Here is a 131577-nt window from a genome sequence, read left to right on the forward strand (position 1 = left end):
CATAACCCAAACATCACTAAAATTCCAGTGTTCACTGAGCAGAACAAGGAGAATGAGGGCCTTGCAGATGGTTACAGCAGAGGCTGCTTCTCTATAGTAAGCGGAACCAAAACAAAACTGACTGTCAGGGGAAACTTTCACTGAGTAGCAACCAAGTGTCAGGCGCTGAGCTAGGTGAGTGTATCTAGAAAGGAAAGAGGTTTAAAAAGATTTTTTTAAGGGGGAATAAACTCATGATCTTCAGTATTTTTCTTAAAGTTGTATGATGATAGTTCTTGTATTATCTAGGATTTGAACATATTTTGAGAAAGGAAATAGTGAAGTCTGGACAGGGGCAGGTACAGGCGATACAGTTCTGAGCTGATGAAGATAAAATGAAAAGAGAGCTCGTCAGGCTTAGAAAATGGATAGAAAAGTATCCAATAACTCTCTGCATGGGCAACAAGCAGACAGTGAGTCTGGGGCAAATTAACCTAAACTGTGATTATAAGACTGTCATCTCTGAATTACCTGAATCATTAGAAACCCTGGAAATAGAATCTGTCATTGACTTGTTCCTCTGCCCTCTGTTTTATAGGTGCCCCATCCCCACATTCCAACAAAGGCAGAGAAGGATCAATAGACTCTAAATTAAAAATTAACAGGAAGACTAAGATCCTTTAGAAAGATGATAGTTGAGAAAAGATGTTATCAAAATATGTAAAATCTCCAAAGGACATGCGTGGTGAAGCCCAGGGGTGCTGTATAGCATTATACCAGTGGTACCCAGCAAGGGCATGGGGCAGGGGCATGGTGAGGGGGAGGGACCTGGGAGGGGACCGAGCTGGGACTGAAACCTAGCCGTGCTGCTCGCTGAGCCGTGCACCTGGCCCAAGGCTGCACCTGCCCCAAAGAGGGGGCACCCGTTCCTAAACTGAGTGCCCAGAGGGAGTGCTTTTTTCTTATCTCCGTAAAGCCCTGTCTGTGCTAGCTACCCAAATCCTGGAATGCTAAAACTGAAGGGCACCCATTGAAATTCTCTGAAAGTAGTTTAAAGATAAATAAAAGATGGCATTACTTTATACAGTGGGTAGTAAACATATGGAACTCATTATCCTCAAGATGTTGCATAGTCCACAAATATAAATAGGAAAAAGAAAGATTTAGATAAATTCATGCTTGTTAGATTCATATGAGCTGCAAGAGCATTGTTAGCAACACACAGGGAACGTCTCCAAGTGCTTTCAGGGAAAACACCATGTTTGTCTTCAGAAGTCCTGTAGTGCCAGTGCCATGAATTGAACAGGCAAATCTCTGGCTATCTAGGTTTCCCACGGAAGTCAACATCCACAGAACCCAAGTTCTCCAAATAACTGATGGCTACACTTCTACACCATAAGGATTTTTTTTACATCAACAAATTGTGTAAAAATCTTCCTCAGTGGAGGGTTGAACTGTTACGTGATCTTAAACTGAGTTTGCCAAACAGCCTCTTCTTGAGACCTGCAATTGTCATGACAAACATGCATCTTTGTACTAGGCTGTGAGAGAGTGGCATCTCAGGCCCCAGGGCATCAGCTGGAGCTGTGTGGCACTATTTGACCGTCACCTGGTCCCACGGGGTTTCTGTGGTGTGTTCCTTTTGTTTCTTTCATTACTTGTGCTTGCTTTAAATAAGAATTTTGATCTTCTGTCCTGTTCTTCAGGCTTCTGTTTTCACTACTGTGAGTGGGTTTGCAGGAAAGACCGTTCACTCCTAATAGGCTGCTCCCACCTCTTTGACTTCAGAGGAAAGCGCCCTACTCCTCTGTGTCATGTCGTCTCAGCTGTGAAACTCCAGCCCTCAGAGACCAGGCTGCGCTTTAAACAAGCTTAGCTGAAAGCTGGGGAATAACAGAAGAGAAGTACACGGTAGTACCACTGCTGGATTTGTACCGGATGAGCTTACGCCTGAACCCTGTGAGGCTCAGACCCATTCTGAGTCCTGCACAAATATATGACTCTTTAATTCCCACCCCTGTCCCGCTCAGTCCAGCCCCAGAGGCAGGTCAAAGGTATCCACAACTTCAAGCACAAGCCTGCTGCCAGACTCCAGAGATGGGAAAGAGATGCTCCCTCCCTCCAGTTCAAGGCCCACTTCCCCAATCATCTTTCATTGGTGCCAGCATCTTACTGCTTTTCCTAAGATGGTAGACCAACAGAATCATGAGCCTGTCCCACAGTTCCTAATAGGATAATGCATCAAAACCCAAGAGTGCAACATCGATACATTCTAGATTCGTTGACCTTACGTAGCTCACAGACACTGGTAGTCTCGGCCCAGCTGAGCCCTACCTAGTGCTGTTCTGTTCCCCTGGGTGCTCTGTCCACTGGTGTGAGACACAGATCTTGCCTGCTCATCCTTTATGCAATCTTTCCAGATTTTGCTTCTGAACAAGAGTGCGTGCAAATCTCCCAATGAACAAGTGATACTTTTCAGGCACAATATAGTCTAAATTCACTCTTTGAAGATAATAAATATTTATCTAAGGGAAATACAATGTGCAGAGATGCCGTTCTGCAGATTATGGGCATTTGCTGTTGAGTTATATTACAAAGGTGTTTAGCAGCTCAGAGTCACCCTGATTGAAAATCACCAACTCTGAACAAGGCCTTTGCTTAGGTTTGGACATCTAAATGACTTATTCTGATGATTTCCCCAAAATAAGAGAACAATCTGCCCTGAAAGTGAATTCTAACTGCCATCTCTAGGGAGGGAAAAACTGTCTATAGCTTTTAAATCATGAGGATTTTCTCCCTCCTGTCCATCAAGTTTTCAAAAATCTTTAAGGCTGAGTTTCAGTGCAATCTCACCCTTAGGTAAATCTGATATTTAATAGATTCTAAAGCACACTTATTTTATTCATTTTAATTTTTTTATTTCAACATTTCTTAAATCAGGACACACACTCTATGACAATCACACTTGGCCGAGCATCATTCATGACATCGTTGCCTACATCTGTGAAAAAAAGAGTCCATTAAAAAATAAGCTTGCTGAAAATAGAGTGACTAGTTCTTCTATGCTTGGATTGAGAAACAGCACAAGTCACTTTCCAGCCACATTCCACCATGGCTGATTTCAAGTTATCAATGTGACACCAACCAGCTTGCTAAATTCCTGAAAATTTAACCCGTGGCTCTTGTGAACTAATGTAAGTGGGCTCCAGCACTCCACCAGACACAGGCCACAAACATCTTCCCACTTTCCATTCTTCTCATAGGACAACTCTTGGTTTTTGACACCCAACTTCATGGAACAGATATCTCTCTCAATATATCATTTGGGGCTGATATTTTTATGGGGAAAATACATATTTACATAGTCAAAACTCAATAGGACATTTTTAAAAAGCAGCATGTGGGGAAAGTAACCGATAGAAAGGCAGAATCATGTGCACATACTTTAAAAAGCGCACGTCATCAATAAAGGTAAATTTCCGTGTCGCTGGTACTAAGAGAGACATCGAAGCACTCAGGGCAGAATTAACTTCCCTGTCAGTCCTTTCATGACCAGTAAGCCTTTTTCAGTCATTTTACATCATAGTATGTTGTTTGTTACTTACATATACACATTTTATTATGGTTTTGTTACCTTTTCAGAAATGTGTTGGTGGTTTAGGGCTGATGTGTGACACATAATTTTTCCCACTTGAAATAATGGGAAACAGGTATCCAGTCAGCTTTTTTCAGGTAGAACATCTGATTTGCAGTAAGGGGTTACTGACATGAAGTGGGAGATGTCAAGTATATAACTTGTAAGACCTTTAACTAATATGAGTTTGAGCATATGATTTAATAACATCTATTTTGCCTGCTCAGGGAAATTTTTGCATAATTCTTGGTTTGTAGTTGTGTTCCAGATGGACAGTACTGCTGGGAAGCTAAGTTGTGGATGGCTGAAACAAAGAATTCCTACATTTCTAATACAGTTAAAAATACATGGTACCACATTAGTTACTGTCTATTCGAGGTGAGAAACAGGGTGGAATCTAATTATGTCTGATTCATTGATGCAAAATAAATAAGTAAGCATTCAGAGAAAGGCTAACAATCTTAGCTAATTCTTGTGCTCAAATGTCTGTCCTTTGGACCAAGCCTTTCACTCTATGACCTTGTCAATCCTGATGAGTCAAAGGAAGACTGAGACCCTTCTTGAGACTCTTCCCAGCACAGCTACTTCTCCCCAGTCCTTTTATTCCGGGTAAGGTCAGTCTGTGGAGGAATGAAAAGGCCATTTAAACAAGCCCACCTATTAAGATATTCTCTTCTGTTTGTCACAGGGTCTGACCTTTTTCTAAAAGAGCTTCATCCTTTTGTGTCTTGAAAATCTGGAGTCTTAAAGAGTTCCCTGGGAAAGGTCACATCTTAAATTCTTTACCATCTGTTTCCTTAGAGGAGATTAAGATAATTAGTTGAGGCCAAAGTAGCCTCTCAGGGAAAGGCATGTTCTAAGAAGGGAAAAGACAAGCAGGTAAGTGGGGACTAAAACAAACCTCATCTCCTTGACAGTGCAGTTTGCAGTTCCCAACAAGCCCCTGACATTGGGTAACCCTAAGAGACCGTATCATCACCGCCCTAAGGAGACACCAACTCCAGCTCCACACAGATTTCATACTCCCTCACATAGTAAATGTTGGCCAGTGAAAAGAGCCAACTTATGGTTTTCAGATGGCATCACAAGGCTCCTTTTCTCTTACGTAGTTAATTTTGTCACCCCATGGATGGGATAGTATTGAGTCTTACCCTTTTAATGCGTTGTGTGCTCTTGCCTAGGAAAATAGGTGAGTACCTAGCATTCCCCTAAATGCTTTCACCTCCAGCCTTGCTTCTTGGAGTGGTCTGTGGGCAAGCATCATCAGCATCTCTTTGAAATATAGACTCTTAGGCCCAATCCAGACCTGCTAAATCAGAATCTGCATTTTGATAGGTGAGTGACTTATCAACAGTACTTGGAAAGTGAAGGAAGCTCTAAGGACTTCTGGACCATCTCTCAAACAAACCTTGTAAAAACATCTGAAAGTTTTTATCATTGAAAAGAAAACTTCTAGTGTTCTTTCAGTTCTACACAAAAGTAGACTGGATGGCTCGTAGAAATGGAGGCTCTTCAAGAGTGACTGATAAGCTTATTTTTATTGAATATTTCTCCCTGATACATAGCATAGCCTTCTTCTCTACATTCAGCTTGTTTTCAGACCACTGTGGAGGTCTTGGGCTCCACTTCTGTCTACATTTATATCCTGTACATACAGCCTATCCAATAATAGTGCTGATCACACAGAGACATTCTCTGTTAGTTGATCATTTCATATCTTGATCATTTCATATCTAAGACACTTTAATATTTTTGAAATAATTCTGTATTGCTTAAAGCACTATATGGTTCTAGAATCATAACATCTCAAGAGTTTTTGCATAACTCTTCAGGGTGTCTTGAGTACACCTCTCCATTGCTGCTGGAATTCCACCTAAATGCCCAGCAACAGATCATCTTCCTCATTTGGACATTTCTAATGACATGACCCATACCTCCTTCTAGTTTTGAACAATTCTAATTAGTAGACGTTCTTTCTCATACTGGATTCAAATTTGTTATCCAGTTGTCTTTATAATTATTTATTCATTGCACTTTTTAAGTTTATATCATATTTCCCTTAGCTGGTTGATATATTCTTGTGACTAGGAAAATTGGGAACCAAGACACAAATATTTTAGCAGGATTCCAAAGGCTATCAAAAAGCGCATGAAGAAACCAAGACTAGAAACGAGCATTTCTTTCCAATTTACAGTTCTATTCACTGGACTGTCTGCCAGGAAATGCTGCCCTGTGACCAACAGTATGATAATACGTAAGCAAAAACATCAGTCCCTGGGAAAGATCATGGATCAGGGTGTGGTTAAAATCCTGAAACTGTGTCCCTCCCTTTTTGGGTCAAAAATCTGGCAAATATCCTGGGGGAGGATCTGTGGCCAGAATCCACTGTGGGGGAGCTGATCCGTTCCCACAAAGGCAATTTGACCCTCTGGCAGCTGGCAATTTTCCTATGTGAAATGGGTGTTCCTGCCGCTCCATGAAAGTCTTCCCTCCCTCCACACTCTTTTTTTCTCTCCACCCCCGCTCTCCACGCCCTACTGCACACACCCTCCCACTCCTACATCATAAAACCGCTCCCCAACATACATTCTGTGCACACACAGCCCCCACAACTTCCTCTGCAAACACACCCACACCTCTCTCAGGCACACCCCAGGCAGCGCAAGGCTTTCCGTCTCATGCCCTCATCCTTTCTCCCACTCAGCCTCCTCATACCACCTTCCTGCCATAGCTACCACCCACTTCCTCTTCCCATCATCTCCTCTGTTTTACTCGATTTTGTGATTTTCCTTCACCTTACCCCAGCTCTCCCTACTCGGCTCCCGGGGCCTGGGCACGCTGCGCTGTAATCTTGTTCTGCACGTTTGTAATCTGGAGCTGTCACAAGCAGGAAAGTAGTCCGCCTGCGTGTGCCTGCCTGTTCTCCCACCGCTTGGCTAAGACGGGGGATGCAAAGAAGCTGGCAGTCGGTCCTATTTCTGGAAACTACAAAAACTCTTGTTTTCTCTCTTGAAATTGCTGGAGGAGCAAAGGCAGGCTTTACCGTAGTCACCATCATCCCTCCATCCCTTTAACTCTGTGGCAGGTTTCCCCGTCCTTTCTTCAGATGCCCATACAACACGGTGCCTGGGGTGGCAGCCCTCATCCTGTCCATTATAACCAGTCACTCAGGGCTAGGAGACCCCACAGAGGATATAAAGGACAATGAAAGAGGGGAATAAGATTGATCATGTTTAGCCAGAACCTTAGATAATTTAAATGTATGTTAGTTTCCTGGAGTCTACTTAGAGACATAACATTAAAAAAATGCTGAATCAACGAAATACAGAACATACCACTTATAGACTGTCTACACTCCCTAGTACCTGATAACGTCAGTGGGATTTAAAAGTGGTCTTCTTGGGCAAATTGTTTGCCACCGTTGCCTAGGTTTCTTATTTTTCCTTGGTGAGGCAGTTGGTAATTTAGCTAAATAAATGTTAAAAACAATGGGGGTGGGGGTCCTTCATTCCTTCCATACTAAGAACTCATAAATTTCTAATAACATCTGGTGTTTACACTAACTAAATATTAAGCATAGCCTACCACATTGCATTGGACATTAAACAGGCAACTAAAATAGATATTGTTTTTGTTCACTGAACATCTACTATCTAAAAAAAGATCATATCAACAGGACAAAAAATATGTGAATAAATAGCCAGAAACACTTTTGATTGCTTTCTTTTCAAGTTAAAAGTAAAAAGAGAAAAACAAACAAACAAACAAACAACAACAACAAAAACAGTGTGTCCCTGCTTTTCAAAGAATCAAATTCTAACATGTTTGGCATTTAAGAACCTACTGATTTGAGTCCTATTTTCCTCCAACTCTTTCTTCCATTTTCCCCACAAATGTAGTCGTCTACACGCTGGACTTGCTGATTTGCAGACATAATCTGTGCTTTCCAGGCAGTCTCGAGGCCAGGTGTCCTGTCATTTCTCTGTTTTATTCTCACAGTTCCTAGCCACTGAGTTATGCATAATTTTATAGTTGCTGAATAAACATTTGTTGAAGGTAAGCTTCATGAGAACAGGACAGTTGTAAACAGAGCAGAATTAGAATTTGCAAAGCTCATCGAATAAAGGAATGTATGTCCTCTTAGCCTACATAGTGCCTGCTTTTTCCTTATATTAAGCCATCGCCCTTTAAGCATTCTTGTTCATCAACTCTGTTTTTCCGTTGCCATAACTGCCCAACAATGTTAATACATTTCATGGCTTTAGGATGTGCTTATTCAATCTCACATGTCCAGGCTTCACATATCTTTGAACTGGGTTTTACCAGAGACTAACAGGTTGCTGTTACTGCAAACTGTATCCAAAACACAGAGAAAACAAGTCAGCACAGCACAAGTAGAGACTAGAACCAGACCCCCATAAACTAGTTAATTCATCGTCAATTCAGCACATTGTGGAAATGCTGTTTCAGGGGTATGTGAGCATTCACAAGTTTCATCTGTCTCTTCCTTCCTAGTGAACTGTTCCTCTTTTCCCCTGTCTCCCATCCTCTTAATGCTTTTGTGCATTTTGTTGCTTCCTGTTTTATTTAATATAAATACCTATGATAGAGTTTAATTTATAAACTAGGCACAGTAAGAGATTAACAATAACTAATAATAAAATAGAAAACTTGTAACAATATGCTGTAGTGAAAGTTGTGTGAATGTGGTCTCTCTCTTTCAAAATATCTTATTTAAAATATCAAATCTATTGCTTTTTCCATCTTAACTAAGCACTCATTACACACTGTGGCCATAATTTTTGCACTTTAAGATGTGACCACAGAAACTAGCATAAAGTTCTTTTTCCTTCATAATTTCACAGATAGAAGATTCATTCTTACCATAGATCTTAGCACCCTCAACATACGATTTTTTTTCTTTTCTTATTGAGTAGAGAATTCTCACCTTTTCACTTAAAACAAGCACTTCAAAGCTTCTCTTTGGCATATTGGAATTACCAGCGTCACTACTCTTGCACTTTGGGGCCATTATTAAGTAAAATAAGGGTGACTGGAACAATAGCACTGTGATATCACGGCTGTTGATCTGATAACCCAGACAGCTACTAAGTGATTAACGGGAGGGATATGCTGAACAAAGGGATGATTCACGTCCCGGGCAGGATGGAGCTGGACGATGAAAAATTTTGTCATCCTACTCAGAATGCATGCAATTTAAAATTTGTGAATTGTATATTTCTGGAATTTGCCATTTAATATTTTTGGACCATGCTTGACTGCAGGTAACCACAGAAAGCAAAACCGTGGCGAAGGGTATTCTTTTTAACCATTACTTTCAATTTCTGTCTTCTCCTAACCAACACTTTAAAAATAACAGATTCATAAGAGAGCAATTTTAATTATCTCATCTATTTGAAGTTATATTAAACTCATTTTTACAATGAGTTAGAGGTACTAACAACTTGTGAAATGGCTTATAAGAGAACAATAAAAGAGAAGAAAAAGTTTTGAAAGCCCTACAAACTGGATAATCAGCTCATGAACAGATGAGAGCTTTAAAAAAAAATCATGTGTATTTTTAAACCTTTAGTAATACATAGCAAGGAAATTCTAAATTTTTAGTAAAGTAAAAAAAATTTTTTGAAGAAAAGAAACTTGTTTCTTACACTAGATACTGTAGAATTTAGGCTTTGAATTAAAAATAACTGAATGAAGCTTTGCAGAATTGGGATTGGGGCAGAAGTGGAGGGAGGGTGGAGAATAATTTGTTGGGGATGGAGGGAAACTGACATTCTGGGAGACACAGGAAAGAGACAGAATCCAGAAAGTAAATTAGCAGTTTTGCCTGGGGCTGGGGGGTGAGGTTCTCATGATGGCTGAGGGGTGTGGTATCTCTTTTTGAGGTAACGAAGATATTCTAAAGTTGATTGGGGCAATGGATGCACAACTCTGTGATGATACTAAAAGCCACTGAATTGTAATTTTAGATGGTTGAATTGTATCTTACTAAAGTTGTTAAAAGACAGAGAGACACACAGTGTCAGTAAGTGTTTGGTTTGAGAATTTACTTAATCTAATCTAACTCATTCTAATCTGACTCATTCCACTCCAGTTTTGAAATCTTTTTTTTTTCTCCCTTTCAAACGCATATAAATCTTAATTGCTCTCAGATATTTTCAAGCCAAGAAAAATGTAACAGGTACTTGAGTTCATGTGGTTTCTTCAGGAGAACAAGCAGAGGCTTGAATAGCAAGCGGCTGTACCTTTGATTCAAATCTGTTTATCTTGCAACAAGTTTAAGAAAATAGAGGGGGGTTTTGCAGGAAGTTCACAAAACAAATGTAAAAAGATTCACACAGTGATGTAAATAATGAAAGTAAATGCCATAAACTTCCAAAGACAATGAAAAAAGATAAAGATGGAAAGAAATACACCAGGTTTGAATCCCTGCTCTGCAGCTTCCTAGCTGGATGGTATTAGGCAGAATACTAACCATTCTGGCTTTGTTTTCTCCTTTATAAATGAAGACTTTTATAGTATGCAAGGTTCTGAAAATTACGGATAATGTATAAAAATGCCTGGCATATAGTGGGCATTGAATGAATGGTAGTAATCATTATCATAAAGGATGTATATTGAGGCTCTAGCATTAGTTCAACATCTTATGCATATTGTTTGATTAATCCTGAGAAAACTGGCAGGATAGGCTAGATTATGCTGCAATAATAGACAATTTCAAAGTCTCAGTGTCCTAAAAAGAAAAAGATTTATTTCTTCCTCAATTCACATATCCATCACAGGTTGGCTTGGGGCTTCGCTCTGTGCCATCCTCACTCGAGGACTCATTTAAAGAGCTGGAATGATCTGAAAGACTTCTGATCACATGGCAAAGGAGGAAAAGAATGTGGCAAACAACACACAGATTCTTAAAATGTATGCCTGGAGATGATACATGTCACTTTTGCTTCTAGTTCACTGACTAACGCAAGTCACTTGGCCATATCTAGCTTCAAAAGAGCAGGAAATTGTATTTTTAACTTGTGCATAGAAGATGATAAAACAGCATATTTGTCAACAGCTTTAAAATGACCACACAGCCTTATGAGGGAACTATGTTTATCCTCAGTTTTAAAGTAAGGGATCTTACACAAGGAGAGTAACTTCTTCCTTACAGGAATATATATATAGGAAGTGTCAGAATAAGAGATTCAACCCCAAGTCTTATGTTTCCTGATCATTCCAGCCAGACCCTGAAAACTGAAAATATTCTACTGACAAGGATATGTGAATATGTCTTCCTCCCCACATTCATTAAAAAAATGGACATATTTCCTTTGGGAACAAATTGGTACTACCTTCTCAGAAACCAATTTAGAACAAAAACATTAAGAATCACAAACTACTCACACACCCTTTGACCTAGTAATCCTATTTCTGGGAATTTATTCTAAGGGAATCATCCCAAGAAGATTTAAAACATTGTACTCACGGAAAGATCTCTTGTGACATTGTGAAGAACTGAAAAGGATGTCCATTTTCAACAATAGAAAGAGTCAAAGAATTTGTTGATTATACACACGTTGATTATTATAAAGCTATTGCTTTATAATTATGAAGACCAGGTAGTAACATTAAAAAAAAAGCTTTTGATAAATGTTAAGTAAAAAGCAAATAAACTTGCTTTTACTGTATTGCAACTATGTGACATGTTTGTGTGGCAAAGACTGCTAACACACTCCACATTTGTTCCCTCCTTCCTCCTTTTGGTAACAGAAACCCCACCTCAGCTTTAGCTGGTCACAGGGATGCCCAGCTATGGAGCTCATTTCCCAGCCTCCCTTGAATCTAGGTATTGCCTTGTGACTAGGTTCTTACCAACAGAATATGAACAGAAGGAATGTGTGTCCCAGTTTTGCCCGGAAGTGTGATAAGGCGCATGTTCTCCACCTTTATTTACCCTCTCCCTCTAAAAGGAAATGGAGGCAACCCAAGCAGTTGCTTTAGGTCCAAAGATGAAACCACACGTTAATGGAAATATGAATTCCTTATCTTTTCTAAAACTTCCTTAAATATAATTTTTTAATTATTTCTAAAAGGTGAGGAAAGTGTCTTAGCTATAGTTTTAATGCAATTAATACTCAAACTTTTACTTAAATATTGCTTTTTAAAAGAAAAATAAATCCTCTCCTATTTGTAGAGATGTTTGAGGAAACCCCCCCCCCAAAATGATAGAGAAACACATATAAATGACATTTTTGCCCCGATCTAGGCAATTTATAATTTTGAACCATCAGAAGTTATTAGAGAACATGACTGGGAAGGACTACAGATGAGCAAGGCTTGCTGCCGAGTGGGGGTGGAGGTACCAAGAATCTGAGCAGCCCTGGGGCAACAGGAGACTGTCTGTGGCAGGGAGAGGAGAGGCAATGACATCATCAGTAAGTCTATTAAAACAGGAGGTGGGAGAAAGGGAGAGAAGAAGAGACACACCAGTTACTGTTCAGTTTTCCCAGTGCCCAACTCCATTCCTCTCATAATGCTACCGTGGGCTATCACATTTATTAGCTCAAGTAAAGCCCTAGGGTTTGACTCTGGGGATTAGTATTGTTAAGTTATCTACAAATGCAACACCAGGAAAATACTGCATATCTGGAAATTCTTAAGCGAGAATCAGATTGTCACAGATACCTATGATTTTAAAGGAAAAGCTTTTAATTCAAGTAAAAGACATATTAATAGCTAACATTTATTGAGCACTTACTATATGCCAGACAATATTCTAAGTACATTACATGTATTAACTCATTTGATCCTCCAAAATCCTATTAGATAGGTCCCATTATTTTTATCTCCACCTTACGAAAAAGAAAACTAAGGCACAGAGCCCTTAAGCAGTTTTCTTAAGGTCACACAAATAATAAATGGAAGGCAAGCAGTCTGCTTCAGAATCTGGGTTTTTATCCCCTGACTACACTGCCTTAATCACGAATTATTAAGTCCAATGCAAATATATAATCAAGACTTCAAATAATAAGTTTGCTAATTGGTCTTCATTAATGCTTATGCCAGCTTTTCTAGCAGTATATATGAAATAACAAATTGACAGATTGTTTTTGTTTGAAATGAAGTACATGGCAATTACTAAAACATATTGTGAAGACTGCTGCTTGCCTACCAAATATTCATTCTCCTCTCTCAAATTAAAGGAACTCCTTTTTAAGCTGGACATATTGCCACCCAGCTAATAGACCACAGCTTGCAACCAAACTTGTAGCTAATTGGTCGTGTGACTACGTTCCTCACAATGAGACCTAAATGGAGACAGGATAGTGACTTCTGGGAAGTCTTCCTGAAAGGGAAAGGGCACACCCTTCTCCTCCATCCTGCTCTTGTTGGGTGGACGTGCTGGCTTGCACTCCCTGAGCTGAGATTCACACCTTAGCAATAAAGCAACAGGATTTTGATGATTACGAAGCCACCTTGTTAGCTTTAGGCTAGTTTCTCTGGAATTCTTTTTATGGGAATGAGTAATCTCATTGTTTAAACAGCTATCTTGGGGTCCCTATTAAGTTCCTTGTAGCTGAACTTAACAATCCAAAGTCATACGTAAACCTAATGTAACAATTTCCATTCAGATTTGGGAGACATCAAAAGATCACTTAAAGGCGTGAAAATTTAGCTACTCTTATAAATTTTATAAGGAAGCACTGAAAAAGACTTTATCTAAATGGCTACCCGTCCTTATAATGGAATTTTATGCCACCTGTTTAAGGCAATGCTTCCCAACCTGTTTTATTTGTAAGAGGAAAGAAGGAAACTTTTATTGATTATTTTCAATCCACCAGAAGCTTCCAAATGTGTTTCCTCATGAACTCCTTGCCCTTTATAAGAAAGATGTTAAGATTTTAAATGCTAGGAACCTGCAAGCAGCAGAGCTAAAATTCAGAACCCATCCTAAGTGTCTACATGCCTGCATCCATTCCTGAAAATTAATTGTTTTAATTTTTTATTTAAGAATATTCTTCAGTGTAATGTCATCATAAGCCTACAAAATCAAAAGGTTTAATAGTGCTTCCAGTGAAGATGGACTCCTGTTCTGCCTGCCCCTCCCCCAGTCATCTCCCTTTAGCTTTTTTTTTTTATATTAAGTTGTACTTAACATACACTATTCTGTTAGTGATTTGGTATTTTTACACATTGTGAAGTAATCACCACAATAAGTCTGGTTACCATCCTTCCCCAAAGTTGCTAAAATTTTATTGACTGTATTCCCTGTGTGTTCATTACATCCCCAGGACTCCCTACAGCATTTAAGATGGTTGCCTCCATATCTCAAAAATAATATGCCCATATTATTATTTTTCTCTTTAAAACTGTTTCACCTAAGTTATAAATGCACAGAGTTTTAAAAGCCAAATCTCTCTTCAAAGTCAGAAAGAAAAAGAGCATCCCCTTTTCCTGCACAACCTGCAAGTTTTGGTTCTAATTTCATTCCCAGAATCAACCACACTCAACTTTCAGCTGTTTTTTCTGGTACTTATCTTCACATTTCTAATGCTATTCTTGACTTTTCAAAGTTTTAGATAATAATATCTATGACTCTCTTCTATGGAAGATATGGATTTATTCTCTTATACCCTCCTCTTATTCTCCCAATATAGTTATACCATGATGTTTTTCTCAGGTCACTGTTCAGTTTTTACATAACTAAGATAACGTAAGTATTATTTAAGGCTGAGACATGTAATGTACTATGATTATATTATCTTTCTTGGTACAAATTTGTTTTTTCTGGAATTGATGATCATCTCATCTTATTTATGTGCTTGCTTTTCTATATACCCATCAAAAAATTAATTCCCTATTCTCTTCCAGAAATTCAACTCTCTCAGTACATTCAAATTCATGAAGCATTCTATAAATTTCTTAATTCTCTTGCAGACCTTCCTGGAGCCCTGTGTCCTGTTGCATCAGTTTGAACTTGTATTCTCTAGGCTTCTTGCAGAGCTGCTGCGCTCAAATCCCCTTTGCAGTGATCACATGGATTCCCTTTCTATCCAAATGTGATGGAACTCCTATTTCTTGGATCTGATGTCTTTCTCTTTCCTGTTTCCCCCCTTGTTTTTCTAGATCATATCCTGCAGTAGCTTCCTAAAAAAGACACATAAGAGGTAAACATTCTGAATTCTTCTATGTCTGAAATATTTTTATTCTGTCCTCACATTTTATTGATAGTTTGGCTGTGTCTGGTATTTTAGGCTTAAAAAAATTATCTTTCATAATTCTTAAGGTATTGCTCCATTTTTTTTTTAGTCCAATATTGTGGTTGCAAAGTCTGATGCATTCTGATTCCTACTTTTTAGTATGAGAATCATTTGTTTTTCTTTCTCTGGAAGTTTTTGAGATTCTTTCATTATTCCCAGTGGTTGGTCTGACACTTGTTTTTCAAAGACGTACCCTTTTATATTTGGTGTGCTGAGTACTTGATGGACATTTTCAATTTTGAGACTTATGCCATCCTGTTCTGGTAACTTTTCTTGGATAATTTTTCCTCCATTTCTTTTCTTTTTAGAATTTCTTCTGGTCGGATATTATGCCTACTGGATTGGGCCTCTAAATCTCATATGTTTTCTTTCTTATTGTTCATTGACTCATCTTTTGGTTCTATTTTCTGCAGATTTCCTTGGTTTTATCTTCCAATCCTTCTACTGAAGTTTTTTTTTTATTATTATTATCATTGTATTCTTAATTTTCAGGAGCCCACTCTTGTTTTTCCTTAACATTCTTTTTATCATAGCATCCTGCCTTTTTTTATATATTCAAATCTTCTTATAATTTTTGAGGCTATAAATTAGCATAGAAACAGTATTTTTCCTCTTCTCTATAGTTTCCTTTGTATTCTATATTCTGTTTATCATATTGAGTCCTCTATTTTAGGTTAGAGTTTCCTATATACCTGACGGTCTGTTTTTTGTCAGTTTATATTTAAGAACAGGGTGCTAAAAAGCCGATGAGGAACTCTGTGTGTATGGATGGGGTTTATCAGATCATGGGTTCACTTTTGGATGATGGAGAAAACACTGTTTCTTCTCTGGGTCTGTTTAGCTTTTCTCAGAAAACATTTCTCTAATATCTTGCCTAGGGAAGTGACTTTTAAATATTTAAAAGTCAGGAAGAAATTATTTTTCATCATGTCCAGTCCACACACACACACATATATATATATGCATATGTATATATATGCAAAAAAGTTTCATGAAACAGTAATTTTTTTACATGTAAGTCTCTCTGATACTTTAATCTATTGATTCTATTTTCTTTAATGTTTGCAACAGACCTTGTGATGTACCAGTCACATCCTCTGCAGAGAAAGCCTGGTGGCCTCGTTGCTGAGTGCCACTGGTGGGCAGTCTCCAGCCGGCAGCCCCTCCCGGGATTGCCTCCCCTCAGGAGGGGACATGCCCAAGGTCACACTTCCTGGGATGGTCACATCCAGTGAAGGGGGATGGATAAATTTTTCAGGGCTGCCATAACAAAATACTGCAGACTGGGTGACTTAAACAACAGAAATTTATTTCCTTGCAGCTCTAGGGGCAAGAAGGCCAAGTAAGATGTCAGCAGTTTGTTCTCTCCGGAGGCCTCTTTCCCTGGCTTGCAGATGGCCACCTTCTCGCTGTGTCCTCCCGTGGCCTCTTCTCTGTGCATGCACGCCCCTGGTGGTTCTTCCTCTTCTTCTAAGGACGCCAGTCACATCAGATAAGGACATTACCCTTTTAACTTAATCCCCTCTTAAAAGACCTCATCTCCAAATAAAGGATAAAGGGGATATAGGCCTGGCCACCTTGGCCTGACTTGGGATAACTCTGAAGAGCCTTTCTAGCTTCAGTAATTCCCCATGGGCTTGGCTAAAGCATCCTTCAGCCTTGAACCACAGTTCTGCTTCCTCCTGTGTCCAGTTCTGTTTCCTTCTCCAGGTTTTGATCCCAAAGGCATGCCCTAATGAACATTCTGAACCCTCAGCTCTCTCTCAGAATCTGCTTCCTGAGGAACCCAACCCATGACAATGTTCATTATGACCCTTTCAACTGATTTCATAATCCACTAATCATAACTGATATCATAACCCACAGCTTGAAAAAGCCTGGCCTAGGGTTAGTTTCCTGATCAACTTGTGTGGCAGTAGAGAGGGCACAAATGACCCAGCCACTCCCAGTGCAGACTTCCAATTCATTTTGCTGTTTACATCCCCATGCCTTATCCATGTCTTCTACAGACCTGACTCCTCTTATACCCAGGCCTTTCCTACAGAGTCTCCAGGAAATAAATTTCCCTTTTCCTCCTCCTCCAAGGAGGAGTAGCCTGGCTGCTGATTTTCTGTGCCTAGGGGTATAAAAATAGTTGACTGTTCCGTATATAAGCTTTCAACTTTTGCTTTACACCCTACTCCTTACCATCACCTTCTGCCAAATCTGGGGACCCTGAGTCCTGGGCCTCCTTCAGGTTCTTCAAGGTGAAATACCTTGCTTATCTTCAGTATCCCCCACTGCACACACTTTAGATTGGGAATTCCCCTCCCATTGGGCCAGTTAACTTTCCTCTATTCTCTTCCCACCAAACATTGATTGAAATATCACATCCATTCATAACCCCTCTTCTGGTCTCTACTGAGAGGAGATATATGCCTACGTTCATTCAACTGTTGTTAGCTGGAAGCTCACAACTAGAGACTTGGTGGCAGTCATGTCACCACGGTAGCTGTGGAATGGGCGCGAAGGCATTTGTTTCTTACTTTTGTTACTTTGCTTGCATCATTCTATGTGAGGATTTTTGTGTGTGTGTGTGTAAGGCTCTTTGCTTTGTGTGAGGATATAAAGTTAAATCATATAGAGATCTAACTTAAAAAGTTCTTACAAGCCACGAAGAACTCTAAGATTAAATGTGATACAAGAGAGAAAGTGATAAATGCATCAGCAAGTGGAGCCAGCATTGTGAAAATTTAAAGGAAAGAGTAGTTATAGTCAAAATAAAGAGTAAAATACTGGTGGATAAAAAGTAGAATAAAACTGGCTCTAAGGAGTAGTGCTGACAAGAGAAATTACCAGGGATGGGTAGCAATTTTCCAGTCTTGGACTGAGTGCCACTACATGTTAGACGTGGTGCTATACCTCAGAGAGAGAAATGAGATGGAGAAATGGCCCCAGCCTTCCTTTGAGGAGTGCACATCAATTATAATATTGAGAAAGTCAAACAACAAAGAAAAACAAAAAAATACCAGCACAAATTCAATCGTGCACTCCTAAAGCCACCGTTATGCCCATATTTCCTGTTAAAGAGTCGATTCATAATACTGCAGGATAGATTCTGTTCAAGCCATGTGGCATATAATCTGTACTCCTTGAAAAGATAAAAATAGTTATCACAAATGGGAAGGAACTCCAGCAATATCTTTCTCATTCTTCATATGTTGAATACTGAGAAGGAATGACTCTCTAATGCTGGAATTTTAGGCATAGCAACATTGGAGTGAGGGTGATTTGGGGAAGGCCTTTCTGGCGGCCTTAGAAATACCCACAAGAAGCAAAGGCTGGCCTCCCTGCCTCCCTGGGGCCTGCCTCCCCAAGGAGAAGTCTTGGCAGGACTTTGATGAGTGGGCAGACCCTTGTTTCTGGTGTTGGCTCTGGAATTGCTCTGGCATAATTTACAGCTAATTAATCTTGTTGGGGCTGCCTGTTGACTCCAGCTGTAGCTCAGATACTGTCATTTTGAATAACCATCCCAATGAGCCATTGTCTCATTGGTACACCCATTCACTTCAAAATATGAGTAAAGCGTTTCAATCTGAGCAAAAGATAAGGGCATCTGTTGTCACTGAAAAAAAATTACAGCACTCAAAGTGCACATATATTTTGGTAGTTTTTCAAAATAGAAAATCCAATTATGTATGAGGGAGTTTTGAAAAAATGATTTAAGTATAAAAGATCTGTCTATCAACTACTCATGTGTGGATAGAGCTTGTTAATCAAAACAAAACAAAATAAAAAAAAAACCATAATGGTCATTGGAAAAATTATTCTCTTCCCCTCTTAAGCCAGTATGCTTTGTGCTTTGGCTGCTGAGCAGTGGGTATATAAACATGCCCACCTGCGTGCGTGAAGCAGCTGAGTGGGTGGATTTGGGAGAGAACAAAGGAGAGGGGAGATAGTAGGGGCCGGTCACTGAGTGAGTGTGTGGGAGGAGGCCGGTCCCATGAGTCAGCAAGGAGTAGGAGGTCAGGTATGTGTGGGTGATGAGTGGGTGAGCAGAGAAAACAGTACAAAGCCATTTTGCAATTGTGAATGTCTTAGGAAAATATCCGTACGCTGGTCCAAAAGAGCATTAGAAAACAATTCATTAGCAATTCTGATTTTAAAAAGCAAAGCAGTGCTGACAATGCCATCTTACAGATGGTCATTTGGAATTTTTAAGTTTATGTTGTTCAGAATTATATATGGGTTATTTAGCCTGATCATTAGTGGTAAACCTGCCAATGTCATTGAAGGAGAATGTTTCAGCTTATTTGTAGTGTTAGCAGTGACCTCAGAGTTGCTTCCATAAACAAGAGTGGCCCAAGCAGAACAGAGGAACAAGAGTAAGACTCATGGTGGAGGTGAGCTTGAATTTTCCATCCAAAATGAGCTTAAAACCCTAGGAAGAAAGGGGTACTTTTCTTTCCCTAGCTGTTAGGCAAAGGCACCTTCTATATTAAGGTTCTTTTGTAAATATACATGGGATTATTTTAAAAATATACACTAAAGTCTGAAACTGAAGCTTAGGCTCATAACATTAGGGTGAAGAGGAGTCATAGAGATCATCTTGATGAACAACCACTTTTATAGAATGGATTACAGACTCAGAGAGCTGAAAAGGACTTGGCCAAGGAATAGGGAGGGTGGAGAGGGGTCTATAAAGTTTGATGAATCAATCAATCAGTCAATCAGCAAATTCGGATTGGGTACTAGGACACTGGCCCCCGCCCACAGCAGCCTCCTGGAATAAATGTAAAGTGGGAAACTCAGAGGCAGAAGCTGGGGAATGTTCGAGGCTCCACGGAGAGATAAGAGGCAAGAGGTGAGGTGCGTGGACTGGCAGGGCTGGATGCAGACCAGAGAGAGCCCCACGGTGGTGCTTCAGTGTACATCTCTGGGCAGCTGGAGGGGACGGGAAACACCCAGTCCATTCTGTAACCAGACGAGCTTCCTGGCTGGCAAGTGGCCTTATCAGGCCAGAGCTTAGCTGAGGAGTCCGTGTCCCACTTATACTGGTCTTAGCCTGTGGTTTTCCTTTGAGCTAATTCAGATCTGCTAGGCTTGTTTCTTAAACTTCCCAAAGAGAGAAAGGGCTGTTTGGATTTTCTCTTTTCAGTCAGCTCAGAGAATCCCAAACCAAAGATTTCTTGTCTTTCTCTTCTCTTTTACTGAAAATCCTTTCATTACCATTTTAAAATCAGCTTCTCATGCAAAAGTTTTCTAGTCAAGAGCAAGATGAAACAGCTGGGCAGCAGTAAGTTCACAGTAAAATAAAAACTAAGACCCTCTTATTTAAAAAAAAATTTAGTTAGTCTTCAAGACTCTCTCCTAGGGGGCTACTAAAATGAACACTCTATCTATCCACAAAACAACTAAGTAACTGAACTCATTATATTATGTGAATAGGAGTGATATGATTTGTAATGCTAGTATTTTGGCATTTATTTTGTAGAATATACAAATGGCTGTATTTGATTTAAGAAAAAAAAATATGGTGATATGGACTGTTAACCTAAAACACAGACTGCTAACTAGAGAAATACTATTTCTCTAGGAAAAATAGATTTATTTGAGATGAACAAAGAATTGCAATTCAGAGTCTGCAACCACAGTGAGCCATGTCCAAGTGCCCCACAAAAATGGAGAGGAGAGCTCTTTTACGGAGGGGAAAGAAGTTGGGGGGCACTATAGTAAACAAAGAGTCCGTGGCATTTCATTGGCTGAGTTGTGACCGTCTCTCACTGGCTGGGCTCTTACCAGGAAAGAAGAGGGAGTCCTTCTTCTGTTGGACTCTGCTGTCATCATAGGGCATCAGAGCTCCCCCTTCTGGTCTCCTGACTATTTAATTGAGGTTTCTGTTTATTAATTTTTTTACAGGGCTGAATTTTCATCTCTTTCCCCCAAATGTATATGTTGAAGTTCTAAACCCTCAAAATGTGACTGTATTTGGAGGTAGGGCCTTTGAAGAGGTGACTAAGTGAAAATGAGTTCTTACGGGTCGGCCCTAATTCAATCTGACTGGCCTCCCTAGAAGAAGAGATTAGGACACAGACACAAACCGAAGGAAGCTCATGTGAAATTGGCCATCTACAAGCCAAGGAGAGAGGCCTCAGAAGAAACCAATCCTGTTGACGTCCTGATCTTACATTTGCAGCCTCCAGAACTGTGAGAAAATCCGTTTCTGTTGTTTGAGCCTCCTGTCCGATGCTTTGTTATGGCGGCCTTCACGAACTCATACATATGGTCTGCGTTATATGCTACATTTTGCCCTCAAGTGTTTCCTATCTGAGGCAGGGTTAAGGTTCAAGACAGAGATTACCCTCTGCCACTTCCTGAGTCAAGGATGATGATTGGAGAAGGTTCTGTTTGAAATAAATTATCCCAAGAGTGAAGTGGGCAGGCTGCAAGAGAATGGATGGTACTGAGGGGAGCAGAGAGAATCTGGACCCAGGGAAATGGTGGTAATGGGGTCTGAGAAACTCCTCTCCTTTTCCTTCTCAGTAATATCTCCTAACCCTCCAGGAAGAAGCATTAAAATGTTTCTTAATGAGTACAGCTCTGTTCCATTTGAAATATGAATGAAGCACATAAATTCTGTCGTTACCTGAGGTGCAATCCATTAGAGATTGTGCAACCAATTCAGTGAATTGCATTAACTTTTTCTAGATGAAATAGATTGGAAATGGAATGGAAAATATAAGGGTAGGTAAAGTTTCATCAAATTTTTATTTCTTATATATGTATATACAATCACATATATATAATATGCGTAGATAATGCATAAGCTGCATACGAATTGCCATGTAAAATGTATTTCTTACTACAGATGACAATCAAAGAAGTTCAGAGGCATTCCTCTAAGCCACAAAACTGATCAGGTCACTTTCTTTCTTGAAATGCTTCATTGGCTCCTCAGTGTCTACAGAATAAAATTCAAAAATTTAGCAAAACCTTCAAACTCCCTAGATAGAGCCACAGCCTACTTCTCTACACTTCTTATACTTTCAAACTGAGGAGCACTTTAGGAGGACATAGCAATATGCCAGGAGGTACCAAAAGCCACTGGAGGAAGAGTCTAGGTCTCCCTATAACAGCAGTTTCACTTACTGGCACGTATGGAAAATACTCTTCTTGTATTCAAATGGCACATATATGTTGCAAAGTAGAATTTAAAAGTTACATGGGTTGGGAGTGGGGGTATAGCTCAGTGGTAGAGCACATGCTCAAGGTCCTGGATTTAATCCCCAGTGCCTCCGTTAAGGAGGTGGGGGTGGAATTGTTTAAAAGTTGCATGAATTTGAAGGTAAAATATTAGAATGCAATGAGAGGTTCCCTGGAGGTGAGGCAGGAGTCTCCTCTCTGCTGCTCAGAGTACTGGAGAGTGAACACTGGAGAAGCAGTGCCACAAGCACCAGAAATGCTGACACTGTCCTTTCACATCTACCATGAAGAGGAACAACTCATGTCCAGCATCTTGCAGATACAGCGATGCCACATGGAGCCACTCCAAGTGCTGCAGGTCACACAAAGCCCACCGCTGAAGCTGACCTTCACTGGCAGGAACAAGCAAACCACAGGAGCAAAAGTCCAAAACCCCAGGTTCAAATGCTCCTCTGTCTCTTACAGGCTCTCCGGTGCTAGACAAAGCCAGACCAGACTGTGAGGGAGATCTACCTGCAGCACCTGTCACCCCCTGGGTCCTCTGGAGATATATGGATGATGACTGATAGAGCTGGCCAGGCAGGTTTCACCTCCTCCCACGTGCTGCGCAGGGATCTCTCCAAAGCTGAGCCCTCGGTGGAAGAGCAAACCCTTTACACACAGAGGTGGTAAGAGCCCTCTCTGCTAATGTCTTAAAGTCATTTAAGTGTTCTAAGCTCAACTTCATCAACTCAAAATAACCGTACCTCTTTTAGATGGTTATTTTGAGAATGAAATGAGATAACATATGTGAAAACACTGTGTCAACACACCTCTTATACAACGAGAACTATCATTTTTATAATAGCTTGTAACCTGTCTTGTGCCAAAGGTTTTATAAAGCTTTTTGGACTTTTGGTTTTTGGACTTTTGCTCCTGTGGTTTGCTTGTTCCTGCCAGTGAAGGTCAGCTTCAGCGGTGGGCTTTGTGTGACCTGCAGCACTTGGAGTGGCTCCATGTGGCATCGCTGTATCTGCAAGATGCGGGACATAAGTAGTTCTGCTTCATGGTAGATGTGAAACGGAGCACCTATTTTTTTAAACTGGTTCAGGGACACAGAAATTTTCTCTCTTTAACTATACCAGAAGTAGACCAAAATATATGCTGCTCTGAAGCTCTCAGAGGATTTTATAGCATTGAGAATATATTTCCTAAACCCTGCTAAAGTTATCATAAGTTGTCAATGGTTAGGAAGTTATTATCAATGTACCGTTTCTAATTTTTGTGAAAATGTGCATTCTACCTAAATAAGAGAGTATTTTAAATCCACTTGGTGGGTTCTGAGAAGATGACTATAGCGGCAATATAATTTTGAATCCAAATCTTAATACAAAAACATACAGAAAAACTTAGCAGAATCAAAATTGCATGGACAACATTTACACTGACACTAGGCTACAAGGCATCCACACAAACTTCAAAATACGTGTCCGTGAGGACAACCCACCAGCAGCCTGAACTGTATTAGCATCTGAGCAGGAAAAGCAGAGAGAAGGGGTGAAGCCTGACAGACTTGGACAGACTTGGGAAAAGGAGAAGCCACAAAGAGCAAGGACTGTTTACTGGAAAGCATGTGGGCAGGTTTTGCCCAATCCAGGAGGCAGTGAGTGCAAGGGCTCTGCACAGAGACGGAAGGCCCTGTGAACTCTCTCTAGAGACTGACCTGCCAGAGCTTCCTTCTGGGATGGAGCATCACACTGAAGAGAGATGCTGAGAACGGAATCAAAACTGAGCGGGACAGAGACAGCAGAACCGCAGACAGGGGAGGCCCAGATAAACATGGGGAGGAGCAAACAGAACCAGGACATCTCAGAAAGCCAGCTGACCCTTCTTGACACTACTTAAACACAACAGAAGAGGGAGTTTGTCAAGCTAGAAAAGCTACTCAAAGCCACGTCTCCTACTAAACGTCCTGGAAAGCCATTTTCACATAAAGTGAGAAGCAGAAGAGTATTGAGGTCAAACGCCTTGCAAAGCTGTTTCTAAGAAAAACAATGAGCAAAATAATCTCCCTGAACCAGAAAGATATGCTCACAAAACAAATCAAAACTGTAACTTTCTATCTCAAAAGAAGCTAAAATACATTAAGAAAGTGATACAAGACATGAAATAAAACATTATTAAAACTCTACCACTGAGGTGGCTAAACCTAGGAGACAGTTAGAAAAAAAATTCAGAAATGACACTAAACTTGTAGGAAAAAATAAAATTTTAAAAGGAGAAAGTTTTTTAAATAAAAAATAAAGGAGATAAATATTTGACAGAAAGTGACAAATATTAAAGATGGACAAAGAAGATTCAACCTCAAATAATTGGAATCTGAAGAAGTGCAAAACAAGGGGCTAAAACAAATAACTAAAAATTATACTTAAAGAGAAATTTTCTTAAATGAAAGACAATATGAAACTTCATATTGAAAAAGCACGCTATGTAGCTGAGAATGTTGGCGCAGAATTAATCAACACCAAGACATATTTATAGTAAAATGAATGAACTTGAGAGAAAAAAAAATATTCCACTGAGAACCCAGTCAACACCAGCAAGTGACTTACAGGGGAAAAAAATCAGATTACCATTGGGGGTTCTTTGACAGCTATACTTTATGCCAGAAGAAAATGGCATAACACACTTAAGAGATGCAAGGTATAGATTTATTTTGTATTGCTTTCTAAACCTTTTATTTTATGATAACTGTAAGGATGAAAAGTAATAAAAACCTATTTAACATAAAGGATACCTATTTACAACAAAGAAAGAATTTCAAGATTCTCATGTGTCTATTGTTCAAGATTGACAAAGTATTAAAAAGAATGTATAACATTTCCAGTGATTATTACATCTGGCAAAGAACAGAAAGAGAGAAAATGAGGAAAAGGCGATAAAGGACCAGGTATGATGGTGAAATGAAAGGCAGGAAGAGTAACCTCTTAATCCTAAAACAAATCCAAGCAATACTAGTGGGTTTAGGTGAGCTGATTTCTCTAAAGTGGGTTTAGAATTTACACAGAGGAATAAATCTTTATAAAGCCCCAATCACTTGGAAGGTCTGGCCCTTTGAAACTTAGAGCCTAAAAATTTCCTTGGCCTGTTTTAGCCTTGTTTTAATTATTGCAGAGAGAAGGTAAGAGCCTTAAATATTTAGATGGATTATTTTAAGCATGGTTGTTAGGCAAATTATCTTTAAATGAACAACAACAAAAAAGGAGTGCCATCAGAATACTACTGCCAAGACACATGAACACGCATTTCCCAGGACACACCTGCAGGGTAGTGAGGACCGACAAATTCTAACCTGCAGAACGCATGCCTGAAAAAGGAGTGCTTCCTCCCCCTTTCCTTCTATTTGCTCCAGTGTCTTAATGGCTTATCCCGCCCATCATTTCAAGTGGCAAGTGACCCAGTTAACTGAACTGTCTCACATTAGACCATACAGATTAGTAATTGCTCATTCTACCCCATCTCTCCTTTTTTTCCCCCTGCTTTCTTCATTATTTACCATTCCTATTATCTTCTTATTTTCCCCATTATAACTCATACTCCTTTGTTTAATTTATTCTCTTTCATTATCCTAATAGAAAAGATTTGCTATTTTGGAAATTGGATGCTTTAGAATAAGGATGTTATGTAAGTCTACTAAACAAGATCAATAAAAGGAAAAACATATGACTCTGTCCACTGAAAAAACAAGCACAACCTGAAAGTTGAGAGTTATGTTTCATTCGGTGGGCTTTCTGAGGACTCGAACCCGGAGGCAGCCTCTCAGATGGCCCTAAGGGACTACTTCCAAGAGGCAGGGGAGGAGCCAGGATATATAGGAGTTTTGCCACAAAGACCAGGTAGTTGGAACATCAAAAGATTACTGTTAATGAAAGAAAACCAGATATTTCAAGTTAAGGAATTTAATGCTTTTCTATGTATGGAAAGGTGCAAAAGTCTGGGCTCATTGAAATCATTCCCTTGAGACGCACCTAGCTGTCTTTGGCCAGTATCCTGTTCTTCGACATCCTGAGTTCCCTCAGGTGGCCCTGTTGCGGGTGGCAACAGAGGCTGAGCTGCCTGCCTGTCTGCATCCTGAGTTCCTCTGCTCACTGTTGGGGCGGCAGTAGTGGCTGATGACTTGATGGCCACAGCATCCTTTGTTTACTGATATGACTGGCAATATTTTTCAGTCACAGTTGGTATAGAAGCATACTCCCATTTTGAGTCAATGTGTAAATTTCAAAAAGAAAACACATTTTTATCAAAGTTGAGAATGATGAATAAAACTCATTTATTAAGTCAGCATAAAATTTCAGATTACCATTTTTAGACACTCATGAGGGCTTTTGGAAACTGTCAAAAATATCACCATAATGATTTTTTTCCCTGTCTATTGCTCTTCCAGTTTTTGTCTTCTATGAAACCACCTCCCGCCATTGAGGCTGAAAATGCCAGACATTCACTCCACCCGGTTTAATAAGGGCATGGGCTAGTCACTTGCTGATGGGACTGACAAGGGAGCCAGCTCAAAGGGTGAAGGTGAGAGCTTCTAAGAAAGGCTTTACTTCCTTCTTCAAGAGATGAAAGGCGAGGTAATTCTGCCTTTGGTTACCGTTGTGTGAGGACCAGTATCAGCAGCCCTGGCAGCCTTTTTCAATTATGAGGAGAAAAGCTTGAGGACAAAGTCCACCAAGCTGAGAGCAGTGGAATAGAAAGCTGAAAACAGCCTGAGACCTTGGTAGCACGCTGAAGCTCCTGAAGCAACCTGCCCTGGGACTTATTTCCATGTGACATAATAAGTGTCTTCATTGTTTAAGACATTGTTAGTTGGAAATTCTATTACTTGTAGTTGGAAATATCCTAACAAATGCATACTCTGATAATATAGGTAGATGTCTGGATCCAGTCAGTAAGGACAGGGTATAAATCAAAGCAAACAAATGTAATTGAGTTGGGGGGAAATTACTGAAATGTCCAAAATAATTATTATTCTTTTTCATTGAGTTTTGCAGACTTTGCTTAATGCAAGCAAAAATTACACCTAATTTCAAGCAGATAGACTTTATAGGCAAGATATGGTTAACATTAGCAAACCTTAGAAGGATATTATTGAATTATTTATATTTTCCACTTTCCATAACCTCTATTGAAACATGACTAATCTAGAAATTATGATTTTGTTATTAGAAACAGCTCAGAACAGATAGACTCTCTTGTGTCAATTTTCTTAAAAAAAAATAAGGTATTATTTTTAAAAAAGAAAACATTATAAATTTCTACCCAACAGTTAGCTGCTTACAAATTTTCTTTTCACTCCCATGATTACAAGAACATCCTGGAAAAATAAGAGAGTCAAAAAATCTGTATAACCATTCCATAATACACTTGGGTCTAGCCAGGTGTCAGATACAAAGAGATTTTGTGATTCAGCTATACTGGAAACAGAGGCTGTTGAGACCTGACTTAGAGCGCGGCGAGGAAGAGAAAAACATACGAGCAGAACAACAAAATCTCACGCTGTGTTATATTTATCTCCATCTCCCAGCCCCTATGTGCCCCTTTTTAAAAGAATTTTGAGTTCTTTCCAAAAACACATGAAAGACTATAGACTGAAGAATTTTTCTGGGTAGACTATGATCTTGGGAACATTTTGAAGTACCTGATTGGAAACTGAAAGCAAGAGGAGAAAATCTCTGTTTTAACTGAATTGAAAGGCTCCCAAATTACACACAAATCTTTCACATTGTCAATAAATGACTAATCAAGGCAATTAAAGAACTTAACTGAAAGGATACCTGCCGTTTATAGCTTTCCCTGAAAGAAAAAAATGCTTTCAAATATAATTACCTCACTATAAACTGTTTTCATAGAAATTACTCCAGTAGGGCAGGGTGCTGGTGGTGGGGGAACCTAGATTGTAGAGAATGGCCCGTTAAGAAAGGTGCTTCCTGAGGGTGAGTTGGCAGAAAACAAAACTTTGGCAAAGATTCTTTAGGAATCAAGTCAAGTGGAGTGGCGGGATTGGAGGGTGTCCAGGGAAGAGATGAACTAGGATCCCAATGCTGGGAAAATACATTTATATAAAATCTTAAGCTTACTGCAGTTCAAACCCATTTCCTTTTTGTTTTTTTCTATGAAAACATAACAAATAACTGGTGACTAGTTTTCTGTATCCTAGTTCCTTAAATCAACCCTTAGAAAGCTGCAACATTTCAGCCTTCTTTTTCTCAGATTAGCCGAGAACATCCATCTTTTCCCATGGATACTATTTTCCAGCCATCATCAACTAATTGTCAGTCATTTTTAAATATTTTTTCCCACCACTTTTGCAGTATGGTCACAAGACTATTTGCCTCAGAATCATAACTGTAGTTTCCCAGGTCATACAGTGGACCTACTGAATAAGAATCTTTGGAGATGGGACGCCTATCCACAGCAGAATTTGAGAACCACTGCTTTGAAGGATTCCACATCTTTCAATTTGAATGGAAAGATACGGATTGAATTTGACCAATTATCTTTTATCAAGGTCTTTAGCAATTTAGATTAGAGAACATATGATTTATTTCTTAATAAATTGTATTTATTCTAATCCCTCCCAATCTCACTTATTCATACTGAAAGGCTATCTTTTAGTTTTGACAGGTATTATTAAAATTACTGAAGCAGTATTTGGCAAGTCAATTTTGAAGTATTTCCTGAATGAAATATGTTAAGAAAAACATGATCTAACAAGTCAACGTCTATTTTTATTCTTTGCCTTTATGGAGAAGTCTTGAACAGCCTGGTTTTTTTTTTTTTCCCTCTTGATATGAAACATTCTAAAAATGGGAATTTTTTAAAGGAAGAAATGATGACATTTAGCCTCTGTAATCTTTATGGCATTGGTGGGTATCATTGCAGCCTTTCTAAATCTTTCTTTAGAAAAGAACCCAAAGTAGAACTTTGCCTATTTTCTTCTAATTCATTTAATTAAATGTTCTACCTACCTAGAAGCCAAGTGTAAGCTCCTAAATAATTTCTGACATGAGCTAAATTTTACTTCTGATTCATAATGACAGATTATAATCCTATGACAGTTACAGAAAATTAATTAGTTATGAAGAGCAAGAACTCTAGAAATAAAAATGCAGAGGCTGAAAATTGAATTGTAATTTTTTTCACACCATGTAGAACTAGTCAAGTGAAATTAAAGAACTCGGGTCACTAAAATAATATTAAAGAAGCACTTGACTATACCATTGGTTTATTAAAATAAGTATATATCACATTCTAGCAGTATGAAATTACATGTAATGCACACAATATTGTAGCTGTGATTACAAACTTGCCCGAAATGCTACTTACTGTCAAGCATGAAACTTGTAAAACTCAAAGATTAGTCCTAATACTTTTGAGTCACTTTAGGTACATACTGAGAAGACGTATTTTGGGCTCTACCCCAGATGGACTGAATCAGTCTCTGGAGGGAATGTCCTGGGAATCTGCATTCACAGTGCTAAACATTTCCAAATTACCAACATCGCTACCATTCTGGCAGGAGTGCCGGCTTCTTCCATATCTGTGGGACTCAGATCCCCCAGTCAGCAGTGCTTCATTCCGTCTTAGAGAAAGACATGTGGTGCTTACCAGAAATCCACAGCTAAAAATCTGTAGGCAATACAATTGGGCAACTTCTTAAAGAGGCAATGAACTTTGTCCTTTTTCAAACATCTCATTTGGTCTAGAAATGTATGGGCTGGTGTTAAAATCCAGTTTCAATTAATTGTCTTACATCACCTGGGCAAGTTTAATGGTGACCCCAACTACAGCTTTCTCACTTCACTGATCCATTGATGGGCAAATGCTTTCTCTATTTTCTAACAGAAAGATAGAAAACTAGTCTACATAATACTGCAGGAGGTTTTTGAATAGAAAATTCCTCAGGTGTCCTGTTTATATGGGATTTGATTTTCATTAGGTTTGTTTAATGAATATAGTTCATCTCCTAGAAAGAGGCACACAAATGCTGGTGAATTTAAGAACAAAAGACTGCACTAATTACAGATTGTATTCCCGTTTGCTTCTCATGAGAAGGAAGCAATATTCCATGATGTCAAAGGCTGCCTACCACAAATTTCTTTACTACAGGAATTTTAAAATATTTAATGAGCTATTCATAAATAATGAACATCTAAGGGAGATAATATAGTAAGCTGTATTTTCCAAACTATTTGATCTTGAAATCCTTCCATCTGCCAATTTTTCTCTGGGCCTATTGTTCTAAGGACTTGCTGCTGAAGGTGTGGTCCTCGCACTACCAGGGAGTTTGTTAGAAATGCAGAATCTCATGGCCGACCCCACACCCACTGAATTACTGGTAATTGTCTGATATTAATTTAGCCATTCAACTTCCTTCTGATTGGTGTTTGTATGGCATTATCTTTTCCCATCCTTTTCTTTCGAACTGATTTATCTTTATACTTAAGGTGTATTCCTAGTAAATAAACTTTTGCTTATTTATTCAATCTGACAATATCTGCCTTTTAATTTGGACATTGAGACCATTTGTATTTAATATAATTGTTCATGTGGTTGGATTTAGATTTGACATTTTTTAAGTTGTTTTCTATTTGCCAATTTGTTCTTCATCCTTTTTTCCCCTGTATTCTTGACTTCTTTTGGATTATTTTATTATTCCCTTCTATCTCCACTATTGGCTTATTAGTTATACCTCTTATTAAAAGATTTTAGTGATTGCTGTAATGTTTACATATACATCTGTAATTTATAACAGTCTAACTTCAAGTACCATTATATCACTTTATGTATAGTGAAAGAACTTTTTGAGAGTATGCTTCCATTTCTTTCTTTTCATTATTTGTGGTACTGTTGTCTTTCATTTTAATTCTACAGATAAGCCCCACAGTGCACTGCAACATTTTTCCTTTAGATGAATTATCTTTTAGAGTGATTAAAATAATAAAACTTTTATATTTACTTTCATTTTTATAATTTATAGAGCTATTTATTTCTTTGTGTAGATCCAAATGCTGAAGAACTCCTTAATATTTCTTGTAGTGAAAGCCTGTTGGAAATGAAAAAAAAAAAAGCTTCATTTGCCTTCCATTTTTTTGAAAGATATTATAAATGGGTATTGAATTCTGGATTAATATTTTTTTTTCTTCCACCACTTCAAAGATGTCACTCCATTATCTTCTGGCTTACATGATTTCTGACAAGAAGTGTGATGTAAATTTTCTCTCTCTGTTTGCAGTGTTTCATTTTTCTCTGGCTGTCTTCAAGATTTTCTGTTTCTCTTCAGTTTTCATTAATTTAGGAACATTCTCAGATTTATGTCTTAACTATTTCCTCTGCTTCATCCTTCCTCTCCCTTCTGGGACTCCAATTATGTCAGTTAAACCACTTGATATTGGCTCACAGATCTTGGATGCCCTGCTATCTATTATCTATCTATCTATCTATCTATCTATCTATCTATCTATCTATCTATCTATCTATCTATTTGTTCTTTCCTTGTGTTTCTATATGGGTAGATAATTTCTATTTACCCATATTCAAGTTCACTAGTAATTCTTTCTTTCCTCAGCTACTTCCAGGTTTCTGATAAGCCCACTGAAGAAATTCTTCAATTCTAATAATGTGCTTTTAGTTTTTAGCACTTCCATTTGACATTTTTAATTGTTTTCATCTCTTTGCTGAAATTTCCTATATGTTCTCAGATGTCCCTCTTTCCACTAGATCCTTTATTAATTGTAGTCCAACATGTGGGTCATTTTTGAATCTGATTCTGTTGATTTCTTTAGCTTTTTGATAATGGATTCTCCCCCCGCCCCCCGCTTGTTTGGGTGTCTTATAATTTTTGATCGAATGGGTATTATGAAAAAACAATAAAGACTAAGGAAAGTAATATTTATACCCAGAAATGGGCATGCAAATCCCGCCTTTATCTGTGGTGTGTCTTGAGTGAGAGAGGGTTTCCCAGCGGCTGCCAACCTCTACTTTGCGTCATGTCAAGACACTGAACCCCAGTGTTTCCTGCTCCCCCGGGGGTGAGAGTTTGTGCTTCTATCTCTCCACTAGAAGCAGGGGTCTTTTCCATGGCTCTGTTGGGGGTGGTATTTTCTGCCCCTTCCTGTGGCTTAAGGTTTCCATATGAAAGGAAAGTTTGGGGAGTTTAGGTGGGATTTTATGATTGTCACCTAATGACAGAACTGTCACTTTCTACGATTCTGTTATCTCTGGAAGAATATTTATTGCTATCCTGTAGAGAGGAATGTAGTGTTTTGACTTAGGTTCTGTACTAAGAAGCTAAAGATATTTATTAAGGATATGCTACATGAAGAGCACTTTAAATATTAATTTAATACACTGCTTCCTGTTCTTTTGTTTCTCTACCCGATACAGCTGTAGGAAAACACACTTGTTATTCAAGAATATACCTGTTTCTTTTAGGCACGTTTCATAGTGCCATTCAAAATTAAACAAGATCAAAATGGGTATGATTAAGGAAAAAACCGTTATGCAAGAGGCAAGTGCAAACCTCACACTGAGATCAGAGGCTCTGCTGTTTCTCTGGAGATAGTCTGCAGGGTCAGACGAGGTGGGAGTTCGAGTAATAACAGTTTCTTCTCAAAACTCACCCCCTTCAAGATTCCCTTGCAGAGATATTTCTGAACTCGAGTCCTTTACAAGGAGATTTCTGAACTTTCTAAAAGCCGTATATGGGTGTGTACATGGCACCAGGGGTTTGAAGGCAATTGGTTAAACTTTACTTTGAAGCCAGGACAAGTCTGGTGAGTTCTACTCAGACCTTTGGGGAAAATGAGGCTAATCTATTTTTAGAGGATGATTTCTGTCACAATTCGGTTCTCTGAAGTACCTTAGCAGAAGCCCAAAATTAGAAAAGAGGAAATGATCTTTTGTTCCAGGGAATGTTTAGTATAAAATACCAAATCACATTAATGAGTTTCCAGGGCTTGAGAAGGGTTTGTTTGCACTTAAAAAAAAAAAAAAGTACAGTATAATAGTATTTAAGGCTACAAGTTCTATATCAATTATCAATATTAAAGCCACTCAAGATATTTTTCCAGTTCTATTGATATGATTGACATACAACATTGTGTCAGGGTGTAGTATAATGATTTGAAAAACGTATTAATTACAAATACAAGTTTATTTAACATCCATTTCCTCAGCTTTTTTTTTTATGATGAGAACTTTTAAGACCTGTTACCAGCTCTCAAATATACCTTACAGTATTGTTAACTTTAGTCATCATTACATCCCAAGAACTTGTCTTTTGCATCTTCTGATCTTCACCCAATTCACTCACTTCCCACAGGTTCCCACACCAACCACCAATTAGTTCTCTGTATCTAAAAAATAAAAGCTGATTTTAAGGGATATGTTATATTTGTGAGAAAATGTTTTATATCCTCTTTATACTGAAATGTGAGAAGTTACTTAAGCAATGAAACTGCCAATTTGTGATTGCTTGTTACAGACAAAAAGGAAAATGAAAAAATAAAAAGGAAAATTAAACACGGACTTCTTATAAAAAGGGGGGTTGCTGAAGAGCCTGCGCCTTCCTGGGGTGTCACTCCCGGGAACTCTTGAGGACTGAGCCCTAAAACCCCGCCAGTCGAAAATCGGGGGAAGTTTTAGGCACAACTCACGGGGAGGGGGCCTCCTCCCCAGACCCTGGCCCAGACCGCGGAGACTGGTGGGAGGGGCCCCCGGCCTCCAGGGAAAGGCGGGGCGGGGGCCGGGAGGCGGGGAGGGGCCCGGGCGGGGCGGCGCGGAGGCGGCGGCTGCGGCCCGACTCTTCCTCCTCGGGGGAGGCGGGACGTCCGCCTCGACGGCGCGCAGGCCTCACCGCCCCCCGGCCTCGTCTGGGCCCCGCGCCGCTTCTGCTCCTCTTGGCTGAGCGCGACCCCCTAGGGCTCGGGCCGCCGCGGGGCCGCCCGGAGTTGACCCCCTGGCGGGATGCGGCCGTGCTGGCTGCTGCTCTGGCTGCCGCCCCTGGCCGCGCCGCCCGCGGGCGCCGTGCGCTGGGAGGAGGAGGCGGCGGCGGCGGCCGCGTTGTCAGGTAACCGCGGGCACGGGCGGCGGGCGCGCGCACGCTCCCCTTCCCCCTCCTTCCCGCTCGGCTCTCCCGACTTCCCGGCGGCGGACCGCGCCCTCCCTGCCCGCGCGCCAGGGCCCCGGGCACGGGCGGCGCTTCCCTGCCCAGCGTAGGGCTCCCCCGCAGGCGCGGCCTGCGCGCGGGCCAGGCCCAACTTCCCTTTCCGCCGGCTTGGGCTTTCCTGGTCCCTGTGCTGGCGCTTAGACACAAGGATTTCAGGACTAGAAGCAATGGCAAAGTTCTCTCTGGGCCAGTGCCCTCGTTTTACAAAAGCACCAGAAGATAGTCACTGCTACTGATGACCCTAGTCTCCGGACTTTCAACACAGGGCGTTTGTATACATCAGCTTAGGCTGAAAACCATATTAGCTCTCGATCTAGCTGTAACTTTGCACTAAAGACTAGAGAAGGTAAGAGCTTTGGCTCTAGAATTCCACTGAAATTCCCCTGCCCTGACTAGCTCTGTGACCTTGAGTGAGTCGTGTTACTGGTCACGCATAAAACACAGGTGATACTATTTCACAGGATTATTGTGATGTTTAATGTGTGCAGAGTGCCTGGTAGTAGGAATCAAAGGGCAGGTGCTCATAGTGTTGTTAGGGGCTGTCTGTGGAGTGCTCTCAAGATCCTGACACAGCAGGGCAAGTCAGGAGTTAGGACTCCAGAACTGCTACTAATTTGCTATGAGTTTAACATTTCTATTTCATTCTCCCTCCCGTGAAATCCTTTAAATGATTTCCTGGAATCACTGTACACTAACTCCTCTTCATCTCATTGCCCGCCTTTGGTTGCAAGGGCGGCAACCAAGTGTGGTCTTTAGCTGGGCACAGCTGCTCTCCTCCAATAGAATCAGGATTCTTTGTCTAAGGATGAAGGCAATTATCAGATTCAGCTGGAGATGCCAACTCATGGGAATCTTGCAATGAGGTATACTTTGGGAGACTATTCAATACCAGTTTTCATTGAACAGACATTTCTTGTGTTTACTATGTGCTGGGCAGTGTTAAAAGTGCTTTAATCTGCATTGCCTTATTTTTAATACCTATAGTAGCCCTTCGGGGTAGGTACCACTTATATACCCATTCTACAGATACAGAAACAAAGGCTTGGTAGTAAGAAACGTAACCAGCATACACTGTTGAAAAAATAAATCACAGGTATGTCTAAGAAGGAGGGTTTCTGAGCATGGCAACAGCCAGAAAATTGTAAGTAGCCCTGGACCAACATCCAGCACCTTGATTTCTAGATCAGTCATTACATTCAGCCACCCACTTGTAGAATTACCTTGGTCCAGCACATAAATCTTTATGGGCCATAGTTTTCTCATCAGTAAAATGAAGATGTTCTATAGCTGAATGATCTCCAATATTTTCCTCACCTTTTATTTACCTTAGTGAACCCAATGTTTTTCAGGGTTTTATGTTGCTGCATTTGGTGTTAACGCTGTCAATGTCTATATTTTGTTAATCAAATCATATATAAATGCTTCTGTTCTGCCTGATGCAGGATACCTGCTGAGTTAATGAGATTCTAGCCCAGAGCCAAGAAAAATGGCAGCTTCTGTAGCCTTATAGCAACACTTGCCGTTCCAGATGGGCTTTACAACTCAAGCATCCAGAATCCAGGATCCTGGAGTGTGCCCCTGACACCTCTGGTGTTGGAACCTCTGGATTAGACTAAGTCTGAGAGCCATTGCTGCCCTAAAAGTCTGCAGTTTTATGAGGAACCCTGAGATCAAACAGCTGGTACTTCCTTTTATTAAAAAAGGGGCCCCAACTATAATGTGAGAGACTTGGATTAGATTATACTTCCTGTTCTAAAATTCTGTCTTGAGCACACATACCCTTGGATGGATTGGAGAACAGCCAGACTGAGGCCAGCTTTCTGTCACTGTATCTGGAGGAAGGTCAGAGGCAGTTGACACAGGAGTGGCGAGTAGTTGTCTGGCTGAGAGGAAGAGAAACTTCAAGCCAAGAGACATCCATAGTTTGCAACCAGTGAGTGAGGTCCCTAGAAACCATGTGTTGTCCTGAGACGAAGTTCAGGTCATAGCAGTGAATTCCCAGGACTGAACTACAGCAATCAGCCATTCAAAACCACAGCTTTCTGATTCATCTGTGGAGAAGCAAATCAATTCTTGAAGTTAAAATCAGACCCGTATGTGCGTCAGCAGGTGGTATTTTCAGTTTCATTCTCTATGCACGTTCTTGGAGAAATGAAAACCAAGATTTAAATTCAAGCCAGGTTAAAAAAAAACAGCTGGGGTTAGTAGAGAAGTTACTTTTGTAACATGCTAACTGCTTTGAAAATGAATTTACGAAATAATACCAAGAAAAATCCTTCCTCCCTTTGAACTCTCAGGAGTTAAGATTTGTTGCTTTTTGTATTCTCTCCCTCCCCTTACTTGTCTCAAAACAAAAGCAGTTTTATAGGCCAAATGGAAAAAATGGCAGTCTAATTTAATAAGTGGTTTATTATTCTGTTATAATTTCATCTGAAGATTTTTTTTCACCATAAGGGCCATGTAAGGTTAAGTTTTCAGAAGGACCATTGCTGAAATATTTTTATGTTGGAGATTGTTTAAGATCTGCTAAGATTTGAAGAATGTCTGTGCTTTTTATTTTTAGTATATTCTGTAAGTAGGTTTAAGTACTACCTGCCCTTTTCTGAAGTTTTGACTGAATATTTTTACCTTCTGTATGACTAAACTCTCACTTAAATATATCCTTATACATTTAGGAAAACTAATAAATGACAAAGGTCATACAAAGGAGTAACTTTGGATTTAATTTATTAGTCAAATCAGGTAATACGCAGCTGTCCCTTTTTTATATATAAGATACCTAGTCCTAACATTCGATTACTGAGTATTTCCAAATTGGTATTTAAAGTGAACTGAGGGATCTCAGTGGTTATGGGAGCCCTGATTCGAATTCTTTGGTAATGGAAATAATTGTGCTTTGTCTTAGCAATTGGGCACAACTGTTTAAAAGCATATTGTTCTCCAGAAGTCAGGTTTATTGAAAGGTTCAGGAGAGCCTGCCAAGGACTGCAGAGTGAAGAAGGGCCTTGCTCGGTCCCTGGCCTTGCTGGGTGGCCGCAGTAAGGCGGGCGCTCAGGGTTGGTCCCGCACTTACTCCTAAGTGCTTGGGAAATGAGGCAGAGAGCCCACGCTTGCACCCATGCTCCTGATCTGAATCCGGTTTGAGGAAGTGCATACCTAGGGTATGGGGGTGCCCTCTGGGTAGGAGGCGTGTTTCAGCTCCAGGGGGAAGCAGTGGCTTTCCCTGGCAGGTGGTGTTCTCTTCTGACCAAATGAATGGTTATTGTGACATTTTTATGAATCCCTAGAAATTTGCTTTCATTTTCTGGATGGCATTGTAAAGGGTTATTGTTGATATTGTGATATATTTGAATTTGCCTGCATTTGCCACTAGGAAGTTCCATCCTAACTGAATGAACAAGCAAAGACTGAGGTCACGTGAGTAAATGACACCTGCAGACGTGCTGGCAGCTTCACGGCCTTCAGTGTCAGGACTTGAACAGGTGATAGAAGTTCAGCTAAGCAGGCTACCTTTTCTATTTCCCACCCTCAGGAGAAGATAGAGGAAATGGAAACTGAACAATGAACTGTCTCTAGACGAAGACTGCTGAAGGGAGGAGAGGTCTGGGAAGGACATAACCTTTATAAACAATCTAAGATTAAGAGCTCTGGTTCTCTCTGGGGAGGCAGTAGGCGGCCCACGGTAGCAGTCTTGACTGTCACAAGTTGCTGTCTTATGCTAGTCCAATGAGCCCATGGCTTAAGATTCACATGAACTCACTTGGAGCTAGGGTTGTGGTTTCTTGTGGCCATGAGTGTCTGGTTCCAAAGGTAATTAGGGATTCTTGTGTGGGTTGATTGAAATGCATTCACTTCAGGAGCGAGATGATAACTATGGGCAGCCAGGGGACACCAGGAAGTGCTGACTCCTGTCTGCAGTATCTCATGTATTGTGTGAATTCTGCATCAACTTCGCCTCAAGGGCCAGAGGCCACCCCGCAGAATTCCAGGGGGACCCTGTTTGCAACATGCTCTTCAGTAGTGTTCCTGTAGGTGTCAGTAGTCAAGGCAGCCTACCTCCTCTGTCTTTACTTTCCTTAATCTGGCTGAAGACCAAGGAGAAATCAGAGCAAGTTCTTTTCTTCTAACTGGGAGGTCCCTTACGCACAATACCCTGATGTACCGCGTACCAGCAAAATAAAAACGAACTGACTGCCACCTCTTGCTTCCCCCTGCCTTCCTCTGGTGAGGAGGAAGCAGTGGGCCTCTAGTGCAGGGGATATTGAGGGTTTCAGCTCTCGACCCGCCAGTTAAGGATACACTGAGAACGCTGGAGGAGGGTAAAGGGGAGGTGCAGCCTGCAGGTTCCGTCAGTGGGATGGCAATCGCAGAGGCTGGACGGGGGTCCCGCATCAGGCTGCTTCAAGGGGAGGGCCAGAGCGCACCTCCTCTTCTGGTGTTGTCTGGCACTGGCCAGGCCCTTACAGAGACTGGCCAGGCTTTCACTGGCTCAACCCTGCATGCCCAAATAACCCACCCATGCTTTCAAATTACAACACACACACACACACACACACACACACACACACACACACAAAAAGCAAAGATTTAAATGCTGGAGATATGGTAATAGATATGCCGTGTCCCTAACTTCTTGGACAGACAGAGTATAAACTAAAACACAGGTAGGTAATATGAAGAGAAAACAAAGCAGAATCAGAAGGACACCAGTGAAAGGGGTTGGACTGGGCCATTTTAGACAGTGGGGTCAGGGAAGGCCTCCCCGAGAAAGTGACGTTTGTGCATACATATTGGAAGCAGCAAGATCTGAGGAAAACGAGTTGCAGGTGGAGGAAAGCAGGAACGTGTGAGGTGGGGTGGCTCTGCACCCTGAGGACAGGAGCGTTGCCTTGGCCGGAGAAGCCAGGTGGGAGGGCAAGTGGAGGAGGGCAGGTCAGAGGAACCAGGTCCGGGGAAGGGAGGCTGGGTTTTATGATGGGTCTGATGAAAAGTCATTGGAGGGTTCTGAGCAGGCAAGTGATGTGCCCTCCTGGGTGTTTTTAAAAGATCTACATGTGCTGGTTAGGGAACAGGTTGTGGGGGAGAATCACAGGGACGATTCTGGAAGCAGGGAGACCAGCTGGAAGTCTGCTACAGGAATCCAAGTGCAGGAAGGAAGCCTGTGGCCAGGAAAGCAGAGAAGCATTTCCTCCTAAACTGAAACTTTTGCACTCTACCTATATTGCATCATCTTGCTCTTATCTTAAGAGTTACAGGTATCAGATGATTTAGGAGGCTGTCTTAGGACTGAATGGGGAAAAAACCCATTTTAAGGTAGCATTTGTTTACAAAGCTGAGGCCCCGGAGAAGGTGTTTCTCTGGCCACAGCAACCGTCCTGTCCTCAGGGTGCAGAGCCATCCTTGCCTCACGCTTTTCTGCTTTCCTCCACCTGCAGCTCGCTTTCCCCAGATCTCGGCAGAGCTTGCTGCTTCTAATAACGTGTTTGCTCAAATGTCACCTTCTCGGGGAGGCCTTCAGACCACTAATGAGGGTAGCTAACTGTTCTTATGGGCACTGATTCAGCCCTTGAAGTAGTGGCTCCCACTAGGAGAGGGGTCGCAGGAAGGGACTCCTAGCAGCGAGCACACGTATGGTGTTAGGAATAACCCTAAAGAAAGAACAGGCTGAAGTTAAGGTTCTGGTAATGGTCTGGGCTGCAGGGTTCTGCAGACCTTATACCCCACACTCTTCACTTGTCCTGTTGGAGTGTGCGTCCTTCGCAGGATTAGGCGGGGACCCCCAGCACAACGTCCTCAACTCTAGCCACCCAGTTTCACCCTGCTGCTGTGCAGAGAGCGTTGGGGAGGCTATGGGAGGCAGAACATGGGATACCGGGAGGTGAGTCTGGAGCCCTCCTAATGCCACCTCTGCTGCTCACTATCTGGAGGCTCTTCATGTGTGTAGTGTGTTCTCACCGCAGTTGCTCAGGCTCTTCCAGGATCCACACTGCCTCCCTTGACACTCATCTTTTGTACGGCCAGATGCAGCCCCTTGATGTCCCAGGAGTGCCATCTCCCTCGGGCAGCCCATGGCCGGGGGCATTTGCATCTCAGATATACCCAAGAAGGCAGCCCAGCATCCGTTGCTTTCTGTGTTGGTAACACTGTTCTGCTTTTCGCTCTTGTGTGTAGACAGACCATGCAGAAATGCACTTTTGATTTTTGTATCCTGTGTTCAACAGAGAGCCTCTAGAGCTTCTGTCTCATGCCTTTTTAAGACCAGCCTCTTAACATGAATTCTTGTATCTGCACCCCAGACTCTCAAACTCTGCAAATTTGTTAGTATATTTTAAAACATATGCATTTCCTCACAATATTGAGTAAAGATTAAATGATTCATAGCGTCACAGTGGGCGACGCTGGATACTCGTGTAACTTCCCTGCTTTGTGCAGCCGCCCAAGAACCCTGACTTTTACGCAGTTGTATTTTAGGAGGTTTGGGCATTTACAGTGTCTGTCTTCACTTCTCTCTAGCTTAAGCATGGAAACAGCTAGGGATGTTAGCCAGGACCAGGACCTGTCTGGGCTTATGCAATGTTATTCCCTAAATGGATATAATTGTTAACTAACTAGTTATTAGTGGTTACCCAGTCCCTCCCCAACTTTGGTGTAGCAGGTTGTTCCAACTTCATTTCTGATTTTTCCGGAGAAACAGCTGACCACACTCTCCTTAGAGGAATCTGGTTGAGCATAAGGCCCATTTCTCTGTGTGCCCATAAACATTCCCTGTTCCTGTTTCATATTTGGCAGACATAGTGATGACACCCTCTCCTAGATCCAGAAGAATATATGACTTTTATCTCACTTTATTTTAAATTCAAATAAAGTGGAATAAAATAAACCATTACTTCATAATGTTCTCATGGCACTTACTACATTTTCCATCTATAATGCAGCACCTGTCTTCTCTTTTTCTCTCTCTGTTATATTGTGTTGTGTTGTATTATGTATTACATAATATGCATATTATATATTTTTTATATATTACATAGAACACACATGTATGTACGTACTACATCTGTTTCCAGCCGAAGTTGTCCTGTGCTGCAGACCTAGCCATCTTCCCCTGGTCCCACCAACCAAAACCCAGTGTGTCCAGAATTAAAATCACCCCCATTTCCCTGCACATGCATGCTTCTCCAGTATTGCTCATCTGGGAAAAGGGCCTCACCATCTCCCCACTCACCAGAATCTTCACACCATCTTCTTGCTCTCCTCTCTCATGAATCCAGTCTTGAGTGTCGGCTACACTTCCTAAGTGCTCTTTAATCTGTTCTCTCTCCTACTTAGTTCATTCCTTGCTTAGGTTGCTTTGGGAGCCTTCTTCACGGCTCTTCTGCTTTCAGTCTTCCCTGCTAATATTTCACGTGGCTCATAGAATGCTCTTCCTGAGACATGACTGTGTTCCTGTCGCTTCCTGATTGAGCTGGCTATTCTCTGTTTGTTCCTGATGAGCCATTCTCTGCCCTTCTCTCCCCTGCTCAGCTCCAGGAAGCTGACCTCTGTGGGCATTTTTGCCCTCTGGCTTCCCTTAGGGTTTGGCCGTGAGAGGCACTGATCGGGGCAGGAGAGAGCTTCTGCTGGAGCCTGGCAGGATTGCATTCCCTTAGACTCCTGTCTTGCCACCTCCAGTAGCTCCACTAACAAGAGGTCCTCCCCTTGCCATTTCAGGCCTAGGGGTGTGGAAGGCTTTCTGCTGCATTGTCGTTCATGCCTTAACCCTGCCCACATCTTCCCTGGACTCTTTGCAGTTAAATCCCTTTGAGAAGATGTAGTGTATTTATACAATGGAATACTATTCAGCCATAAAAACCGACAACATAACGCCATTTGCAGCAACATGGATGCTCCTGGAGAATGTCATTCTAAGTGAAGTAAGCCAGAAAGAGAAAGAAAAATACCATATGAGATCACTCATATGTGGAATCTAAAAAAACAAAACATAAATGCAAAACAGAAACAGACTCACAGACATAGAGTACAAACTTGTGGTTGCCAAGGGGGCGGGGGGTGGGAAGGACAGACGGGGATTTCAAAAACAAGATTATACTGTATAGCACAGGGAAATATATACAAGATCTTGTGGTAGCTCACAGAGAAAAAAAATGACAATAAATATATATATGTTCATGTATAACTGAAAAATTGTTCTCTACACTGGAATTTGACACAACATTGTAAAATGACTATAACTAAATTAAAAAAAAGTTAAAAAAAATGAAAATGAAAAATAAACCCCTTTGGGTGTCAGCAGTTTCCTTCTGAGCCTTTAGACTTACCTGTAATCCTTCAGCGCTCTGCTTTCAGCATGAAGTTCTTCACGTTCCTTAGCGTAGTAGTAACCTCTCTAGCTGCACGTGTTGCAGTGTCCTCGTGTATTCCCTACACTCCATCCTCATAAATGGCTGATCCACTTCCACGAGTTCCCTCATCTCCCAAGTTCTGTACGCACTTGCCACCCCTACCCCCTGACTCTGTCTCAGTGCCCCTGACTGTCCTTCAGTGCATCACTTGTGTTTCCTGTTTCCTGGGAGCTGCCCTCAGTTCTTGCCTCTGCTCCAGGACTGAAGTGCCTGTGCTCTGTGCTCCTACAGCTCCTCCATACATCCTAAGAGTATTGATACTGGGCTGTAGTTTTTTTGTCTTGTCTCCTGCTAGGTTGGAAAGACTGAAGAGCTATAATTACCATGCAGAAGAATTTTACTGGGCATAGAATGTAAGAACAGCTATCATTATCCCCGTGAACAAAGGAGAAAGAAGATAAGATTCTGAGCAATTACATATTAGGAAATATATTCCCTTTTTCATTTTTCAGTTCCAAGGTGTAAAGCTTTGAAGGAAATGGATTTAATTAAAACTTTTGAGTCAAACTGTTACTGCTACAATCAAAATTCCCAAATGAAATGGAAGTATATATGGTCAACTGTGCAGGTAAGAAAGAGCCTATGTTTAAATTATGTCTTGAGAACAGAGAGTTAAGATGTACTATTTCAAGAGCAGAAAGCAGCTTTTGTTTGATAAGAGCTATGCATCAGTGTGGAGGCTGACCGGGCGATCACACACAGCGGTTCAGGGGGAGGGCTGGGTGGGAGGGACATTAACTCTCCACACACTTCATAAGCCCTTCTCCAACCTTTCCAAATAAATGCACTGAGTGCAGTATGCTTGCTGTTTAGACACAGCTCAAGACAACATGTTCTCGCCTGCTTTCCAAAATAATTGCTATCTCAAACCCTTCCATATAGAAATTCTGGTTACTTCTGATCCCAGGTATGGCCAAGATAGTAGTCATTCTCCATAGCCTAGCACTTTCCTTCATTCAACATTTAACAAATATTTATTGAACACCTACTAAGGGCCAGGAACTCTTCTAGGCTCTTAGGATACATCAGGGAACAAAGCAAATCCCTGCTCCTGTGATGTTTGTACTCTTGGGAATGAGGGCTAGAGTTAAGCCATAAATGTAAAAGAGAAGGAAATTATAAAACTAGTGAGTGCTATGAAAAAGGAGAATGTGAAGTAAGACAGGTGAATGAGGGGAGTAAGGGCAAGCTGCGGTGTTAAAGAGAGTGGTCAGGGCAGTTCTCATTGAAAAGGTGCCATTTGAGTAAGATTTCAGTGACGTGAGTTACCCAGCAGGGTGTCTGGGGAGAGTGTTCTCGGCTGAGGGAAGAGCTGGGACAGCATAGTTATCAGAGGGCTCATGGTGTTGATTTGTACTGTTACGGATAATACACACCATTTTGATCACTGGTTGAGGTGGTATCTGTCAATTGACAGTTCTGCCACTATAAAATGGCTGTTCCAGCCTCTATAATGAATGAATATTTTGAGGGGAAAATGTGATATATATTCTGTTCCTCATCAAACTTCTACCCCCTAGTTGTATCCATTGATAACGCTTGCCTGAATTGGTTAACAGCACGATGTTGATCAAGCGCTGATTTTCTAGTTCCATTATTCCTTCTGTATTCATTGGCATTTTCTGTAAGGAAGAGTTTTACCTCCCCAGTTTATTTATAGCCACATGGTCTCATGGATTGCCAGTTCATTCACTGGACTACAATTCATTACTGCTTATTTTGTTATTCAAATTGTCCTAGATGTGGCCAGTCGGAGCCCCTTCAGACTAGCTCCTGTATCCTTTAACGGGTGTCTGTCATTGTAGGAGCACTTCTTTACCTGCTGGCAAACAATACATTCCTAGGACTATCCTAAAAATAATTTTAATGCAATGAGAAGCAAGGAAACGGGTTGGTAGCTGGAGGGGAAATTGGGGTCTATAGAAGTTCTTTTTTTTTTTTTTTTTTTTTTTTTGCTTTTTGCTTTAAATGGGAAAACCCCAGCATGTCTGTATGCTGGTAGGTTGGTCTGCTAGAGCGGGAAGAAGTACCGGTTTAATGTCCTTGAGTAGCGAAGGTGGATCAGATCCAGTGCACAGGCTGGGGGCTTGCCTTCAGAACGGAGCATGTGGCAGGAATTTCTTCCCTGCAGGCTGGAACAGCATGTGCCCGCAGATCCTGACAGGAGGGTGGAGGGGGGCATAGGAGCTGGTCAACTTTCTCTTCTAATTCTTCCATTCTCAGTGAAGTAGGAGAGATCATCGACCAGGCGTGAGGAGGGCAGGAGCTGTTGGGGTTGCGGGGAAGAAGAAGCTGTGAGGTCATTGTCGAAGGGAGTGGGAGAGTGACTGGATGGGAGCGATGGTGTGATTGCCCGCAGCTCTCAGGTCCCACTTGAGGTGCACAGCCATGGGTTTGAAGTGAGACCACCGTGAGTTTCTCCAGCACAGCTGGTGGTGCAGATGCAAAAGTGGAATAGGTGGAGGGTTGGATCTTGTAACTACATGTGATAAAGCAAGAAGGGCACAGACCAGTTAAGGGTATATATAGGGGGATGGCTACAATGGCTGATCAGGGCACTTGGCTGGAAGACAAGTGGCTGAGGACGTCAAGGGTAAGGAGCAGGGGCAAGATGCCTGATCCATGGTAGGGTCAATGCTTGCTGGGATTGGGGTGCCAAGAGGGGGCACACTGATAAGAGGTGGTGCTCAATCAGTGGGGTTCATGAAATGCAGCTAGTATCTGGGGCCGGAGTTTGGGACTAACAAGAATCAGGGTGTGGCTGTGAGAGTGATTAGCTGAGATGGGGTGGCGGACAGGAGCATAAGAAGGGAGTTCAAGGAACCAAGAGGACAGCGTATTGGAAGGAGTTTGGTATGTATATTGTGTCTATTTAGTCCCAGAGACGTAGGGCAGGAAGTAGTATTGGAGAGAGAGCCACACTGAGCCAGGGGCTGATGTCCAAGAGAAATGAGGCACAGTGGGCAGATAGTGGTGTCGCCTGATGCCTGAGGCTCAGGGCTGGCGCTCTCACTCCCCTTTTCAGGCTTGCCCTAACCTTGGACAAAGAAAAGAAATAGAGACAAAAGCAGCCACGGAGCTGTCCTTTAATGATCTCTGGGCTGTCGCCATCTGCTTGGCATTGTGGCTGATCCTTTGCTGTGAGGCTTGGGTAGGACCTTGAGCTTGGGTTCCGGTCCTTCAGGAGGCATGGTGAAAGAAGCCTGAATCATTTATGCTCAGCTGATCCATAGGATGGATAGAAGTGCTTTTTCTCAATCACAGTAGAAATGATAGAGGTAGTAAACCCTATTCTCATTATGTCTGTAACCAAATAGTTTGCCACCTGTTATTTTCTGTGCCATCCTTTTTTACATGTCCTTTGGCCACAATAACCTGCTAGAAGGAGTTCAATCAGCCACAACTCAGGGGAAGAAATACCCACTTTCAAAAGGGTCTATGTTCTAGTGTGTGTTGACTAAATACAGACCTCTAGGTCCATCCCTGGGATCAGAACTTTCCCATGTACATCTGCGTGTTCTTTACTCCACCAGCCTTAGGCTCTCTTTACTCCTCTGCTCATGATTTTAAGAAGCTTGTAAGAAGTTTTGAGTTGCGTGTTTGTGAATTTGTTCTTGTTTTGTAGGTGAAAATTACTAGTTCAGGCCTGCTCAGTATTGTCTATATCACAGAAAGACATAATTGCCAGTATCCAGAAACCATTCTGTCTATTATCAAATGTATGATTCATAAGTTTTGGACACCAAAAGAGTCTAATGATATAACCATAGTCATCAATCCATATGGGGAGACCGTGTGCTTCTCTGTGACTCCTGCCAGGAAGATATTTACCTATACAATGAGCGTGACTCGAAACAGTAAGTCCATTGATTTTCTGGATTCAGTTTTTCTGCAGTGACATTTCAGTAAATCGACTTTTCTTTCATTAATGCTACATTGACACAAAATCTTTCTTATGTGCCCGTGTCTTTTTCACTCCAGTTGTGGATTTCAAACTCTTCCTTGTGTTTGTGGCAGGCATGTTCCTCTTCTTTTATGCGAAGACCTTGAGTCAGTAAGTATTCATTTTTACTTTCTTATTTTTGTGAATCGAAAGCAGTAGGACATTTTTGACCCTCTGCTCAATATTTCCACATTAGTTTGTAGTTCTTGCTTTAGGTTTTCCAAACAGTAAGTCTGAAGATAGTGTTTGAAAGGTTTTAAACCCAGTAACTGTTGTTTGTATAGTATAATCTGTAATGGTTCAGGGTGCTTTCACATGCATTATTTTGTATTATTTATTAATATGTGTTATATTATTTGAATTGATTCTCTTAATGATTATGTGAGCTCTGTATGACTGTTCTCATTTCATAGGTGAGAAAACCAACATCCGTCATCACATGACTAGTTCTGGCCAGGGCTGAAGTTTATACTCAGGTTTTCTGATACCAGATGCCTTCCTCTCTTACATTTGAGCTGCCTCCTCGGTTTGTGGCTCTGATACAGAAAGTTGACTTTAACCACTGTCCGACTCTGGATACACATGTTATCCTGATACTGTGTGTCTTACAGCTTCTCTCATGAAAAAGGAATTTCTTTCCAGTAATATTTTACATCTTAGCTTGCTATTCTGGACATTGTTCGTTTTTGAGCTTTTTCTTGTAGTGTAATCAAGGGTGTTGAATATCCTCCATGGTCTTAATAAATTGGTTGTTGTCTACATAGTGTGAAGAGTAAAGCTTGGACTTAGAGGAGCTAGGCTGCAAGCCTGAATCCTCCAGGCAGCAGATACTGACTTGGAGAAGGTCTTTAACTTCTTGGTGCCTTAGTTTCCTCCCGTGTAAAATGTAGACGTGGATAACTGATTCACAGGGCTGTTTGAGTGCATGTAAAGCTCTCAGACAAGTGGTAGGTGCTCCAGTAAGTATTATTGGATCAGATTCTAAGCATAGAAGATAACTCAGACACTGTTTTGAATTAGTGGCAAGCCATTTACTATAAATTTAAAGTAGAGATTTCTTTTTTTTTTTAAGAGTATAGGATATAATTAAAGCTGCCATCTGAGTTTTTCTTCTTAGTATTCTTTATGGCTACTGTCACCACGTTAAACATGTTTTTCATACTGAGAGTGCAACTTGGCATTTAAATTTCTTTTATCTGCTTGTCTTGACAGAAGCCCTATTTTCTATTACTCTTCGGGGACTGTGCTAGGTATTCTAATGACATTAGTCTTTGTCCTGCTACTGGTGAAAAGATTCATTCCTAAGGTAGGTATACTAGGTACAAATGAATAAAAAATGGAAATCATGATCTCATAACCATGAAAAACTGATCAGACTAAATTCATGTATGACAGTTCCAGTTTCTACATTTTATAAACTTGCTGTAAAATGTATCTTTTTCTAAAGATTTTAATTTTCATTTGTTACTATGTGTAGGCTTAAGTATTAAGTTTTGGTGATACTTTTTTTGAGAACCTCTTATTTTCTAGGTAATGCATTTTTCTTATGAGCAATGGCAGCTAATTCTATACTGAGTAAACAATTCTCTCATCATGGCATTAGCTGAGGAATGTCATGCTGCTGAACCACTGGGGCCTTGAATAATGGCGTTGCTACATCCGGGGATTTCTTCATTATCATCAGTTCCCCAAAACACCTTCAATATAAGACTGCCCTGCATGTAGTCAAAGATAAATACATGTTAATTCATGATATGAACATTGTAGTTACTCTGATGAAAGCTTGCAACACCAGCATTATTTTGAGATAAATTTGTTCTTTAGATCAGTGCTTCTCCAACTAATGTATATGCAAGTCACCTGGGGGTCCTGTTGAAACGCAGGTTCTGAGTCAGGAGTCTGCAGTGGGCCTGAGAATCTGCATTCCAGCCAGCTCACAGGTGGCATCGAAGCTGCTGGTGTGTGGACCACGCCTTTAATCAGACCTAGACGAGTGTCTTGAATTGACTTCAGTGCAGTTTCATACAGAAGTTTCTGATTCAGAGGGTTTATTTGTTTACTTCTATGTTTATGAGAGTGAATGAACCAAAAACTGTGTCATTTATTTTCTTCCACACACAGTATAGCACCTTTTGGGCTCTAATGGTTGGTTGTTGGTTTGCTTCAGTTTATGTTTTGTGTCAACTGATGGAAGATCTGAAGTGGCTGTGGTATGAAAACAGAATATATATATTAGGTAGGTAAAGTTTAAAAAAATACAGTTTACTGTCAATACAGCTGAAAAGTACAGCTAGAGGCCTTCTTTCGACATACGTTTCTCTCCATCCAAATTTTCATTTTGAACTAAGGAGAAAAGTGCTAAAAATAGTATTTTATCTTATTTCCGTGGTTGGTGATTTCAGTTCATTACATCTCGTGTTAGACTATTTCTCCATGACATACTTCTTAGTTTTCTATACTAATGATCAAAAGGGCAAAAAAATTTGCTATTTGCCCTTTTGACTATATATGCTTTGAAATTGTGGTTAAGCTCTAACCACACCTAAATTATAATGAAAAAATTTCTCTAAAATGTGGCTCTTCTTTTTCTTAGTGTATTTAGTATGAAAGGTGGAAATCCTAAATATAAATGACTAATGAAAACTTGACTTTTCAGAAACAGAGAGGCTGTTAAGAAACCACTTGTTGTTCTTGTTTCATGTTGTTAAAAAAAAACTTTTTGAAAGTGTTTGTTTTAATTGTGGAATAATGGACAATGGGGGAATCAGTTTTCTCCTAACCTTTTAGTGCCAAATCTTTCACATAAATCCACCCACTCAAAAGCAATCGATTTTTTTTTCACTTGAAGGTTTTATGCTTTTAGTTCATTATTCTTTTTATGCCAAGGTATTTTCCAAGTAAATTATTGATCTCATGGTATGTTTCCCTCAGTACTTCACTAAGCATCTCTAAAAAGCAAAAGCATTTCCTCTATAGTTAAATAACTATTAAATCTTAAAAAATTAATAATTACATAAAATCGTGTCTTATCCAGGCCATTAAATTTCCTAAACATCCTTAATTGTTGGTTTGTACAAGGTAGCATATAGTCCAGAATCACATTTTATGCCTGTTGTGTCCTATAAATCTTTTAATCTGTAACAGTTCTTTTTTTTTTTCCCCCATCACAGAGACCAAGGTAGTTGTCCTATACAATGTTCTACTTTCCGGATTTTTCTGATTACACCTTTGTGATATGATGAAACTTGTTTCCTCCCCTCCCCCCCACCCCATTTCCTATAAGCTGGAAATTAGATCTTGAGGCTAGCATTAGATACAAATGAAACACTTTTGATGGAATGTGTAAGAGGCGATTTGCACTTCACCTTGGATCACAACATGAGGCGCCACAGAATATCTCATTGTCCCTCTGTTAGTAATGCTGTGACTGAGCAGTGGATTACAAGAGTGACAGCCTGATCCCTCATTGTAAAATTAGATTTTCCTTTTGTGAGTAGAAAGTAAAAATTAAAAATAGGTTTTATAGCAGACTGTGACATACACCGAGGCTTCTTCCTGACCAGAGCTACCGTGATAATATTTGCCCTGTAGGACTCGGGGCTAGAAAACAGGTATATTTATACATAATGTATTATATTAATTTATTATTATACATCCTTAATTATTACAAAAGTCAGCCTAGCATCTCACATGGAAGGAATAACTAGCCCTAAATGCATTTTTTCAACTTTGCTTCATTGGAAAGAGAAAGCAAAAAGGAAGGTTTTCTGATATGTTCTTAGCTCTAAGTCAAGGCTCTGCCAGGTTTTTCACATAACTTCTCAAGTTCAGATTTATATTCTTTTACATTCTTCTCTTGCAGGCTATATCTTGATAGTTGGGTGTCTCAGCTTTACTGTTTGTTACAAGCACGGGCCCTTGGTTGAGAAGAGGAGCAGAAATCTCCTGATGTGGACTCTGCGGCTCCTGGCCCTGCTCCTGGTCTATGCTGGTGTCACCGCACCTCGCTTCGCCTGTACGGTCATGGTCCTTCTCCTGTCGTCCGGGAACCTGCGCTACCCACTGAAAGCGTTCGGCTACATGAGGTACTGCATATCTTTTTTTACCCCTCGTAAATGTGACATTTTGGGCTCTGGTTTTATTCATTCTTTGGGGGAATCTTTTGGACATGTCACATTTAATCTCAGAGTTGACTCCATTTCATCTGGAATGCTCCCTCAGAGAGGAGGAGGGTAGAGAATTTAAGCATCTGACCCCACCTCCAGTGCTCGTCTTCATTAATCTCCCAGAGGTGCACCACCAATTGCTTGGTAATTACAGCTCACCTAGAATTCACAAAAATCAGTGGCAAAATCACTTGGGCTCTCGGTTGCCTAAAACTTCTGCTTTCTTTCTACATTTTCTTTCTTTGGAGCCCACAACTGCTTTAGAGGTATTTGTTGTGCTTCTGAGATAAGAGTTAGGGAACAGAAATCGATTACAAATGGTTAAAAGGTATTATTTATGTTGAGGACTTTCTTTCTCTTAGGTTTTAAGAAAAGGGTTCAGTCTTTTAAAAGTACAGAAAAAAAGATGAGGGAACTTTTCTTCTCACGGCTTCATCACGTCCTCAGTCACGGAGTCTCAGCACCTGCGTTTGTGTCAGGTGCGCAGATGACAGAGGTGGTCCCCACCTGTGAGGGGTCCTTGGACGTAGGTGTACACTTCTATAGCCTTGAAGTGTTCAGTAGGCCCACCCAGGAACTGTGACATTGAAAAAGTTCAGGAAAGTTCCTGGAGGAGATAATACTGGGCTAAATCTTAATGAATCAAAACAGCCAGATGAATAAATATAGGAGGGGCTTTCCTGACAGGGAGAGAGCCCAGCCTGGTACCATCAGGAGGCAGGTGAGCAAGGGGGCGTCGGCCAGGTCGTGGAGGTATTGCAGGCTGTGCTGAGGAATCTGACCTGATCCTGGGCACAGTGGAGGCAGCTGACAGTTAATGCACATTAGTCAGTGCTCTCTGACTGCTGCCTGCACAGTGGTTACAAATTCAAATGCTCAGGGCCCTCACATGTACTGAGTGAGTGATTCTGAGCAGAGGTGAGGTGGTGGGGCGAGCGTGAGGATGTGGGAAGTTGTACGATGTAGCCCTGTCGAAAGGGGGTCAGTTACCGTTCAACTTGAGCCGATTGTTGCCATGTGGGAATATGGGCCAGCCTTGCACACCTTCTGGTTTTCTAAAAAAGCTAAGAATATGGGTTAGAATGTAAATTTTTATGATTTTTTAATGTTGGCAACTAATCTGAAGATAAAAATACATCCAACAAGCAAAAATCAAAGCAGAGACCATGAACACTCTTCGGGCAGTGGGATGGGGCCTATCTGTCTTCTGGCACAGAGGGAAGATGTAAGGGGAGGTTCTGGGGCAGGAGGCCAGGCATCAGACATCACAGTGGTCCAGGCAGGAGGTGATGGGGGCCTGGAGGAGTGAGATTCAAGGCCAGAAGAAGGAGTTAATAAGTATTTACGTGGTAGACTTGGCTGTGAAGAAGGAGACTTCGGTGACTGGTAATTGGTGGCTGCATATGTGGTGATGTCACAGGGGTAAACATGCACCAGCATGAGACCAGGGCTCCTACGCAGAGGCTGGTGGCAAGGCTGAAAGGCAGCAGGGTCAGAGGCACTGATGCTGACTGCTTCTCTCTGCCCTGTGTCAAGAGGTCCCTCTGCCAGGAGGAGGCTGGCCACTCCACATCCTCCAGGCCTCTGGTCCTTTGCCAGGTTTGTGCCCTAAGGAACCCAAGAGAGAATGCCTTCCACTTTCTCTTCAAACATCACTGCCCTGCCAGGAGCAGAGTGTGTTCTGTCACCTGCATGACGATCCCCTTATGCGCTTGCTATGTATTGTTAACATGAATAATCAAAATATTATTGTAACTTCAACTTTTCATTTTGCTAGTGAATAATTATGTGAAGAATTGAGGGATAAAAGAGGAACTTACAGGTTAAATAATAAACCAGAGAAATAATACTTTGATTTCTATAGTACGTTCTAGTTTGCAAAGAGCTGTTTCAATGTATTTTAATAATATTTGGTAGCTACTCTTGTGATTAGCTTTACTGCGTACTTACTATAGGCCACTCACTGTGCTGAGCACTTTACACAAAACATGATGTTTCATCTGTACAGTGACCTCCTGAGATGGATATTATTACTTTCATTTTTTTTCCCCTGTGTGCAGAGTGAGGCTCAGAACTGTGAAGGAATTGCCCCAGTTCACACAGTGGGTAAACCTCAGAGCCAGACTGTGTCCCAGTCTTCTGCTCAGAGCCCAGGGGTTTTCCTCTGGGGGGCCCAGGCTAGGTTTTCGGAAAAGGAGAAGGAAATAATGTCAGTGGGCCCCTAATCCAGCTCATCAACCATCACAGAGTTACTAAAAATTGAAAGATTTTTCAGGTCCCAAACCTCAAGGAAATAATATGTTAAAACACCTTTTGGTAATTCTGATGCTCATTTATTTATATTTGAGAATCTTTGGTTAAATTAAATTTTAAGCCACTCAAAAACATTTTTAAAAGCTCATTGATAAATATAACATATATGTTAAAAATTTTATCACCATTACCATTTTTATGAGATTCTCTCCTTTAGGACTTTCCTGGTTGGAAAAAAATTCCAGTCATGAGCCCCTCACCATGTAGCAAAGAATTGTTGGGGTTTTTTTCTTTTTTAAAATTTTATTTATTTATTTTTTGGTGGGGGAGGTAATTAAGTTTGTTTGATTTATCTGATGGAGGTACTGGGGATTGAACCCAGGACCTTGTGCATGCTAAGCAGACATTCTACCACTTAGCTGTACCCTCCCCACGAGAATTGTTTTTAATACACAACTTTTTGTCCAGTGTTGGCTCCCTCTCTAGGATTAGTGAGAATCACCACCACTAGGTGGAGGCACTGTCCCACAAATGTTTCTGTCTTCTGTGTTGAGACTAAGTGGCAAATGATGCTTCTGGGTCTCCGTAAAAGGACATCTCAAAGGCTTGCTTCTATTAGTGCCCAAGGAAATCCAGGCAAGCATAAAGAAGCCAGACCTTTAATTGTCTGTTTGTGTGATTTGAAGTCACCGAGGAAGAAAAATACAATTAATATCTTTATCAGAAATTGATCCTCAGATGCCTTAGAACATTATTTAGGATGGTCCAGGAGGAGGAGAAAGGTATTATTAGGCCCAAACAGCAAGTTCTATAAACCCCAGTCATGATAGCAATAATGCAGCATAGTATGATGTAGAGGAAGTTAAGAGTTATTACTGTCACTAAGAAATATACTTTTATAAATCTTAAGGATTGAATTGAGTAACCAAATATGGAATCTAGCAATTAAATGCTGCGTGTTTTAGGAAAGTGAAGACATGGTTTACATCGAAAAAGCCGGTGGTTAAGTACCTCACTGAAGACGAATACAGGGAACAAGCGGATGCTGCGACCACCCGCGCCCTGGAGGAGCTGCGCCAGGCCTGCCGCAGCCCCGGCTTTCCGTCCTGGCTGGCCGTCTCCAGGCTCCAGGCGCCCAAAAAGTAAGCCCCACTCAGCTGCCCAGACTACAGCTTGGGTTGGATTTATTGTGAAAATAATGCAGCGCTTTGGTTCAGATGCCTCAGGCTAGAAACAGCCGACTTCCCTGCATGACAGACGATGTGGAAGCTGTCGGATGTTCTTTTCCCTCCGTGCTCCGACTTGCACTGTACAACCTACCGGTGTCAGAATCGGTGTTGACCCGATGTGTTTTATAGGGCAGGCCATCCAGACAGCTCATAGGAGAAGGGAAGAGGTGGAATGGGATGTGTCACTTGTTTCTCATTCTGAGGGTGCGGACAGTCATTTGTAAAGTTGACCAAGAAAGACATCTCCGCCCCGACATCTTTTCCTTAGCGCTTTCCCTTCTTCATAGCTTTCTCCCAACGACAGTGCCCTCAGATTGGAGGCTGAAGGGGAAGTGTTGACACCAAATAATGAATAAATAATATGTTTATTAAGAAAGGGAGAGAGACGGGATTAGAAAACAGGAGCGGTCTTTTTGGCAGCACCGATGCTTCTGAGTCTGCCTTTCCCTGAGCATCTCGAGGAGGATACATAAGCCATTCCTGTTTTCACGCCCGCTGTGTAAATGCCATCCTCCACTGATGCAAAGTCACGTTTAATTTAAGGGGATAAGTATCAAGGGAACATGTTATCTTCAAAATAAACCTTTCTGTGATAACGTTAACTATTTAAAACAAAAAAACCTAGGTTTGCAGACTTTGTTCTTGGAGGAAGCCACTTGTCACCGGAAGAAATCAGTCTGCATGAAGAACAGTATGGCTTCGGAGGTGCCTTCCTGGAAGAGCAGCTCTTTAACCCGAGGACTCCTGACAGCCTGCCTGCACACTGACTTCATTCTGGACAAGGAAGTGGGGAAGCGACCCTGTTAAAGGCAGCAGAACTGTTCTAGGGAACAGTGGCAAAAGCATTTGCTGTGGAGAAAAGCACGTTACACTGGAAAGGAAAACTAAACTATGTTGAGGGTAGCTGGCCCTTCTTGACCAGTTCTAATTGTACTGTAGGTGGCCACCAAGATTCTGTGATGGTCATTACCACTTTCCCTGAGTGAAGGCTTTTATAGGAACAAGGGAATCATATTGATCTTCAAGGGGCCAATTAATATAAACAGGTGCCTTGTCAACTCCGGGACATTAAAATTTGCTCCCTTGATCTCCAGAGCCGTGTCAAAAGACTACGTTGCTCTTCCTACGTGTTATCAGCGTAAGTGCTGGGAGAGACCTGAGATATGCTGGACCAGTCTTTCCCAAAATAGTCCACAGGAAGCTAATCAGTGTTAGTGGATAAAGGGATACTAAGGTCAACTAAGATTGATACAAGAGTAAATGAATGTACTGCAGGCCTTCTCAGAACCTTTAATAATGCCAAGACGAGGTGCCCCTCCATCCCCAGGCCTGAGGGTGGAGACGCACCCCATGTCATGTGTTTACAAGATGGGATGGAGATGAAGTGCACCCTTATCATGTGTCTGTGAGAACGGGTACCCCTCCAAACACAGGCCTGTGGGTGGAGGTGAAGTGCATCCATATCATGTGGCTATTAAAGGGGTGCTCATCCATACAGAGGTCTAGCTAGGGATGTACAGCCGTATCATGTGCCTATTTTATGGGTGCATGTAAATACACAAGTCTCTGTATGGATATGTATATATGTAATGTTTATTATATATCTGTATATTTATGCATATATAATATATGTACATATATAACATGTATATTATATATGTGTGTATCAATACATATGTCTATGGGTATATATTACATATATATACACATATCTGTATGGATGTGTGTATATATATGTGTATTATATATATGAGTATATACATATATATACCTATAAAATGAAATATATACATATAAAATATGTATATTATGTAGGTGTATATCCACCCCCAGGCTTGTCTAACTTAGTCTTCTGCTCATATGAGGGACAAATCATCTTCTTTTTGTTTTTGGGGGGTTTTTTTGTTTGAGTCAAGGTAGATTTATTTAGAGATACATCAGGAGGCAAGAGAAAGGCCACAAGATGTGGGGTTTGGAAGCTCAGTTTAGAATAAAAGTGGGCACACATTCCAATAGAGTGCAGGCCGTCTCCAAAGGCCAATTTTTATGGGCTCGGTAGCTTTATATCTTAATAAGTCGAAGGACCAGTCTAGGCTGAAGAAGGGGCTGGGATTCCCAGGAAATTAGCCTTTTCCCGCTCTTTGACCTTTTGTGGCTAGCCTTGGGACTGCCATGGGTGCCTGTGGGCATGTTATTCACCATGCTAATGTGTTACAGTGGGCGTATAATGAAGCTCACGGTCTCCTAGAAGTCAAATCTCCCACCATTTTGAGCCTCAAGTCCTCCTGGGGGTTGAATTTTTAGCCATTCTAGCGTTAATTGCCGTGTAATCCCCTGAATGGCTGTGCCCTGCCCCCTTCCTGTCTCATCGCCCCCTCAGAGATTTTACTCCCATAATCTTATGGAATTGTAGAGGGGCGATGGTCCTTCTTCTGAAGTTGCTAACAGGCCAGGCTTGAGCAGGGCCCTAGCAGGGAGTAAGAAATCTCTGAATGCCTAATCTAGGGGCCCCAAGAGCAGGGAAGCCTTTTGTTTTTGTGTCCAGAGGGCTGAGGGTATGAGCTGGAATCTTCCAATAGCCATCATTTGACTGGGACTGTTGAAATCCACTGTTTCCATTGACTTCTGATGAATGTTTTTAAAGATGAAGCACCTTTGTAACAACTCGACAGTCTGTAACAACAAAAAGACTTAAAAGGCATGGCTAAACATCTGTAACTGATAGATTTGTTTGTAATTATGACAATTATGACTGATTATATTTAACTTTACATATTAAATAATCCTAGTTAATTTAATATGTGAGATGTCTCAGGTTTTTTTTTAAAGCATCTTAAAGTTAGCTGGGGCCACAAAGAACTTTCAGAATTTGTTAGATATTTAAAATTCTGATTATGTATGAAACCTTTTTTTTTTAGCTTTTGTTTGTTTGTTTGTTTGTTTACCAAATACTTACTAAAAGCATACATCTTACTTTCCCACTGTTTACTGAAATACTTATTTTAGGAGCTGTAATTACATGTATTATCATTTTAACCCTCCAAAACCTTAAATCTCTGGCAAAAACCAAGAAGCAAGCAACTGTGAATTGGTTGTCATATCACCGTTTCCTGACTAGAAACTTATGTTTTGTTTTGTTTTTTTTCTAAGGCAAAGGTAGATAAACTTAGATCTGCCTGCCCAGCAATTAATGTTTTAATATTTTATAAATGACACAGATAGTCAGTGAACTTTTTAACTTTTAAGTACCAAAATTTGGAGAGAGAATTTTAGGTGGATACTTTCAAAAGAAAACTCCTATAGAGTTTACCCCAAATCCCATGTTTTGTTTACTTTTTGAAAGTTTTTTTTACACTGAGTTACTTTTTTTGTTGACAGCTTTGTAACAGATATAATAAAGTTTTGCTTGCCCTCTACTAAGCCTGGGCACAGCCGAACTATTATACTTAACACTTATGCCTCTAAAGACATGTTTGAATTAATTAAACTAGCAAGCTTAAGCTAGCTTCAATACCAGTACCAGTACTGAATCCTTTTTAGATAACGTGAACCTGAAATTTATTTTGGCCAGTTTTCTCTATGTTTTGAGTATTTATAGAAGTACTTAATTTCCTTTCAGCCAATTAAAGAGCTCTTTTACCATTTAATTGTGCCAATACCATACATCTGTGGCATACAACACCTTATAGTTTTCATTTTAAAATTTTAGTCATAAATCAGATAGAACAAAGTAAAGCCCATTGGCTACCAAAGAAGTTGGATTTAAACTGGGGTTTTTGGCAGATAGAACAAATCAAAGTTGCCCACTTACATGGCTAAGGCTTTTTGCTAATATTTATGAAAAAGAGATAAAATTTTTACTTCTCCTTAGCAAATTAAGTTCCAAATTACTTCTTTCCCCACCTTTTTTTTTTTAAATTTGCATTTTAAAAAGATGGTGAGATCAGAATTCCCAGAGAAGACAAGGTAGAATATTTGTATCTCAAAGGCATAGGAAGCCCTAGAGTCTCATAGAGAGATTTTGTTTTTCAAAGGCCAGAAAAAAGTGTCTTTTTTTAATACTTGTCTATTAAGATAAATACGTAGGGGAGGTTTTGGGAGTGGTCAAAGGATTGGTGGGCTTTGTATCCTTTCTGGAGACACACCTCTGGTCCTGTAAAGACTAGATTTGTAAAACAAAGACAGTTTTGTTTTTTCTCATTTAGCTTAGGGGAGACTTTTCTAAAAAAATTTTATTAGGCTCCAAATATCAGCTATGGTCAGTTTAGTCCAACCAATGGCCTCCCGTTTGGCCATCTATTTATGAACACTTTTGAGGAGCCTTCCTGGGTTTGAGAAGTTTTTTTTAATTAAAGCTCTTGGTTTGGCCTCTGATCTGAAGAGGCCTGCCTGTGGCCTCACGTGGTCCCATTTTGATGATAACCTGACAATAGTAGCTCTGCCAGGGACCTCAGGTTCCCAGACAGCAGGGTTGACTTGAGAATCAATATGGAGTGGAAGGGAGACCTCTTCTGGCTTGGGATTGAGGCAGGCTCCCAAAGCCAAGAGTAGACATTTTTTGGGGTGCATGTCTTTCACGTAAGGGTCTTTGAATTGGATTATTTTAATTATTGGGATTTACTGAGCAAGTAGGTCCCTTCCCAGTGAGGGGATGGGGCACTCAGCCACCAGCCAAAACTCATGTGTAAAAGTTAATTTTTAGTAAGCACCTTGTTGGGGGCCTTCTGTTGACCCCCGTTAGTACACTGGATTGGGAGGACAAGGGTCCAAGGAAATCAGTCAGCACACGTAGGTGGCTCCCTTGTCTAATAAGAAGACAACTTTTCTACCTGCCACAAGGAGTCGCCAAGGCTCTGCTGGAGAAATGACCCGGTGTCCTGTGGGAGCCAGGGAGGGTCCCAGGCCCCAGCAGCCTTTAGTCATCTCAGCCATCATTGGTTTGGGAGCCCCAAGCCCACTTCGGGACTGGGGGCAGTCCCGCTCCCAGTGGCCTTTCTGTTTGCACATAGGGCAGGGTCCTGGTGGACTTTTCCCAAAATTGGGGCATTTGTTTTTCCAGTGGCCCTCCTGGCTGTACTTAAAACAGGTCCCTTTTTGGCAAGACAGTGGCTCTGATGCAGGCATCCTGGATCCTGTCCTCACCATGGGTCTTGGTGGAGGGTAACTCTGAGGTGGTGCAGAGATAAAGGCTGCTGCTAAGGATTGCACCTTTTGCTGTTGTCCCTGAATCCTTTTTGCCTCTTTAGCCCTGTCTCTGTTGTTCAATACTATAAACGCCAGATCCATGGGGACCAGCTTCCCAGAAGGGGCTTTAGGGGTAGATGATTGGGAAGACGTCTCCAGTGGGATCCTTCCCAACAGGAAGCAATGGAAGAATGAGAAAATCTCCTAGTAAGATCCCCGGCCTTCGGGCTTACAGGTCCCACAAGTCCCTTCCAGTTCTATGTTCACGAGAGAGGAGGAATAGCCCTGGAGGTCCTCACCCAATGGCTGGGTCCTACCCAACAGCCTATGGGATACCTCTCCAAGCGATTAGATCCCACTGCTTGAGGCTGGCCTCAAGAATGGAAAGGGAAAGCCATGTATAGCCTCCCTCATCCTCTTGCAACCTAATGTTACAATGGAAGCAAATCTTATCCCAAATTCTTCATACAACACTTATTAACCAGGAATTACTCATTTGCTTCCTGTAATCCCAGAGAAGCCTCCACTTTCGTTTCTCGGGACCCACTATTGAAATAAAAGTTTGAAAGAAACTTGATTGAAAGTGTTATTCTTATGTAGACACAACAATATTCTGATAACCAAATCAGACAACTTGGCCTCAGGTCTGTGAAGAAGGTAGACAAAGGACAAAGGATGCTCTAATCCTTCAACACTGCTGGGTATAAGAGATTCTTAACACCTTCTTGCAAAGTTGATGGCGGCCAGTTGTTCTAGCCAAGCATTTATCTTGACTACCACTCATTTCACTAATGGAAACTCATTCCTACCCCCCTTTATGCAACTTAATGAACTTACCGGTGTAAATTTTGATAAAGATTGTTGTTTAATCATCTTGGAAAGTGGATTCCTGATTAGGATACTTCGAATGCTAACTACACTTCTCTAGGACATATGATAAAATTAGCTTACACCTTTCATGCTACTAATGCTGAAGAATTTTTTAAGTAAATTGTTACCTAAAAACTACAGCTGTTGGCTTTTGAAAAAGTAATGATCTATAGGCCGGTGCTTTATTTAACTATTATGAATCTCATGATTTTATTTTTGTTCTTTATAATATGTAATATAGAAATACACATACATACACATATATGCAAAAAATTATTCTTTCTAAATTTAGTCTCACTAAATACTTAGAATATGGATGAATAGCAAAATCAGGTAAATCCCATTTAGTTACTAAATGATCAAAGGATGAGAATCAGGTTAAGACTTAGTTCCCTAACTCAGTTCTCTGCAGCCCAGTGTTCTAAATCCATATGTTGAGTTAAAATTTAGAATGCCATATATCCATTTGTAGTTTGTCAAAACAAGAGTGTGGACTAATACTCTGGAAGCTAATAGTAACACTTATTGTAAAAGAAAATTCAAAGCAGCTGGCCGTGTTCACTCTATACGTGGTAGTGATTTAGAAATTATGAGTATACTCCTTTCAATGCAACTTAATCAAATTTAAACAGACTTCTTTTGATATTAGTATTAGAACATGATCTGAGGGAATGGATAAATTCATTAATCCAATGGGAAAGAATCCAAGTTTCGTGCCATGATCCGTCTCTGATCATTGGAGAGTAGTCACATAAACTAGTTTCTACGGCTGTCAGTGAGGTCCTCTTCCCAAAGTTACTGACTCTAATGTCTTAGCTAAAGAAAAGTCACTTGTATGATGGTCTTTTAAAATGATTTAACCATTTATGTTAAATGAATTTACAAATAACACCTACTTAAGATAACATTTTAAAAATAATGCTCTAATACCAAAGATAAAGTTGTTACTTAATGGCTCATAATGAAATCATATGTATTTCAATAGATAAATGCTCTGGCCTAGTTACACTAAAACTAGTGTAGGGGCACTGTGAACGTGTCAGCTACAAATGCAGTCTTGGGGGTACTGTATTGTTGACTCAGGTACTGTCACGATTGGGTTCCCCGGGGGAAAAGATTCTGGAATGGAGATTGGCGAGCAACAAGTTCATTAGCAAATACCTACGGAGGAGAGAGGAAAGGCAGGATTGGGAATATTTTTTCTATGATGTAGTCATAACAAAGGCCTCAGCCAATCTAGTGGGGAGCTTTAGAGCTGGGATAGCACCTCCTACCCTTGTACCAACTGACTAGTCAGTAGATGCAGGATGCCAACGGGGGGGGGGGTGACAGTGGACATGACAACTCTCATCTGTTGATGGCAATTCCTACACAGTCTTGACTAAGATCTCAGACACCAATACTGCCAACAGTGGAGGGAATGTATATTTCAGACCCAAAAGGGGCAGACCGGAGCAGTGGCCCACATCATCAGCAACAGTCCACCCATGTGATGGTCCAATCCACTTGCTTTTTATGGCAAGTCCCGGGAAAGTCTCCTCCTGCAGCCTGGTGCATTTCTTTCCTTGAGGAAAACTACACGAAGAAGGCTAACTGGACAACTTAGAGCCCCACTGCTGCAGCTGGCCTCAAGGCCACACTAGTACTTATCCTCTCTCTCTTCTCTATTCCCGAACAGTGCTCCTCACAACTGTCAAGGTCATCAAAAGCAAAGAAAGTCTGAGAAGTTACCATAGTCAAGAGGAACCTAAGAGAACTTGATGACTAGATGTCCTGCATGGGATCCTGCAACAGAAAAAGACCCTAGGTTACAACCTAAGGTATCTGAATAATCTCTGGACTTTAGTTAATAATAAGGTCTCAATATTGGTTCATTAGATGTGACAAACGTACCATAAGGTAAGATATTAATAACGGGGGAAACCGTAACTCTGTACTATCTCTGCAACTTTTCTGCAAATCTAAAGCTGTTCTAAAATTAATAGTTTATATTGAAAAATAACAGGAAAAATTATATTGATGCGAGAATTTGATCTTACACGTTCCTGAATCTGACAAAAACCCAACTCATGATGAACAGTTTTTCAAGTAATGTGTATTTATCCCTTGCAAATGGCATGGCCTTGCTCCAGAACCCTGGGGTCTGTGTTGTCATTCTCCTGTTGAGTTTTTCACCCATTTCACGTGGCATTTCTTCTTATCACCATGACTTTTAATACCAAACATTCTGCAGGGTCCTGTGATACAGGTGTCAAGTTGCTTGGCCGTAGCTTGGGCCTGCTTTGGAGCCCTTTCCTGCCTGGATCTCACTCGTGGCTGGCAGGTTTTCATGTCACCCAGTTAAATGGGATGGAGCAGTATTTCCGGGTGACAGCATGAAGATGACTGCCTACCAAGCATTCTGCTGGCTCACCCGTTTAGAGGTGGGAGATGTAGGATGAAATAATTTGACCTTTCCTTTGGAAGGGATGTTTTAGTGTGCCCCAGACCCAGACCCCTGAAAACCTCACTGAAGTGGCAGGTCCCTGAGACTCTGTAGGATTTATCTCCCAACCTCTGAAGCTCATGTCATTAGTCAGGGCCTCTAATGCGTTTGCCAATTTATACTCATCGCTAATGTCACTGACACAGTAACCAATGTGATATTCTGTAGAATGTCTAGATGGTCCAGATCATTTTGGGCTATATTAAAACAGAGGGAGGAGAGTTTAGATAGCTCTGGAGCAATACCATAAATATGCACTGCTGTCCATCTCAGGTGAATACTAACACTTTCTGACCTACCTTTTTGATGGGTATGGAGAGAACACATTTGCCAGATCATTTGCCACATACCATGCGGCTGAGACTGTGTTAATTTATTCTCACAAAGATCCCACATCTAGCTCAGTAGCTGCAATTAGGGCTACTATTTAGTTGAATTTTCAATAATTCACTTTCGTTCTCCAGGATCCACCTAGTTTCAGGTCCAGAGTAGTGAATTAAATAGAATTTTAATCAAGACCAACCCTCCTGCATCCTTTGGGTCTTTAAGGATACTAATCACTATTGTTTTTCTGGAATACAATATTGACTTTGGTCTACTATCTTGGCCAGGGGAGTAAAGTATTTTGAGAGGTTTCCACTTAGCTTTCTCATTAAGATGTTTTTTAACCCACAGGCCAAAAAAACAAATGGTGGTTCTGCTAAGTTCCAAGTATATTGAGTCCAATAATTTATTCTGGAAGTGGAGAGATGACCACTGGGTAGATCCATGGACTCAGTGGACCTCCGGTGAATTAGACCTGGGGGAGGACTCCATTTATGATCTGAACTCCATTTGCCCTGACTCTAAATGGCACACTCCAATGATATTCTTGTCCCTGAGTATCAATGTCAACTTGGACCTTGTGTCCCATGTCCTCAGGGTGTTTGTGTACACTCCTTTTCCCAGTGTATGGTCTCCCGGTAAACAACTATAGGTCCTTTTGCAGAAGGAATAGGGGAAGCATTGCCATATACACTTGCAGTGATGTTTCAAAGTCCTCCTTGGGGAATCCAGCCTTCCCTTCAGTCAGTAGTTTCTGGGTCTAGGAAACAGCCAAGGTCCGGAAACTTGGCAGGAGATCATGGCTTTTTATTAAGATGGCTATGGCTATGCCCTGTATATCTCCTGATCGTCCATCCTTGAGATCTTTTCATGGTCTAGTTTGAACAATACTCTTATTGGCTACCCATCTAGTTTGCCCCTAGGGATGCCAGGTTCCATCAACCATCTCCAAATCTCTCTGCAGGTAACCCTCAGACCTGGCCACTCATTATAATTGTGCCCACTTTTCTTCTGGCAGTGAAGCACTGCCACTGGGCCCCTATTCTTCCATCCCCATTGCTTCCACGAGCCCAGTTCTGGAATAGCCCCTGGCCTGCATGGATACTACCGAGCTTTCAGTGATGCAGGGGACCTCTCACCAATGCATTCTTTATCACTTTGGTCCATGAGTCCACTGGGTCTCCTGGAACCCCCTTTAAGAAAACATTTATACTTTATTGTTCACTGCAATAATATCCGTGGAATAGGAAATCAGGAGTTTGATCTGCTAATTACAGGTTTTCCCCATGCTGCATATTAAAATGAGTAACTTATTAACATAAAAATTTCCATCTACCACCTGAAATCGCCCCGCATACATGCATGAACCTTTGCATCCTGGTCTTGCCGAGTAACTTGTGACTTCTGAAGTGGTCACTTCAGGCTTCCTTAAGCCTCTCTCACGTACCACTCAATGGACTTGGGCACAGATCCGCCCCTCGAATGGCTTTAGAATGATGGGAGGGCCTTAAGCCCTTTCAGTCTTTCAGCTTCTTAACCCTTTAATTTAAAGGGATTATGGAAAGAATATCTGTTCCTTCTTAATTCTCAGAAATAAAACACACATTCAACTGAAAAGTAAACACAGAAAACTTTTAATTCCTTGCAAGGAAGATTTCCTGGATAATTCCACATGTTTTTATAATCAGAGAGACAAGTTTATCCTTACTTATTCATTACCAAAAATAAAGACTATGGTTACAATTTATTCTCCATAGATGCAAACAATCCCATCTATTTTGACATCAAAAGAAGGCAGAAAGACAAAATACAAATTCCAAGGACAAAGATGAAAATAATATGATTTTCCAAGTTTTTTTTTTTTGGTTTAATTTATTGTTTGTTTCACTGTTTGTATGTTTATCTTGCAAGAGCCCACAGACGTGAGGAAAAATACCTTCAGGCTAATTTTCAACAACATGAGAGAGGGATTAAGTACTACATAAAACAAAATAAAAATATATTTTTTATTTTAAAAAATAAAACTTTCAGTTTACTTACTAAACTAGGAAGAATTTACCTGAAACATGTCAGTTAAATTGGTCTGCAATGCATTCGTAAATGGAGAACACGCATCTCCTCTAACAAACATCTTAAACATTGTCTTCACTGCCAAAAGGGCCAGTCAGGATAGGAAAATTTTCAAGTCACAATCCCCTGTGCAGACTAAATACAAGTTACTTTTTAACTTGAAGTCAGAAGAGCAAAATCTGTAAAAGTAAAAATATTGCCATTGTTCTCAGCAATCTATGGAGAAATCCTACAGGCTCTGAAAGTCTTTTCAATAAAATGAACCATGATTTCATGGCAAGCTCCTTGCCTACGTGGCAAGTCACTTTGGAAGCTGGACGGCTCAATCTGTGCATAGTAACAAGCTGTGTTGACAGAACTGCTCCAGTTTGAAAAATCATCTTCAGAAAGGGAGAAAGTCCAGCAAGGACCTTCAATGCAACACTGCCTATAGAGCTGCAAGTCTGCTTGGGGGTCCCTGGACAGGTGCCACTCTCGGCTGATAAGTTGGGGACAGACTAAACAGAAGAGAAGAAAGTGGAGGTCAAACAGGTGCCATCCCAGATAAAATATCAAGGGCTTGTGGATCAGGGCTGGGCAATATGCAAAAATGAGGTAACCAGATCTCAATAATGTTGGGACATTAAGATGCTTGTGCCACAACTGAAGACAGAGCTTTTTACATGTAGCTGCAGAAGTACTCCTTGGGATCATTCTATTTGGGACTCACTTCTGAGCAGCACTCCTAGGTGTTTCTATTACTGGGTACATCTAAACTTCTGAGTCATCATAACAGATACTCAGAATGAGGCCTCAAACACCTCCAAGGCTCTGTAGGTGCTTCCAAGTCAAGGAAAGGTCATGTGATGCCTGGTATTATTTTGGTGTTAGCCTGTATTGTGTAACAATTACTTAAACATTGGTAATCCATATATGGGTTCAATGGTAGTTCTATTAATCTTACTGTTTTATTAACTAGAATTTCCCATTCTCCCAGCAGGACCAGTGTTTAGAGCTTATTGTACAACCAAAACCAAAACAGGGGCAACGAGTTCTTGGAAGCTAATCACCCATGATGAAATATCCCGCTGACCAACTTGCTGATGCAAGGTCCCTAGGGTGTTTCAATGTAACCTGAACATTTCACAGAGTCACGTCCTCATGATGACCAGACATTCAAACCCTTAGATTTCTGTAGGAGCCAGAATCCTTCTTCCCTTAGCTAGCCCTCTAGCACTTGTCCAACTTTGGTTGGCTGTTGAGTTCCAGTGGAAGAATTCCAGTGGAAGAATTCCAGTGTTGCCTCGCAGCCTCTCCTTTAGGGACTTGGAAACGGAAGGCAGTGCAATTCTTTCTCGCCATCTGCCAGGCATGGGACCCCAGGCTTCTTGGGGTAAGTTCGACTGGCAATTTTAAAGAACTCTTCCGCAGCATCGAGTGCAATGAGACGGTCCTGCCAAAAAGTTAAAGATAAAAATGTTCTCAAGATAGAAACCAAGCCCTGTCAGTGAGAAAACCAATCTAAAACCTCAGTATCCACCCTAGAAATGATGAGTAAGTAAAACATTTATTACATTTTTCTTAACAAATTTAGAGACACTCCTTAATCCCTCACTTATGCTGTCTAAGAGGCTTTTCGAATCATTTTTCAACCTTTGGTTATAGACACAATCTTTCCTACATCTCTTTGAACAAAAAAATGGTTCAGAAGGCTGGCTACACAGCAAAATTGGCTGAAAAATACAGATAGACTCTTGAGCCACAACCCAAGTCTCAGTTGGTCTGAGTGCAATACAAAAACCTGAATTTTTAAAGCCCTCCAAGGGATTACGATGTGCCGGCCACTGGGAACTAATGCAGAAGATGCCAGCCTCACCTGCCACACCTCACACTGTGGCAGAGCTAGTGGTGTCAGAATGATGAGTATATGGACCAACAGGAAAGCAAAAATTTAAGGCAAAATCAGGGCAGACGGACAAAGGTATTCACTTACCACAACAAAGAGGTATCTCTCTGAGAGCTCCCAGCTGGTTGGGAAAATATTGGTCTCTTCGGCCAGTCTCAACAACATCTCCCGAGCCTTCCTTGTGTTTTTAGAATCACTGATGGTGCTGAGTTTCGTCACCGACAACAAAGAATCTGCTTCCCTTTGAAAACCTAAGGTAAAGAAATTGAACCTTCATGTAAAGTAGTCACAAAGAAATGACAGCCCCGCAGTGCGGTCCCTGCAGGAGATTAAGGGACCCAAGGGTGAATTCTGAACAAGCACGAGAAAACAGAAGCCCAAGCCTCCACTTCACATGCTGCTTCCCAGCTCAGTGTGGTTGGCAGGAGTCTTTAATTAAAATTCTTTTGAGGTTTCCTCTTACCAAATTTTCTTCATTAGCTTTTCCCTTCAAGTTAAATCTTAGATACCCACTGACTGCTTGCTGCCCCTTTTCTTGGTTTGGAAACCCTCCTTCCACTCCCTACCCTTCATCTCCTTCCCTGTCCCCAGAATTCCTTCCTGCCCCACCCCAATCTGCAAAGTGGTCACTTTCCTCCCCTATTTCTCCAAGCCCAGATTCCCTTCCTGGGGCAATGTAGTTGGCGAGTTAAGTTACTTCCCAAAGGTATAGAAGACTCACAGATTTAACCTGCCTGGAGCAACTTACATTGTTAAAAAGGAGACTATTAAGTCACAATAATACTGAATAAGTAAAGAGGGCAGAGGTCCACCCCATTCCACTGCATCCCAACTAAAGCAACAGGGGCTAGCAACTTGGTACCTTTCTTTTGAAAAGTTCTGATGCCAAGGTGTCATGTTCTCTTTCAAAGCAGAAGGACTGAGGTCTTCAAAGCTGATATGTTCATTATTTTAAACATTAAAGCCAGCTTATTTTACAGTGTGAAGACCATGTTTATTCTATCACAGCCCAGGCAGAATTAAGAAAAATCAATACGCAATGTCTACTCTAACACCACAGGTATTTTCCCTACCTTGTAGTCCTTACGAAAGTCTACACTGTATTTTGCTGTCTCTCTTACAAACAGTATTTCTCCCAATCTGCCTTATCTTATAAAGCTGCTACTGATTGGCCAATCAGTCCCATCTAATTCAATCAATGCAAAAGGCCCCCAAATTCAATGGCAGTGCCCATGTGATTCTGCTGCCTGTGCTACTTGATACTGAGGACGGATGGAGTAGCACATGGCAAAACACATCCTCAAGACAGGGGCTGCCGATAACGGGAACATCAGATGTTTGTGCTTGAGGATACAGGGAGAACAGGATTGGGAAAATAATTAGTACACAGTAAGTAGCCTTAGTTAGTCATTACTGACACCCTTTTCATAAAAACTAGGCTGAAGAAAGTGAAGAGGAATGATCACAACTGGTTATTTTTACCATTTCGTAATCACTTTCAGACTCACCTAAATCTTCTAAAATGCGTTTCCATCTACTTCTCACTTCCCTTCGAATCTGTCGCAGGGTGTAGATATCATAGTTGAGTTTTTGCCACTCCTGCAGGAAAATTAAAATTCAGTTTTATTTCTAAACAGTTGGCCTAAATCTCTGTCTAATTCCCAAACTTAAGCTGTTTAAGCATGCAGTTCTCCTCGTCACCAATCTTCAAAGCATATCCCAAAAGAAGAGGAGAAGAAAGAGATGGAGACAACAGGTAGACCTCAGCTCCCATGTCTGGAGAATCTGCTATGTACCAGGCGCTATAACACACTGCAAAAATTATCCTAAACTCTTCACATTACCTATTCTCCCAACTGCAGTGATAGCACCGGTAAAGTGGGGATAACAATAGTGAATATGCCATTTAAGACTGTTACAAAGATCAAAGGTATTAAAAAAACACAATATACATACAGTGAGCACCTGACAAGATTTACGAATTACTGAAGCCATTTTATAGATGAAGAAACTGAGGCCAAAAAAGTCTTAACTGGTTAATCCAATATCATCCAGCCCTAACAGGGATCAGAACCGGTATTTGAATCCAGGTCTGACTCCCAAGTTCATGAGAAAAATAACACACAAAGAATTTGTGTCTTCCTTTGTCATCAGAATAAAGTAAATCCCAAGTTTCTTGATTTCCAGTCAATGTTTCCTTCATATCTCAGCAGCGCCCTCTTTCCTTTATACTCCCATGATAAGATGAATCTTTCAAGCATTTGGCAGAACTATTAACAGCTTATCATTCTGGAAACTTCAGTCTTATGGGTGGTAGGCCATCATGTTGGTCCTCAAACAGAACTTGAATCTTTTAGGAGCATTAAAATCTTTATTGTGCTAAGCATTTCTTTTAAATGCCATGGAAATTTGTTTTCAAGGAGTCTTACCTATATAGAAGAGTCATTTTATAGCGTGTACTTTTTCCTGTTAGCAATAACATTAACCACACAACTACCCTAATGCACAGCTTAAAAGAACATCATTCTAACTGCTCGATTTAAGACTCAAGTTACAGGCTATTCTGACTCCTCTAACTAGAAATGTTTCAGTGATGCCCTGATTTCCCTACCAAGTTCCTTTCCAGGCTTACCTTGCTCATCGCTGATCTGCTCATTGCTAATCAACTTTCATGACTGGTTAAGAGAAATCAATTTAGCTGCCATTCACAAGCGTTTATAGATACCACATCGAGAAAGAACAACTAGCAAAATAAAGTGCGTTTTGTTACGATTGCATTTAGCTCCTGTATCTGAAGATACAAAGGCATCAAAAAGGTCCTGGATTTCACCTGTTTTCTAGAAGTCAGGAAGTTGGTGAATCTGATTACTCTTTCCTGGTCCTCTGTTTTTGACCAAAGGCGTGTGTGCCCATGTGTGTACAAGAGTGTGTAGTGACGGGGGTCGGGGTAAAGTCTGGAACCCTGGAGGGCAAAGTCAACTGAGTCACCTCAGACATGTGCAGTCCCGACCTCATCTTCAGCGTCACGTTAAAGCACTCCTACCTCCTCCCCCACGGACCATGTAAGAATTCAGTATTGCTATTTTCATTGGCTGGGCCACTCCGTATACACAGCATCTTGGAAAAGAGCGTGGGTGCTAGAGCCAGACTTCCCAGGTCTGAGTCCTACCTGCATTGTTTAACAGCCTGACTTCGGGCAAGTTGATAACCTCCCTGTGTCTCAGTGGGCTCAACTATAATACGGAGATCATAACACTACCTACCTCGCAGGCTTATTATGAGGATCAAATGCTTTAATGCAAGCCCTGAAAATGGAGTTTGGTGCACATTCTCCTCCAAAGCAGTGTGGACACCTTTAGGAAAAAATCTCTCAACTCAGAATGATTTCCATCATGAGGACTAGGGACAATACACATTACGCTATGCGCTACGTGATCTGTGAGGACCTCCAGAAGGAAAATTTCTCTGCTCTTTGACATCAGGTGTGATTTTACTTTTCCTGGAAATTGTTTCACTCTTCTGGACATTGTGAATTTCAAAACCAATCAATTTCCACACTTACCTGAAAACGTAGAGTCCGTTCAATGGAAAACTGATAGGATTTTGGAAGCATTTTTGAATTATCAGAAGTTTTTACTACTCTGTGTCTTTATTCATGTTTTTTCTCTGTCTCGTCTTCTAGTTTGTGCTCTCTCATTGTATTTTCACGAAAGTTATCTTGAGTCCTTTCTGACAAAAAGACTATACATAAATAAAAGATGACACAGAGCAGGGCTGTGCTTATTCTCAGTGTAACTGACCCTCCTTGCTGGACTGAATGAAAAGTAGCCAGACTCCTTGCCATGCCTGGTTCCAGACCCACACAATCAATCCACACTTTACAAATTCCCACAACCTTAGATTATGTACCAAACCACTAGGTGGCTTCATTAACTTGCAATTAGAGGTCTCTGCTAACTTTCAGCTCCTTAGGCTAACGCCTCCAAGCTTGTGTCCTGCACTAGGTGTAGCCAAGTTTCTATTTTTCAGAGACCCATTTATTATTGGGTCATCTAGGCTTCCAGTTTTTTTTTTTAACCTTTCTCTTCTTGCTGTCCATCTATCATTTATTTGCTATTCCTAAATACCAACATCAAATGTTACACAAATTCATGCCATTTCAGTGTCTATTCCCCTAATAAACAGTTCGATGGAGAAGCAACAATGTGACATTTTAAAATCTGCTAAGGATGGCCCCAAACAATGATGCCACTGGCTGACCTGCACGTGATAGGTGCCTGTTAAGATGAACAGGATGAAACTGCATTTCATAAATCCACATTATTATTGCCTTCTTTTGACACAGTAGTCATGGATAATCATATATGAAAAGGTCTGAGAGTTCTGTGCAAAATTGAAAGCTCTAAAACCAGTGGAATCTTAGGTAGAGTTTTAACTAAAAATTGGCTTTTGAAAAAATAAACGGTAAGAGGGGAATCTGAATTCCTCTTTAACATACGACCCTAAAGAATAGAATCTAAATGTGGCAAATGAGAAACGGGGAAACAAAATCTTACACACACTAAAGAAGCTAACTCACCTATTTCCTGGAATCAGAAAAAAAATAAGTCTCACGATGTCCTTCTACATTTTTTAAATTGTACCAATTTCTTTAGACAAACAATCTGAAAATCACAATTAAAGATCAGTTAAATATTATTCACAAGTGACTTGACACCCAAACCTACTCGACATCAAAATTTAAAGTCTTATTTTCCAGAGTAGTCTTTGTTTTCTCATAATTTCTGAAATAATACGTTGTGGTTATTGTGACGCTGTGACCCGAAACTTTAATCATGAGCAAAAGCATAATAAAAGAAATCAAGCAGATTTAATTTCACAGACGACCTGGGAATCAAGTCAAACTGAAAATGATGTGACTAAAGAACAAAAAACTGAAGATGCTTATAGCTGAATTCTTGAGGTTTTTCTTCTGACTAGTTGTTGGCCAAATCAGCTTAGGGCTGCTAGATAAGAAGGCTGCGGCCAAACATGAAACGCAGAACACAGCTCAATCTCCTGCCGCCATCAGGAGCTCCTGCAGCTTTCCGTCCATGAGCTGGCCTTGACTTTGAGTTCTGATTTAAGCTCCTGGGATGATTTTCTCATGCACAAAATTAAAACGTCTGATTCCTCTCTGCACTGTGAGGTTGTGGACAAATGGCACAGTTAAAAAGTCCTCCTTATTTCATGTCAAAAAGGTGATTTATACATTTAAAGAAATGTTGTTGAACAGTAGGTTACATGGTTTTTAAAATCATCTTCCACTCTTAGGAGCAACTTCAGAAGCAATTAATGTATATAATTAATTATAAAAAGAATATAATCACATAGAAATAAACAAAGAGAACAGAGGGGTATAAAATGACAACTAAGTGTTTGCTCTCTCATCCTCTTTTTTCTTGTCTTATTCCTTAGAAGTGGCTACCTGTGAACATTTCTTTCTTCTCCTCTCCCTCCCTTTTTTCTCCCCCAGCTCGGCCCCTTTCTTCTTCTCTGGTGGTTACTTCTGTAACTCCAAATATTAGGCTTACACTTCTCATGTCTTATGTATTAACTTTAAACTAGCTTTGCATCCTCTGCTATGAACAAAGAGAGCGATTTAGCTCTTTCATGTTTCTCTCTCATTGTAAGGGAGGCAGGACAAGTGGGGACACAGATTATCACCAGTATTTGCGCCAATCACAACCTATATCCCCTGGGGCTGGCACACTGTGGTCCCAAACAAAATGTGGGTTCTGATGGCAAAAAAGAAAGATGTGATATGAACACTGGGGCCACGGATACGTTTGCCACAAGCAGATATTTGATGTTTGTTCCCCTAGATCTATTTTCCCCTTCTCTCAACAATCTGTCAGTTTAACTCGATTTTGCTTTGGAGAACAGTTACATTCTCAGCTCTAAGAGTGAGCACTGATTGGCTTAGGCCAATAAACTCAACTTTGGTTGTACATTAGAACTAATAGGGAATATTTTAAAATACCAATGCATGAGCAGGAGGGTATAGCTCAAGTGGTAGAGTACGTGCTTAGCATGCACGAGGTCCCCAGTACTGCCTCCAAAAATAAATGAATAAGCCTAATTATTCCCCCAACCCCCAAAAGCGTGTGACATCACTTTCACTCACTAGGAAGGCTGCTATCAAAAAACAAAACACAGGCATATGTAGAATAGATAAACAAGATTATGCTGTATAGCACAGGGAAATATATACAAGATCTTGTGGTAGCTCACAGCGAAAAAGAATGAGACAATGAATATATGTATGTTCAGGTATAACTGAAAAATTGTTCTCTACACTGGAAATTGACACAACATTGTAAACTGACTGTAACTCAACTTTAAAAAAGTAAAAAAAAAATAACAATGACAAAAAAAATTAAAAAATAAAATAAAATAAAATAAAATACCAATGCAGGGGATCCTCCTCCCAGAGCAATGAAATAGGAATCCTTTGAGGTGGGTGCAAGGTTTGAAATTCAATAACTTAAGCCAACCAGTATATCCTGTTGGCTCAGAGATGGGCACGTAACCCAACTCAAGCCAAGGAGATGCAACAAAATCCACAGACTTCTGGACACTATCAGGAGGGGTGTTCTCTCTTCCCCCACAGGACAGGGTGTGAGGGTACCAAATCCAGAAATGCTCCCATAGCTTTTACTACAGTGAGACGAGCCAGCTTAAGAAGGCCAATACTCAGAAGAGGACCAAGACGAAAGAATCACAGAGAGGTAGAGCCTGAGGCCATCCTGGGCTTCATAATTAAATCTCATTTGAAGTCAGTCCTATTTCTGGAATTCTGTTATCTAAGCTAATTCCATTCTGGTTTAGACAACTGGAGTCCTCTTTCTGGCCCTTGCATCTGAGAGATTCATGTTACAGAGCCCACTCAATGAGTACATAAACAAAAAGGTAACTATAAATACTCCACAAAATGTGAGTCTCATATTTTCCCACCTCTAGACCCTGGGGGAAAATGTTCAGCATATAGGCCTACTTAGGTAGGAATGGATATGGCTTACAAAGAATGCAGTGTTGACGGCTCAATCCTTCTGTCCCAGGGGCGACTTAGACAACGACACAGATACAACAGCAGTCTTTCTCTGCATCCGGGGATTGCTTTATGGTGCCTCCCCTGAACTCTCCCCATCAGAGCAGAGCTTCTCAACTCTCACAAGACTGTTGTTCTAACAGGGGAGAGGAAATGGCTTATATTTCATGGCGAATTTCCTCCAAAAATCCAGAGAAGAGGGGTCTAACCATTATTGGTTTAATACTCAATTCTCTTAATTACAAAGACATGTTGAACCCTCTTGACTGGATCTAATGATTCAAAGTTAACGTTTGATTCATAATAACTTTCAGTTAAAATCTATTTACCATCTAGAACCTAGCATTGAGATGATCTTGTCTTTTATCTTTCTGGGATGGTTAAAAAAAAAAATCTTCAGAGGAAGATGCTCACACCCAGTCTTAAATCTTCTTTATCTTCTTCATTCCATACCCTAAGATCAGATAATCACAAACTACACTTTAAGAAATAGTTCTTTTCTTTCTCTTCTGGTCCCAGGCAATTCAGGAACTCCGGTGCAGACATGGCCAAGTCAAAGAACCACACCACACACACCCAGTCCTGAAAATGACACAGAAACGGCATCAAAAAACCCTGATCACAAAGATACGAATCTCTTAAGGGGGTGGACCCCAAGTTCCTGAGGAACATGCGCTTTGCCAAGAAGCACAACAAGAAGGGCCTGAAGAGGATGCAGGCCAACAACGCCAAGGCCACGAGCGCACGTGCTGAGGCTGTCAAGGCTCTGGCAAAGCCCAAGGAGGTCAAGCCCAAGATCCCAAAGGGCAACAGCCGCAAGCTCAGTCGACCTGCCTGCACTGCTCACCCCAAGCTCGGGAAACGTGCTCGTGCCCGCATCGCCAAGGGTCTCAGGCTCTGCCGGCCAGAGGCCAAGGACACGGCTCAGACCAAGGCCGCAGCTGCAGCTCAGGCTCCCAAAGGTGCCCAGGCTCCCACAAAGGCTCCACAGTAGAGGCTTTCATCTGTTGATGTGAGGATATAAGGACTAGTGTGACCCCTGGGCTGCTGTCTGCATGGGGCTCGCGTCTACCTGTGCTGTTTGTACAAATAAACCTGAGGCAGGATCTGTCAATCCAAAAAAAAAAAAAAAAAAACGAAATGGTTCTTACTATATTTGATCTGTATAAAAACCCAGCCAATGAAGGAGTCACAAAATGGCTTCCCTGATGCTAAGGCAGCTTTAAGAATTTATTGTGATTAATTAATTTGCTTTCTTTGAGTTATGCCCTACCCTAAATAATTGTACCTAAACCTAGGAGCTGTTTTCCAAAAAGAAGGTCACGGAACGATAACCCTGAAGGAACGGCCAGACCCTCCAAAAGCCCCTATGACACCAGAGGGATCAGACCAGATAACGCGAAGGCTGCAGGCAATGAACTACTTAACAGACCACCAGAAGTTCCCGTGACACAAGACAAACTTTTGTAAAAGACTCTATTGTTCATTATCACTGATACACTCCGTCCCGTTCGCCTGTATAATCACCAAGCCCCAACTCCATGATGGATTCACAGTTACTAAGGCACTAGCCTGCTGTGACTCCCCTCTGCCCGGCAAAGCAATAAAGCTGCTTTTTAATTTGCTCCCAAACTCTGTCTCCGAGTTTGAATTTGCCTTTCAGGGTTCAGGGGCCAATTTTTCGGTAACGCCAAGAAGATCTTTCCCAAATTTTATAATAAAGTGATAGAACTTTCCCCACACTCATTTGCCAGCAGCAGTCAAGCCAGAATTCAACGCTTAAGTGCATCTAACTCCAAAGCCTGTTTACCCTTAAAAAAAGGAAATTTATAAACTACTTATTGTTGCTTCCCCAATCCAGCTTTTTTCTTATACATTTATTATTTGTTAATTTAAGTTAGGTAATACATTCACATGATTCAGAATTCAAAAAGCACTGAAAGCTCCTTTACCCAGCCACCAGTGTCCTCTCTACAAGTAATAAATGTTCCCAATTTCTCCTAGAGCCTTCTATTTTTTTCCCATAAATAGTAGCATACTATACCTTGTACTTTTCACTTGATAATATATTTTAGCCATCATTCTGTACCAGAATATACGGTTCCAAATCCTTCTTTAACTTGACTTTTTGACCATCTGGTACAGACAAATAAAATTATAATAAACATATATATTTGTTTTATAGAAAATAGTCCCCTAAAAAATTACAGTATTTTCTTTCCTAAATGTGCCTTAAAGCTAGAAAATGCCTTAAAATGTTTTGGCTTCTTAGTTGTATCTTTCTAACATCACCATCAAAAAGTACTAAGTACCTACATATACCCTGCAGTATCTACACCCCTTTGGGAATTTCCACTTCAACTCAACACTGAAGTTAAAAAAAGGTATCAGACAATTGTGGCTATAATACTGCATTACAAAAATTAAACATCTAAATTAGGGCATTACAAAATGAACAGCAGCCAAATGCTTTTACTAGAGAGAGATAGCCTTTTGGTAAAACGAATTCTCTGGACATTGTATGTAATAGTTACCCCTTTGCTTTCAACTTTCACTAATTCACATCATCTTATGCTACTTTCAATTTAAAATGAAGAGAGATTCTCTAAAAGATAGAAAAATCATCATGACTGCTTCTCCAGTTTAGTTTTCTTTCATTTTGTAGGTAGTGGGAAATACCAGGTAAGAAAGAGGAAGACATACAATACCAGGGGTGGGGGGGTATCTGGATTTTAATGAGCCTCTAACAGAATCTCTCATGTTTGCTTTTCAGAGAGAAACATGTAACAGATAAGGCAGACCAGGGTAGTTGTGCAGCTGCTGAAGAGGACTCAAAACAGCTGATGTCAGCCTGGAGGGAGGTTTTCAGTAATGCAGAATAGGGCTCGGTTTCGTGAGGCCAAAGGTCACAAATGTAGCCGAGATAGCTAATACGCGGAATGTGATCATCATGGTTTGAAACATATAACAAACAAGGCCTAGGAAGTAAAATCTATAGGTCGAAATGTAGTAGCAGCAGTTCATGCGGAAGACACGTCCCTGCACCTGGTCCTCTGGCGGTGCTGACTTTTTTCAACCTAAGAGTCAGATGTGTTTTCATTTACTCCTAATGACAGGAACCAATAACTAATAACTTTATTTACTCCTTGTTCCACTAAGACCGGTTAGTCTTGATGGAAGCCACAAGAAAGAAAATCAACGTTAGAAGGAACTTTCCATCCAGCATGAAGGCTCTCTAATTCTGAGAGATCCGGTAAGGGAACTCTAAGTTAGAATTTCGGTACTTTAGTAGAAATATACTATATAATTTATGATTTCTAGAAATACAATTTCTATAGGCTCTTTCAACATAATATATTTTTTCTGTGCCACCTGGCAAAATCCAAAAAGAATTTGAAGGCATTTATGAAAAAGGAGATAGAGACAGACAGACAGACGGATAGTGTTTACAGAGCACTTACTACTTCCCAGGTGCTACTCTAAGCTCTTCATATGTATTTACTCAGTTAATTCTCATAATACGATGTGTCACTCTATGAGATGGATATTATTATACCATCTTAAGGATGAGGAAAATGAGGTTCAGGGAGGCGAAGCACCTGCCCAAGCGTGCACACCAGTGAGTGAGGAGCTGCGGTTTCAGACCCAGGCAGCCCGGTTGTAGGGGCAACACACTTCGCCACTGTCCACACTGATTCTTCAAACAGGAAGGTGGGGGGACACGCATGAGCAAGGTAGGAAGAGGATGAAAGAGCAGATGATTAGAACAGAGACCAGCCTGAAGGAGGAACTAAGAAAACACAATTGAAATCCTGGGAAAAACTTTTCTAGAAGCAGACTATTCCCAGGCTTTGGCCAAGAATGCTACCAAATCCAAGAATGCCTTTCTCAAGGGCTGACTCCCTGGGACGTTACTCCAGTCCTTCCTTTGGGGACTTCGGCTCTGTCTCCCCCATCTCAGAGCAGGTGGAAGGATCTCACCCCCTCCCACCTTCCCCACCCCTCCCCTACACGCCCTCCTGTCCATCTCATCTTCGTCTTGGAGGAGTGAGACAAAGGCAAAACCACTCCCTTAAAGAGGAAGGCGGGGTGGGCGGTGGGGAGGTGGCAGAAGCCGCCAAGTAAGCTCTGATATTCTGAGGATGGAGGAGAAAAGGCCAATGTTCTGGACCGGGAGGTGCTTGCCTGCAACAGAGAGAGCCTGAAATTGCCCCAACTTTTCTGAAACTAGGCTCCAGGCTTCAGGACTGAGAAAAGCCCCAGATTTCTTAGACTTACCCACGGCACTTCCTCTTGATGCCCCATCTCTCATTTCAAAAGGCAGCCGGCCACAGTGTTGTCCTTCCCCGGGAAAAGTCCCCGGAGAGCTTGCGGCCCCCATCTCCCAGGCTTGTGAGTGACAGGGTCACAGGGAAGCCTCGTTCAGAAAGCCAGCCGAGGCCTCTCCAGGCTCACGTGACAGACCGCAGTTTCCCTGCCTTGTGTGATGGGCTTCCTCCTTCCAGAGCTGGCACCTCTGAACAAACACCCAAAAGCTTGACCCTCGGAGGCCGAATCCAAGAGGAAAAGGATTCTGCAAGGAACTAGCTTGCTCTTCTCAAGGGGACAGCTGGCTTCCCTGATGCAGCAGCCACAACGCCCTTCCCACTAACCCTGCTCCTTCCTGAGGCTGGGCTCCCTCCTCCACCCTGCTGCCAACTGGCTTCAGGTCCCTCTAAGCTGTTCTCACTTCCTCCTCATCCCCTTACTCACCAGCCCCTGGCAGTCGGCCTTCCTCAGATCTGTTACCCACCCAAAGTGCCGGAGTTATCTTCCCACCTCCTCGTCTCACTAGTGACTGAACAGGGGTGTCTCACAGTCCTTTCCCAAAGCCTTGAACCCTGGCAGCCACCCCTTCTGAGCATGCCTCCCCAGGTTTCTGCAGGGAAGGGGAAAGGAATGAGCGTCTACTAAGTGTCCCCTCAGGACAGCGCCTGTCGTGGACACCAGCCCCCCACACCGCAGGGGACAGGTGTGCCCAGTAGCCTGCCTGGAGTCAGCCAGCAGGACGGCTGAGATTCAGGATCTGCTGCCTTTAAAGCATCTCCTTCAGCTGAGCCCCTCCCTCTCCCTCTCCCCCTCCCCTCGCTCTTTGCAGGATCCTCTTCTTCCTCCTTTTCTTGTGCAGTCCTTTCCCCAGCCTCTGTCTTGGGTCTTGTCCTCGCCACCTCCCTGGATAATTTCCCCTGATGCCCCAGCTTCTGCAGCCGCTGCTTCCCTGCCAGTGACTCCCCAGTCTCCTTCTGTTGCCTCAGCTCCAGGTCTCCAATTGCCCCTTTCTGCCAGATGCCTCCATGTGGATGGGCTGTTGACTGAGCCACCCGATAGAGTCCAGTCTGACCCCCTGACCCCCCACCAAGCCAGCACCTGCCCTCTGACACTCCTCTGACACGCGGTCGCCGGCTGCTCACTCCCCTTCATTCCCACCTTCCCAACCTCAGTCAATCACCCAGTCCCGTTGCTTCTCCTTCTGTCACAAGATTCCCTTCTTTTCTCTTCCGACCGCCTCGCCTTAATTGGCCTGAGCAGTCACAGTAATGGTCCCCCTGCTTCCAGAAGCTAACTCCTCCAGTCGCCTCCCAATCAGCCATCTTCCTAAGGCCAAACTGGGCCATTTCCCTCCCAGAGAACTCCAGCCGTTCCCCGCTACTCATGGAATAAAGTTCCAGTCCAAACAGGCTCTCCATGATCTGACGCTCCAGCTTTGTCCCAAAGAGCGTGCCCGGGCCACAGGGCCCCACCAGTCCAGTCTGGAGGGCACCTGGACCCTGGGTGCCGTTGACCACGTTCATACATGCCCTCATTCCACCGCCACCTAAATCCTAGTCACTCCTCAAGGCTTAGCTCAAACGCCACCACTTCAAGAAGTCGTCTTACCAGTTAAAGTAACTGCTTCTTCTTCTAAACTTCCTCAGCCTCTTTACGGGAACTGTTGTAGTTACTATCGCGATATTGTTACATAGGAATTTGCATGTCTCTCTCACTACAAATAGTGGGTTCCGCAGATACACCTGGATTCACCCTTGTCCCACACAGTCCTCTGTACACAGCAGGTGTTCCAATGGGCTGGCTGCATTCAAATGAATATGACAAATCACAAAAGGGCCACCTTCTGCTGGTGACAGATTCTGCTTTGAATCTAGAAAGCAGCATTAAATTTATCAGAAAAAGCCACTTGGCATCCACTCTACATGTATTCTGAACAAGGCAGGTTTATATAATCCAGATATTTTGATTCTCCTATCTTTGGGAGACAGAATAAATTCAAGAAAGAAGAAGTAAAACAAAGTCATTCACTCATCTCTTCTACCTGAATGCCTGACCAAGCATTTGACATTTGAGAAGTACTTTGCTCTTTAAGGAATCGTAGGTATCGAGGCTGCTCTGTCTGGCAGGCACTCTACACGTATCTTTCCATCCATCAGAAAATCCGACGAGATGGGTCTTTCTAGAGATGCGCCAAGTGAGGCCCTAGGAGGTTAAACAACTCGGCTGAGACCCCCCAGCTATTCAGTGGGGAACCTAAAATTCAAACTCAAGTCTGTCGGTCACAGACATAGAAGACAAACTGTGGTAACCAAAGGGGAAAAGGGTGGTGGTGGGGTACAAATTAGGAGTCTGGGATTAACAGATACACACTGCTATATATAAAATAGATACACAACAAGGTCCTGCTGTAGAGCACAGGGAACTGTATTCAGTAGCTTGTAACAGCCTATAATGGAAAAGAATCTGAAAAAGAATAAATATGTACATATATGTACAGCTGAATCACTTGCTGTACACCTGAAACTAACATAACATTATAAATCAACTCTACTTCAGTAAATTTTCTTTTTAAAGTCTGTCCGACTCCATAACCCATGTTCCTCTCAGTACTCTTACGCTGCACCAATTAAGCACAAATTCAGCTCATTACATTGTCCTTCCCTCCACCAACGTGGAAACTGGGACACAATGAGAGAAATGGAACATAACGTACAGGGACTTCCATTCCAAAAGCAGCTCTGGCCTGGCCGCTCGGGTCCAGAAGACAGACAGGCCCCCGCCTTGCTCTCCAGCTGCCCCCCGCCAGCCACACACCCCTCACTGCCCAGCAACCAGATCCCAGTGCGAGGGGCTGGGGCGGTAGGGGCGAGGGGAGAGAGGTGATTATGCAGAGGAAGCTCAGAGCTGGTCTGGACAATGTCAAGGCCACACACCCAGGACAGGCATCCTCTGTCGGGACTACAGAAGCCCATTCTCTCTGATCCCACACGGCGTGTGAGCAGGAGGGACAGGACTGCATGTCACTGTTCCTAGACGGCGCTCCACTCCTTAGCCCTCTATTTCCACCGCAGCCCAAACGGCGCAGATCAAATGACAGAGCAGAGAAACTCAGTGGATTAGAGGACAGACCACAGACTAGATGAGCCTCGGAGGGGGCGGGTAGGGAGTGGAGGCCAAGAAGAACCCAGTGCCCAGGCGCCTGGCACTTAGTCCCTGGGGGCTCCAGAATCTGGAGGGCCCTCCAACAGCTCCCAACAAGGCTTGGCCTTGTAGGCCAGACAGCTCACCTCTCCGGGACACTTGCTGTCTATCTGTTGGTAACTAGGGCCTATGGAAATGAGCCTTTTGAGTTGGGGAGGTCAAACTCTGATGCGGTTCTCTCTCTCTCAGCCTCCTCAGACCCACCAATCCAGAGAGATAAGAACAAGCCTCTGGGTTGCAGATCTGCATCTGGGTCTCCTCCCCTCTGACCTCCTGGAGCTCTCTTCTAGTTTCTTCTCCGAATCCCAGGGAAAGCGGGGCCTCAGCTGGGTGACCTGCTGCACTGATGCCGGATGCTCTAACACTTAGAAGAAAATAAAGTGAAATTTTCCTAAGGTCTGGCGGTTTGGGTGTTTCGACTCAACAGACCATGCAGAGCCTCAGACCCCAAGTATCATCCTGCAATGACTCCCAGGGGCACCTCTGAAAGGCACATCCTTCCCTGGTTGCTCATGCAGTCCTGTTGCCCTCTGCAAGCTCCTACGTTACGACTTAGAACCAGAGCTAGAATTTTGACCTAGAACAAGTCAAATGCAAACACCAATAATGCTTTTCCAACTCTCCCTGCTTATTTTTATTCCACAGCTCCGCTGGAGTTCTGGAAACAGACTGCTTTGCAGCTAGAGGCCTTTGACCTAATTCTTTATCTGGTTTTAACCAGATTAAGCCAAGGGATAGTTTGCAGCTCTGGCTGCAAAAGTGTGCCATTGTTAAGCAAAGAGATTTCAAGTCAGTTTTGTCTGATTTGGGGGGTTCAAGTCAGACAGCTTTAGAGGTGGGGGGAAGACCAAATGCAGGGTGTGACTTGGCTAAAGCCGCCAGCGGGAAGAACTGGGGCCTGGTGTTTCCCTGTGACACTGTTACTCCCAATCAACTTGCTGGAACCAGTTCACAGCTCTGCTGCTCAGGCCACCACAGGGAAAAGAGAAAATTAGTTGCTGTCACTCAAGGCAAAGGATAATAAGACTAAATTCCTGTTCATGGAGAGGAAAGGGGGACTTGAATTTCTGTCAAGATAGAAACAGCCAATTTCTTTAAGTGTATACCGTCGAGGAAGGCTGCTACATTAAAGCACTGGGGCAGGCTTGGATGTAACAGCGGACTGTCTGAACCCAGAGTCTAGAGGATGTCTCAGAGGGCTGGCTGCCCCTGTGCGGCTAGCCCTGTGCTGTGTGACATGGCAGCCACTGGTCACACATGCCCAGTGAGCACCTGGAGTGTGGCTCCTCCGAATCGGAAAGTGTGGTAAATGTAAATACAATGAAATGTGGCAAAGTTTGCCAAGGGACGCCTCTTTATGCAAACCCCACCAGAAACATTCTTGGGGGTGTCCTTAAGGGCAGCAACTTCTTTCCAGGCGACAGTGGAGGTGAGGAGTCACTGCTCCTAGTGTCGATAGTGTGTCTTTCACTTTATACAAATGCTTTCATACCCATGATCCCATTTAACTGATCGCTACACCTAGACAAATGTCTTGTACTTAGTACTTTTAAAAGACAACAGAGAAGTATGTCATCTAACTGTGTAAAAACCTGAAACTTTCATACCTGAAGAAAAAAAACAATACAAAGGCAAGCAACATACTGGAAAAGTGTTTGACACAAATACAGCAAGGGTTTAGTACAGACAACTCCACTGAGACCCACCAGGATTCTGAGTCGGAGATGTGCGTCCTGTGGAGGGACGGAGTCCTAGGGAGGCAGTCTCAATGTCCCAGCCTCTCTCTGCTTCTCCTAAGTCTCTCGATTCTCTGTCTTTGAAAGTACCAGTGAAGCTTGATACTAGGTAAAACCTGTGCTCCATGTCAATCTGATTTGACAATCTGTGTTTTGCTCAACCCCTCTCTCCACCATAGCTTGATTTCTACCGTCTAGTTTGTCTGTATTTTCATTGTCTACTCTAATGCCTTCTCTAAATTATCTCTACCCTTTTAAAGACATGAGCTGTAAACTAAACAACTTCTGCAATCACTCCAAGCACATTTCCAGCAAGTTATACCCTCACAAACACAACCCAGCATGACACTGACCCTTTCACAAAATGCTTACTCTCTATGTCACCTGTAACAGTCGGGAGTTATCATTTAAATTCAAGCCTTGTAAACATTTTTCCTTACCATTCCAGTACCTCAGTTGCTATCCACTTTTTACTCCTCTACAATCTTCAGCCGAGCCCCCAGATGCTGCCTCCCCCGCTCAAGTGTTTGGAGGTTACTCTAACAAAGCCTCAGGCATTACGTAATGCCACAGCCTCAGGCGAGATAATTGCTTAGGGGGAAGCAGTCTTGTGATTGCCTAGAAACTCGCTGGTTAACACATGGCTTATAATTACCCCAGTTTTGTTTTGTTTTTTTAAATGAAGGTACTGGGGATTGAACCCAGGACCCGGTGCGTGCTAAGCATGCACTCTTCCACTTGAGCTATCTTCCCGCCCCCTAACTATCCTGGTCTTTACTGGCTATTATAGACCCATGGGTGACCCTTTGACAAACCAGTTAGGGAGCAGCCTGGTGAATCCCAAACTCGGCAGCCATGTCCAGTTTTCAAGACCTTTGCCTTGTCAGTCATCTGGGCTGTTTCCTTATCAACATGGCAGGCTTTAATTAATTCAAACAAAGCCCCTGAAACAATTCCTCTGCATTTAAAATCCCAGAATATAAAGGGGAAAGAGTGGTGCGGCACTCATCTGTGGTACAGTTAACATGTTTGGAAATGACAGTGTATTTTTTAAAAATTCTGACTAATCTCACATGACGGATAATTGTATAGGCATTTTTCAAAAGAAAAAATTCACCAGTAAATGAAAAACGTTTTGCACCCGTAAACGAAAAGGCTAGAAGAGTCTCTCGGTTTCCAAAGAGGATGTCTTCTTCCAAAGTATCATGAAGCAGTGGACATGGGAAGCCCTCCTCAAAAAGGTGGGTTATGCACCCTCGTTGTATGATAAATTAAATCCACACAAGCATTTGAGCCAAGTCTGTTGAGCACTAAACCAAAGGCAAAGCTTAGATGGCCTCAAGCCAGATAGTACATATTTTAGGGGTTACAAGACAGAAATACTCAACCTTGTCATCAGAGCATGAGAGCATCTCTTTCCCTTGCTCCCTTTGCTGCAGCCACACTGGCCTCCTTGCTATATCCCAGCATATAGCATGGTCATTCCTGCCTTGGAGCCTCTGCATGTGCTGTTCCCTCTGCCTGAACACCCTTCATGCAGCTCATTCCCCACTTCATTCAGGTCTCTGCTCCCCAGCCCAGAGTCACTTTCTGCCCCCTCATATTGTCTTTTTTTTTTTTCTTTTTCCCCCATTTTTTAAATTGAAGTATAGTCTGTTTACAATGTTGTGTCAATTTCTGGTATACAGCATAATGTTTCAGTCATATACACATACATATATTCCTTTTCATATTCTTTTTCATTAATGTTACTATAAGATATTGAATTTAGTTCCCTGTGCTATACTGTATAAACTTGTTGTTTATCTATTTTATATGTAGTAGTTAATACCTGCAAATCTCCAACTCCCAATTTGACCTTTCCTATCCTCTCTCCTCCCTGGTAACTGTAAGTTTGTTTTCTATGTCTGTGAGTTTATTTCTGTTTTGTAAATATGTGCATTTGTGTCTTTTTTTTTTTAAGACTCCATATACAAGTGATACCATATGGTATTTTTCTTTCTCTTCCTGGCTTATTTCACTTAGAATGACAATCTCCAGGTCCAACCATATTGCTGCAAATGGCATTATTTTATTCTTTTTTATGGCTGAGTAGTATTCCATTGTATAAATATACCACAACTCCTTTATCCAGTAAACAGCTCATACAACTTAATAACAAAAAATGACCCAATCCCAAAATGGGCAGAAGACCCTCATATTGTCTTATTTTTCTTCAGAGTGCTTATCACAGTGGAAAGGGAGCAGGTTTTGTCACCCCGAAACATGCCTCTTTGGCCTAAGGATTATTTTGAGCTAAAGGCAATCAAAACTCAGCAGATTCAAGAAAAGCTCTTGATGTCTCCCTCAACTGCGTAAATTTATACTGGAAAGGAGGCCTGTACCTGTAATCATTTCTTACTTAAGAAACGTATCCGCAGCACAGGACAGCCTTTATTTTTCAAACATCTCCGCTGCCTTCCTGTGAATGGCTTTCCTCCCCTTTGCAACCCCAGACCCCTACCCGCTTTCTTCGCTCAGGATGGTTGATGAGTCTCCATTATGTGGCTGCCTTCTGAGTCTTCGTATCTTTATGGGAATCCCGTGTATACAGAATTAAATTTGTTTTCCTCCTGTTACTCTGTCTTATATCAACTTAATTACTAGACCAGCCAAAGAACCTAGAAGGGAGGAAGGGAAAATTTTTCTACCCCTACACAACCTACATTGTATTAATTTGTTGTCAGTCTCCTCTCAGTAGAATGTAAGCCCCCTGAGGGCAGACCCTTTAAACACAGCAATACCCACAGGGTCTACAGCTGACCACCAAACAAAAGGACTGTTATTAACCCCATCACTGGCATGCCTATCATTATAGGCTGAATTGTGCCCCCCCCCAAATTCACATGCTGAAGTCCTAACTTCCAGTGCCTCAGAGCGTGATCTTATTAGGAGATAGTGTCTTTATAGAGGTCATCAAGTTAAAATGAGGTCATTAGGGTGAGCCCTAATCTGGTATGACAGGTGTCCTTATAACACGGGGGTGTTTGCCATAAGTAGTGTTAGTTGCCACGATCGGTTAAAAAGCATTAGTGCCACCTGCTATCCACACAACAGAAAATCGTCATTTTGAAACATTTCAGCATGTGCCTATCCAGTCGCCAAATGTTCAAAGGTGCTTTCTAATCCCCAACCATCACTTTAGAGCAGTTAAAAGAGAAATACCATTTCATGGATTAAAATACGAAGGTGAGGACTGAGGTGTCACTGAAACGCTGCTTTTGAACACCCAGCAATCCAAAGCCTGCATACATCTGGGCCTGGACCAGTTCCTCTCAATGACTAACTCCCACCCAGTGTCAGCTGAGATGCTCCTGTGAAGACAAGCAGACAGAGGTGAAAATACTGCGGGCAAGCAAATGGGGGACGGGGTGGATGAGACAAGCAGAGGTTCTGCCCGTTTCCCTACCTGGCTGTTTCACAAAGCCCTGCCCTCAGCTTTCTGTGGCTGGAAGAAGCGTCAGGAGCAGGAGAAACAAGAGAGGAAGAGAAGACCTTTCCAAACTAGGGCAGAGGAACAGGCCGAGTGAGTAGTATGAACGGCAGTCAGTGTTTCAGCATCAGCAGAGGATGTGTCAGCTCAAAGGGAGATCATTTCTCAAATGCCCCTGCCTTACCTAATCTCAGTCAGACCAGGAAGACGTCAAGGCACCCCTGGTTCGTTGTCCACACTCTTGTGCAACCCAAGGATGTGCTGGACGTGACTGCCAGCTCATGTCAAAGTTCATCCCTCAAAACAGTTCAGCCCTTGGGTCCCACAAAATCCTTCGGGACACGAAGCAGTCTGGCTCATCCCTATCCTAGGAATCTGGGCTTAGATAACAAGTTTCTGGCAGTGTTTCCAAGGTGATGAGGCTGCTCCAACCCCAATTCAGGAAAGACCAAAATCCGCACTGACAATATGCATGGATGTACCTGGAAGCTCAGCAGGAAGGCACTGAGCTGAGCTGCCTCTGCTCAGAAAATCCCTTCTCTTCCTCACAGGTCACCAATCCTGATGAGTTTTGGGTTCACAAGCTCCTCCTTCGAATCATTCACACTCTTCACTGAATTCCTCTGGTTCTGACCTAACACCTGCTTCTTTTCAACTTCCAGTTGAGCTGAGCCTACACAGAGTAGATGGACATTTAATTGGGTGGAAAGATGGGAGAAAAAATGTTAGTGATGGGATACTTGGGAGGTGGAGGGGGGAGCTTAGTGAGGGGCCAACAAAGGGGGCACAGCCAGAAGGTACCATGAGAAGAATCCTGGAAGGGCCCTCCAGAAGTCAACAGGGGCCCCAGAAAGGCAGGGAGAAGGGTTCTGCACGTGTAGGCTGCCCACCGTGCTGGTCACAGATACATCCCTAGGTAGCTCAGTCCTACTCCGAACAGTCCACTGCATCCTGACACATCATCTCTGCCCTGCAGACTTCTGCCTGGAGAGGCAGATGGATAATTGCTTAAGAGTATGTCCTCAGAGCTCCCCACGCTTTAAGAAGTGACTGTTGGCAAAGAGACAGGGACCAATGGATAAAAGCTCCCGTCCCTAAAGCATGTCCTGTGTTTAACAACAAACTCAATGGCACACGGTGTTTATCTCTGTCTTTGTACCTGGTTTCAAAACTTTCTGGTTAACTCACCAAGGCTGGCAAAAAAGTAAGACTGAAAAGTCAGCGTCAGCAGACTGAAGTGCACTTGGCTGCACAATGAAACAAAAAGTATCCTGGTGGTTCTGCAAAGCTCTTCCTCCTGCCCTGCTCCTCCCTGATGACCTGCCCCACATCTGGGCCTGATTAAGCAGCAGAAGCATGTGGGTCTTCTGGTTCTAGGTTCCCACCTGCGTGTGGCCTCCTACTGCAAGCTTCACTGATGGAAAGAGGAACGAGGTGAATTTTGACTCAGGTCCACTTAAAAGGGCTCCAAGTTATTTAATAACAATAATGGACGTGGTAAACCAGCCTGGGTGTGACTGTATCTCACCTAATTTGTAATTAAACAGCACACTTCTTTTAAGAGGGCGGACCCAGTTTGTATTAATAAGCCACCTGACCTGCCACTTCTCTTGCAAAACCACCAAAGGGCATGGCTCCCTCCAGCGTGGTAAACAGCATGGTCACGTGCAATGATTATGTGACAACAGGTACCCAGGGACTGGGCACCCAAATGGAAAAGTGGTTTCATGTCAAGAAAAATACAGTCTCCTTCCAGAACACTTTGGGGATTTTTAAGTCTGTGAAGCCACTGATCTGGGCCCTCCTCAGAACCCGGCAAGTGTAGTCATTTCCCCCGTGCATCCAACCTAAAGCAGAAAGCTGTTCTTCTGGGGTACTCCTGGAAGCCTTCCGAGATCTCCCAGCTGAGCACATTCACATCCTGAAGTCCCAGTGTACCAGGATCCAGGGCTCTCAGGGCTCTGTGCAATTAAGAGCCATTTTCAGTTATTTTAAGATGAGCAAGAGAAATAAAAGGAAGGGGCGGGGGCAGGGGTGGTGGAGAGGGTGGGGGGCGGGCGAGAAGCCGGCCAACACAGCTCTGCTAATTACCATGTGAATTCACTGGCAGTTGGAGGGGAGGCGAGCTCCAGAGACAGAGCCTGATTTATCAGATGAATCTTAGAATGTTGAAAAGATAAATACCAACTGACTGCTTCAGGCACATTCTACCTCAGTCCATTTTGGCAGAATCAAAGCTGGCCCCAGCTCCCCTCCACCAGCTCCTTACAGACTCTCACTCTCTCCCTCCCCTGCACCCCACCTCTCTCCTTCTCTCTTCCTCTCTCTCCCCTCCCTTTCTCCTCCCACCCCTTCCTCTTTCTCCGACACACCCACAGTAAAACAAGGCAGTTTAGAAAGACGCAGGGAAACAGCCACCACAAAGCATGCTGTGAAATAATTATTTTATACAAAGTATATGTATATGAAGCAATACACGCATATGGTCTAAAATACTTTTCAACAGTACAGAAGGCCGTAAAATTAAAAGAAAGTGGGGCGGGGGTTGGGGGGTAGAGAGCATGCTTAGTATGCACCGCGCAAGAAGTCCTGGGTTCAATCCCTAGTACCTCCATTAAAAAATAAAAAAATAGGAAAGAAATAAGAAAGTAAAACTCTCCTTCCTTCCCCCCATCTCTATTCCCCAGAGGTCACAAAGGCTATAAAAAGTTCATGGGTAACCTTCCAGGCATGTTATCGCTAGATATTAGCATACATATGCTTTTGTACAAATGGGGTATCTTTTTACACCAACGGGACAATAAAACATCATACATACCCCGACACCCAATGCCTCTAACTATCTTTCCAAGTCTGTACCTATAAATCCTACCTCATTATTTTTTCAACCAGTTCTTTTCTGCAAATGTTTTTATTTCCAGAGTTTTACTTCCTAAAACAAGAACACATATCTTTGTTTAATGCTGTGAGAAGAGCCGCAGGATGGACAGTCACCCGCAGAACTGCTGGGTGAGGCTGAGCTGATGGAATTTAGATTCAGTATTTAGGCTACTCCACCTTAAAAATAATCTCAAAACGGTGAATGAGGCCAAAAATGACTGATGAGGAAGCAAAGGAGCTATTTTGATCACAAGGGACACCATTCCAGGACAACCACTGCCCGCGGGCTCTCTTGTGTCTCAGTCAAGAGGAAAATGTAGAACTTGACTGAATGCTGCCACAGCGTGTCTGGGCAAAGAGTCCTCAAAGTTCAATGGTTTCTATGCCCTTAGTCCAGCTTTATACATTAAATAATATATCAAGAAAATGAATGTGCCTTCAATTGGAGAAGTGTAGCAACAGAGATGACGTCATTATTTGACTGGGAAAAGAGTCAAGAGGTTCCATGGGAGAAAACAGGATGGTAGGACTGGCTGAGCCTTGGCCATGCTCTACATTCTATTTGCAATAATCTGTGTGTTTCACGTGGACTGCACTGTCTACAGACCTGCCCTTCCATCACAAATCTGCCGGCTCTGCGTGGGTATCTGCCTGGCCTCTTCAAGTTGAGCCTTGTTCTCAGTCACAGATTCATCTAGTATTACATTATCGTGCCTTCCCCTTGATTCCATTATTCTACTGTGTGCCCTCCCAAATCCCTGCCTGTGTCCAGTTCCTGAGGCTACAGTTCACCTGGGGGTGATGTTCGGGAACCTCTATCTACCACTATCAGGGGCAGAGTGTCCTAACCAAATAACAGGAATAACTTTATACGGGAGATGAAAGCACCAGCTGTCACATCTGGAGGACAACACAACGAACGCTGCGCATGGAAAGCACTCGGCGTGGTACCGGGCACACAGTAAGTGCTCCGTAGATGTCACTGCCGCTGGTATCTGATTCCTTTTCCCCTGTCACCCAGTCACCGTCCAGTCTGGTCGCTAGTTTCCCTTACATATTTCATGTTATAGGGGAGAGGCTGGACAAACCAGTCAAGTTTATGTCCCAAATGGTACATGCATTTGGGTTTATATGGAAGTCTCTTGTGAATTTGGTAGTCTTAGTAAAATCCCCTATGATGGTTAATTTTATGTGTCAACTTGGCTGGACCGCAGAGCCCAGATACTTGGTCAAACATTATTCTGGATGTTTCTAGGAAGTTTGTATGGTGGATGAGATTAGTATTTAAATGCCTACGCTCCAAGTAATGCCCATTCCTCTCCACAATATGGGCGAGCCTACCTAATCACCTGAAGGCTTTAATAAAGCAAAGATGGGCCTCTCCTCTACAAGAAGGAAGTCTGCCTTTGAACTTGAACTGCAGCTATTCCCTAAGTCTCCAACCTGCTGGCCTCACCCATCAGATTCTGGATTCACCAAACTTCCACAATGTTGTGAGCCAATTCCTTAAAAAAAAAAGACAGACAGACAGACTGATAGATAAACAGACAGGCTAGAGATAGGATGAGATAAGATAGTTAGAGAAATAGGTACAGGCATAGGTACAGAGATGGAGAGATGCAGAGATACAGATACACACTCACCCTGCTGGTTCTGTTTCTCTGACTAATATGCTCCCAAAATTCAAATAGCTCTCTGTGCCCTGAGAAAATCAGGTTCAGAGACCTGAAAGCTGATTTCCAAATCTGCAGCGGAAGTGACACACCCACGGTATCACAAGCCTGTGAGCTTTGCGTGAACAACCCACCAGCCTCCCTCATGTACACGCCCGTCACGTTAGACCTAAGAATAGCTGTGAAACTGGAAGTGAGTCCTCAGTTTGATGAAACCAGACATTCTAACTTAATGCCAAGATCAACCAGTTAGCCCTCATATTGAGTTGACAGGCAGGACTCTGGGAAGAACAGAAAAGAATTTTCTCTATTATTGACACAAAATTAACATCAAGACTAAGAAGTATTAGACTTTGGTGGGTACAAAGAACCGACAACACTCATTTCCAATCCAGCTTGCTTAATTTAATGTGACACATCATTTTAAATAAAATTAACCAATAAATAGACACATCAGGCAGAATCTGAACTTTCACTGAAACAAATCCTGTACATGAAATCGCACAGGTCACCTTTGAAAAATCAATTGCACATTAGTGTTTCCTGAAGAGGGAAATAGGTTGGAAAGTGTCTTGCTTTTTCTTCTATAAAGTTCTAGGCCTATAAGCTGATGTTACCACATGATCATTCCTGCTCACATTTAAAATAAAGAACAAAGAAAATCATTCTGCCCTAAATGCTCAGAACTTTGTAGCTTTCCTCCTCCACCCCAGAGTGAAGGCATCAAACCCCGAGTCCAAAGCCCACTTCTGGACACGATCAAGAAGAGAAAACCTCTTTGGGTCTCTCTCTCACTCTCTTTTTAATAAATAGCTCATCTGCATCCAAAGGCTGCCGTGAAAGCCCAGGTAATGCATGCAGGAGGCACCCTGACTCCACGACAGGCAGGCATCTCTGACGATCTCATTTGCTCTACGAAAAACCAAAGCCAGCTCTGACGTAGGTTACTGGAGGCTTCACTTGGTATTAATCCCTGGTGTTTCGAATTTATAAGCAGTCAACTATAAGTTTAAAAAAAATACAACTCTCCAGGCAACTTCATGGTTTCCATTTCTTCTCAGGCTCAACTGGTATATGCAAGTTGTAAAAAAAAAGAATGGAGAGATACAAGTCCTATCAGTGAATTATCCCACACCTGCTTGCCGATAAACATGTGCGTGGTCTACTTTCCGGAAATGTGCCCCATCACCAGCACAGTAACTCAGGAAGCCCAGAGCTGAAGCGATCTATTACAGCAACAGTGAAGTTCTGGACGTGGGGAGAGGTGGCCAGCTCCCCACCCTTCTCCCACAGGCGCTGCATCTTCCTGGAGGTCCCCAACGCATTGTCCATCTTCTCTAAGTCACTGACCCCTACGTGCTCCCCGGGTGAATTATCTCCTACCTTTCTGGGGCTTCAGGGGAAGGTGGCCAATGAGGACAGAATCTAAAGAACGGTCAAAGAAACAGGGCCTGGCCATTGCATTTTAGTATTTGGAAAACAGAATGGAGTTCAGGTACAAAAGGCTCCCCCCAGTTTTCTGTCCTCTCCATTTCCCTTCCAGGGACAAGCAGCTCAAAGGGAGATTCTACCAGACATCAGCCTCTTCCGGGCTGATGTCCCTGCTGCTGACACGCAGTGGGAGGGACTGGCTTAGTTTCAACACTTATCTACTCTGCGTGGATGTGAAAACTGATCAACTTGAAGTCATCAGCTCTTTTCCTGATCAGCATGGAGGTTAAGAAAGGTGATCTTAATAACAAGTGTTGGTGAGGATGTGGATAAATTAGAACTCTTGCACTTTGCTGTTGGGAAAGTAAAATCGTACAGCCACTGTGGGAGACAGTATGGTGGTTCCTCAAAAACTTAAACAGAGAATTACCCTACAATCCAGTAATTCCACTTTTGGGCATATACCCTAAAGAATTTAAATCAGGGACCCAAACAAATATTTATTTGTACATCCATGTTCACAGCAGCATAACTCACATTAGCCAAAGGTTGGAAGCAATCCAAGTACCTGTTGACAGATGAATGAATAAACAAAATGTAGTTTATACATATAATAGAATACTCTTCAGCTTTAAAAAGGAAGGAAATTCTAACACAAGCTACAACATGGATGAACCTTAAGGACATTAGGCTAAGTTCAGTGAGCCAGTCACAAAAAGACAAATATTGTATGATTCCATTAACATGAAGTACATAAAGGACTCTAATTCATAGAGATGGAAAGTAGGAAGGTGGTTTCCAGCGGCTGGCGGGGAAGGGGTAGTAGGGAGTTATTGTTTAATGGAGATGGAGTTTAGTCCGGGGAGATGAGAAGTCCTGAAGATGGATGGTGGTGAAGGCTGCCCAACAACGTGAACGTAGTTAATGCCACTGAACTAACACTCAAATACAGTTAAAAAGGCAAATATATTTTACCACGATTTTTAAAACAGGAGTTCATATACCCCAGCTTGTCTGGGGAAACCCCCATTTATATCTTTGTCCTGGCATACTTTTTATTAACGCCACCCCTTTCCTCTTAGTTAAGACCTTGTGACTTGTGTCCCAAACTGGACAATAAACGGTGTCATCACCCCAGGGTTAAATAACTATTCAGTGTCATCTTAGGACATAGCAGAGGTATGACTCTCATCCCCAGCTATCTAATTCCAAACGCATGCTTTTCACTACCTCACATCCTCCTGAATATCTAATGATTTTCCAGTAATTATTGGTTTTCTGGTATTTCCTGTCTCGACTCTGTTGGCTTACACAGAGCTCTGACATGCTACCTACTTAGAAACACTGATTACCTTAATGCTAATATCCAACATGCTTAGATATTTTTTAAAAACTCTGGGGTGGACAAGGAATAGAAAAGAACATCACAGACAGACAATGTCTTCTGGTGTAAATCCGATAGATTTTTGTATCCAAAATGGTGCCCGAGGTGTTAAAAATGCCCAAAGCAGCGACACTACGATGCAGTGCCCAACACAGGTTGATACTAAACAACCAAAGTGGTTCGCTCTGGGATTCAGTTGGTGTGGGGTGAGGAATGGTTGACAAATCACAGACCAGAGAGTCTACTCAACAGGAAGTCCACATCCATTTGGTAACTTTGACCAAAAAGATTCCATAAGGCTCTTTGTAAGCTCAGTAGAGAGATGGGGGCAGGGTTTCTGGTCACACAGGTTTCCAGGTCATACAGACTGAACTGCGATTTCAATTCTCCCACTCCTTTCCTTCAACACCTTGGACAGATGACCGAAAGTCTCTGATCTTACGTGTCAAAATGCCTCCTTCACAGGGTTACTGCGGGGCTTCAGCTTTTGCCTGGAGCAGACACATTCAGCAATATGCTACTGCTCAGCACCCAGTAAAATCCTCAGTCCAAATATTATTACCAAGAACCCAGAGGATGAGAAGACTTGATTTTTAGGTCCGAAGAAGCGTTTTTATTCTCTCCCTCTCTAACCCAAACAGTCACTAGCAAAGTAAAATAAAGAATGGTTGCATTCAACAATCCGGATCATCTGGAGCCCAAACAAAAAGGCTTTTGAGAAGCCCAGAATTATCTAGAGAATTGCTTCCATTTTCCACTGTTATTCTGCTCCTTGGTGCTTGGCGTAAAACTTGCAGCCCTATCTCCAACAGCAGCCAGTGTGCACCCACTCGTAGAGGTGTCAGAGGGCCAGACCAGAGCGGGGCTTGTCCAGCGCCTGCAGAGATGGAGCAGCGCTGAGCAGAAACAGAAAATCCTGTCTCCAAGTGCTTCAGTGTGATGTGTCTGGTACATGATCAGTTCAACCCTCTCTCCCACTTCCTCACATCCTCTGACCCAACATTTCAGTCAACTTGGTTTTGTCCTTTCTTTTAGCACCAGGGATATGACAGACTAAGTGTATAATTCAGGCACTGCTAACAAACCCCTGGGAACACCTGTTGCTATTTCAAACATGTTATAGGACTGTTTACAATGCTTGGCCACACACCATTGGCAGGGAGTCCTGACATGCAGGAAGGGCAAACAAATTGTAAACAAGGAAGATTTTAGGTTTTTGCCTCTATAGTTTCAAAAAATAGTAACATTTAGCCGTTCCCCGAGGTTCAGCAGAGGGCAGTTTTCTAGGGATTGCTGAGCTTCACGAGCATCTGGCGTTCACATGGACACTGCGGTGCATAAACGCTGCCCTGCTCAGTGACAGGGAGGCAGGTGCTCGTCATCAGAACGACAGATGTTTCTGAGCATGCAATTTCTTAATAGTTTTAAAAGTAAGCCTAGAATTTCTATCACCAATTATGCCAAATAAACATCACCTATTCTGAACCAAAACAGTACTTAAAAGTGTTTATGAGGATGATTTGATTTTTAGCATCTACTTTCTTTTCTTTTTTTAAGTATTTTTATTTTTATTTATTTTATTTATTTTTTATTTTTTATTTTAGTTTTTATTTTGGGGGGGGAGGTAATTAGGTTTATTTTTATTTATTCATTTATTTTTAAGTGGAGGTGCTGGGGATTGAACCCAGGACCTCGTGCATGCTAAGCATGTGCTCTACCACTAACCTATACCCTCCTCCCAGCACTTACTTTCTTAATCAAAAATGTAAAAGCCTTTTTTAGCAGAGTGAAAATGTTGAAGCCAGGCACAAACTTCGAAAAGAACTATTACTGAGCCATCAGAAGAGGCACCTAAAAACGTAAGTCAGAGAACACTAAACAAAGAGACAAAGGGTGGAGAGAAACAAGATGAAACATCCTGGAGCTAATAAAACCGAAGCCCTGGAGAGGAGTCTTAACCAGCTGTACTCACCGTGGAAATGCATAAACTGGGAAAGGTGTATTATGACCTGGACCACTTCCTGAACTGCGGTCATGACCCCCAAATCAAACATAGTTCTCATCTCACATCAATGTCTTTCACATCATTGGTTTCAAAAAGTCACAGAAATAGGCTTTCGATAGATTCTGTTTGTTTTGAAATCTACATGGAATCACAGACAATACCTATTCCTCTCTCACAATTTCAATCACGGCGCTCATTACATATTATGTCTCTGGAATCACAAAGCCCAGATTCAAATCCTGGCTCCATACTTTCAACTGTGTAGCCTTGGACAAGTTGCTTTAAGCAGAGGTAATAATGGCCCCCACCTCATAGCTGTTGTGTAAAGGACTTAATATATGTCAAGTGGCTGAACAACGCCTGCCACTGCTTTCATTATTATTAACGTCTTGGATATTATATGATTAGAATTATTTACACAAAGTAAGTAAGTAAGGTGCAATGATATTGCATTAACCATTATTAAGCTCTTTAGAACACAGAGGACATACGAAATACAACTAGGTTAATGAGAATGAACACAAGGATAATGATTTAGTGACATGGTTTTGAGGTTGTTCACTATTTCTGAGCTAAACTTAATGGATTTTACAAAATCAGAGACAAGAACATTTTTTCCACTACTTGGAGGTCTGAATGCATCAGCTCTTCTGACAGTCTTCAAGCTTTTAAAAGCTTGTGTAAAGGAAAGTAGGCTGTATCAGAATTAAATGTTACTTTTTTATTTTCTGACACTGCAAGTAAATTTAAGTTCATGGCTTGCCTCATTATTTGCTCTCCTATGTATTTTCTTTTCTGATTTTTTCCCAATCTGTGGCAACAACGGCAAATTTAGCCTTAACTATATTTGCAGCCCTTCCTCCACCAGCTCCAGATTCAGCAAGGGATGGAGGCAGTGTGCACACCATTCTGAAATTATTTTTCATTTTTCAGAGAATTTCAAGTATGGACGTTTCTAGGCCTTTCATGCTGTTGCTACTCAAGGAAAAACATAACGTTCAGTTTTCCTTGATGCTTTGCTTGAACTTCTAAATTGTATCATGCACAAATATCTGGGGTGCCTTGTTCCTTGGTAGGTGAAATTTGTTTTTCTTTCAAAACTAAAGTCCTCCATTTGATTAAAATTTGTGCCATTTTTATCCTACATGAAAAAGAAAACAAGCAATATGAATAAATAGGGAACTTGTTCAAACTTAAAACACCTCCCACCAGCTTCCCACTTCTACCTTCTAAATCAATGGTGAGTTCATCTTTCAATTATGTTAAACAAAATGACAGTAATATTAAGTAGTATTAGTCCTTATTGTAAATGTTCCTTATATATCAGGAGCCCACAAACACATTTTGTTTAGCTGACACATTTTTTCTAACATGGGCTATCATTTAAAACTCTGGACATTTTATATGTAAAGTTGGATTTTTAGCTTCTCTGAAAAATCAAACACTCTGCACTCCCAGATCCACACTGTCAGCATGGTAAACTGGAGCTTAGCAGCTGCTCCCCTTAAACTCAGTCTGAACTTCCAAGGCTCATCTGTTTTGCACCCTGAAGTGTTTTCCTCAGGTTCCTCCAAGAAGGAAGCACTGTGACAATTCCAGCATTTTAGATACACGCATTCTCTTCGATCCAGCAACTCTGGAAAAATAATGGAGGGTCATACAAGTATAAATGGATATCCACTGCAGCCTTGCTTGTGCCAAAGAGCAAAAAACCTGAATCGATTCAAGCATCAATAGGGACTGGCTGAATAAATGATGGTAAATTCATGCAAGAGAGTACCAGAGAGACCCCGGAAACAGAAAGGTAAATCTAGGCAAGCAGAAATGGAAATAGGTCCAAAATACAGTATTAGGTGAAAAAAAAGCAAAGTGCAGAATAGTATGTAATGTATGATCCAATCTGTAGGGGAAATGAATAGATATATTCATATAGACATAAATGTTTTTATATGCATTTCAAATGTTTGGAAGAAAATACAAGAAGCTTTTTCAAACCACATGTATGTATCCATCCATCTATCTATCTATCTATATCTATATCTATATACATACCTTAAAATATATTGCATATTTTATATATACCTTGTGTATGTGTGTATATATATATTTTTTTTCACCTAAAAAAAAAGGAAGCACCATGAACAGAGATGTTTCAAATCACTTCACATATGACCATCATCACTGCACCCTCATATTACTGACTTGATGGCCTGTTTTGGTTGCCGACTTCCCCTAGAGTTGATTGAGCCTGACTTCATTTCTCGGGCAAGGGGAAGATGAAGCCTTCTGGAAGGCCCTTCTGTCCAAGAGCAGCACAGAAGCAAGACAACGGGCCGCCTGGGAAGCTGTGCTTATTCACAGTACTTTTGCAGCTCCTGTTGCCGCCTCTACTGACTTTTCAACAGTAAATACGAACAGGGCAGAGAGGCAGGAGCTCCCCCGGGGAGAGCTGCCAGGCTCAGTCCAAACACCCTTCGAGCCCCTTTCACGTTTTGCGTGAGGCCCTGGGGAGAGAGAAAAGTGTACTATATACATCATCTCCCTACTGCTGCTACAGCTCTGGGCAGAGTGGGGAAAGCAAAGGAAGAAACGAGAAGGATTAGTTCCATTCTCACCAGCAGAAACCCTAACCAGTCAGCCCAATAGAGCAGGGTAAGGATTAGCTCTTCCCAGGAAAGGGAAAGCAAGTCTGTGCACGCATTCCTGTCCACACGCTCAGGACGGCTGTTCCTGGCACAGGCAGCCATTATAATGTCCTCCACATGTTAGCAGTGGAGGAGGGGATGGCTCTGGGGACAGGGGAAGCCCAGGGCAGTGCAGTGCATGGCCACTAGCAGGATGCTATGCCTCTGAGTTAAGCCCCATGATGGATATCTAGCAGAAGCCGTCCTCATCAGCCCTCCACACCCAAGAAAGGAACCTCACCAGAGCCGCTGCAGGCCTCTCCAGCCCATCCTGCCCCCAGGCCTCAAGAACCAGAGGCAACTGTGACCCCTGCCTCTGTGCCCACCCGTTACCCTCTAAAGGCATCCAAGTCACACCAGAATAAAAAGATCAATACACATGGTACTTCTAAAAGTTATCACCTGCTAAAGCATGTTTTTCTGGGAAAAAAATACTTAGCAATTAATTAGGAAAAAATAAAGAAAACTAGGTAAGAAACAGATGACCCCCCCATAAACACTCCCTCCACACACACACACAAACACACACACACTGATGTTTTTCTTTTACTTAGGGTTTTAAAATGTCTCTATTCTTCTCAATTACTATAAGATACAAGGTAAAACATGAAGTCTATAGGTATCTATTCAGAACTAATGGATGAACATAGACGTCAGAAAACCTATGCTGTATTATTCGGAAAATGATACCCCCAGTGTTACACTATGTTGTGTTCTATATGGTGCCCTGACACTGCCTTTGAAATAAAGGAAAAAATAAAACATGATCCCTTTTGCTGTTTTCCCTTAACTTATGATGTTGTCTCCTTTTCAATATTCTAGTGTTTTCATATCAGTAACTTTGATTAAGAGTCCATTAACGTAAACTACGTACTTTGGTTGATAATAATATGTCCATGTTGGTTCATTGATTGTACCAAACATGCCACACTGATGAGGGATGTTGAGGGTAGGGGAGTGTGTATGTGTGGGTGGGGAGGGCTATGTGCAAACTCTCCGTATTTTCTGCTCAATTCTGTTGTGAGCCTGAAACTGCTCTAAAAAAATAAAGTCTATTTAAAACAAAAAAAGAGTCCATTAAGAGTGATTTCAAGCCTTATCACAAAAATCACCTCAAATATAGCAGATAGGCTGTTTGATCAATAAGCATTAAGAAGATATAAACAGAAAAAAACCTAATTCAGAGTCCTCTAATTCAGAATTAGTGGTAACGCAAAGTAGCCCCCCCCAACCTGGATCTTTAACGGTGGCTTGCTAAACAACTGGAAGATTAGAGATGCCGAGGTATCTTCACGATCTTGCTGTTTCCGTCCTGCTGTAATTTGTGTCATTAAGGTAATAATCAGAAATCAGTCTTATCTGCTTCTTAAGCAGGTGCAGCAAGACCAGCTACAATCAGCCGCTAGATGCTGCCGGTTGCAATACCTGTCCTTCATCTCAAACATCTCATCCTTCATTCTTTCCTCTACTCCAAGCTGGCTTCTCAGTCATGGCTGTTTTTCACTGGACCTGCTCACCTGTACATAGCAAGATCTCAAAGGGGGCTTACCTCTGAATCTTTGGCCTGCTGATTCCGAACGACTATCAAATTGTACAGGATCCTGTCGTCATCGGCCTCTGTGTGAGACACATCGTGAGGCATACTCCACAGGTTCTTCTCGTCATCCCTGGCCAGAGTTGCTCCAAACGAAGAATATGGGTTGTTGTCACTACGGTATAAAAAGAGGAGGTATAAGGGTTCTGTCATGTAAACTACATAGAATATATACAACACATCTATGTAACATCAAATGAATAATGTATTGTATATCATATGATGTAGTATTTAAATATCTTCCTAACCATACAATTTAAATTGTCTTTAATAATTAAGCATAACACAACAGAATAATTTTTAAAAATCACTTTAAAAACACAGATACAACCAGACGCCTGGGCAGAGGTAATTTTATTATGTTAAACATGAAATTTAGCACTGAGTAACCCTGCAGCTAAGACAAGAAGAAAAAAAGGAAAAAGGAAATCTAATGGCAAATAGAACGCTCATGCGTTTAAAAGAAGAAAACAATTAACATGAAGAGATGAACTTTTTCACTGGTGCTTAATTCAAAGAAATACAGTAAATTTAAAGTGTGATGGTATGTAATACCTATGAACTCCTTACAACAAGAAAATTAAGTAACAAACATGCATATTCAAATATTTTCAATAAACAATGTGGGACGTTGAGCAGGGATTTCAGGAGCCCCACGCTGTACATCTGTCTCATGATTTACCCTTTATGAGGCGGTATCTGGTGCCTGGGCTTATGGAACTAAGTGGCAGAGCACTGTACCGAGGACACGCCTGTACACAAGCCAGTTAACATCTGTGGGACTGGCCAGGGTCCCACAGGTCAGGTCCTGCTGGGGCCGTCCCCCTCATCCAATAATGTGTATGAAGCACTGACACCATGGTAACCACAGGGCTCAATAAAATTGTGAGCAACACAGACATGGCCCCTGTCCTTGGACCTCACTACAGTCTAGGGAGGGAAACACATTAATGAATGATCACATGACTATGTAATTCAAACTATAATAAGTGTTATAAAGGGGAAGTTCAGGGAGAGTAGTGGGGGTAGGTATATGGCAGGCATTGTGAAAAAGGAGTTCATGAGCTTTAAGCTGAAAGACAAGAACAGAGTTCCACACAACAGAAACAGCACGTTCAAAGGCCCTGAGGTGGGAGGAGGCAGGATGTATACATGAGAAGGGGGATGCTGGCTAGATAGTAAAGGAGAAGCTAAAGGGGCAGCTAGGGCCAGATAACAGCTCTGTAGACCATGTTTTCTAACATTCTTTAGAAATGTGGTCTTTATTCCTAAGGTAAGATGTAGAAGGGTTTTCATCAGGACTGTGATGTGACATGAATAGTATTACATCTTTAAAGGTCTTTCTGGCAAGTGTGGAGATGCTACAGGGAGTGAAGAGTGGACCTGGAAGATCCATTAAGATGCAACTGAGGTATGACTGGATAAAGAAGATGTGGTGTGTACACACACACACACACACACACACACACACACACGGAATACTACTCAGCCATAAAAAAGAATAAAATAATGCCATTTGCAGCAACATGGATAGATCTGGAGATTGTCATATTAAGTGAAGTAAGCCAGAAAGAGAAAGAAAATTTGGAATAATATGTGGAAACTAAAAAAAAAAAGACACAAATGAACTTATTTACAAAACAAGAACAGACTCACAGACATAGAAAATAAACTTATGGTTACCAAGGGGGAAAGCAGGAGGGGAGGGATAAATTGGGAATTTGGGATTGGCAGATACAAACTACTATGTACAGAACAGATAAACAAAGACCTACTGTATAACACAAGGAACTATACTCAATGGCTTGTAGTAACCTATAATGAAAAAAAAATGTGTGTCTATATATATACACACACACACATGCACACACACAGATATATATGTATGTATAACTGGATCACTATGCTACATCAGAAACTAACACAGCATTGTAAATTGAAATTACAATGAATTGTAATAATTGAATAATTGAAATTGAAATTTATATTTCAATAAAAAATTGTTTAAATAAATTTTTTAAAAAGATGCAATGGAGGTAACTCAGGTGAAGCAGGATGGGTATCAGGATTAGAATGACGGTGTGCAGCTGAAGACAAGTGCACCGTCTGGGAGCTGGTAGAGGGGAGATGCTCTCTGGCTTTCCTCCCGGATGGTGAGTCAGGCCCTTGTCTGAGGCAGAGCGAGGATGCCCCATGGCCATGGGGTGGCAAACACACCTGCAGGGGTGACATGAGGGACTGGCGAATGAGGACAGACAGTGGACACCAGACAAGCAGACAGCACCTGGGAAGGAGGAATGAGAGTAACTGACAGTGGGGCTGCAGGTAAATGTTAAGATTTAAACAAACATGAAATACTCAGAAGTTGACACTAAGGAGATCTTGCAACAAGAAGCAAAGTGTTGGTCACCAAACTGGGGTTCAGCAGCAGGAGCCCTCCTAGCAAGGGAGCGGCTCCAGCACATGGAGATGGGGTGCCGGTCAGACTTGGGAGAGCCAGCCAGGGCCCACTTGCGAGAACTGGGGCAAAGAGGCGGTGAGATCTTGGAACCCCAGCTAGCAGGAGGCCAGCTACCTGAACGGATGCTGAAGAATGCTCCTTAAATCCCATTAGTTGCAGTTCAGAAGTGTGGGGTCTGGGACCAGACAGAGTGATTAGAATTATGGCAAAGGAGCAACTTACAGGGAAGCAGACACACAGCTCAGCCACACTGTTTTCAGAACCGCCTCGTTTTCCCTGCAGAAGCCGAAGCACAGAGAGACCAACCGCTGGCTCCTCTTAAGAATGATAAGCCAAAGAAAGGAGAGGGCAAATGATGTCTTGGTGCCCATACAGGCTTTAACGAGCATGTCAAACTCATTCATGCATTCATTCATTCACTCATTCATTAAGTTGTTTGTTTATTGAACAACTGTATACTGGGTGCTGGGCTAGATGCTTTGGGGACCCGAAAGTAAATAGGACACTGTCCTTGCCCTTAGTGTGACTATAATGCAAGGAGATAAGTGAACCTTTTTTTTTTTAAAGTGTAAACAATTGTAGGAACAGAGAAGGAGTGACACATTGTGGGAGATGAGAAGGACGTTCAAGAAAGGTTTCATGGAGGCAACAACACCTAGCACGACCTGAGGAGCAGGCAGCCTTTCTCCAGGAAGACAGGCAAGGGGAAAGGTGTTCCTGGCAGAGGGAACAGCGCCAGCAGCGGAGGGTGCCTGAGGGTTGGGGAATTCCAAGTGCTCTTGCGGGCTAATCACACCCGCCCCGAGGAAGGTGAAGGAAAGGTGATTTGGGGAGAGACTGAAGATCACGCTGCAGTTCAGGCTCTGTTCTGGGAACGGAGACAAGTTATCAAGGGGATTTTGAGCCTGGTCAGTCTGGGTTTTACAGAAACATTTGTGGATGAAGAAGGAACAGAGAGATGGCTCAGGAGGCTGTCACAATCAACTGTCACAAGACGGTAGGTGTGGTTTTCACGCCATGTTCTGTGAGGTCCTAGGGTCAGGGGGCTTGGGGGCCACTGTGGGGGAGGAGTGGGGCAGGAGGTGGGCAGGGCTGCCCTGGCAGAGAGAGAAAGAAGCCCACAAACCACCCATAACCAGAGCAGCTGCTCTGTTGAAATCTTATTTGCTAGAGTTAAAGGAAGATTTCTTTGGGCCTTGGGAAAGGTGGAGTTCTGTTGCTAAATTAGATCTAAACATTGTGAAATACCCTCTGGGGCAAGCATGAATGAGGATGTGGGCTAGAGAAATGGCGGTGGGAACAGCAATGAGAGGACAGATTCCAGGAGCACCTGAGAGGGGACAGGACAGCCTGGGTGACTGGTGATGGGCAGCACAGAGGTGCGAGGAGAGGGGTCAGTACTGACCATGCAAGCACAATGCCTTTACCCTAGACAGCACAGAGGAAGCCCCAGCTGACCTGTGAGCCTGCAGGACGTGCAGAGAGAGGTCAGGATCCCAGCTTAGGAGCGAGGACAGAGCGGGAGAGCAAGACTTAGGAGAAACGCTCGTACATTTCCGTCAGTGCGGAAGCCACTGGATCAGAGAGAGGATGGGTCTGGGAACAAACAGGGAATGGCTGACCTAAGGAGCCAGGGTGGACGGGAGACCGGAGAGAGCAGTGAGAGCCGAGGGAGAGCAAGCACAGGGACGGAGAAGAATTCCAAGGAGCAGACAACGCTGGAGAGAGTCATCCCGTGAATGGTAGGAACGCCAATCTTTTTGCCTATAGAGTCTGTAGCCAGTGATAAACCACACAGTGCTTGACCCAAAGCCTTCCACGTTCCATCCCTCCTGCTGTCCACCTATCTGAGGTCAGAGGGCGGGTGACGCTATCCCACTTTGCAGGCAGTTGTTTGACTTCTCCCAGGACAGGCAGCCAGCTGAGGGTCCCCCTAGCCTGAGGTCCCCCATGAGGCATCTACAAGCAGCCACGGTCAGAAAATGACATCCAAATGCTCTGACAGGGATGCACCCACAAACTCAGCGTCTCAGCTAACGACTACACATGTGACAAGATCCCCATACAATCTGGCAAACTCCCCTGGGGCTTCTCAAGGCAGCCAGCCCCAAGGGCAGAGCTGTCACTTGAATTGCTGCCATGGCTGCTGACCGCAGTTCATGCCCCTCTCAGGTCCTGAAACCCACGTCCATTCCCGAAACTGGTCTTTTACTTTCCCCCAGATTTGTTTCATTTGTGTGAGTCTTGTCCCCTCAGCAAGTTGCTGTGTTCCCCTAGGGCAGGGATTTGTATCCAGTATTTCTTTCACATCGCACATCCCCTGGCAGGGGCGGGCACAGAGTAGCTGCTTTAAAGGTACCTGAACAGAGCACCTGAGCTGTGACCCCAGTGTGCTAACAGAAATCCCAGATGTGTAACTTAGTAAAATTCCCCAAAAGCAGGAGGTTTAAAAATTAGTCAGAGTCTACCTGAATAATCAGTGGCAAACATTTGACCATGAATAATCCAGCCACTTTTTGCTTGCTAACCCACAGTTTCTTTGTATGTTTTGAGACGATTATGCCAGCTGTCTCCCTGGCCAGTCACTCCCACCGTCTCACACTCAACCAATCAACCAATCTCTCTCTTTCACTCTTCTTTCCACTGCACCCCACACATACTCTCTCTCTCTCACACACACACACACAGAAGCATGACCCCAGCCAACATCAAACAGTATCCACTCATCCTTAATCTACAAACACGAATGCAGCTCTGTAGGATGGTCAACACCAAGCCTGCTTGGATGTGCTCACGTCTCCAGACAGGTGGTGCCTCCCCAGCTTCCCCAACATCTAGCCCTGCCCTAATTAGAAGCAATGCTCCCCTGACGTCCCATGAGCCTCAGACTCTGCTTAGTCACTGATGCCCGGGGAACAATATAAAACAGGGAAGAGAACCAAGGGCTTCTGCCCCTGGGTGAGCGATGACTCTCACCAGGGTGATGCTTGTGAGCTCCGGCCGCGCTCCCAAGCTCGGGATCCGGGCTTCTCTGCGGTGCAGCCCCCTCCACTCCGATCCGCTGCCTCCCTCACCTGGACCTCGCTCCCACCACTGTCTTCTTGTCCAACAGAGTTACAAGTCAGGTTTCTTTGGGGCATAGACAAGGTGGGGGTCATTGTTAAATAAATCATTAACTTAATAATTTCACCAAAATACTGGTCAAGATGAAAGTGAATGAGGGCGTGAGCTCATTGGGAAGGACCTGTCAGACCAGCCTGGCTCCCAGGACCCCTGGTTTTGTGCTCCAGTCATGTGGTCCCCATTCCTTCCTTTTGTCCTGCTCCACCTCCCAGTCAAGGCAGCATCCAATTTGTTTTAAAACTTTGGACTCTTAAGGTGGAAAGACCAAAACAAAGAAAGCCTCAGGTAAACAACTAAAGCAGCAGCTTGGGAACCTCTGAGCGCCTGAGACTGTAAGGACTGCGGGGCCTGTGTAAAGGGAACTGTGTGCAAAGGGCCCGGGGTCTGGGCCCAAGAAACCCAGGAGGGCAGAGGGCAGGGGGAAGGGGCACTGAATCGGAGCCTCACTTTCTCCCCCTCCCCCATATAATGATCTCTGAAAGGTTCTGAGGAAAGTGAGCGTGGCTGTTTCGCCCCTGGCCACCATCTGCTGATGATAAATATTTTATTAACCCCAAGCATTTGAGAGGCGGCTCTGAAGTTACATACGAAGCGAAGCAGAGGCTGTTTTTATTCCTAAAAGATAGGATGAGCCAAGTCTCAGGTTCCACCCCGAGTCCCACCTAGGGTGCGAGAGCAAATCCCTTGAGAGTCTTCCTTCCACATCATCTAGAGCTAAAAGAAGACTCAGGGCTTAGAAACACCAGACTCGGAGCCTGGGGACAGCGGGCAAAGTGCCACTCAGCATTAAAGCTGCTCACGAGGGTTTCCCGTGAGTCCCCACGACCAGCAAGGACCACATGTGAAAGCTTCTGGAAAGCCCCACAGAATCCCACGTACACAGGCCGGCTGCTGAAGCCAGCAGCCCCAGGGACACCGCTGCACTTCCCACAGACAGGCTGTGCGTCAGCCCTCCAGGTCCAGGACTGCAGCTCTGAAGGCAGGGAGGATCAAATCTCCAGTAAACAGCAAACAGAGGTCTTAAAAAACAGACCCCCTTTGACCACCTAAGGCCTCCTTATCTGATTCCCCACTAGGAACTGGCCTGCCTCTTTGCCCCTGGCTTCCACACCTTCCCCTCCCTCTCCCTGCGGCTACTTCCCAGGGAAGGAGCGGGAGAATCTAAGATGCTTACCATCTCCTTCTTTCCCTCCCTCCCTCCTTTATTCTGTCTCTCTCCCCAACTCCCACCCTCCCTCCGCTGTCCCTCCCTCCTTCCCTCCCTCCTTCCTTCTTTCCTTCACTGCTCCCAAGACAGATACTCTGGCTCTTTTCTCTTACCTGGTTAACCCAATGTTTACATATCATTTAACCCCAAGTCTAAACATCGTTGCATAGATTCTGGAGCTCCTCTCATTGTTTAACCACCTAGGCTCATAGGTCCCTTCAACACCAGAGGTCTCCACTACCTCAACGTGCAAGAGGAAGAACCCTGGGGACCTTTCATGGGTGCCGCTCCCTGATCAGTTCGCATCCTTCATGCCTTCCCTTCCCAGGGCTGAAACAGAGCCCCCTGTGATCATGCTTCATTCGCTGCTGTAAGTGCTTTAAAGGCCTGAAGATGGTCCTGGCAAGAACTCTGTGCAGTCGGCAGGTGCAGCACGATTTTATTCCTCCCAGCAGAGAAGACGCTGGGGCTCAGGCAGATTAGACACAATCCTTGGTCTCTTCCCTGTTTCCATTCGCTCCTGGTCACTTCATCTGGTCTCATGGCTTTAAATATCATCTTCCTGAGGAAGATTCTTAAACCCAGACCGGTATCTCCAGCTCAGACCTGTCCTCCAAGTCCCAGACTCCTGCCTCTACCTGCCTCCCTCCTGCCTCCACCTGGATGTCCAACAGGCAGCTCAAGCTCAGCCTGGCAGAAACCAAGCACCTGGCCTTCCCTCCAAACCGCCCCACCAGCAGTCTCCCCACCCAGATGAACGAAAATCCATCCCTCTGACTGCTTGGGCCAAAACCCTTCAAGTCATCCTTGGCTCTCCCTGACCCAATATCTAGTCCACCAGAAAATCCTGCTGACAATACAGTAAACAAATACCCACCTTCATCACTGCCACCCGAGCCCAGACACCTCCATCTTGCATAAGAATTCCTGCAATCGGTTTTTTTTTCGATAAACTACCTCTTTCTACCATTGCCTCTATCAATTCTCTTAACACAACAACCAAAGTGATTCTTTTAATACATAAATCAGATCTTGTCACCCTTCCCTCAAAACCTTCCAGCAGCTCCCATTTGACTTAGAATATAAGCCAAGGTCGCCAGGTGGTCTATAAGGCCCCTCGTGACACCCTAGCCACTCTGGGCTCTTTGCTGTTCCCTCAGTCCACCAGTCACACTGCCCTTGCACTGGCTGATTCTCTTCCCTATAGTATTTCCCCCGATACTCACATGCCTCACTCCATCCCCTCCTTCAAAGCTCTGTTTAAACATCCCCTCCTCCATGAGGCCTCTTCAGAGCAATCTATTTAAAATTGCAAGCGTGCCCCCTGCCCTTGCTCTGCCTCCGTATCCATGGGTTCTGCATCCCAGGGTTGGGGGAGGTGGGGGTTGGGGCTCTGGAACCAATCCCCTGCAGATACCAAGGGACGACTGTATTTATCTCCTAATTTACTTACTATGTTTATGGTTATTGTGCCCCCACACTACAATAAGAGCCCCTCGAGGTCAGGATCTGTAGCTGTTTTGCTCAGTGATGAACTGGAGTGCTTAGAACAGGACCTGGCACTTAGTAGATGCTCAATTTGCTGAGTGAATGAAAGGTAATTTCCTAACTTCACAGGGCTCTGAATGGTACACATGAGGCTGGAATCCCACTTTCCAGACTCACAGACAAACTCTTAACATTTTTGAGCTGTTTAAATTTATAAAGGTGGGGCTCACTGTCTTCCAGAGGAAGCAGATGATAATAAGCACATACATTTATGACGGCTGGTGATCAGGGCTCTGAAGGACTACACAGTGAATAAAAGACAGTGAGGGCGAAGAGGACTGTTTTACAGAGTGTGGTCAGGGAAGAACTTCCTGATACAATGACTCTGAGCAGAGACCAGAGTAAAGTGAGGGAGCCTCCCAGACAGGTAGCTGGAGAAAGAACATTCTAGGCTGGTGCAAAGGCCCTGAGACAGCATGTGCCTGTGTATCTGAGGACCCAGGAGGAGGCCAGCGTGGGTGAAGGATGAACAATTTCACCTTAATATGCTGACTTTATTATCTAAACCGTGCCTAATAGCCTCAAACTGGAAACCACCCAAAAGTCCACCAACAGAGGAACGAGTGAACCAAAGGGGATACGCTGTACAGAAGTGAGAACCACCACCGACCTGCGCCAACTTGGATGGTGCTCACAAAGCCAAAAACACACACCGGTTGATCCTAAGAACGTAAAGTTTCAAAGCAGGCAAAATTAAAGTACATTTTTAAGGTGCATACATAGGTGGTGAAGCTATAAAGGAAAGCAAGGAAATGACTGTCACAAAAGTCTAGATACAATCGGGGCGGGGAGCCTGGGGCTGCCGATAGCTGTCTGCTGCCCTGGGTGGTGGTTAAAGGAGTGTTCGGTATGGCTTTTCTTTACACTGTACATAGCTTTGTATGTTTTTAGTCTCTGATATCATATATCCAAATACAAATTTTTAAAAGTTAAGAAAAAAAATAAGTGACAGGCAACTCAGTAAACTCTTAACCCCTTTCAGGCAGCCCAGAAACATACTCTCTCACCAAAATTACTGCCCAAAAAAGGCACCTAAGAATAGAGTGCACAGTAGATCACTAGCATAAAACAAAGATGAATGAACTCAGACCGAAAAGGACTTCCACTGCTAACAGAATAAGCTATGTTACCCAACATGTAAGCAGAATTTGCTTTTTAAACATACCGTGGTAAGATCAAGTCAAGATATCTAGAGAAAGCACAGTTCCAGGAAACCGAGATCACACGATATGTGCAAGAAAGAAACCTCACGTTCTCAGGAACTTCCAGTGCCACCAAGACTGACTAATGCAACTCACCAAGAGGGAAGAAGGATGCTGTGGGCTGCCTGGGAAGCAAATCTTTAAAAGTCATCCCAACATGAATTCTGAGCGGCTGACTTCTTGGTAATGACTTTACCTCCTACTTAAAGGCTCCGAGGCCCAGTTTCTAGGAACAGTATGCAGGAGCCTCCCCTCTCTCCTCTGTCTTTCAAGTAGGCAAAAGTACAACCCAGACAATGGATTCTGGGAGCCAGGAGCACCTTCCTGCAGTCAGAATCCTTGGTGCCTCTGCAGTCACTTCCTATGAATCACTGTCTGGCCCAGGGTTACAGGCTGTGTTAGTGCAGGTTGTGCAGAAAGACATGGTGAGTCCGTTGCATCAGCTCGGGGAACCCAGCAGTAGATTATGGGAAAAGAGTCAGGCCATCTGGGTCCCTGTCTGAGCAATAGCCCTGACACTTGCACATTAGCCAACGTTTTCCAAAGCCCTTCCAGGAGTGGAAGGCAATCTGATCAGCTCGGAGGTCATGTGAGTCCAAATGGTGAAATGAAAAACTGTACCCAGGTAGAAGATTTTTGTCCTTCTAGACTTGGTGGTGATTGCCTCTTAAATGTCTTAAACTCACCACCCTTCTTCCCTATTGGCACCTGGCTTCACAGCCTTAACACAGAAAGATGAACCAGTGCCTCTGGACCCCAGGCTGTAACAATTCAGAGCAAGTGTCATACTTCAAACACAATTTCTAGAACACACCATATAAGCAGCTAGATACACACCTCCCTGCATACAGTTCTGGGGAACTGAAATGGAGTGGGATGTGAACTCCAGTTTGACTGCGCGCGCATGCACCTCTGAGCAAGCTACGGAAGCTCTTGAGCCTCGGTTTCTTCAACCGTCAAGTGGGGATTACAGATGTGATCACAGTCCAGCCTCATCATTCCCAGATCCCGTACCTGCAAATTGGCTCACTTGCTAAAATTCATCTGCGAGCCCCAAATCAATACTCCAAGGCTCGAGTTCCCAGGTGAGGTCCTACAGGACAATGCCCTGCTTTCTTGTTGCATCTCTCCTACTGCAAACAAGTCTCCTCGTCGTGACTATTTAGCACCATGTTTTTTTGCATGGTTATGCTTTTCGTTGGTGATGTCACTGTTTAGAATGGCCCCTGAGCACAGAGGGGAAGTGCTAAAATAGTGTGTTAGCAACCCTTCATCCAGGCATGAGTTGGTGGGCTGCTGGCTGTGAGTTCAATGTTAATGAATCAATGATATACATTCAATAAGGTGTCTTCAGGCAGAAATGAACATAAAACACGGTTATGTATTGATCAGTTGATGAATCGGCTCTCAGGGATCACCCTGGATTTCCCCCTTGGAGCAACGGTTCTTTAATCCAGCATTTGCGGTGACTGTAGAATGTAACTACTGTGAATAACAAGAACTGACCGGACCTCATCGAGTGATGATGAGGATTTAATAGATATACAGCACTTACGACAGTACTATGGTGTAGGGTAGCACCACAGAGAGCCTACAAAGGATCAGCAAAGCTAGGCAGAGAAGGCACACGTCACAACTTCAATCCCTCGCCCTCTTCTGCAAGCTGGAGCGGTACCACTCACAGCGAACCATTTCTCTATTGTCAGGGAAATTCAATTCTGTTGCCCACACTCACCGGCCCAGAACAATTCCTCCTCAGAACAGCCCCTCTATAGGCATAAAACAACCTTCTCCAGGCCTCTGGTGTCCGTAATGGATGGCATATGGTGGGAGACTGTCGAGGGCCAGAGGACGTGGGCATCTCTCTGCTTAAACATGACTGCAATTGTGCCTCCAGAATCACCTAATTTCAAGGGTCACAACTCAGGCTCAGGTGTGGATTTTTGCATGGCAAGAGCATGCTTTTATCACTGATGGAAGAAAGCTCTGCTATAAAAGCTCTGAAATAAAAAACTGCTTTGTATATCTGGAGGGAACTATAACTCAAAAAGATACATACACCTCAGTGTTCATAGCAGCAGTATTTACAATAGCCAAGACATGGAAACAACCTAAATGTCCATCGACAGATGACTGGATAAAGAAGTTGTGTATGTATGTGTATACACATACAATGGAATACTACTCAGCCATGAAAAACAATAAAATAGTGCCATTTGCAGCAATATGGATGGAACTGGAGATCATCATTCTAAGTGAAGTAAGCCAGAAAGAGAAAGACAAATACAATATTATATCACTTATACGTGGAATCTAAAAAAAAAAGTATACAAAAGAACTTATTTACAAAACAGAAACAAACTCACAGACATGAAAACAAATTTATGGTTACCAGATGGGGAAAGAGATGGGAAGGGATAAATTGGGAGTTTGAGATTTGCAGATACTACTACTATATATAAAATAAATAAACAAGTTTCTACTGTATAGCACAGGGAACTATATTCAATATCTTTTAGTAACCTATAATGAAAAAGAATATGAAAATGTATGACTGAACTTTTACGCTGTACACCTGAAATCAACACAACATTGTAAACTGACTATATACTTCAATAATAAAAAGAAAAACAATGCTTTAAGCTCAAACATTTTTCCAAAAGTACCCTGCAGCAGTTGAATAGTGTCCCCTCGGAAGGTATCTCTCAGTCCTAATCCCCAAATCCTGTGAAGGTGACCTTATTTGGAAATAGGGGCTTTCTAGACATAATTAAATTAAGGATCTTGAGATGAAATCATCCTGGGTTTAGAGTGGACCCGAAATCCAATGGCTGGTATGCTTATCAGAGAAAAGAAAAGGAGAATTGGGACATGGAGAAGGAGAGACACATGGAAGAAGACGGAGGCAAGGACTGGAACTGTGCTGGACCGAGTAAGGCAGGATTCCCTGAGTCTTCAGAGGGATATGGACCTGCCAATCGCTTGACTTCAGATTTCTTGCTTGCAGAACTGGAAGTACGTATTTCTGTCATTTTCAGCTACCAAATTTGCCGTAATTTGTTGTAACAGCCCTAGAAATTAAGGATACATACCTCCAATGTTTCTTTTAATTAGTAACATGAAATCCTGAACCAGAAAGTCATTCACTAGTTTACAGATAAATAAACAATGATCTAGCCGTTCCCAGACAGTCCACTTACATTATCATCCTGTCCTCGGTGCATGTTGGTATTTTGCTGTTGTTGGGATCACTATTTACTCTATTTCTAAAAAACTTTTTGGTTGCAGTACAGTCAGTTTACAATATGGCATCAATTTCTGGTGCACAGCATCATGTTTCAGTTATACATATACATACGTATATTCGTTTTCATATTCTTTCTCATTATAGGTTACTACAAGACATTGAATGTAGTTCCATGTGCTCCACAGTAGAAACTTGTTATTTATCTATTTTACATATAGTCATTAGTATCAGCAAATCTCGAACTTCTCATTTATCCCTCGTCACCCCTTTCCCCCCGGTAACCATAAGTTTGTTTTCTATGTCTGTGAGTCTGTTTCTGTTTTGCAAATAGCTTCATTTGTCTTTTTTTTTTTTCAGATTCCACATATAAGTGATATAATACTGTATTTTTCTTTCACTTTCTGGCTTACTTCACTTAGAATGATGATCTCCAGGTCATCCGTGTTGCTGCAAATGGCACTATTTTATTCTTCTTTCATGGCTGACTATTTGCTCTACTTTAGAAATACAGTCAGCGCAGGGAAGGATGGCATTCAGAACCTCAAACCTTACATAGATGAGTGACAAGATGAATGTTACATGACTCAGTCCTAAGATTGGGGCGAAGGTGAGAGAACAGTGAGATGTACATTGTTCTTTGGCTTCCTTTGGGGTTGAAGCTGGTGTTCAGTCAGGCCACAGGTCCTTCCTCCAGGCCCAGACTTGTTCGAAGCTTCCTGGCATTAGAAACGATTACTCACCTATACGCTGGTGAAGCAGGCCTGGACAGCTAAAGAGTTTGACAAATGGTCACGATTCACATGTCCTGGCTCCTTCGCAGGACTACAGACAGCCTCACTGCCCCTGTACTGTGTGTCAAACAGAATTCAGCTGACACAAGCCCACAGAAAGAGGGCAGTCTGCATCAAGCCTGGAACAGCCCTTCAAGTCTGCGCCTCAAAGTCGGAGCTCTCCATTGTACAGAAGGAAAAACTAACATTCAAGGAAGTACAGAGACTTCCCCCAAATCCCACAGCCAATTAATAGATGGGACTAGGGCTCAGGTCTCCTGACTCCCCCTGGGCTTGGCTCACTGGGCCAGCTGCTGCTACATCTGGGTAGAAGAATTTCACTAAGGAAGGACACAGAGGAAGGGCGGGAGAAAGGGGCACAGTGGGCAGGCGCTAAGGCTAGTGATGTCTTTCCGTTTTTAGTGTATAAATATTCTAAGTTGTTTTTGAAACTCTTCGATAGTTTTCTGAATTTTCCATAATGCAAGTCATGGACTCAGACAGACATGGATTCAAATTCTGACTCTCTGATTTATTTTATTATTATTTTATTATTTATTTATTATTTAAACACTCTAAGCCCTGGGTTCCTTATCTATAAAATGGGGATACATAACACCTATCTCATTTGGACATAGTGATGATTAAATGACAGAATTTATGCAAAAAATGTCTCAGACAAGAACCTACAGGCAGCACACACCATTCATATCAAGTTAAGAATGCTAAACATGGATCCAATTTAGAGGTCACCTTTGGACGAGGAGAAGGATGTGGTCACAGATACATGGTGGGGGCTTCAACTCCAGTGTAAATAGTTTCTTAAGGTGAGTGCTGGGTATGTGGGTGTTTGCTCTGTTACTCTTCATACCATTTTTGTTTCAAATATACTTTTAAGAAATTTACACATAGGGAGAAGTTAATCAATGAACAGCTATTATTATAATTTTTATTAGTCAAAAAGCATTCCATTCTTGCGGGGTGGGGTACAGCCTAGCTTAGTAGTGGAATGCGTGCCTAGCATGAGCAAGGTCCTGGGTTCAATCCCTAGTGCCTCTATTTTAAAAAAGCAGTCTTTATTCCATTCTTATTCCATGTGGAACACCGTGCTGGGCACAACAGGGGATGCTAAGTGAGTAAGATGCATCCCCTCCAATCTAGATTAGAGCCTCCACTCTGGCAGGGGTTGCAGCACCCACTTTACACGAGTAACACTGGGCAGAATGCAGTAAGTGACCTGAGGGGTAAAAAGAAAGAAGAAGAGACACCGTAACTGCTTGGGAAGACTTTCTAAGACTTCATCATCTGGGTGGCAACTGAAATGGGCCTTAAAAATTGAGCAGAATTTTCAGCAGTAGAGAAAACAAAAGACGTCTGGCTAACAATTACGTGATTGACAGAGGCACCAGAAGGCAAACCAGCATGATTAGACTAATCACGGGCATGGAGACTAGAGAGTGTGAAATCAGAGGCCAAGGAAAGAGGAAATGGGAAATAAGGCACGGATGGTCAGCACAGAGGTAGCCTGTGTATGCTGGGAAAAGAGCTGCGGATCTTTCTCTTGTAACTTGCAAGAGAGCAGATTTCATGTGATCACACAAGGGGAAGGAACCAGATCTCATGGTGAGTGGGAGGTGAAGGAGTGGGGGTACAGCTGACTACTCTTTAAAGACATTTGTGCCTGAACAAAGGAAAGCAAAGGCCGGCAGCTGAAGAACATGGCAATTATCAGAGAGCATTTTTAGTCAGCATATATCCAGAGAAAGGGCAAACCAAGCGCTAGTGGGACAGAGAGACAATACAGATGCAAACCAGGCGAGGGACAAGCATTCCCCTTCAGGTACAAGGTTCCAGAAAAAACAAAAGTTGCAAGGTCAAAAACCTAAGTGGCAATGTCAGACTGGCAAATGAGCTGAGATTAAAAATTGGTTTTCCTGAACTAACGAGTGTCCCTGGTGCGTTTTGGAAAAGGACTGCAGGTGCCCACGCACACAAATGCAGATGTCTTCCTGCACTCTGATCACACACCCCTTCGGGCACTATTGCCACGGGGTATGAAATAAAACTTGAAAACCAGTGTTTTAGGATAGAATAAAGGATTTAGTTGAGGGGAAGGAGGTGGCTGTACAAAACTTTTTTATTAATGAAAAAAATGACACGAAGAATGAAGTTCTTAATAAATTAATAATTAAGACCATCTGGCCGTATGATTTCATCACGTTAAGATTTCAAACCAGCCACTATGGAAAACGGCCTGGCAGTTCCTCAAAAAGTTAAATGTAGAATTTACTGTATGACCCAGCAAGGCCGCTTCTAGGTATTTACCCAAGAGAATCGAAAACATAGGTCTGTACAAAAACTTGTACACAAGTGTTCATAGCAGCATTATTTCTAAGGGACACTTGGAAACCACCCAAATGTCCATTGATTGATAAATAAAATGTAGTATATCCATACAAAGGAATATTATGCACCTACAAAGAGGAATGAAGGACTAATACATGCTACAACAGGGATGAAATTTGAAAATGTTATGCCACATGAAAGAATCCAGATGCAAAAGGCCACATATCGAATGATTCCATTTATACAAAATGTCCAGAATAAGCAAATTTATAAAGACAGATTAGTGGTTGACTGTGGGGATTGGGGGCTCGGAGGGGGGAGTGGGCAGGGAGGGGAGGGCAGCAAGCAACTGCTAATGAGTATGGTGCTTCTTTTCAGAATGACGAAAATATTATGAGTTAGATACTGGTGATGACTGCACAACTTTGTGAATATACTAAAAGCCACTGAAGGTCACACTTTAAAAAACTTTCAAACTAGACCTTGTCATGACCTGGGTAGGAAAGAACACAGGTACCCTCCCCCAACACATATCACTACCCGACACGTCCATTCATAGGCTGATCTTCTTAAATATTATACTGAAATGATGCCAGAATGACACTAAACTACAAAAGACCAGTTCACTCAGATGCACGTGCTCAGAAGAATAACAGTGATAATCAATAGTAACTAAAATGTACAGAGTGTTTACTGTGTTCAGACACGACCAAGCACTTTAGCTCATTTCATTTCTCCCTGCATCCCTAAGGTATGCACTATTATCATCCCCATTTTACAGATGAGGAAATTAAGGCACACAAAAAGTTGCATAACCCGTGCCAGGTCACCCAGTTGGAATTTAACCCCTGGCAATCTGACTCATGAGCACTATGCTATTCTGCCCCAACTGACTCTTATCTTCTTAAAATCATTTGCAAAATTCACTGACTTACAGTGTAAAACAAGGCAGGAGAGGGTGGAGATTTTAAAACAACCAAAACTATTACCTCAAATAGTAATCCCAGACAGAAAACCAGAAAGACCCAAGGCCCTGGGGATGAGATCAAACTGAGGGCTGCATTTCATGTGACTATGAATTACTGACAAGTTGAGTGTACGACCTAAGCATGAAATTCGATTGGTGCCCACTACTTTTTAAGACTGGGAGTAGATTACTGGGTTTCTCCCTGCCCAGAGCAATCTAATAATCTAAGTGGGAACACCATAGCAAGAGCACACAAAAACATGGTATATTCTGTGTATGACTTTATACACATAAAGCAAACAGGACATATATGTTTACATACATGTGTGCTCACTAAACAGTGAGGGGCAGATGGCAAGTTAAAAATCCTATGTCACAGGAGAGAGAGATGAATATGGGCAAGTCAAAGAAGACTGCTTGAGGGGACCTTGAGAATTAGCATTTAGGAAGGGGCAGGAAGGTTAAAGGTCACTACTTGAAACAAGCTTAGAGAGAATAAGAAGGTTGGATTGTTCCTAGAGCAGTAAGGATGCCTGTCTGATTAGATCAAGGAGTGTGCAGTGTGTAATGTACCAGATAATAAGAGTGGACAGGCAGGAAGGGGTTATGTAAGATCTCAAAAGTCAAGGGAAGTGTTTGAACTTGACAGAGTAAGGAAAGGTAGCTCATGCTTTTTAAAAGTTGTGAAAGCTTTATCATATTAGTTGCATACTTCATAAGAAAAGCTGGCTTCAAAGTTTGGTTACCCAACCCTGGAACTCTGCCTCATCTACTGTTTCCTAATTTCATTTAAAATATTTCGCTTCTGTCATATCTACCCTCAAAGAACAACCTAGTGTAACCTTAATTTCAGCAGAGTCCCGATATAAACTAATTGCTGACAAACAGAGCCCTGAACAAAACTGTGTTGTATGGTGCCTTCACAAAGCCACTCAGCACTTGTTAACATGCATTACATTTCCTCACACTTCATAGCTTAATCTGTAATGCATCAACATCCCAGTGTACAGGCTGTTCCTTGAGAAAAATACAGTTTTTTTTTACACTGTGAAAAGTATTTTCTTGTGCTCAGTCACTGAGATTTGTCTTCTTCAGTAATAAAATTGAATGCAAACGTATCCAACAGTTTTCTGAATGAAACAGAAATTCAGTTGCCTATTGCACTAAAGTATGCCTATGAAATAGTCAGTTATAGATGTATTCAATCGGACTCCTATGCAAACTCCGCTCCGTAGTTTCCTGCCCGGGCACTGCACCCAAATTCTTGGCATTTTCCACAGATATCTGCTTGGTTCTCTGGTGGCTCCGAGGATTTGTGCTTTCGGGCAAAATTTTATCCCAAGGAGCAGGACCTCCTGTAAGGGACCAAGGGGCTTAGTCTGTGCCTCAGCATGACCTTAAAGCCAACGCACTTGCCCAGCTCGAACGAGCACACGGGTACCCCGACTCCGCGGCGCTCGGCAGCGCCCAGGGATCCCCAGATCGCGGCCGGGGCGCGCACCCACCTGACCAGCGGCTCCTTCTCGGGCACAGCGGGCTCCTCCAGGCACTTGCACGGGCAGCAGTAGCAGCACACGATCCTCAGCCAGTCCCGCAGCCCCATGGAGAGCGAGGTGCCCCGCAGGCGCCGGGCGACTCCGAGAAAGCCGCGGCAGCGGCGAGCGAGCGCGGCTGGGGCGCGGCCACCGGGCCGGCGTCTAGGTGCGGGGACGGCCCGGGCGTCGCGGGCCAGTCCGTGCGCATCACGCCGCGGCCGGGAATGCGGGCGCGGCGGGAGGCGCCTCCACGGCCCCGGGGCTGCAGGGCCGCGCGCTTTCCTGCACTTGGGTTTTGTTTGGGACGCGTGTTTTGTTGGGGCTTTTTTTTTTCCCTCTCTTAATTCCCCCGGAGCAAATCGGAGCGCATGCGTCCCGGAGACGCTCCGCTGCTGCCCTCTAAGGAGGAAGCAGGGACTCCCGCCTCCAGACGGCAAAATCCGAGGGCACCGACCGGCTATCCGGGCTGCGGGGAGGAGGGGGAAGCCCTCGAGTCACAGAGCACGAGGTCGAGCTGGATCTATTCATACGTTTTATTGGCTTCACTCCCGGAGGAAATAAAAGGTCCTTCTTCCCACCCCACCCGCTGGCTTCAAAGCAGAGGTTAGGGCATATTTTTAACACATCAGCCCTACACAGAATAAAAGTTAACAAAAGAGTAAGAATTGACACATTACAAAAGTGGGTTTTTAAAGTATTAGATTCACAGTGAATTTTTTAAAGTGTTTCCAAGCTTCCCAGTCCTTGAATAACTCCTTCAAAAAAAAAAAAAAAGGGCAGATTCTATCACAAGTTCCTTGCGATTTTCCAGAGCTATTTACATATATTTTTATTTATGCTTGTACAGACTTGTAAGTATAGGCACACATAGCCTCCTCCCTTTTTACCCAAACAGTGGTATACTGCACACAATTCTGACCCTGGCTTGTTTCACTCAGTTTGCCATGGAGACTGTTCGACATCAATACATGCGTATCTCCCTCTGTCGTTTTAAAAGCTGCATATTATGTAGTTACACGGATGCCCATATGTTATAAAACCAGGCCCTGTATGGGTTGACATTTAAATTCATTCTAGCCTTTTGTTATTAAAATAATGCTGCAGTGAACATCTTTGAACTATGTCTTTGGACATGTATATCTCTTGAGTAAATGTCTGGCAGTTGAATTGCTGGGTGAATGCTTTTTAAAATTTTGGTGGATCTTGCCAAATTGCCCTCCAAAGAGGTAATTCCAATTTACACTGTGACCAGCAACATGTGAAAGTATTTACTTCCCTTGACCCCCACCAATAGTATGGATTTTCATCTTTGTCAATCTTATTTACTCAACAAATATTTACTGAACATCTGTTAGGTGCTGGGAATATTGTAGGCTCTGAGGATACAGCAGTGAATGAAAGAAACAAATGTTCCCACTCTCTTGGAGCAAACATTCTAATAGGGGAGTTAGACAAATGAAACAAGACATTTATTTAGTGTATTAGAAGTTGATTTGGACTATGGAGAAAAATAAACCAGGGAGAGGGGTTAGAAGTGCCAGGAAGTCATATGAGTGTGTGCACGTGTGAGGTTGTGTGTGTGTGTGTGTGTGTGTGTGTGTGTGTGTGTGTGTGTCTGTCCTGGAGGGAGGGGTGGTGCCTGCAGTTTTAAATGGAGTGGTCAGCCAGGGAAAGCCTCCTGATATGGTTACATTTGAGCTAAGACTTGAGCAAGCTGGCCCTGATATCAAGGGGAAGAGCACTTCAGGGAGAGTGCAGACAGTGTGCAGAACCCCAGAGGAGGGAGAATATAATCTGGAGGGTGCCTGGAAAAGAGCAGGGGGGCCCTGGGGAGGAGTGGGCCAGGAGGAAGGAAGAGTCATACGAGGTGATAGCATATGGGACCTCGTAGGACTCGGCAAGGACTCCAGATTTTGTTCACTTTGAGCTGAGCAAAGCTTTGGAGAGTTTTGAATAGAGGGAGTAACATGGTCTACCTAGATGGTAAGAGGACCCTTTGGCTGCTGTCTTGAGAAGAAACTGGGTGTTGAAGGCTGTTTTAGGGAGAGGCAAATGGAGGCCATTCTAATGATCCAGGTGACAGACGACGATAATTTGGACCAGGGAGGAAGCAATTACAGGTGGGAAGAAACGGTTGGACTCTAGATAGAATTGAAGGCAGAGCCAAAGAGACTGATATCAGATTGGAAGTAAAGTGTAAAAGAAAGAACAGTGAGTCTGAGTTTGGGGTTTCCAAGCTCTGAAAGTCAAAGTGTCATTGATTGAGCTAAAAAAGGGTATGGGAGGAGTGGGTTTGGAGGGGTGGGGAGGAAGAGCTAGAGTTTATTTTCAGAAGTGTCAATTCTCATGGGCAGTGTTTTCATTTTAAAAGTGTGTTACTCCATTTAAGTGTGTCCTTTTCTGGCTACATTATGAGGCTGAAGGAACTTATCAAGTGCATATTTATTGGAAGGCTGGCTACTGAGGGTTAAGGCAGGTTGAGAGAAGTTTCCTGAGGGCTCTGACTGAGCTGGGGAGACAGGATCTGGACCCATCATGAAAAGTTAAGAGGATGGACAGGGTACCAGCTCTCACCGGGCAGCACAAGGCTGTGGGGTCAAGCTGAGCTCCATGTCATTTGTTACTGACAACCCTGCCAGCATGGAGGCTGAGGGTTGTTCTTGATGGCAAACTCACTGCTGGCTGGACGATCCCCTTGGTAGAATGCACTGTGTCCTGAAATTGGTTTTTGAACTTGAACCCACTCACCTAGGTTCAAGTAGGAAGTGGGCAGAGGGGGCTGCCAGCTAGAAGAAGAAATCTAGGATTTGACAGCTACTGTTAACTATTGGAGCTGTAATTGTTGAAAATGGAGGAGTCAGGGAAGGTATTCAGCTCCTGGAAAATATAGGTAGGCTCTGCCCCTTGACTAACCTTGATCTTAGACAAGTCACTTAATTTTTCCAAACCTCAACTTTCTAATCTGTGAAATGGAGATCATGAGTCTCACCCTACCTACTAGACACAGTAGTGAGACTCAAATGAGATTGTTTTGATTACAGGAGTAGCAGAATTCAACACAATTGACTAAATCCAAAGAGAATAGGCCTGTTGAGCCAATGTCAGTTCCAGCACTATTTGGCTTGCATATGACAGTCTTTCTTCTCACATGTGAACCTCCGCAATGTGTGGACATCTTTTATGTGGTCGGTTTCAGACAGGATATGTTTGGAAAGCCATAGAACCATGTCTCTTTAACAAGCTTGATCAGGAGGTTAACGCTCTGCCTTGCTAAGGATCACATGTGGCGTTTGCCTGCTCTAGCAACTATGAATATTTTAAATTTAATTTTACATGTTAAAACTTATAAATGAAACAGTCCTCTAAAAAGTTGAAATACTACAGTTAAAGTTCTCTCTAATAGGGACCACAGTCCATAGTCCTGTCTCCTTTCTAGCATCCTCAGGGTAGCTATTATGATTAGCAGACTACAACTTCTTCTGGATACACATACATGTATGTACCCTGTGATGTATATATAGTATCATTGCATATGTTGTTATTTTTTGGTAGTGAGTTTGGTTTTAATATAAAAGGTATGCATTCATCTACCTGCAAGCTTTTTCCATGTAATAATATGTCTTGGAGACCTAGCCTAACTAGTGCACAGGATTATACCTCACTCTTTTTCACCTGACGTGAGTATTCTATTGATTAGTTTTCTAAGGATTATTATTGTATCTGTGTTTCCAAAGTATTCACCTCCCCAGAAGTTAAATACCTTCATGACTTTCCTGTTTTTTGGTAACTTGAGAAACGACAATGCTACCAAACCCTCCAGCTTCAGCCTGAAGGTAGCGGAGACATTTTGGCAGCACCATTTCCTGTTTCAGATTTCATCCTCAGGACAGCAGCAAGCCTTCCTTTTTGTTTTCAGAGTGATGCTAGATTGTTTCTACCGCCTGCATTGATGCCAGCACCGCCCACCACTGGCAGCAACATCTGACATTTACCAAGAGCCCTTGGGCACCAGATGTCAGGGGAGTGGGCAGTCCCCTGGGGCACCTGGTGACTCACAGCCCCATCAGCTGCTTGTTTACAAGCCAGCCTGTATTTCTCCATGGCAGGGAAAACTCTAGAGTTTGCTTTGAAAACAAGCAGTATAGCTGGAAGTCCTTCTTCTTTAAGAATTTACTGATGACTTCGGAGAGTTGGAGGAAAAGGCACATGCTAGCAGGGCAGGAAAAACGAGAAAATCAGAATACTTAAGTTCCAACACCATGTCGTTAGTACACTCCACAGAAATGCTACGCTTGCAGCAACATAGCACAAGCTGGTGTCAGTCAATTATTCATTCAAGAAATATTTATAGAGCCTGGTACTGAGGATACCATGGGTGAGATTCAGTAGGTGAACTAGAAGGTGGGTTCCATTCGTGAAGATGGGCACTGTGTAATTCTTTGCAATATTCCAACATCTGAAATAGTACAGACTCATCAGAGGGATGTAATAAATGAAAGATATGCTATATCACAACTTCCAGAACAGTGTAGCCACGTGATAGACATCTAATGAAAATGTTGAATAAACATGTGTATGAAAACAGAAAAAGAGCCAATGAACATGGAGTTTGCTTCATGCCAATTCCTGAAGAGTCTATTACTTTTTCCCAAGTCCAGTAGAGAGTTAAAACGCATTGTCTTCCTTACAGACAAAAAAGACAAAGCAAACCAATACCCTGAGCCAAGTTCAGCATCATCACTCTCCCAAGGATCCCAAGATGGACTGCCCACATGCCTCCTATATCCAGAAAAGTCCCACTAGGGAGTGGATGGGGTGTCACCAAGATAAAAGCCAACCAAGGGTTCCTGTCGGATCTCTTGTTTCTGTCTGTGCAGCATGCCTCATCCCTCCTTTTGGTAACAGCTCTTTGTTTTCCTTTGAAGAACACCCCTCTCCAATTCCATGATTTGGGCAGACAGTCAGACAGTGAAGGTACTCCCCCCATCCCTCAACCCTGACATCCAATGAGGGATGGGCATGTGACCAACATGGGCCAAATAGACACTCTTCCTGAAATTTGCATCTTAAGGGCAAGGACCCAAAGATGGACAATGGCTGGAGTTGAGACATGAATTAATTTGGGGACAGCATCTGGAAGACGAGGTCCAACAGCATTTGCCATTTTTATACCTGGAGCTTTCCTGTTCCTGTATTTTCCAAAGTGTAGTTGTTCTGGTTTTCCTGTCATTCCGTGGGTCACTCCATTACTTGTTGATTAAAACAGTTTTTTCTTTTCTTTTTTTTTCCCTTAAGTTAACAAAGGTCAGATTCTATCCCTTTCAGAACTAAATCCATACAGTCCTACTGCGGGATGTGAAGAGGCAAGAAAAGGGTAATTGTGACAGGAGAGAGAGAATTATGAGAGAAGCGTTCTCTTTCAAGCCAAGCACAACAACCCAGTTTGAGTCAGGTGAGATTTATTTATTTATTTGTTTGTTTGTTTGTTTGTTTATCTATCTATTTCTCTGCTTGGCTTCTCTCCAAAGAGAAATAGATATTATCTGCCATCTGAGAATCCTTCAGTTACATCACTCTGTGGTTTCCCATAATGCAAAATACTTTCTAAATTTTCAAACTACTTTTATTTGGTGTAGTTTACTGGTTAATTTCACTTCCTTTCTTCCTCCCAAGTGCATACTCTGAGACAACCTTAATAATCAGTCTTTGTTCCTTCTTCAGTTTCAAGGAACAAGCATCTTGGCTGTCCTCAAAATTTAGCAGAGTCTTTTCTAAAGAATTTCTTACTTAGGAGTAAGTCTAACCTTTTAAAGGGATACCCTTGGAGAGAATAAAAACACATAAAGTAAGCTAGAAGATGTATAAAGCATATGGAAAGGTGCTTCAAGAAAACTTGATTCTTATAATTCCAACATGAAGGCATCCAACCCTGCTGGGGGTCAGTCCTGTATAACACCTTTTTTGTCTAGATTTTTGTGACCTTTATCCTCTGGGTATTAATCAGCAACTAACTGTGAATGACAAAACATCACTCAGACTAGTTTAAGCATAAAAGGAAATCTACTGGCTTAAGTAACTGGAAAATTCAAGAGGTGATGCTAGCTTTACACATAACTGGATCCAGGTGCTCAAAAGATAACATAAGCATTGGTCTCTACTAGAGATGGAATGTTTGCATCTCCCCCAGATTCATATGTTTAAACCTAATCCCCCACGTGATGGAATCTGAAGGTGAGGCCTTTGAGGGGTGACAGTCATGAGGATGAAGCCCTCATGAATATGATTAGTGCCCTTATAAAATAGACTCCAGAGAGCTCCTTCACCCCTCCTGTCATGTGGGGACACAGTGAGAAGATAGCTGTGTATGAACCAGGAAGCAGGTCCCTCAACAGACACTGAATCTACCAATGCCTTCATCTTGGATTTCCCAACCTCTAAAACTGTGAGAAATAATTTCTGTTGTTTATAAGCCACCAAGTCTATAGGATTTCTGTTACAGCAGCCTGAACAGACAAGACACTCTTACTTCCTCTCTGGGCTTTGAGTTGGTGACACTCTGCGGCCTCTAGTCGCCCTGGATTTTACCATTCTTCTTGCTGATAATATGAGCAGAAAGAGAACAGCTCCTTCCCAGTTGATCAACAGGCCTGGGCCCGACTTTAATTGGCCTGAAATGGAACCAACTGCTCTTTCAGAGGGAGGAATACACCTATGGAGTGTCATGGGCACCCCTGCAGTGCTCAAGTGAAGGAGATAGGAAAAGCAAGCCAGTTGGACTAAGAATGGGAGAGTTTCCTAATGAAAATCAAATGGAGCCACAAAAAAGGGAATGGATGCTCACGAGGCAAAACCAACATACGTCTACTACACTCAGTAACGGTAGCTGCCGATGCACTGGTCCAAACACGGTTGTGTGTGTCCACAGAGATACTGCCATCTGGAATGGTCAGAAAGGACTCCACAAAGAAGATCCAGTCCATGGATCTGTCATGTCTGGCGCCCAAAACTCAGACTACAGGAGCTTTCTACCAGAGGGACTTCAGAATCCCACTGTAGCCCCTAAAAATTCAGGTAGGTAACTGATGGCTTCAGCAACATCTAATCCCAAAACCAAAGAGGAAGGGAGAGATGACTTCACTGGACATAAAGGGACTCACATGAGGCTCCTGGCACAGGCAGAGTTTCTGAAAAGGGTGACCTTAAACATCTGTGTTAGAATCCCTAGGGATGCTTACTGAAACTTCAGATTCCCAGGCCCTACTTGAATTGTAAGCTCTGGGGTGGGGGCCCAGAATTTGCCATTTTATCAGGCTGCCAAGCAGGGCTGGGACAAGGGTGAGGCTAAGGAGGTGCTCGGGGTGCAGCTGTTAAGGCAGAGATCGCTCTGGGGGCAGACCCTCCACCTGTGCAACCCTGAGAGCAACTGAGTCCTTAAATGTTGTGCCCTAGTCCCCTCACTTCCCTCACCCTAGTCCTGGCCCTGCTCTCAAGGCTTGGGAATTTCGAAGCACACTGTTACAGACTGAACAGTGTCCCTTCCAAAATTCCTCTGTTGAAGTCCTTAACCTCTAGTACCTCAGAATATGGCTGTTTGAAGAGAGGGCCTATAAAGAGGTAATTAAGTTTAAGTAAGGTCATTAATCCAACATGACTGGTTTTATAAGAAGAGGAGATTAGGATGCAGACATGGACAGAAGAGCAGGTGAAGACCAAGGGAGAAGACGGCCATCGACGAGCCAAGGAGAGAGGCCTCAGAAAGAGATCAACCCTGCTGACACCTTGATCTCAGACTTCCAGCTCCCAGAACTGTGAGAAAATACATTTCTGCTGCTTAAGCCACCCGGTGTGTGGCATTTGTTATGGCGGCCCCAGCGAATTACACACAAACCACATCTAAGAACCATTGACAAGGCAGTAAGAGCAGGGGCTCTGGCTGGCATCACAGCGCACCCCTGTGGTTGCAGCCAGGATTAGGTGAGATAATACAGATAAAGCTTTTAGTCCAGTGTCATGGAAAATAGGAGGCGCCCTGTAAATGCTAGCTCTGATCACTGTTGTCAGTAAAGCGCACGTACTTTATTCAGCGTCTGCCCCACCACATACACAGCAAACTATACAATTTAACAAATACTTACTGTGATAACTTGATACACGTGACACTGTGCTCAACCTCTTGTGGGATCGAAGATGAAAAATAAGCAGTATTAATCCTCAGAGCACTACCCATAGCAAAAGCTGAAAATGTATGAAACTGTAAAGTACATCTGTATCCCAATTTACCCGTCATTTTGATTCCTGCAACATCCCTTTCTTATCTCACCCCCGACTTTCCCACATTTAATGATCCTGCCATATCTATATTCCCGTAGCTAACTATCCTGCCATACCTAACTATATTCCCACAGCTAATAGCTAACTACCCGCCATACCTAACTAACCATACTCCCGTAGCTAACTACCCTGCTCCATCTAACAATGTTCCCATTGTAACTGCATTCCTACATCTCACTATATTCCTCTATTAACCCTACTGTCATAGCCAACTCTCCTGCTATAACACTTGTCAGATGCCCAGAATAGCCTCAGTTCTCACGTCCTCAGACATGATCTGGGATCTGACATTCCCCACCTCTGGAGAATCACCCTCCCTACAATCCCAAGTATTCCACACTCTCCAAAGTCTCCCATATTATACCTAACATTAAACATAAACCTGGATGCATAAGTCACTCCACATTTGTTCTTAATCCAATTAAATTCACCTTAATAAACAGTTATTAAGAACCTGCTATACCCAAGATGACTCAAAATTATAAAATAGAAGATATGCATAATAACTATAATAATGGAGAAAACATGACCACCATTCATATTTGCTATGAAAGGCTCCCAAAGTTTTGCCCCCACTTAAGCTCAGCTTCTATCAGTCTGAGTGTTAATAGACAACCAAATTTATGCCAATGGGTTTTCAGTGTTCCATTCATTTATATTATTTCTTCCTCCAAAACACTCACAGGGTTACATAAACAGCCCAGAACCCTGCAACTTTTTCATGCACGTTCTACACAAGTAGAAGGACAAAGTAAATCTCCCCATAAAATTACATAGAAACGCTCCTGTGATTCTCTGTGCTGCCACCTCGTGGACATCCGTTGTAAATGAACTGTATGAAGTTATAAAATAGAAGATCTCTTAGGAGATGGGGCTAAGGCTCTGGAATAGGTTAGAAAGCTTCCTTTCACTCCACAGAGGGAAAGTGGCTGCAGCTACAACGCCCGTGCAGGCTTCAATCTTAAAGGGCCACTGCAATATTCAAATCAGACGTTTAAACTGGCTCTACGCTCAACTCCACACTTGTCGGGGCCCTGCGAAATTGAGCAGTAAATCCTCCCTTCTCTTGGTTAGGATGGCCTAAACAGCACTAATTATTGTCTTTCGTTTGATCTTATTAAGTATTGCTACTTGATTTATTAGCCTGAAAAACACGGAAAAGTGCATAGACCATTACATATATTTCTTATATATAAAAGAAGTAATTTAAATAGATGATTTAAACAGAAGCTTTTTTGGTTTGTTTTAAACTTTATTATTTATTGCTTGATTTATTGTGTTTTTTATCTACTTCAATAAATCTATCTTGGAAACAGCTTGATGGCGTAAGTTCAAAGGTCGGGGAGCAATTCCCAAGGGAAAGAACGGTCTTTGGTGAAATGCGTGGACAGGCCATTTTGGCTGTGTAAAAATTCCCTCAGATAAGTGATAAGAGGAGGGAGAAAAAGAGAACTGCATTGTTCTGCGTGGCGATGGAGGCAGAGTGTGAGCGTGAGGAGCAGGGAATGGGGAGAAGCCAGAACAGAGAAGAGGAAGCAGCTGGGAGACAGACTGATACCCGAGAGCATTAGCAGTGAGTTGTATCTGAAGGAAGGTGGTCGTCAGCACCTCCATCACAGGACAGCACCACCTGCCAGTATGTAGATGGGGAAAGTCAAACTCTCAACAAACTGATGCTTAAAGTTCCACTTGGCCAAAGTGGAGGCCCTTTAAGCATATGCTATCAGGGTCCCTTCCTATGACTGGGAAGTCTGCTATTTAAGTCTGTAAGCTCCAGCCTCCCTTCCCTTGCTGAATTCCCAAGGGCCTTCTCTCCAGCTAAGGGTCTTAGCTATTTTCAGTTTAGAAAGGCCTCCGTCACTATGGGTAGGGATTTTACATGGAGCCACCCTCCTGATCGCTCACATCTTTCCTGTACCCCATTAAGATGAGGTATCCTGTTTTTTGTCCATAGGCTACTTTTGAGACAGGAAGGAAGGGGGCAGGGCACAGCCATTCAAGGAATGACACAGCAATTAACACCAAAATGGTGGAAGATTCAACTCTCAGGAGGCCTTGAGGCTAAAGATGGCAGGAGATTTGACATCCAGTAGACCTTGAGCTTCATTATACGCCCATTGTAATATGTTAACATGGTAAGTGACACTCCCACAGGCACCATGACAGCTTCGAGGCTAACCATAAAAGGTCAAAGAGTGGGCAGTGGCCCAATTCCTAGGAATCCCAGCCCCCTCCCCAAAGAGTAGTTGGAATAATCCTAATAATCCTCCCACTTGTTAGCACATGAAGCGACTGAGCCCATAAAAACTAGCAACACTGCGTCTCGTGGCCTCTCGCTCCCTCATCTTCAGAGACGGCCCGCACTCTGTCTATGGAGTGCGTATCTACTTCTGCTTTAACCTGAGCACCCAACCCCCCAGCTCCCGGCCTTTCTCTTGCCTTCTGAAACAGCTACACGCTATGGAGTATGTATCTCTCCGAATAAATCTACCTTTACTCAATTGTGGCTCGCCCTTGAATTCTTTGCTGCACAAAGCCAAGGACCCACACACGGCGGGGCACGTGCCAGGGACTCAACCGAGACCTGGGACACGGCCCTCCTCTCGCCCCACATTAATTTTTCCTGTAACACTGACTGATCACGAGGGCTCCTCAGTCCAAGGGAGACCCATCCTTGGCCAGTTTGTATTAAACATGGATGGTTTCCTGTGTCTAGAAAATGTGTTATAAAGATGAAGACCTGGTATAACAATTTAACTCCAAATTGGAGTAAATTCCCTTTATGATTCCCGGCACCACTGATGCCCTTGAAAAGGTGACAGAACCCTCAAAAGGCACATCTTGGCCAGACAGGAGAATAATTTCTGTAGGAAAGTAAGACTGAACAAATAAAGGCAGAATCCTTAATTGCTCCCCATCACTCCCATCCCCAGAAGAGAGTTCACTTTAGAGACTTTGAGAGGAAAAAATTTTAAACTTGGACAGAAGACCTCTAGAACCATTAGCAAGTCTCTAGTAGCAAAAGAGCAAAGCTTCTCAGCTTAGAGGAGGTGCAGGCCTTCATTCCTCCACTGGAACACCTCCTGTGACCATGCAAGAAATCTGGCACCCAGCATTAGGTGTCTAGGGAAGCAGACTCTGACATGGGAGTGAGCTTGCAGGAAGTCTAGTGGGGAGCACCCACAGAATTAACTCCTATGGAAGGGAAGGGAAGAAATGGGAGTCAGTCCTATGGGGATTCGTGGCTAAGCTGTTCTGGGTCAGTATGAGAGGGCTAACCCTTTCTACCCCCCATGAAAGTCAGCCCTGGGATGAGGGCCACTTGGAAAGGCAACATAAACTTGCACAAGGGAGCTCTCTTCAGCTGAGGTTGTCCTGGCAGGGGGCTGACAGCTGAGGGCCATCTGCCCACAGCACTTCCAGTGGCTGACCCAGTAACTCCTCTCTTCCTGAGGGAGAATCTGCGTGGCACGTCATAGCATCCATGGCCTGGCAACCCCTAGACCTAAAACCATCCCTGTGGGATGTTCCACAGGCTCAGAATGTCCTTCCTCTGGAAATGCCAGGAATTCTTTTTATCAGATTACTTCAAACTAAGATAGGCAGATCTTTATTTTTCTTCCTTCATTTTATTGTGGTAAAATACGTGAAGTCTTCAGGGCATTATCACAAAAGCCTTCTGCTCTTAGGAGGGAACATGCTGGAAATAAGGTTCAGAGAATTTTGCTTACTGGCGGAGGCAATCCCACCTCCATTAAATTGATCAAAAATACATGCTACAATTTGGATGAACCTCAAAAACACTACGGGAAGTGAAAAAAGCCAGACACACAAGGTCACCTATTATACGATTCAATTTACATGACATACTCAGAATAGGTAAATCCGTACAGACAGTACCCTGTCTGGTTGTTCCAGGGCTTCAGGGAGGGGATATGGGGAGCAACTGCTTAATAAACATGGAGTTTCCCTTTGGGAATATTTTGGAACTGGACAGAGGTGGTGGTTACACAGCACTGTGAACATACTAAATGCCACTGAATCTTTCATTTAAACATGGTTGATTTTATGTCAATTTCATCTCCACTTTTTAAAATGAATTTGAAAAAAAAACCAAACCTCTGGAAGCAGCCTGTTATATTAATATTAAAATTAACTCTCTACTGTAGGAGGCTTCACTTTTGAGTAACTGGATATGATTGAAATGTTGTTTCTCTGTCCTCAGAGTAAATTTAGATTACACAAAACAAGTCAGGTAAAACTATTTGTATTTAAAACCCAGTATCCTGGAGGTGGAGGTA

At 42.7% G+C, this 131577-nt stretch overlaps 3 protein-coding genes across 7 annotated transcripts; 2 read left to right on the top strand and 1 right to left on the bottom strand.

Moving 5' to 3' along the window:
* The first annotated feature begins 33921 nt into the window (after positions 1–33921).
* Positions 33922–74795, top strand: NEMP2 (nuclear envelope integral membrane protein 2). 4 transcript variants are annotated; one of them, XR_004189928.2, is made up of 10 exons: positions 33922–34171; positions 43125–43240; positions 46298–46529; positions 46654–46726; positions 47828–47921; positions 48737–48851; positions 50478–50700; positions 54000–54176; positions 61996–62137; positions 74691–74795. XR_004189928.2 is itself a non-coding variant. In XM_072961595.1 (9 exons), exons 1-9 carry the CDS (start codon positions 34069–34071, stop codon positions 62051–62053), a joined length of 1191 nt encoding a protein of 396 aa, XP_072817696.1. In that variant the 5' UTR covers positions 33922–34068; the 3' UTR covers positions 62054–63459. The 4 variants fall into 4 exon arrangements, 3 of the variants coding, with proteins under 3 accessions (XP_072817696.1, XP_031533893.2, XP_072817697.1); XM_072961595.1 differs by lacking the exon at positions 74691–74795 and having other exon boundaries at positions 61996–63459; XM_031678033.2 differs by lacking the exons at positions 61996–62137; positions 74691–74795 and adding an exon at positions 54889–57061.
* On the bottom strand, positions 64738–119375 carry MREG (melanoregulin). Of its 2 annotated transcripts, XM_072961597.1 has the most exons (6): positions 118916–119375; positions 102757–102823; positions 100495–100654; positions 68590–68680; positions 67169–67332; positions 64738–66628 (listed from the first exon to the last, which is right to left on the bottom strand). In XM_072961597.1, exons 3-6 carry the CDS (start codon positions 100585–100587, stop codon positions 66494–66496), a joined length of 483 nt encoding a protein of 160 aa, XP_072817698.1. In that variant the 5' UTR covers positions 100588–100654; positions 102757–102823; positions 118916–119375; the 3' UTR covers positions 64738–66493. The 2 variants fall into 2 exon arrangements, with proteins under 2 accessions (XP_072817698.1, XP_006207342.1); XM_006207280.4 differs by lacking the exon at positions 102757–102823 and having other exon boundaries at positions 118916–119373.
* Positions 74842–75165, top strand: LOC116280554 (large ribosomal subunit protein eL29-like). Its single transcript, XM_072961598.1, has one exon. The coding sequence runs from the start codon at positions 74842–74844 to the stop codon at positions 75163–75165; it is 324 nt and encodes a 107-aa protein (XP_072817699.1).
* Positions 119376–131577: the final 12202 nt, after the last annotated feature.

This window comes from Vicugna pacos, chromosome 5, assembly GCF_048564905.1.
Source record: "Vicugna pacos chromosome 5, VicPac4, whole genome shotgun sequence".
NCBI lineage: Eukaryota > Metazoa > Chordata > Mammalia > Artiodactyla > Camelidae > Vicugna > Vicugna pacos.

What these genes read in the sequence shown, in the direction of transcription:
- NEMP2 (XM_031678033.2), top strand. Translation starts at nt 34,069, where the DNA reads ATGCGGCCGTGCTGGCTGCTGCTCTGGCTGCCGCCCCTGGCCGCGCCG. An exon ending in ATATATGGTCAACTGTGCAG is followed by an intron (nt 43,241 to 46,297) that starts GTAAGAAAGAGC and finishes CTTGTTTTGTAG; the next exon opens with GTGAAAATTACTAGTTCAGG. An exon ending in AAACAGAATATATATATTAG is followed by an intron (nt 48,852 to 50,477) that starts GTAGGTAAAGTT and finishes CTTCTCTTGCAG; the next exon opens with GCTATATCTTGATAGTTGGG.
- LOC116280554 (XM_072961598.1), top strand. Translation starts at nt 74,842, where the DNA reads ATGCGCTTTGCCAAGAAGCACAACAAGAAGGGCCTGAAGAGGATGCAG.
- MREG (XM_006207280.4), bottom strand. Translation starts at nt 119,013, where the DNA reads ATGGGGCTGCGGGACTGGCTGAGGATCGTGTGCTGCTACTGCTGCCCG. An exon ending in AGCAGGCCAAAGATTCAGAG is followed by an intron (nt 68,681 to 100,494) that starts GTAAGCCCCCTT and finishes ATTTTCCTGCAG; the next exon opens with GAGTGGCAAAAACTCAACTA. An exon ending in ACGCATTTTAGAAGATTTAG is followed by an intron (nt 67,333 to 68,589) that starts GTGAGTCTGAAA and finishes TCTTTACCTTAG; the next exon opens with GTTTTCAAAGGGAAGCAGAT.